The 144,179-nt window shown below is 43.6% G+C and overlaps 2 protein-coding genes across 3 annotated transcripts; both read left to right on the forward strand.

The window, feature by feature from the left end:
* Window positions 1-41,289: 41,289 nt before the first annotated feature.
* Window positions 41,290-98,866, forward strand: LOC106588785 (growth factor receptor-bound protein 10). Of its 2 annotated transcripts, XM_014178196.2 has the most exons (17): window positions 41,290-41,534; window positions 49,552-49,666; window positions 51,988-52,078; window positions 63,499-63,742; window positions 63,915-64,047; window positions 84,049-84,205; window positions 85,569-85,684; window positions 86,200-86,274; window positions 87,723-87,860; window positions 88,008-88,118; window positions 90,946-91,044; window positions 91,187-91,264; window positions 91,366-91,482; window positions 91,613-91,679; window positions 94,778-94,865; window positions 94,993-95,086; window positions 95,229-98,866. In XM_014178196.2, the coding sequence occupies exons 2-17, from the start codon at window positions 49,616-49,618 to the stop codon at window positions 95,373-95,375; spliced, it is 1,806 nt and encodes a 601-aa protein (XP_014033671.1). In that variant the 5' UTR covers window positions 41,290-41,534; window positions 49,552-49,615; the 3' UTR covers window positions 95,376-98,866. The 2 variants fall into 2 exon arrangements, with proteins under 2 accessions (XP_014033671.1, XP_014033672.2); XM_014178197.2 differs by lacking the exons at window positions 41,290-41,534; window positions 49,552-49,666; window positions 51,988-52,078; window positions 63,499-63,742; window positions 63,915-64,047 and adding an exon at window positions 81,589-81,688.
* Window positions 98,867-134,397: 35,531 nt separating this feature from the next.
* On the forward strand, window positions 134,398-137,202 carry rpl14 (ribosomal protein L14). Its single transcript, NM_001140780.1, has 6 exons — window positions 134,398-134,405; window positions 135,054-135,155; window positions 135,457-135,551; window positions 135,956-136,055; window positions 136,912-136,965; window positions 137,111-137,202. The coding sequence occupies exons 1-6, from the start codon at window positions 134,403-134,405 to the stop codon at window positions 137,171-137,173; spliced, it is 417 nt and encodes a 138-aa protein (NP_001134252.1). The 5' UTR covers window positions 134,398-134,402; the 3' UTR covers window positions 137,174-137,202.
* The last annotated feature ends 6,977 nt before the right edge of the window (window positions 137,203-144,179 follow it).

The raw sequence follows: 144,179 nt of genomic DNA on the forward strand, positions 1-144,179 counted from the left end.
AATCTAGAGTTCAATGTGTATCCATCGCATTTTCATCTCTACGGATAGTTTTGGCCAAAAACTGTTGCGTAAAATAGCAAATGTGCCTACTCTGGTCTTGGCACGTGAGCTGTAGCCAACAGCTCGCAGATACAGTACGGGTAGGCTAGTGAGTCGACATGATGAGATTACTTATTTGTCAAAATGGCAATGAAGCATCGATCGTCATGTCACCAGAATAAGACCGTCAATATTTATTGAAAAGGTGTATCAAACTAATCACCGTGCACTTTCATTATCATATGAAGTTCATCATAAGTTATTTCATGTGTAGCCTAATAAACTGCATTATTTCCCGAGTCGTAGTGGGAGGATCACACACCATATCATCGCACGACTCCAATTTACTTAGATTATAATGATTTTTTTTTCACCTTTTATTTAACCAGGTTGGCCAGTTGAGAACAAGTTCTCATTTACAACTGCGACCTGGCCAAGATAAAGCAAAGCAGTGCGACACAAACAACAACACAGAGTTACACATGGAATAAACAAACGTACAGTCAATAACACAATAGAAAAATCTATATGCCATGTGTGCAAATGAGGTAAGATTAGGGAGGTAAGGCAGTAAATAGGCCGTAGTGACGAAATAATATTATGATGGTTATTAAATCAATATTTGCGCATAAAGTAGTTTCCACCTTCTTTACCGCATAATTTATTTTACCCACACAAAAAGATCCCACCATGTCGAACAAATAAATTATCGGTCGGCATTTATAAAGTTGTACCGAATCTTCCTGTTTCATTACAGCTGTCATGATTTTCTTTTTAGATTATATGGCTTTACTCCCATAACAACTGTGGATGGAAACATGGTTATTGAGTACTTTTTTGTTGTTGTAATTTGTACTCTTCAACAGTAAATCTTCCAAGAACCAGGCTAGAAATTGATTTAATTATACAGTTGAAGTCGGAAGTTTACATACACTTAGGTTAGAGTCATTAAAACTTGTTTTTCAACCACTCCACTAATTTCTTGTTAACAAACTATAGTTTTGGCAAGTCGGTTAGGACATCTACTTTGTGCATCACACAAGTAATTTTTCCAACAATTGTTTACAGACAGATTATTTCATTTATAATTCACTGTATCACAATTCCAGTGGGCCAGAAGTTTACATACACTAAATTGACTGTGCCTTTAAACAGCTTGGAAAATTCCAGAAAATTATATCATGGCTTTAGAAGCTTCTGATAGGCTAATTGACATAATTTCAGTCAATTGGAGGTGTACCTGTGGATGTATTTCAAGGCCTACCTTCAAACTCAGTGCCTCTTTGCTTGACATCATGGGAAAATCAAAAGAAATCAGCCAAGACCTCAGAAAAAAAATTGTAGACCTCCACAAGTCTGGTGCGTCCTTGGGTGCAATTTCCAATCTCCTGAAGGTACCACATTCATCTGTACAAACAATAGTACGCAAGTATAAACACAATGGGACCATGCAGCCATCATACCACTCAGGAAGGAGACGCAGTCTGTCTCCTAGAGATTAACATACTTTGGTGCGAAAAGTGCAAATCAATCCCAGAACAACAGCAAAGGACCTTGTGAAGATGCTGGAGGAAACGGATACAAAAGTATCTATATCCACAGTAAAACGAGTCCTATATCAATATAACTTGAAAGGCCGCTCAGCAAGGAAGAAGCCAATGCTCCAAAACCGCCATAAAAAAAGCCAGATAATGGTTGGGAAACTGCACATGGGGACAAAGATCGTACTTTTTGGAGAAATGTCCTCTGCTCTGATAAAATAAAACTGTTTGGCCATAATGATCATCATTATTTTTGGAGGAAAAAGGGGGAGGCTTGCAAGCCGAAGAACACCATCCCAACCGTATAGTACGGGGGTGGCAGCATCATGTTGTGGGGGTGCTTTGCTGCAGGAGGGACTGGTGCACTTCACAAAATAGATGGCATCATGAGGGAGGAAAATTAGGTAGATATATTGAAGCAACATCTCAAGACATCAGTCAGGAAGTTAAAGCCTGGTCGCAAATGGGTCTTCCAAATGGACAATGACCCCAAGCATACTTCCAAAGTTGTGGCAAAATGGCTAAAGGACAACAAAGTCAAGGTATTGGAGTGGCCATCACAAAGCCCTGACTTCAATCCCATAGAAAATGTGTGGGCAGAACTTAAAAAGCGTGTGCGAGCAAGGAGGCCTACAAACCTGACTCAGTTACACCAGCTCTGTCAGGAGGAATGGGCCAAAATTCACCCAACTTATTGTAGGAAGCTTGTGGAAGGCTACAAGGTTTGACCCAAGTTAAACAATTTAAAAGCAATGCTACCAAATACTAATTGAGTGTATGTAAACTTCTGACCCACTGGGAATGTGATGAAAGAAATAAAAGCTCCGATAAATCATTCTCTCTACTATTATTCTGACATTTCACATTCTTAAAATAAAGTGGTGATCCTAACTGACCTAAGACAAGGAATTTTTGCTAGGATTAAATGTCAGGAACTGTGAAAAACTGAGTTTAAATGTATTTGGCTAAGGTGTATGTAAACTTCCGACTTCAACTGTAAGTGTAAAACCAGTGGCGTCATTAGGCCTGGGCTTCTACGGCTTCAGCCCCAGATGTTTTTGGCCCAGCCCCAAACCTTTTTATGGTTAGTCTGATATGTTTCCATAACCACACATCACTTGTGCTATGCAGTATAAAAATATATGTTTTGCTGACACATTTTAATGACAAAAATAAACAATACAATATACTGTGCTATGCAGTAGCAGGCACCCAAGAAGCCCCTGGAGTGATGTGGTGCCTGTTGTGATTGGTTGAGATTTTACAACGCAATGGACCGCTCATCCCTTGACCCCTCCTCCACCCCTAGAGGCAAAACAAAGGGAGCAGGTTGAGGCTGCAGTGAATAAGGTGGAGAGAGCAGAACAGACAGAAAGTCATAGTGCAGCAGCATCAGTAGAGTTAGCAACAGCTACTCTTCCTCAGCATAAGAGTTGACTATTGCTAATAAGCTAGCGTTAGCACTCAGCATCTTTATGCTATTGGGTGTCAGTCAGAGTTATTTAATGGTATATTTAGTGAATGAGCAAGCTAAGGATGTTATAAGTTATGATATTAGGAAAACATTTTATTTCCAGCAAATGTATTTGATGGGTTTTGTTTCTGTAGCTAGCTTGGCTGACTAGCCACTTCGGTAGCTACTGGCTGGCTAGCTAGATGAGACCGAAGAGATTTTTTTACTGAAGCATTTACACTACAAGACCAAAAGTATGTGGACACCTGCTTGTCGAACATCTCATTCGAAAATCATGGGCATTAATATGGAGTTGGTCCCCCCTTTGCTGCCATTGCAGCCTCCACTCTTCTGGGAAGGCTTTCCACTACTTGCTTCCATTCAGCTGCAAGAGCATTAGTGAGGTTGGGTGCTGATGTTGGGCGATTAGGCCAGGTATGCAGTCGGCGTTCCAATTCATCCCGAAGGTTTTCGATGGGGTTGTTCTTAACTGACTTGCCTAGTTAAATAAAGCTTAAAAATAAAAAATACACAAAATAAATACAAAAAACTAAGTCAGGGCTCTGTGCAGGCCAGTCAAGTTCTTCCACACGGATCTCGACAAACCATTTCTGTATGGACCTCGCTTTGTGCATGGGGGCTTTGTCATGCTGAAACAGGAAAGGGCCTTCCCCAAACTGTTGCCACAAAGTTGGAAGCACAGAATGGTCTCTAGAATGTCATTGTATGCTGTAGCATTAAGATTTCCCTTCACAGTTACTTGGAAATGTATGGAGTAGAAAGTACATTATTTTCTTTAGGAATGTAGTGAAGTAAAAGTAAAAGTTGTCAAAAATATAAATTGTACAGTACAGATACAGAAAAAAGCTACTTAAGTAGTACTTTAAATTATTTTTGCTTAAATACTTTACACCACTGCCACTTCGCGGCTGAGCCGTTATTGCTCCTTGATGTTTCCACTTAACAGCACTTACAGTTGACCAGGGCAGCTCTAGCAGGGCAGAAATTTGACGAACTGACTTGTTGGAAAGGTGGCATCCAATGACAGTGCCACGTTGAACGTCACTGAGCTCTCCTGTAAGGCCATTCTACTGCCAATGTTTGTCTATTGAGATTGTATGACGGTGTGCTCGATTTTATACAACTGTCAGCAACGGGTGTGGCTGAAATGGACAAATCCACTGATTTGAAGGGGTGTCCATCTACTTTTGGCCATGTAGTGTATGTGCAAATCATATTTTGACTGCCACTTACAGCCTGGTCTCATAGCCTAGACGTAACATAGTAAATGTAAATCTGGGACACTTAACCTCTCTGGGCTAGGTGGGACGTTAGCATCCCACTCTATTCAACAACCAGTGGAATCGCGTGGTGCGAAATACAAATACCTAAAAAATGCTATAACTTCAATTTCTCAAACATATGACTATTTTACACCATTTGAAAGATAAGACTCTCGTTAATCCAACCACATTGTCCGATTTCAAAAAGGCTTTACAGCGAAAGCAAAACATTAGATTATGTCAGGAGAGTACCCAGCCAAAAATAATCACACAGCCATTTTCAAAGCAAGCATATATGTCACAAAAACCCAAACCACAGCTAAATGCAGCACTAACCTTTGATGATCTTCATCAGATGACACACCTAGGACATTATGTTATACAATACATGCATGTTTTGTTCAATCAAGTTCATATTTATATCAAAAAACAGCTTTTTACATTAGCATGTGATGTTCAGAACTAGCATACCCACCGAAAACTTCCGATGAATTTAGTAAATTACTCATCATAAACGTTGACAAAATACATAACAATTATTTTAAGAATTATAGATACAGAACTCCTTTATGCAATCGCTATGTCAGATTTTAAAATAGCTTTTCGGCGAAAGCACATTTTGCAATATTCTGAGTACATAGCTCAGACATCACGGCTAGCTAATTTGACACCCACCAAGTTTGGGGCAACCTAAACTCAGAATTACTATTAGAAAAATTGGATTACCTTTGCTGTTCTTCGTCAGAATGCACTCCCAGGACTTCTACTTCAACAACAAATGTTGTTTTGGTTCCAAATAATCCATAGTTATATCCAAATACCTCCGTTTTGTTTGTGCGTTCAGGTCACTATCCAAAGTGTAACGCGCGAGTGCATTTCGTGACAAAAAATTTCAAAATGTTCCTTTACCGTACTTAAAAGCATGTCGAACGCTGTTTAAAATAAATTTTTAGGCTATTTTTCTCGTAAAATAGCGATCATTTTCCAACCGGACAACGTTGTATTCATTCAAAGAGGGTAAGAAAAAAATGCCGATGTCTCGTGAACGCGCATCTCCAGTCTCACTGTCCCCAGGCAGTCCACTGACAAACTCTGCTCCTGTTATCTGCCCGGAGACAGGAGACGCGTCAATCTGGTTTCTGAAGGCTTTAGAGAGCCAATGGAAGCCTTAGAAAGTGTCACGTAACAGCACAGATACTGTAATTTCGATAGAGATGCAACAGAAGGACTACAAATTGTCAGACAGGGCACTTCCTGCCTGTAATTTTCTCAGGTTTTTGCCTGCCATATGAGTTCTGTTATACTTACAGACACCATTGAAACAGTTTTAGAAACTTTAGAGTGTTTTCTATCCAAATCTACTAATAATATGCATATTCTCGTTTCTGGGCAAGAGTAGTAACCAGTTTAAATCGGGTACGTTTTTTATCCGGCCGTGAAAATACTGCCCCCTAGCCCAACAGGTTAAATGAGTATTATGTGTTACGTTTGGTATGGTTACATAAGACCGATGATTACTTAAAGCAAACTCATCACAGACAACTTTAACATTTTAACAACTTTCAACTACTAGTAACTACGTAGCCTGTTAGCTAACCCTAACCTTAACCATTTTAGTTAACCCTAACCTAAACACTTTAACCTCACTCTTAAACTTAACCCTAACCTATACCCTAACCCCTAACCCCTAGCCTAGCTAATGTTAGCCAGCTATCTAACGTTAGCCACCTAGCTAGAATTAGTAACATTTCACACATTTTGCTAACTTGTAACATATAGTATGTTTTATGTGTTGGATATCATAAGGTGAATGCACCAATTTGTAAGTCGCTCTGGATAAGAGCGTCTGCTAAATGACGTAAATGTAAAAAAAAAATGTAAATGTATATTTTGCGAATTCGTAACATAGAATAACATATATGAAATGGGTGATTGATATCCACATATGAATACATTCAATATGAAAAGTAACATATACTATGCAGAGTATTTCAGATTTACTTACAGAATAATACAAAATACTCTGAGACCAGGTTGCCACTCAGGGTAATCTGTGGAAAGAATCCAGACTGAATGAGGTCTATATCCCACAGAAGCAATGATGTTAATCTTGGTCTCATTTCAATAAACACAAATTAATGTCCCTTTGCAAATTCACTTGTACAGTAGAGACCTTGCAATCACACACTATATTAGAGTTTATTTGATATGAATTTAATCACACATTTTAGTTCTGCAACACCTTATATGAAGGGGGTCTTTATGAAACCGGGCATAACACCTTTGTGTGTTCCAGTATAATTTATAAACAACCGTCATAACATATTTATTCAACATCATTCATAACGAAGGTACCACTGAATAGCTCTTTATCAGTACAATGGAAATGTCATGTCCTGACCAGTAATAGGGGTTATTTGTTATTATAGTTTGGTCAGGACGTGGCAGGGGGTGTTTGTTTTATGTGGTTTGGGCTATGTATTTAGGTAGAGGGTGTTACGCACGCTTCTAGAAAGAGGGAACGCAACACCCTGCTACAACTTAACTCTCCGTGTTGTGAAAGAGGTATGGAAGTGTAGGTGTGAGCAAGGATGACACAAAGGCAGAGAATACCGTTAACAGGGAATTTATTCCTTCACGCGGTAAGGTTGGGGAAAAGGGGCTGGACGGAACCAAAGCAAAGAAACTAAATATCAAAACCCCCTCTCCTACCTTACCTGCCTACCCACTACTTACCTAACTAGCACCACCTGGTGCACTAACCAAAATACAGGGGATGGTCCGCCCAGGTCTTTCCTAGTGTGCATAGACAGTAAACTACTACGGGTATATGTATGCCCGCGGGCCTCTTGCCTAAACACTCCCTAGGTGCCTTCCCCTTCCCCCCTGGGAACAAATGAAACAGAATAACACAAATGTACAAACTACTTCACAACAAAACCTGAGAAAACACTAACCCAGGACATTAAAGAAGCTCTGAGCACTAAACACAGAACAATAAGCTTATTCAGCAACAACTAACTAAGTACATACCCAATTCTCTTTCTGAGAAACAACCAACATATACATATATATACATCTCTGCCATCAACCTCCTCTCAGCAAAAATCTCTGTCTCTCCTTCCCTGAGCAACAGCACACTGGCTTATATTGGGGTTGTTAATTGAGACAACTGCGTCCTGACGAGGGGGCGGGGTCAGCTCTCCAATCAGCAATGGGGCCGACCAATCAGCTGCTTGGAGAACTTCAGGAAGCCATTACCTGAAACACACTTACAAATATACAAACTACAACAGAAACTGGGGAACGTAACACGCCCACCACAAAATATGCAAACATACAGTTTGCAATAACAAAAATCAACGCATCCCCAGTTACTAAACCCGTGATAGAGCGTCGGCAACCACATTTGCCGAGCCCTTCACATAGGCTATCTGTACATTATATCCTTGTACAATCAGAGCCCATCGCATAAGGCGGCGGTTCTGATTGTACATTTGCTTTAAGAACACCAAAGGATTATGGTCCGTGAAGACCATTACAGGCAAGGCACTGGAACCCACATATACCTCAAAGAACTGTAATGCTAGCAATAAAGCCAGCGTTTCCTGTTCAATTGTGGAGTACCTTGACTGACACGAGTTGAACTTACGGGAGAAGAAACTGACGGGTCGATCCACTCCATCTTCATCTTCCTGCAAGAGAACCGCACCCACCCCCACTATACTAGCGTCTACCTCCAACTTAAAAGGTTTGTCAAAGTTGGGGGCGGCAAGCACTGGGGCACTACAAAGTAGCGCTTTAGCGGACTCAAAAGCATAGTTACAGTCCTGGGACCACTTGTATGGTACCTTCGGACTAAGCAGAGATGAAAGGGGAGCTACTACCGTCGAGAAATTCTTCCAGAAAGTACGATAGTAACCTACCATCCCCAGGAATCTGCGCAACTGGCGGCGAGTCGTGGGAGCAGGAAAAGCAACAATTGCTTCCACTTTGCCAGTTACTGGGCGCACTTGACCTCGTCCTACTTGTTTCCCTAAGTAAGTCACTGTAGCCTTCCCAAACTCACACTTAGCCAAATTGAGGGTTAAAGAAGCATTCTCCAACCGCTGAAACACACTTTTGAAGGTGGCGAGATGATCAGACCAAGTAGACGAATGAATCACCACATCGTCAAGATAAGCAGTACAATTCGGTACATCCGCGAACACAATGTTAACTAAGCGCTGAAAAGTAGCAGGCGCGTTACACATTCCAAAAGGCATCACAGTATATTGTACGAAGTTATCTGGCGTAACAAAAGCCGAGATGTCAGAAGCTCGAGAGGTCAGAGGCACCTGCCAATAACCTTTTAGCAAATCTAATTTACTAACGTAAGCAGCAGAGCCAATTCTATCAATGCAGTCATCTAAGCGAGGTAGAGGAAAAGAATCAGACTTTGTAACGGCATTTACTCGACGATAGTCCGTACATAAGCGAGACGTACCGTCAGGCTTAGGAACAAGAATACACGGGGAACTCCAGGAGCTGTTACTGGGTTTTGCCATGTCATTCTGTAATAAATAAGCTACCTCACTTTTCATTACCTCCCTTTTCTTTGCATTAACCCGGTACGGATGCTGACTTATAGGAACAGCGTTCCCCACATCCACGTCATGTTCCAAGATGGACGTGCGACTTGGAACATCCTGAAACACAGTGAGAAAACTGTTTATCAATAAGATAAGATCCTTAGTTTGATCTTTATCCAAATGTTCCATTTGAGAGGGTAACTTTTTCAGCATCTCTGAATTACATAAGCGTTCACACTGCTGTAACGTATGGCGTAACTCCAACCCGTCCTCCTTATCCTCCTCTAGATCCCAGCCAGGCTTCAGCACCACCGCAGCCACACTGGAAACGGCGGGCTGGACCGGCTTACTTGAGGAGCTGTTGGGAGAATCACGCACATAATATGCTTTCAGCATGTTAACATGACACATTCGGGAAGAACGCCTCCGATCTGGAGTCTTTATCACATAATTGGTGTCACTGAGTTTCTTTTCCACAAGATATGGTCCAGAAAAACGTGCAGACAGAGATGAGCCAGGGATTGGCAACAAAACTAAAACTTTATCACCTGGTGCAAAAGAACGGCCAACAGCCTTTTTGTCATAATGCAACTTCATGCGTTTTTGAGTAGAGGAGAGAGACTTTTGGGCTAACGCACATGCAGCGTGCAGTCTCTCCCGCATCTTCCTGACATAATCCAACACATTTTTAGGGGCGCTACTGGGTGTAGAAGATAAGATATGCTCCTTCAAAACTTTTAGCGGACCCCTTGGGGTGTGTCCAAACACAAGGTCAGCAGGGTTGAACCCTAAGGACTCTTGTATTGTTTCCCTAATAGCAAATAGGACAAAGGGCACCCCTCATCCCAATCGGCACTGGTATCCATGCAATACTTGCGTAGCATTGCTTTCAGCGTCTGATGCCAGCGTTCGAGAGCCCCTTGACTCTCTGGATGATACGAACTGGAGACCTGATGGGAAATACACAGCGTCTTTAACACATTAGAGAACAGCTTTGACATAAAGTTGGATCCCTGATCAGTTTGGATTACTTTAGGGAGTCCAAACGTAGAGAAGAACTTCACAAGTGCCTTCACCACAGTCTTAGCCGTTATTGTACGGAGAGGTATAGCCTCTGGGTATCGAGTAGCACTGCACATTATTGTTAGTAAGAACTGGTTACCTGACCTGGTTCTCGGCAACGGACCTACACAATCAATTATCACTTTTTCAAACGGTTCCCCCACCACAGGAATCGGGCAGAGCGGCGCACGAGGAACTGTTTGATTCGCTTTCCCAGTGAGTTGACATACGTGGCATGTTTTACAAAATTGGACAACGTCAGACTTCAAACCTGGCCAAAAGAAATGTCGAAGGACTCGGTTATAAGTCTTCGTGATCCCTAAGTGTCCGGACCACGCCTGGTCATGGGCGAGTGACAACACCTGCTGTCGGAACGGTGTAGGAACAACCACTTGACACACTTCACTCCAGTCACTAACGGTGTCATGAGCTGCCCATTTACGCATCAAAACTCCTGCTTTCATAAAGTAGGCAGTCTCTTTAGTTTTAGCTTCCTCAATGGAAATTACCGAAGCAAAACACTTGCGAAGACTGATGTCTCCCTTTTGACATGCAATCACCTTCTCGGGGGTGACAGACAAAAGAATGTCATGTAATTGGGGCACGATTTCACTTTCCCCTGCCTTAGTTTTTACGGGGGTAAAAGCTGTCGGCATTTCAGAAGGAATACTCGGTGCATTGTCTTCTACCTCAACCTTCTCAAAAATGGAACTAGCCAAATCCACCACATCTCCTAGCTTGCGAGATTGTGCCCTCGTTAACACACAAGCTGGAAAAACATGTGGAAATGCTTGAACCAATTTCTCATCTGTAGTTCTGATTTCTGGGTTGTCTACTACCTCTAACACAGGAGTGACGTTACCACCAGCGATATCATTCCCTAGTAACAATGTGACTCCTTTTACTGGCAGTGTAGACACTACACCAACACGGAAACGTCCTGATACCAAGTCTGACACTAAGTGGACCCAGTGTAATGGTACAGGTACTGTTTTTGTGTCTATCACCTGTAATATGACATGAGAGCCACAATACGTTTCAGAGGACCAGGGTAAAGCATCAGTAACGATTACTGACTGCGCCGCCCCGGTGTCTCGTAAGATTCGTATAGGCTTTCCATCAGCTTGTTCTCCAGTTAAGGAAACACAACCGGCAGATATAAACGGAGCATAGACAGGATCTGGTTTCTCAAATGCTGAATCAATATCTCGGTCCAACGGACGAGCCATAGACTTGACTAAACCCACACTTTTCATTTTTGGGGACGGTGACAGGGACTTTTTCGGTTTATTTTTCAAAACCGGGCAGTCCGCAATCACATGACCCTTTTGGTGACAGTAAAAACATTCACGGATCTCATGAAAAGGCTTAGGGTTATCAGAGTAAAAGCGACCTGAACGAGGCACTGATGATGTAATCGTTCGGCCTTCAAAACGAGGTGCACCAAAGACAGTCTTGTGTGTCAAAGCGTACTCATCTGCCAACACTGCTGCCTGGGCCAATGTCACCACTTTCTGTTCATTTAAATGAACTACAATTCTATCAGGGAGGTTTCTTTTAAAATCCTCCAACAGCATCAACTCCCGAATATCAGCAAAGGTGTTAGCTTTGCTGGCTGAACACCAGCGATTAAACAGAGACTCTTTGTCCCTAGCAAACTCAACAAAAGTACGTTGAGATGTTTTTTTGTGGTTCCTGAAGCGCTGTCTATAAGCTTCAGGCACTAACTCATAAGCCCGCAACACGGTAGTTTTAACTATATCATACTGTAAACTGTCTTCCAGGGAGAGAGCAGCTACTACTTCCTGGGCTTTCCCAGACAATTTACATTGTAACAGGAGCGGCCAAACCTCGGGTGGCCAATGTAGCGCAGCGGCCACACGCTCAAAAGCAGAGAAATAGGAATCAACTTCCGACTCTCGGAATGGAGGGACTAAAGCTATATTTTTACTTACATCAAAGTGGGCTTGATGATAAGCAGCTTGTGGAGTCGTTGTTGGATCCTCACCTCCTTGTCAATTTCCATTCTCCTAATTTCAAGATCAAAATTCATCTGTCTCTCTTTATCTTTTTGCTCCATTTCTAACCGGGCCAGCCTCACCTTCAGCCTAGCGGTCCCGCCTGAACGACCTGAAGCAGAAGATAAAGGATCGAATCGGGGCAATGTAAAGGGGGTACGAGCAACCCCTTCCTCCGCCCTGTCCGCCGACTTGGCGTCGGAAGGTCTACCCGTCTCCTCTCCTGAAGCCTCCCTCTCATCATCTTTCAACGAAAGAATGTGTTCTCTCACTAAACCCTCCCTGACTAGCACCAAAAGCTCAGCCTTTAGGGCTTTCTCAGGGATAACAAACCCATAATGAGGCAGCCATCTTGTACACAGAAGTCCACTGAACACACAAACTAAACTAGTCACCCAAACTCACAACCTACCATCACACTTCAATCACAAATCACAGAGAGCTCAGTGCAGCAGGGTCCGGTGGGTTTAATGGAATCCCGGATGAGCCCCCATTATGTTACGCACGCCTCTAGAAAGAGGGAACGCAACACCCTGCTACAACTTAACTCTCCGTGTTGTGAAAGAGGTATGGAAGTGTAGGTGTGAGCAAGGATGACACAAAGGCAGAGAATACCGTTAACAGGGAATTTATTCAAACGCTTCACACCGCGTGGCCGCTGCCACTCTAACCTGGTGGTCCCAGCGCGCACGACCCACGTGGAGTTCCAGGTCTCCGGCAGCCTCTGGAACTGCCGGTCTACAGCCAACAAGGCTGAGTTCATCTCAGCCTATGCCACCCTCCAGTCCCTAGACTTCCTGGCGCTGACGGAAACATGGATTACCACAGATAACACTGCTACTCCTACTGCTCTCTCTTCGTCTGCCCACGTGTTCTCGCATACCCCTAGAGCATCGAGCCAGCGGGGTGGTGGCACTGGAATCCTCATCTCTCCCAAGTGGACATTCTCTCTTTCTCCCCTGACCCATCTGTCTATCTCCTCATTTGAATTCCATGCTGTCACAGTTACCAGCCCTTTCAAGCTTAACCTGTTTGGGCTAGGGGGCAGTATTGAGAATTTTGGAAAAAATATGTGCCCATTTTTAACTGCCTCCTACACCAACTCAGAAGCTAGAATATGCATAATATTGTTCATGTTTGGATAGAAAACACCCTGAAGTTTCTAAAACTGTTTGAATGGTGTCTGTGAGTATAACAGAACTCCTATGGTAGGCAAAAACCTGACAAGGTTTCATGCAGGAAGAGGCCTGTCTGACAAGGAGTCGTGCGTCTTGCATCTGTTTATTGAAAAGTAAGGATCTTAGCTGTAACGTGACAATTCCCAGGGCTCCAATAGGCTCTCAGGACGCGGGAAAATCATGAAGGTTGACGGAATATTATCGCTTTTCTACGAGATAAATGGCATAAAAATTGGTTTTAAACAGCGGTTGACATGCTTCGAAGTACGGTAATGGAATATTTAGAATTTTATTGTCACGAATTGCGCCATGCGCGCGACACTTCTTTACTATTTCGGATAGTGTCTGGAACGCACGAACAAAACGCCGCTATTCGGATATAACGATGGATTATTTTGGACCAAACCAACATTTGTTATTGAAGTAGCAGTCCTGGGTGTGCATTCTGACGAAGACAACAAAAGGTAATCAAACTTTTATAATAGTAAATATGATTATGGTGAGTGCTAAACTTGCCGGGTGTCTAAATAGCGAGCCCGTGATGCCTGGGCTATGTACTTAGAATATTGCAAAATGTGCTTTCACCAAAAAGCTATTTTAAAATCGGACATATCGAGTGCATAGAGGAGGTCTGTATCTATAATTCTTAAAACAATTGTTATGCTTTTTGTGAACGTTTATCGTGAGTAATTTAGCAAACTGTTAGTAAATTCCCTTTTTCTGAACGTCACATGCTAATGTAAAAAGCTGTTTTTTGATATAAATATGAACTTGATTGAACAGACATGCATGTATTGTATAACATAATGTCCTAGGTGTGTCATCTGATGAAGATCATAAAAGGTTAGTGATGCATTTAGCTGTGGTTTGGGTTTTTGGGGACATTATATGCTAGCTTGAAAAATGGGTGTCTGATTATTTCTGGCTGGGCACTCTCCTGACATAATCTAATGTTTTGCTTTCGTTGTAAAGCCTTTTTGAAATCGCACAGTGTGGTTAGATAAACGAGAGTCTTGTCTTTAAATAGCTGTAAAATAGTCATATGTTTGAGAAATTGAAGTAATAGTATTTCAAACGATTCAAAAATCGCGCCACTGGATTAGACTGGCTGTTACGTAGGTGGGACGAATTCGTCCCGCCTAGCCCATAGAGGTTAACATCCTTATCATTTATCGCCCTCCAGGTTCCCTTGGAGAGTTCATCAATGAGCTTGACGCCTTGATAAGTTCCTTTCCTGAGGATGGCTCACCTCTCACAGTTCTGGGTGACTTTAACCTCCCCACGTCTACCTTTGACTCATTCCTCTCTGCCTCCTTCTTTCCACTCCTCTCCTCTTTTGACCTCACCCTCACCCTCACCCTCACTCACAAGGCAGGCAATACGCTTGACCTCATCTTTACTAGATGCTGTTCTTCCACTAATCTCATTGCAACTCCCCTCCAAATCTCCGACCGCTACCTTGTATCCTTTTCCCTCTTGCTCTCATCCAACACTTCTCACTCTGCCCCTACTCTGATGGTATTGCGCCGTCCCAACCTTCGCTCTCTCTCTCCCGCTACTCTCTCCTCTTCCATCCTATCATCTCTTCCCTCTGCTCAAACCTTCTCCAACCTATCTCCTGATTCTGCCTCCTCAACCCTCCTCTCCTCCCTTTCTGCATCCTTTGATTTTCTCTGTCCCCTATCCTCCAGGCCGGCTCGGTCCTCCCCTCCAGCTCCGTGGCTCGACGACTCACTACGAGCTCACAGAACAGGGCTCCGGGCAGCCGAGCGGAAATGGAGGAAAACTCGCCTCCCCTGCGGACCTGGCATCCTTTCACTCCCTCCTCTCTACATTCTCCTCTTCTGTCTCTGCTGCTAAAGCCACTTTCTACCACTCTAAATTCCAAGCATCTGCCTCTAACCCTAGGAAGCTCTTTGCTACCTTCTCCTCCCTCCTGAATCCTCCTCCCCCTCCCCCCTCCTCCCTCTCTGCGGATGACTTCGTCAACCATTTTGAAAAGAAGGTTGACGATATCCGTTCCTCGTTTGCTAAGTCAAACGACACCGCTGGTCCTGCTCACACTGCCCTACCCTGTGCTTTGACCTCTTTCTCCCCTCTCTCTCCAGATGAAATCTCGCGTCTTGTGACGGCCGGCCGCCCAACAACCTGCCCACTTGACCCTATCCCCTCCTCTCTTCTCCAGACCATTTCCGGAGACCTTCTCCCCTTCCTCACCTCGCTCATCAACTCATCCTTGACCGCTGGCTATGTCCCTTCCGTCTTCAAGAGAGCGAGAGTTGCACCCCTTCTGAAAAAACCTACACTCGATCCCTCCGATGTCAACAACTACAGACCAGTATCCCTTCTTTCTTTTCTCTCCAAAACTCTTGAACGTGCCGTCCTTGGCCAGCTCTCCTGCTATCTCTCTCAGAATGACCTTCTTGATCCTAATCAGTCAGGTTTCAAGACTGGGCATTCAACTGAGACTGCTCTTCTCTGTGTCACGGAGGCTCTCCGCACTGCTAAAGCTAACTCTCTCTCCTCTGCTCTCATCCTTCTAGACCTATCTGCTGCCTTTGATACTGTGAACCATCAGATCCTCCTCTCCACCCTCTCCGAGTTGGGCATCTCCGGCGCGGTCCACGCTTGGATTGCGTCCTACCTGACAGGTCGCTCCTACCAGGTGGCGTGGCGAGAATCTGTCTCCGCACCATGCGCTCTCACCACTGGTGTCCCCCAGGGCTCTGTTCTAGGCCCTCTCCTATTCTCGCTATACACCAAGTCACTTGGCTCTGTCATATCCTCACATGGTCTCTCCTATCATTGCTATGCAGACGACACACAATTAATCTTCTCCTTTCCCCCTTCTGATAACCAGGTGGCGAATCGCATCTCTGCATGTCTGTCAGACATATCAGTGTGGATGACGGATCACCAGCTCAAGCTGAACCTCGGCAAGACGGAGCTGCTCTTCCTCCCGGGGAAGGACTGCCCGTTCCATGATCTCGCCATCACGGTTGACAACTCCCTTGTGTCCTCCTCCCAGAGTGCTAAGAACCTTGGCGTGATCCTGGACAACACCCTGTCGTTCTCCACTAACATCAAGGCGGTGACCCGATCCTGTAGGTTCATGCTCTACAACATTCGCAGAGTACGACCCTGCCTCACACAGGAAGCGGCGCAGGTCCTAATCCAGGCACTTGTCATCTCCCGTCTGGATTACTGCAACTCGCTGTTGGCTGGGCTCCCTGCCTGTGCCATTAAACCCCTACAACTCATCCAGAACGCCGCAGCCCGTCTGGTGTTCAACCTTCCCAAGTTCTCTCACGTCACCCCGCTCCTCCGCTCTCTCCACTGGCTTCCAGTTGAAGCTCGCATCCGCTACAAGACCATGGTGATTGCCTACGGAGCTGTGAAGGGAACGGCACCTCCATACCTTCAGGCTCTGATCAGGCCCTACACCCAAACAAGGGCACTGCGTTCATCCACCTCTGGCCTGCTGGCCCCCCTACCTCTGAGGAAGCACAGTTCCCGCTCAGCCCAGTCAAAACTGTTCGCTGCTCTGGCACCCCAATGGTGGAACAAGCTCCCTCACGACGCCAGGACAGCGGAGTCAATCACCACCTTCCGGAGACACCTGAAACCCCACCTCTTTAAGGAATACCTAGGATAGGATAAAGTAATCCTTCTAACCCCCCCCCCCTTAAAAGATTTAGATGCACTATTGTAAAGTGGTTGTTCCACTGGATATCATAAGGTGAATGCACCAATTTGTAAGTCGCTCTGGATAAGAGCATCTGCTAAATGACTTAAATGTAAATGTAAATGTATTATAAATAAATGTAAATGTAATATATATATATATATATATATATATATATATATATATATATATATATATCTGCCATCAACCTCCTCTCTCAGCAAAAATCTCTGTCTCTCCTTCCCTGAGCAACAGCACACTGGCTTATATTGGGGTTGTTAATTGAGACAGCTGCGTCCTGGCGAGGGGGCGGGGTCAGCTCTCCAATCAGCAATGGGGCCGACCAATCAGCTGCTTGGAGAACTTCAGGAAGCCATTACCTGAAACACACTTACAAATATACAAACTACAACAGAAACTGGGGAACGTAACAGAGGGGTGTTTGGTTTATGTGGTCCGGGGTTTGTTAGTCTATGTTCTATGTTAGTATTTTTGTATGTTCTATCTAGTTTTTTGTATTTCTATGTTTAGTTAATTGGGGTTGGACCTTCAATTGGAGGCAGCTGGTTATTGTTGCCTCTGATTGAGGGTCCTATAATTAGGAGTTTGTTTTTCATGGGATTTTGTGGGAGATTGTTCTTGTTTAGCTGTTTGCCTGACAAGACTGTCAAGTTCGTTTTGTTTTGTATACGTGTTTTTCCGTCTTCACCTAAATAAAAAGAAGATAAGTATATATTTTCCCGCTGCGTCTTGGTCTCTACCCTACGACAACCGTGACAGGAAATTCATATTTCTCTGTCACAGTACCAAATCCGCTGACATACTATTCATGCAACAATCTGGGAGCACCAGGTAAGCTTCAGAGCCTTACCCAGCTAGCAGTGTAAGAATTTATTCCTTGCTTAAGGCCACATTTTCATTGCTTGGGGGCCCTAAGTGAGATTTGGTTGGCGAACCCCCCACCAAGAGGTCAATTTTTTTTGTGGCCCCCATCTTGATAGCGGAGAGAAAAAGGTTTTAACATTTATTTCCTGCAATTCTACACGTAGAGAAAATATTTTAATAAATGTATAACAAATTTCATGCAATTTTACTAAATTTGCCATGGGGCAGAGCATTTTTTTGTTTTAAATTTAAGCTAATTTCCTGCAATTCTATACATTTTGTCATGACTTATGCCACATTAATGATATCTGAGTGACAGTGACTAACATAATCAATAAGGTCCTGTCATGCCAGATAGTGTCCCCCCTGTGTCACAATGGGATTCAATGAGTTCTAGCTTCCGTTGCTAGGGCTGTTGCTAGAACTTCCAAAATTATGACTGGGTTACGTAATGAACCAAAGCGTCCGTTGCTATGCTGGTTGCTTGGCTCTATTTTACCTGGTAACGGTAGCGAAGGACTGAGGACGCGGGCAGTTCTATCTTTTCACCTAATAAGAGCTTGCTCAGTCCAAATCAAATCAAATCAAATTTATTTATATAGCCCTTCTTACATCAGCTGATATCACAAAGTGCTGTACAGAAACCCAGCCTAAAACCCCAAACAGCAAGCAATGCAGGTGTAGAAGCACGGTGGCTAGGAAAAACTCCCTAGAAAGGCCAAAACCTAGGAAGAAACCTAGAGAGGAACCAGGCTATGAGGGGTGGCCAGTCCTCTTCTGGCTGTGCCGGGTGGAGATTATAACAGCACATGGCCTAGATGTTCAAATGTTCATAAATGACCAGCATTGTCAAATAATAATAATCATAGTAGTTGTCGAGGGTGCAACAAGTCAGTAACACAAGAGTAAGTGTCAGTTGGCTTTTTCATAGCCGATCTTTGAGAGTATCTCTACCGCTCCTGCTGTCTCTAGAGAGTTGAAAACAGCAGGTCTGGGACAGGTAGCACGTCCAGTGAATAGGTCAGGGTTCCAGCAGGTCTGGGACAACAGGTCTGGGACAGGTAGCACGTCCGGTGAACAGGTCAGGGTTCCATAGCTGCAGGCAGAACAGTTGGAACTGGAGCAGCAGCACGGCCAGGTGAACTGGGGACAGCAAGAAGTCATCAAGCCAGCTAGTGCTGAGGCATGGTCCTAGGGCTCAGGTCCTCCGAGAGAGAGAATTAGAGAGAGCATATTTAAATTCACATAGGACACCGGAAAAGACGAGAAATACTCCAGATGTGACAGACTGACCCTAGCCCCCCCGACACATAAACTACTGCAGCATAAATACTGGAGGCTGAGACAGGAGGGGTCAGGAGACACTGTGGCCCCATCCGATGAAACCCCCGGACAGGGCCAAACGGGTAGGATATAACCCCACCCACTTTGCCAAAGCACAGTCTACACAAAATTATTACCTCTGAATTTCTCTCCAAGGACTGTTTTTGATGGTGACTACCTACTGCTTCAGAGGCCCGAAAAGGCTGGAAAGAGAACCCTCTTTCTTTACCATATATTTGTCGTTATATAAGAACATATTGTTAAATAGGAAGAAATCATTTAAGCTGTTTTTAAATTTACGTTGCTAGCTACTATACTTATTTACCTCAGCCTGCCTAGTCAGCTAGCCAGACATTTTATTTAGCTAACGCTAGCTAGCTAGCTAGCTAGCTACTGTAATTGCAATTGTAGCTTTCTGTTTGTCTGTAGCTTGCACTTCAATGGCATCCCTCAAGGAGACTTTCTTTCATCTTTCCAACCAGGCAAAGTACTATGAAGGCACCACTGATCTCGACAAGAGGCGCAACATTAAGAGAAATTCACAATTCAGGGTAACGTTAAGCAGTTAACTTCTATTAGATAACTGGATGGATTTAGTTATGTACAACCATTTTTCAACACCCATTTTCCATCTAGCTAGTTGGTCATCTACATGTTGCTAGCTATACATATAGTTCAGTGGAGGCTGCTGAGGGGAGGATGGCTCATAATAATGTCTGTAATGGAGTCAATGGAATGTTATCAAACCCGTGGTTGATACCATTCCATTGTACAGGGAGTGAACATTTAATGAATAACAGACATGAAACAAAACGAGGACAGCATCTGGACAAGGGAAACGAAACAACATCAATGCTGACACGATATCAAACTGAGGAATAGACAGATATAGGGGAGGCAATAAAACGTGAAGGAATCCAGGTGAGTCCAATGAAGTGCTGATGCGCGTAACGATGGTGACAGGTGTGCGTAATGATGGGCAGCCTGGCGCCCTCGAGCGCCAGGGAGGGGGAGCGGGAGTGGGATGCGTGACATCCATTGACTCCATTCCAGCTATTATTATGAGCCATGCTCCCTCAGCAGCCTCCACTGATATACGTATATGTCTGTCATATTGAGGTATCTAGCTATAAGTTAAACCTGATCAATCAAATGGATAGGTGTAAGCAATTATGGTAATTCCAAATGCCCTTAACTAGGTAACTTTGCTAGACAAGCACAGAGAGAGAGAGGGGGGTGGAGAGAGAGGAAGAATGTAAGAAAGAAAGGATGAAGTGAGAGAGGGAGAAAGAGATGTGGGAAGAGTGGAAGACAGAGAGAGATGGAAAGCGAGAAACAGAGAAAGAAAGACAGCAGTGCAAATGTACTCGTCTCTTCCAACTTGTTAGGCAATCGCATGTACCTACGGGGGAAGGATTGGCAGCCACACAGGAGGGTGATTTTTACTAAGGAGGAGAAGGAGGCCGTGCTGACCGAGATGCATGCTGGCCATTTCGGAGTAAAGCGCAGCTTTGCCAAAATCAACCTACGCATCTTCTGATGGGGAAATGTCAAGGAGGTGGACAGCTGGGCAAGTGAGAGAGTCTTTTGTTTATCAATCACATTCTATTATTTCTGAAACTATTATGATTTCAATGAATGTCATATCAGAGAACAACCAAAGTTTTAATTTGTCACTTTTTGCTTAAAATGACATACCCAAATCTAACTGCCTGTAGCTCAGGCCCTGAAGCAAGGATATTAATATTATTGGTACCATTTGAAAGGAAACACTTTGAAGTTTGTGGAAATGTGAAAGGAATGTAGGATAATATAACACAATAGATCTGCTAAAAGATAATACAAAGAAAAACCAACCATTCTTTTGTACTTTTTTTGTACCATTATCTTTAAAATGCAAGAGAAAGGCCATAATGTATTATTCCAGCCCAGGTGCAATTTAGATTTTGGCCACTAGATGGTGTCAGGGTATGTGCAAAGTTTTAGGCTGATTCAGTGAACCATTGCATTTCTGTTCAAAATGTTGTGTCAAGACCACCCAAATGTGCCTAATTTGTTTATTAATAACTTTTTATGTTCAAAATTGTGCACTCTCCTCAAACAATAGCATGGTATTATTTCACTGTAATAGCTCATGTAAATTGGACAGTGCAGTTAGATTAACAAGAATTGAAGCTTTCTGCCAATATCAGATATGTCTATGACCTGGGAAATGTTCTTGTTACTTACAACCTCATGCTAATCACATTAGCCTACGTTAGCTCAACCGTCCCGTGGATGGGACACTGATCCCGAAGAAGTTTAAAGCTCAGTACCCTGTCTAGCCTGCCAGAAGTTTGAGAAGGTGAAGACTGTGGCGCCGGAGTTGAATCCCATCAAAGTTGTTTCCCCATGTCACATGATCGGTAAGTGTCCCAATTAAAAATGTTCCCTGATCATTTGTTTTGTAATGGTTGCTTTATTTGACTACAGCAGAGTTCAATATTATAGAATATGTGTTTTGTGTGTGTGTGTGTGTCAGTATCCTTACAAATATGAACATTTGCACACTGTATGACACAGATACGGGTAAGAATAAAATAATATTCTCTCTAACACTTTAAATGTTAGGGTTGGACCTCATCGGACCCTTCACAAAATCCAGGAATGGCAAAAGCTGGTGTCTGACAGCGACCAATCATTTTACCAAGTGAGTGGAGGCAATACCCATTAAGGTCAGCAAAGGAAGAGAATGTGCTTAACTCTAAATTCCCTTCTGTAACCCATTTAAAAAGGGTGCTTGGAACCCCAACATCATTTTTGTTTTGTATGATACCCATCAAGGACTAAACTGGCAAGGTCACCTCCAAGGTGATGATGGTCATCTTCATTTTTACATTTTAGTCATTTAGCAGACGCTCTTATCCAGAGCAACTTACAGTAGTGAATGCATACATTCCATTTCATGCATTTGTTTTTTGTACTGGCCCCCCCATGGGAATCGAACCCACAACCCTGGCATTGCACACACCATGCTGGCGTTGCAAACACCATGCTCTACCAACTGAGCCACAGGGAAGGCAACACCCACAGTTCTCTTGAGGTCATCTTGAGTGACCGAGGTCATGAACACTGGAACAAGGTACGGATGTTATAGGTTATATTATGTCACCTATCATTTGTTTTATTTATTTATAAAAAAAAAAAAAACGTTTTTACATGGTACATAATCAGACATATTTCAATATCTTAGAGTGTCAATAGATATGGCTTTCCTACCCCCTCCTCCAGGTTTGGTGAATGGACCAACCAGACCCTCAAGACTGCCATGGGCAAGTCCCTTGATGGTAACCAGGAATGGTGGGAGAACAACCTGAAGGTAATTATCTTTCCACACAACAGCAGCGTCCAGACCTCCACCGAGTACGGACGGGAGCCGCACCTGTTGACTGAGGTAAACAATGCAATTGTTTATACAATTATTGCATATACTGTAGTCTTTCATATTTGTGATTGACTTAGTGTTGTTGTTTTGTCTTTTGCTATTTTTGTATAATGTACTTTCAGATCACTGAAACCCCACCTGATGTGGTGGAAGTTGTGGAACCTGATCAGAACGTCTTCGAGGACCACCTCCAGGCACGGATGTGGAGGTTTTTGACCAGGTAAAAATGATTGTCTGCTGTTAATTTATTTTCTGGCCCTCCAAGAGATATGTAAGAAATGTATTTGTAATACGAAATATAATTGCCTTTATTCTTGTTATCAATCAAGGTGATACTGAACATGGACAAGGCGCAGGAGAAACAGAAGGAGAACTACCGGAGCAGAATCAAGACGGGGACCAAGTGCTACGACATCTGGCCAAATTACTTGCATTTGGAAAGTATTCAGACCCTTTCACTTTTTCCAGATTCTTTTTCCTCATCAATCTACACACAATACCCCATAATGATGAAACAAAAACAGGTTTGTAGAAATTATTCCCCCAGTACTTTGTTGAAGCATCTTTGGCAGCGATTTCAGCCTTGAGTCTTCTTGGATATGACGTTACAAGCTTGGCACACCTGTATTTGATGGAGTTTCTGCCATTTTTCTCTGCAGATCCTCTCAAGCTCTGTCTGGTTGGATGGGGAGCGTCGCTGCACAGCTATTTTCAGGTTTCTCCAGAGATGTTTGTTCGGGTTCAAGTCCGGGCTCTGGCTGGGCCACTCAAGGACATTCAGAGACTTGTCCCGAAGCCACTCCTACATTGTCTTGGCTGTGTGCTGGGGTCATTGCCCTATTGGAAGCTGAACCTTCTGGAGCAGTTTTTCATCAAGGATCTTTCTGTACTTTGCTCCGTTCATCTTTCCCTTGATCCTGAATAGTCTCCCAGTCCCCGCCGCTGAAAAACATCCCCACAGCATGATGCTGCCACCACCATGCTTCACCGTAGGGATGTTGCCAGGTTTCCTCCAGACGTGACGCTTGCCATTCAGGCCAAAGAGTTCAATCTTGGTTTCACCAGACCAGAGAATCTTGTCTCTTATGGTCTGAGAGTCCTTTAGGTGTTTTTGGCAAACTCCAAGCAGGCTGTCATGTGCCTTTTACTGAGGAGTGGCTTCCATCTGGCCACTCTACCATAAAGGCCTGATTGGTGGAGTGCTGCAGAGATGGTTGTCCTTCTGGAAGGTTCTCCCATCTCCACAGAGGAACTCTGGAGCTCTGTCAGAGTGACTATTGGGTTCTTGGTCACCTCCCTGACCAAGGCCCTTCTCCCCCGATTTGGCCGGGCGGCCAGCTCTAGGAAGAGTCTTGGTGGTTCCAAACATCTTTCATTTAAGACTGATGAAGGTCACTGGGATCTTGGGGACCTTCATTTTTTGGTACCTTTTCCACAGATCTGTGCCTGATCACAATCCTGTCTCAGAGCTCTATGGACAATTCCTCGACCTCATGGCTTGGTTTTTGCTCTGACATACACTGTCAACTGTGGGACCTTATGTAGACAGGTGTGTGCATTTCTGAATCATGTCCAATCAATTTAATTTACCACAGATGGACTCCAATCAAGTTGTAGAAACATCTCAAGGAAGATCAATGAAACAGGATGCGCCCAAGCTCAATTTCAAAGGGTCTGAATACTTAGAGCAGTCAAAAATGTAAAAAAAAAAAACGGTTTTCACTTTGTCATTATTGGGTATTGTGTGTAGATTGATGAGGAAAAAAAAGAATAAGATTTAGAATAAGGCTGTAACGTAACAAAATGTGGAAAAAGTTAAGGGGTCTGAATACGTTCTGAATGAACTGTAACTATTTGCATTTGCACACAAATTAACCTGAAGCTAGTTTTAGTTTCACTAAAATGGTGGAAGCCAATAATCTTCTTCAGTTGGAGCAATTGGACGGTCAACCACTGAACACTGTCAAGGTTGTCGTAAGGAGAAGCGGACCGAAGTGCAGCGTGTGTGTCATTCCACATTTTATTTACACTGTGAAACTATGCAATACATAAACTAAAGAACAAAACAACAAACCGTGACGCAGAGGTGAAACATACACTACTCAAAGACAATCTCCCACAAACCCAGGTAGAAAAAACACCTACTTAAGTATGATCTCCAATTAGAGACAACGAGGACCAGCTGCATCTAATTGGAGATCATCCCAAACAAAACCAACATAGAAATACAAAACTAGAACATGACAACATAGAAAAACTAAACTAGAAAACCCCCCCTGTCACACCCTGACCCAGTCTACCATAGAAAATAACAGCTTTCTATGGTCAGGACGTGACAAACGCCCTGACACCCTACACTTCGGTGAAGCCCAATAGACAAAGTATGTTAAGCTTTGGTTGACATTTGAGAAAACAAGAAATGGTAGTTAAGCTGAGCTTATAAAAATGGAACTCTTCAATTTACCTCTCCAAATGACTTTAGGACCACTGACTGTCCAAACCCCCCAGGAGGTATCCCATCCACCAGAGCCAGTGAGTTCGGATCAGTCTGATTCTCTGTGCTCTGAGTCGGAGGGGGACCAGCTTGAGGTAGGCTATACCTTCCAAAAGTGTTGGACAGTACATATCTCCCATTAATAACACTGCACTAATCCATCACATTCTCACAGTAAAGTGTAACCTGTCTGTTTGCTTGTTTACATCTCTGTCTCCTACCCTGTTCCCTTTAACTCTGCTATTGTTCTCCAACACCCAGACGTGGATCCACCTGATGTCCTCCATTACCAACCACCCTCCAACTTTTCATTATATCATGTACAGCTACTGTTGTTGTCATTCTCTGCTAAGAAAGTTTTCTTACTCTATCATACTGGACACATAATATGTGAGATACACACACTTCCGGCGCCGACAGAGAAGGCCGCCTCGCTTTCCGTTCCTAGGAAACTATGCAGTATTTTTTTACATACAGCCGGGAGGAACTATTGGATATAAGAGCAACGTCAATTCACCAACATTACGACCAGGAATATGACTTTCCCGAAGCGGATCCTCTGTTTGGCCCACCACCCAGGACAATGGATCAGATCCCAGCCGGCGAGCCAAAACAACGGCGCCGCAGAAGAAGGGGCAGACGGAGCGGTCTTCTGGTCAGGCTCCATAGACGGGCACATCGCGCACCGCTCCCGAGTATACTACTCACCAATGTCCAGTCTCTTGACAACAAGGTAGACAAAATCCGAGCAAGGGTTGCCTTCCAGAGAGACAACAGAGATTGTAACGTTCTTTGTTTCACGGAAACATGACTCACTCGGGATACGTTTTCAGAGTCGGTACAGCCAACTGGTTTCTTCACGCATCGCGCCAACAGAAACAAACATCTCTCTGGTAAGAAGACGGGCGGGGGTGTATGCCTTATGATTAACGAGACGTGGTGTGATTATAACAACATACAGGAACTCAAGTCCTTTTGTTCACCTGACCTAGAATTCCTTACAACCAAATGCCGACCGCATTATCTACCAAGAGAATTCTCTTCGATTATAATCACAGTTGTGTATATCCCCCCCAAGCAGACACATCGACGGCCCTGAAAGAACTTCATTGGACTCTATGTAAGCTAGAAACCACATATCCTGAGGCTGCATTTATTGTAGCTGGGGATCTTAACAAGGCTAATCTGAAAAAATGTAGGGAGCCTTGTTATCAGCATATCGAGTGCGCGACCTGGGCTGGAAAAACCCTGGATCATTGTTATTCTAACTTCCGCGACGCATACAAAGCTCTCCCCCACCCTCCTTTCGGAAAATCTGACCACGACTCCATGTTGTTGCTCCCAGCCTATAGACAGAAACTTAAACAGGAAATGCCAGTGCTCAGGTCTGTTCAGGAATCCAAGCTTCAAGATTGCTTCGATCACGTGGACTGGGATATGTTCCGCATAGCGTCGGACAACAACATTGATGAATACGCTGATTCAGTGAGCGAGTTTATTAGCAAGTGCATCCGTGATGTTGTACCCACAGCGACTATTAAAACCTTCCCGAACCAGAAACCGTGGATTGATGGCAGCATTCGCGCAAAACTGAAAGAGCGAACCACAAGGGTGTGTTCTCAGCCCTCTCCTGTACTCCCTGTTCACCCATGACTGCGTGGCCATGCACGCCTCCAACTCAATCATCAAGTTTGCAGACGACACTACAGTACAGTACAGTGGTAGGCTTGATTACCAACAACGACGAGACGGCCTACAGGGAGGAGGTGAAGGTCCTCGGAGTGTGGTGTCAGGAAAATAACCTCACACTCAATGTCAACAAAACAAAGGAGATGATCGTGGACTTCAGGAAACAGCAGAGGGAGCAGCCCTCTATCCACATCGACGGGACAGTAGTGGAGAAGGTGGAACATTTTAAGTTCCTTGGCGTACACATCACGGACAAACTGAAATGGTCCACCCACAGACAGCGTGGTGAAGAAGGCGCAGGAGCGCCTCTTCAACCTCAGGAGGCTGAAGAAATTTGTCTTGTCACCTAAAACACTCACTAACTTTTACAGATGCACAATCGAGAGCATCCTGTCGGGCTGTATTACCGCCTGGTACGGCAACTGCTCCACCCACAACCGTAAGGCTCTCCAGATGGTAGTGAGGTCTGCATAACGCATCACCGGGGGCAAACTACCTGCTCTCCAGGACACCTACACCACCCGATGTCACATAAAGGCCAAAAAGATCATCAAGGACAACAACCACCCGAGCCACTGCCTGTTCACCCCACTATCATCCAGAAGGCGAGGTCAGTACAGGTGCATCAAAGCTGGGACCGAGAGAGGCCATCAGACTGTTAAACAGCCATCGCTAACATTGAGTGGCTGCTGCCAACATATTGACTCATCTCTAGCCACTTTAATAATACAAAATTGGATGTAATAAATGTATCACTAGCCACTTTAAACAATGCCACTTTATATAATGTTTATATACCCTACATTACTCATCTCATATGTATATACTGTACTCTATACCATCTACTGCATCTTGCCTATGCCGTTCGGCCATCGCTCATCCATATATTGTTATGTACATATTCTTATTCATTCCTTTACACTTGTGTGTGTAAGGTAGTTGTTGTGAAATTGTTAGATTACTTGTTAGATATTACTGCATGGTCGGAACTAGAAGCACAAGCATTTCGCTACACTTGCATTAACATCTGCTAACCATGTGTATGTGACAAATAAAATTTGATTCGATTTTTTTTGATACGCAGATTAACTAAAAACACTAGCGCTGCAAACACTCAGAACAAAGAGAGCAGCAGCAGTGCCTGGACTTTGCAGTCTCCCGCTTCAAGTCCCCCTTCTGCCTGTTGAGAACAAGTGACAGGCAGAACCTCCCACCCACACAGCAACCACCTACTCTATATTCCACACACCAGAATTCAGTATTTTAGTCTAGGATTGCCATGTGAGTGTACAAACAAATCTGTGAAAATGAGTTAAGGACACAACTGAACCAATTTATTTTTAAAGTTTGTCTAAAAATCTTAAAATATTGCCAGGTTGGCTTTCACAGCTGTTTCAAAAGGTGTTCATTATTGTAAGTTGTAATGTATCCTTTGGTGGTATTTATTTGTTGCACATTATTATTTGTTGTGTCCTAGGACCTACAATAGTGGGTACTAATGAGCTATGCGAGATAGATTTTTTAAAATCAAGATAGAGGACTACTGAAATTATATTTCAGTGTAGATAAGGGAAGGGCAGGTTAAAATAAAAAGTGGAAATTAGCTGACTTCCTGGTCTGTAAGGTAAGTAACTTTAATGTGTCAAGCAGATTACATGTTTTCTTTGCTATTTCCCGAAACGTAGCAACGTTTAAGACATGGATTTCATGTTGTAATGTTAACAAGGTACCCAAAAGTAGTTTGAAGTGACGTTTTCATTTTATTAACTAAACAAAACTTGTTTAAACAGCGAAATTGTCACGGAAATCAGCCTTGTTTGCATAGCGATGATGAAAATAATGTAATTTAGGCTGTAATGATCTCCAAAATTCGAATCATTAGGTCATCACACCGTTGATATAGCAACGGCTGGGGGACATTATTTGGCATGACAGGCCCCCTCGAGGTCAGGGCCCCTGGACACGTGCCCTGCATGCCCGGTCAGTATTCGGCAATGATTACTACAAGTTTAGATAACTGGCTAGACTATCTTAACAATCTAAAAATTGTTAGCTGACATGGCTTATTGAGTTTATTTATTTAACTAGGCAAGTCAGTTAAGAACAAATTCTTATTTACAATGACGGCCAAACCCGGTCAAACCCTAACCCAGACGATGCTGGGCCAATTGTGCGCCACCCTATGGGACTCCCAATCACAGCCGGTTGTGATACACCCTGGAATTGAACCAGGGTCTGTAGTAATGCCTCTAGTACTGAGATGCAGTGCCTTAGACTGCTGTGCCACTCTGGAGCTTGCACCTTGGGTATTCTACTATTGAAACTCTCAACAGTAAGTTGAGATCCCAACTGAATTTCTAAGTGAATGCTTATGTCACTAATGCCTGGAGCCGGTCCTGGTCATTGTAACATGTTGAGTAACCTTGACTGAGACCTGAAGACTTGCATTTGCTCCAAAAGCTAATGCCTAGGCTTTAGCTAAGCAGAGGCTAACAGTAACAGTAACACAAGCTATCATTGGGCTCACTCCCACTAGATTCTTGTGTTATTAATGCGCTATGTATACCCCCTTCATATAAAGTGTTACCTTTTAGTGTTACCTGCCCGCCCGTCTAGCATCACTACTCTGGACGGTTCTGATTTAGAATATGTGAACAACTACAAATACCTAGGTGTCTGGTTAGACTGTAAACTCTCCTTCCAGACTCACATTAAGCACCTCCAATCCAAAATTAAATCTAGAATCGGCTTCCTATTTCGCAACAAAGCATCCTTCACTCATGCTGCCAAACATACCCTCGTAAAACTGACTGTCCTACCGATCCTTGACTTTGGCGATGTCATTTACAAAATAGCCTACAACACTCTACTCAGCAAATTGGATGCAGTCTATCACAGTGCCATCCGTTTTGTCACCAAAGCCCCATATACTACCCACCATTGCGACCTGTATGCTCTCGTTGGCTGGCCCTCGCTTCATATTTGTCGCCAAACCCACTGGCTCCAGGTCATCTATAAGTCTTTGCTAGGTAAAGCCCCACCTTATCTCAGGTCACTGGTCATCATACCAGCACGCGCTCCAGCAGGTATATTTCACTGGTCACCCCCAAAGCCAATTCCTCCTTTGGCTGCCTTTCCTTCCAGTTCTCTGCTGCCAATGACTGGAACGAATTGCAAAAATCCCTGAAGCTGGAGACTCATATCTCCCTCACTAACATTAAGCATCAGCTGTCAGAGCAGCTTACAGATCATTGCACCTGTACATAGCCCATCTGTAAATAGCCCACCCAACTACCTCATCCCCATATTGTTATAAAAAAAATTAGCTCCTTTGCACCCCAGTATTTCTACTTGCACATTCATCTTCTGCACATCTATCACTCCAGTGTTTAATTGCTAAATTGTAATTATTTCACCATTATAGCCTATTTATTGCCTTACCTCCCTAATCTTACTTCATTTGCACACACTGTATATAGACTTTTCTATTGTGTTATTGACTGTACGTTTGTTTATTCCATGTGTAACTCTGTGTTGTTGTTTGTGTCGCACTGCTTTGCTTTGTCTTGGCCAGGTTGCGGTTGTAAATGAGAACTTGTTCTCAACTGGCCAACCTGGTTAAATAAAAGAAGCTATTTCACCTGCGTGTGACAATGTCTCACAGTACACCTGGTACGCAGAAGTTATGAAAGATGTCTTTGGCAATGCCACCTGGTATGGATGGAAATGTATTGTCTAGGCTGCCTAGAACATAAATGATTGTCTGTCAGAGAATTGTGAGTCATTGTCTATAGGTAGGTTTCCATCAGGCCTGTCCTGACATTGGATGGAAACCTGGCTATTGTAATTCTTTGCAGGGTGCATCCTCAGGTCAGGAAAAAAACAGTTTAGAATGAGGAAATACTGAGATTATGGGTATAAATGACTGTCTATTCGTGCTGCATTAGTGGTCCAAAGAGCACAAACAAAAAGATGATTCTCCTCACTTCAATACAGTTGACACTGGGAGGTTGTGTCAACTCAATACAGAGAAAGCAGCTGAAGCTAAACATACGTTAATGAAATAAGTGAATGAAAAACATAAACGTGTGTCAGGCCAAACAACGCCAGTTCCCTGTGACTGTATTCATGTTACAGCATTGCCTCTTGTGCCTTATATGTTAATCGTCAGACATGTGGTTCTCGAAAAATGTGGGTCAGCGAATTCTACGAAAGATTGTGGATTAATCAAAGATGCCACACTAAGGCCGTTTACCATTGAAACATTTTTCAATTTCCGGTCTACTTAAGGGGTAGCTCTCCCATAGACACTAATGGGATAGCAGCTGTGTCTGGTCTACTTAGTTTATTGACTGTATATGAACCAGAAAGAAATGAGGGAGAGAGATGTCTCGCTTCCTCTTTCGTCTCTAATTCTGCAAGATGAAAAGCTGAAATGAGTATGACATCCTCGCATTTAAAGCATACTAAATGTTAGATATTATTCACATGGGCTACTATAAATCTTATTTTTTGGGAATACCCAAAATGCCCAGGCTTCTATTTAGAATGCAAGCACGGGTATTCGGACATGGCTGTCCCAGGCCACTGTTATTCATAATGAATTAGTATGTGATCTCTTCACCTGAGCCAGGCCCAGGACTGTTGATGCTGTTCAGTTTGAGTGTAGGTCTAAATAAGATTTTATTTTCATTGTAAATAAAGACTTTGATCTGAATCTGTTGCATTGCCCTTATGGCTGCTACAATGTCCTATTCTACAACAGGTGGGGGACTTTCAGAGACTAGTGCACCCTGACTGATAATCAATCACTCAATCATATCAACACCGTAACACCGGACAGATTTCACATTTTTGACCTTAACATTGCCCCCTTGTGAAAAACGGATTGAACTTCAACCAGGAACTAAGAAGCTTGTCTGGTGATTAGGGCCTGTATCCACAAAGCGTATCAGAGTGCTGATCTAAGATCAGTTTTTCCTATTAGATAATAATGAATAAGATTATATGAATCCTAGATCAGCATTCCTATTCAGAGATGCTTTGTTGATCCGTGACCAGATCATCACCCCTGTCCCTTCACATGGCCATTAGACCACTAGGTGGCGGTGTCACTCCAGGCAATATCCCCTGTAGAATAATGCTCAAACCCTCCATGAAGACTAATTTGTGTGTGCGTGTATGTTTACATTGTTATTTTACCTTGATTTAACTAGGGAAGTCAGTTAAGAACAAATTCTTATTTACAGCGACGGCCTACGTAGTGTGTGTGTGTGTGTGTGTGTGTGTGTGTGTGTGTGTGTGTGTGTGTGTGTGTGTGTGTGTGTGTGGGGGGGGGGGCAAAGGCTGCTCTGTCCCACAGTGTGTTTCTGTAAAGGGAGAAGAACAACAAACGTCACCTCTGTTCTGTCCTGGAGTGTTATCTCCCCCCTCTGACAGACTCCCCACCTCCCAACAAAGACAGGAAGCTCCCTGTCTCCCACTTTCTGAAAGGATGACTTCCTGCTTCCTGTCCTTGCGGGGGAATGTGGGAAAAACAGAGAGAAACAGGAAGTATCGATAAATCAGACCTGTAGTAGATGCTTATTGTTGCTGATTTCCCCTCTGCCGCTCTACTGTAAGAAGTGATGTGCCCAGCCAGCCACCACTTGATAGAGAGATTGGAGAGGTGAGCGGGTTGTTGGTGGAGAGTGCGTGTGTGTGCGCATGCGCGCATGTGTGTGTGTGTTTGTGTTATCACTGTGAATCAGAGGGCTTGATTCACCACAACAAGCCAAGCACTTAGGATAAGCACTACAGTGTGGTGTGGTGACTGATGCTAAAAGTGGTTTATTTTGGGGGTGCGGCATGGCTGCGTCATTCAGGGCCGTCCTGTCTGTCTTTATCTTCCTTCCTTCCTGTCTCCCTCCTGCCTCTCCATCAACATGTTTGTGTTCAGGGTCGCATCCCAAATGGCACCCTATTCGCTATTTAGTGCACTACTTTTGACCAAGGATAGGGCTCTGGTCAAAAGTAGTGCACTAAATAAGGAGTAGGGTGCCATTTGAGATGCATCCCAGGCCTAGTTGCGACTGTTACCAACCAGGAAATCCTGTGTGACCTCTCACCCCGTTCTCCCCTGAAAACACAGTCTGCCTGTCAGTGACGTTCAGGAGGTGGAATGTTCATCTGTGTTGTTGAACTCCTTACGTAACGTACCTCTGCTGCTAATCAGTGTTTGAACAGGCCATCTGAGGAGGTGGTGTTGGTGGAGGTAGTAGAAACATCAGCAAGACTTAGCCAGGGTATTGATGGAATGGAAGCCCTGTGACACAACAGACAGTAACATACAGAGCGGCAGAGGGGAAATCAGCAACAATAAGCATCTACTACAGGTCTGACACACTCGTTCCATCCCGTTCAAACACACATGCACGTACACACACATGCGCACACACATGCACACACTCACGCACAAGATGGTGCCGACAGAGTGACTTTTATTGTGTTTATCTTTACTTTTTCTGTACAGAAAGGTCACACTATTATCATATATTATGACCGCCAAGCACTTCTGGACATCAGATCCACAGTTACTAACCTCGATTTCAACATCAAATACGACTTCAACTCCAACTCAGCTGTTCCACTGTTCATATGGGCCCTATTCCTTTGTTCCATGGGATACCAAAACGCCGCAGGCGTAGACGTGTGAGACGAGGTGGAGTCCTGGTGAAATTGAGGCGAAGAGAAAACCGAAAAAGCTGTAATATTTTGTCTTATTGACACGTGTCTGGATGATGACGCTATGCATGTAGTACTCAGTGGTTCCTCCATGCAGCAGCAGGATCAGACGACGGCTTCGGGTAAGTTTAGTTTTTTGATAAATAGCAACTTGTCTGATGCTTCAAGTGTGAAAGAAATCTCAAGCTTTTGCTCACCTGATATAGAATACCTCATGGTAAGCTGCAGACCCTTTTATCTACCAAGAGAGTTGGTGGAGACTTTCTAATGCTGGGAGACTTAAAACCATCCTACCTCACTTCTACCAACACGTCTCCTGCCCCACTAGGGCCCTAAAACTCTAGACCACTATTATTCTACACACAGAAACACATACAAAGCCCTCCCTCATTGTCAAATCTATTATTCTACACACAGAAATGCATACAAAGCCCTCCCTCATTCTCAAATCTTGCGCAGACCTGCTGACAAGTGTCTTCACAGACATTTTCAATCTCTTCTTGTCCCAGTCAGTAATCCCAACATGTTTCAAGCTGACCACCATTGTCCCTGTTCCCAAGAGCTCCAAGGTAACCTGCCTTAATAATGACTATCGCCCTGTAGCACTCACATCTGTAATTATGAAGTGCTTTGTAAGGCTTGTCATGACACACATCAACACCATTATCCCAGACACTCTAGAACCACTCCACTGCACCAACACCATCATCAAGTTTGCTGAAGACACGACAGTGGTAGGCCTGATCACCGACGGCAATGAGTCAGCCTACAGGGAGCAGGTCAGAGACTTAGCAGTGTGGTGCCAGGACAACAACCTCTCCCTTAATGCCAGTAAGACCAAGGAGGTGATCGTGGACTATAGAAAAAAGATGGGAGAGCAGTTCTTTGGCTTCCACATCACTAAGGACTCAACATGGTCCACACGCACCCATACAGTCATGCAGAGGGCACAGCAGCACCTTTTCCCTCTCAGGAGGCTGAAAAGATTTGGCATGGGCCATCGGATCCTCAATAAGTTCTACAGCTGCACCACCGAGAGCATCTTGACTTTCTGCATCATCGCTTGGTATGGCAAATGCACCTCCCTTGACCGCAAATCTCTACAAAGGGTGGTGCGGACAGCCCAGTACATCATGGGGCCGAGCTCCCGGCCATCCACGACCTCAATAACAAGCGGTGTCAGAGGTGTCTGAGAGTGAACACGTTCCCTCTATCATATATACACAACATATCGCATCTGAATAACACATTCACGCAAGCACAGACGCGCACACGCAGACTGTGACAGACAGACAGTACCTCCAGCACCCTCCCTTACCTCATATGCCTCCTACCCCTGCCCCCGATAGGTTCCCCTTCTTTTTCTGTATCGTTCACAGGATGTTTTCTCTTCACTGATTGGGCCACAAGCTTGTCTTCCCTGTTTCTATTGGCCCTTGGCCAGAGTCCCGGTCTATGGTTACGAGATAAGACAATCGGGGTGGCCTTGTCAATCCTGGGGTTATCAGGACTACTGTTTATTCAACCCTAACTTCAGCTGCCACTCAAACCCTGCTAACGCTTTCTGTGTGTGTGTGTGTGTGTGTGTGTGTGTGTGTGTGTGTGTGTGTGTGTGCGTGCGTGCGTGCGTGCGTGTGTGCGTGCGTGCGCTTGCTTACATATATGTGTGTGTGTGTGTCACTCTACCCTGCCCTTGTTGTTACTATAGGAAACAAACCATCACACTGCAGTGTATCACAGGGTGGACCAGGCTATCAGGCGCTGGGCTCACTCTTGCATACTACACTCCAATGAGAACAGTCATACTTCCCCCCTCGTTCTTTTTTTTCTTTCTTGGCGTGCTCAGAACAGATGTGTCAGCGTCTGGACCACTGCTAACTGCTCAGCCCCCCATTCCCCATTCCCCTTATACTTTTCTCTCTCCCTCCCCCTCTCCCTCATTCGTTTTGTTCTAGTTGTTCTGAGAAAGGATATGTTTGATGTTTTCCACAGCTCCTCAGTGGGGGTGTAGGGGTGGGGGTTAAGAGGTTGCAGCGATGCTCTTGTCATAGACATTAGCGTGTTCATGGAAAGCTGAGCCTTTCAGTGGACAGTCTGAATGGAAAGGTACTGTACGTACCACATGCTGGGAGGGGTGTGTGTGTGTGTGTCCTGATAGCACAGCACATAAGGCAGACAGAGAAAACTAGACACAGGTTATCAACTGATGGGATGTGAAAACAGCATATCCTCTGTGAACCTATACACTCTTAGAAAAAAGGGCTCCAAAATTGTTCTTTGGTTGTCCCCAAAGGAACCCTTTGAAGAACCCTTTGGTTCCAGGTAGAACTATTTTGGGTTCAATGTAGAACCCTCTGTGGAAAGGTTCTATCTGGAACCCAAAAGGGTTCTTCAAAGGGTTCTCCTACGGGGACAGCGAAATAACCGTTTTAGGATCTGGATAGAAAAAAAGGTGCTAAGTGTAGGGAGGGAGAGAAGGAGGGAGAGACGGAGGAAGGCAGTGAGGGAAGGATGGACAGAGGGAGGGGTTTGGGGAGGGTGAAAGAAAGAGGGAAGGAGAAGGAAGTTATACTTCTAGTATCATACTATCCATCCCTGCCACAGCAGACCCGGGATTCAAACCAATTTAAAACTAGACTAGACTTGCTCAGTGTAACAACCGGCCATGACCGGGAGTCCCATAGGGTGATGCACAATTGGCCCAGCGTCGTCCGTGTTAGGGGAGGGTTTGGCCGGGGCGGCTCCTTGTGGCAGGCCGGGCACCTGCAGGCTGACTCGGCCATCAGTTGAACGTATTTCCTCCGACACATTGGTGCAGCTGGCTTCCGGGTTAAGCAGGCGGGTATTAAGAAGCGTGGTTTGGTGGGTCATGTTTCAAACTCTCTTAACATACTGTATCATAACTCAAATCTAAGGGAAATATTGCTACATGTAATTGGGGTTTTGGTTTTAAGTTTAAGTTTTAGTAAACAAAGAATGGGTAGCGTCAAAACGTGTAAAAAAGTCATGTTGATCTCAGAGAACAGACATGATAGCAATTAAGTGATCTTTGCATATGGTTATAGTATTGGATTGCATTTGCTCCATTCATTGTAAAAATGTTGTTAGTCTGGCATATTGACTTGTTGCTCTGTTGACTAGGGCGGTTGCCTATGAGTTGCGTGTCGTGCAGAAAGTTGATAGACCGATTGAAGCAGAATAGAATGCACTCTATTACATCTAGACTAACTTACCGTAAGCTACCTATACACTCTGTATCGGCAGTTTGGTATTCATAATTTGGTTCACATGACATGAATATGCCTGTTTTCAATCCTAACAAAGCTGTAAGATTCCATCGCATTTCTCTTGGTGAAAACCCATCTGCATCCAGTGTGTTTCACACATTCCATTTAATTCCGTCTGTCCAGTCGAGGCTATATCTAATTCCTCCACTGATTATTGCTCAATGTATTTTAAGGAGTTGCTGGAAAAAGAGAGGACTTGCAGGTTCAGGAAAAGGAAAATGGGAGAAATGGAAAAAAAAAGGAGAAAGCAATCCTTTATAATTCTGTTGAAAGGAGAATGATGTTCTTGTGTTTCTTAGTATTCTATTCCAGTAGTGGGTATTCCTTGTGCCAGATGGGAGGCTGGTGTTCCAACTCAAACATCTACAGCGGTCTACAGCGCCTCTACACCAGACTCCGGGAGATGGAACACAGGCCAGTTTAGCCTTTTAGAACATAATGAGTAAGATTACATGGTCTAGGTCCCAAATGGCACCCTATTCCCTATGTAATGCACTGCTTTTGACCCTATGGGCCCTGGTTAAAAGAAGTGCACTAAGTAGGAAATAGAGTGCCATTTATGACACAACCACGGACAGGGGTAACCTCGTCCTCAGGCTAAATCCTACCACACAATACAGAAGGCTAGACAAAGGGGGATACAGCTGGTGGACGAGACTTTAGAGATAGGGGGAACCTGATCCATGATCAGCAACCCTACTCTAAGACCGTGGAATGTGGATTGCTGTGTGTGTGTGTGTGTGTGTGTGTGTGTGTGTGTGTGTGTGTGTGTGTGTGTGTGTGTGTGTGTGTGTGTGTGTGTGTGTGTGTGTGTGTGTGTGTGTGTGTGTGTGTGTGTGTGTGATGTAGCAGCCAGACGTGATCTACTGTATGAGAGGAATGTTGTATTATTAGTGAATCATAGCTTCGGTTCTGTTCTCTGAATTATAATCTACACATCAACCTCTGACCTCATAACTGACTGACTGACTATAGGAGGAAAAAGGGACACAGCACACACATACACATGCACACACACGGTCACACATGCACGGGAATGCATGAACACACACGTACACACACTACAGACCTGTTAACAACCAGGCAAAAAAAGGTCAGATTTGGAGCATATGTGTTCATTGCCAGTCAGAACAAAAAAATCTGACTCTCAAATCTGTGTGTTCAGAGGTTTATTATGTTTACAGAACCTCATTACAACCAAATCCATGTTAAACCAATGACTGAATCTCCTCACACAAAAACAAGATTATTTTTCTTGCTAATTTAGGCCACAGAGATTACCAGGTGATTTATACAATGATGCACTTCAAAGGTTAAAGGTTCGATGCAGCCGTTTTTATCTAAATATCAAATCATTTCAGAGTAATAATAAAGTACCTTACTATGATTGTTTTCAATTAAAATTGTCAAAAAGAAACAAGAAAAACCTAGAAAAATGCAATTTGTCTCGCAAGGATTTTACCAGGACTGGGAGTGGTCTGAGGGGCCTAATTGGAGGAGCCTAATAGGAGGGATGTGTAACCTGAAAGCTAGCTGTTGTCCAACATTTCCTCTTCTCCCACCCCTTCTAATGCGACTACCCCTGATGCTCCTCCCTCTTTTTCCCCTGCCCGGCTACAAAGTTTCTCCCTGCAGGTGGTCACTGAGTCTGATGTGCTAAAGGGGAAAAAAGCTCCTTAAACTTAACCCCCAAAAAACATCTGGGTCAGATGGTTTTGACCCTTTCTTCTTTAAGGTTGCTGCCCCTATCATTGCCAAGCCTATCTCTGACCTTTTTAACCTGTCTCGCCTTTCTGGGGAGGTTCCCATTGCTTGGAAGGCAGCCACGGTGCATCCTTTATTTAAAGGGGGAGATCAAACTGATCCTAACTGTTATAGCCAAATTTCTATTTTGCCCTGTTTATCAAAAGTTTTGGGAAAACTAGTCAATAATACAGTGACTGGCTTTCTTTATAGTATTCTCTCTGGTATGCAATCTGGTTTCCACTCAGATTATGGATGTGTCACTGCAACCTTAAAGGTCTTAAATGATGTCACCATTTCCCTTAATTCTAAGCAATGTTGTTCTGCTATTTTTATTGACTTGGCCAAAGCTTTTGATACGGTAGACCATGCCATTCTTGTGGATGATACAGTCTTATACTCAGCTGGCACCTCCCCGGATTTTGTGTTAAACGCTCTACAACAAAGCTTTCTTAGTGTCCAACAAGCTTTCTCTACCCTTAACCTTGTACTAAAAACCTCCAAAACAAAGGTCATGTGGTTTGGTAAGAAGAATGCCCCTCTCCCCACTGGTGTGATTACTAGCTCTTAGGGTTAGAGCTTGAGGTAGTCACCTCATACAAGTACTTGGGAGTATGGCTAGACGGTACACTCTCCTTCACATATCAAAGCTGCAGGCTAAGGTTAAATCTAGACTTGGTTTCCTCTATCGTAATCGCTCCTCTTTCACCCCAGCTGCCAAACTATCCCTGATTCAGATGACCATCCTACACATGCTAGATTACAGAGACATCTTAAAGATCGGCAGGTAAGGCTGCTCTCGAGCGGCAAGATGTTCTTTGCCATTCGGCCATCAGATTTGCCACCAATGCTCCTTATAGGACACATCACTGCACTCTATACTCCTCTGTAAACTGGTCATCTCTGTATATCTGTCGCAAGACCCACTGGTTGATGCTTATTTATAAAACCCTCTTAGGCCTCACTCCCCCCTATCTGAGATACCTACTACAGCCCTCACCCTCCACATACAACACCCATTCTCCCAGTCACATTCTGTTAAAGGTCCCCAAAGCACACATATCCCTGGGTCACTCCTCTTTTCAGTTCACTGCAGCTAGTGACTGGAACGAGCTGCAATAAACACTCAAACTGGCAGTTTTATCTCCATCTCTTCATTCAAAGACTCAATCATGGACGCTCTTACTGACAGTTGTGGCTGCTTCGCCTGATGTATTGTTGTCTCTGTTGTCTTTGCCCAATAATGTTTGTACCATGTTTTGTGGTGCTACCATGTTGTGCTGCTGCCATGTTGTGTTGCTTCCATGTTGTTGTCATGTTGTGTTGCTACCATGCTGTGTTGTCATGTGTTGCTGCCATGTTATGTTGATGTCTTAGGTCTTTCTTTATGTAGTGTTGTGGTGTCTCTCTTGTCGGGATGTGTGTTTTGTCCTATATTTTTATTTTATTTTACATTTTTAATCCCAGCCCTCTGCCCCGCAGGAGGCCTTTTGCCTTTTGGTAGGCCGTCATTGTAAATAAGAATTTGTTGTTAACTGACTTGCCTAGTTAAATAAAGGTTATATATATATATATATATATATATATATATATATATATTTTTTTTTTAAATACATTGGCAGAGGAGTGCATACTCTCAGGTGGTCCAAAAACCCCACCCAGCCAAACAAGCTGACATTTCAGGCTGTCTTTTCAAACAAGTCTTAAACTAAAAGTGCATTATCATAATTTTCCCAATTTCACAGTATTGTTCCAACCTTATAGTGTAAAAATATATATAAAACACAGAAAAATCATGTTTTAGACTGCTCTGCCCCTTTGAAGGCACAGTCTGCAATATTGTTTCCTGCTTTTCATCAGTAATTTAAACTAATTAAAGATAAACCCATTGAAAGAGTTTAACTTGGCCTCCCAAGTGGCGCAGCGGTCTAAGGCACTGCATCGCTACAGACCCGGGTTTGATTCCAGGCTGTGTCACAACCGCCCATGACCGGGAGTCCCTTAGGGCGGTGCACAATTGGCCCAGTGTCATCCGGGTTAGGGGAGGGTTTGGCCAGGGGGCTTTACTTGGCTCATTGCGCTATAGCAACTCCTTGTGGCGGGCTGGTTCCCCTGCAGGCTGACTCGGTAGTCAGTTGAATGGTGTTTCCTCCAACACATTGGTGCAGCTGGCTTCCAGGTTAAGCGGGTGGGTGTTAAGAAGAGCGGTTTCAGAGGACGCATGACTCGACCTTCGCCTCTCTGGAGCCAGTTGGGAAGTTGCAGTGATGAGACAAGATCACAATTGCATATTATGAAAAGGGGGGTAAAAAAAATCTATAAATGAGTATAACATGTAAAACAAAACTTTAAAAAATGAGTATAACTTATAAATGCCTTATGAGCTTGTCTTAACATACTGTATCATATTTCAAATCGAAGGAAATTATTGCTACATGCAATTGGGTTTTTGGTCATTTAAGTTTTAGTAAACAAAGGATGGGTAAGCTTCAAATCATGTTTTAAAAAAGTAATGTTGATCTCAGGGAACAGACATGATAGCAATTAAGTGATCTTTGCATATGGTTATAGTATTGGATTGCATTTGCTCCATTCGTTGTAAAAATGTTGTTAGTCTGGTTTGATGGTGCACATATTGAAGACGGTGGCTTTATTATCGAGAGGGATTCCCTGTATGGGGAGGAGTCAGCTGCGTATGGAGGCGGTTCAGGGAAGAGTTTTCCTTCTTGTGTGTTAAACTTGTGGCAGTCAGCTGTTGGATGTCCAGTGTTAAATGTGTGTGTGTGTGTGAGAGAGAGAGAGAGAGAGAGAGAGAGAGAGAGAGAGAGAGAGAGAGAGAGAGAGAGAGAGAGAGAGAGAGAGAGAGAGAGAGAGAGAGAGAGAGAGAGAGAGAGAGAGAGAGAGAGAGAGAGAGAGAGAGAGAGAGAGAGAGAGAGAGAGAGAGAGAGAGAGAGAGAGGATGTTGTGTGTGACTGTGTACCCAGCTCAATAGGACAACGTGAGCGATAACTACAGGAGATTTTCCCCATTTGTTTGGTCCTTTTATCTAAAGGAATAGCCTACAGACACCGATTGTCACGCGCTCCCCTCGTTTCAGCTCCGTGCGTTTCTGTGTGCTAGTCCAGCAGGTCTCGAGGTGAGTCGTCCTTTCTTTACCTGATCTGATCCGTTATGTTTCTGTTTGGAGAAGTGCCGCGAAGACTATTTTCTTGGCAAACGTTATGTTGTTTATGGTTGCTTTACATATCTCATGCACCCAGATAGAGGGAGGGTACAGCCTGGTCTATAGGACCCTCTCACACATACTGTTGAGCAGACTAGTCTACCGGTTTCATAAAGCAGAAGTCGCCTACAACAACAACACACTATGCATCTTTACCTAAGTCACAGACTAAATCATAATGATATGTTTTACATTTTATACAAGATGTAGAGTGGACCTCAAATCATGGTTGCATCAGGCCAGAGGTTCTGTTAGTTTATGACAGTAAGTAGTTACTTTTGTTTGTCTGCATGGCTGACTGTCATAAAGACCATGACTTAATATACATAGACATTACATAATGTAATCTGCACCTTTTATGGTCTCAGCTATCTGACTGGCTTAGCTGCTCTGTCACTGAGTCATCTGTCAACCCCTCTCTCTAGTGCTCTCTCTCTCTACTAATCAGCTGTGCCTCCAGATATTGAATTGCAGGATCAGGTGTGTTAGTGCAGGGAATTTTTCGGAATCAGCAGAATTGACTTGGGTTGGGGGCCTTCTCAATAAAACTACACACACACACACACACACACACACACACACACACGCCAGAGGAGGCTTGTGGGAGGAGCTATAGGAGGACAGGCTCATTGTAATGGTTGGAATGGAATAAATGGAACAGAGTCAAGTGTGGTTTCCATATGTTTGTTTGATACCATTACATTCATTCCATCCATTACAATGAACCCATGTTCCTATAGCTCCTCCCACCAGCCACACACACACACACACACACACACACACACACACACACACACACACACACACACACACACACACACACACACACACACACACACACACACACAGGGCCCTGACATTATTAAGTTGCTCTTTGTTCCAGTCAGCTCTCTGGTCCTCTATGTATGGCCAGTTAATCAGTTTCTCTCTCTCTCTCTCTCGCCCCCCCTTCTGAAACACAAATGAAATGTCAGAAAATGTCAGAAAATGTCAAGGGGGTTGTGTTTCAATACATCAACATGGTTATTAGATGGACATGGCATGTTATTAACACCCATTCCCTGTCCAGCTAGAGGCCAAATAACATGAAGCTAGTTAGTCTCTCTCTCACATGAAGCTAGTTAGTCTCTCTCTCACATGAAGCTAGTTAGTCTCTCTGTGTGTGTCTGAATGAATGAAGGGGTCAGTGTGATAAGACAGGAGAATGGGGTAGCTGTTAATAGCTGGCTTCTATTTTCAGCTTCTCGAGTTAGTGAGTTGGCCCAATCATGTTTCTCCTAGCGTTAAAGCTCAGACATACCGGTAGAATTGTCAAACGTTTTTCGGCAGTCAATCTCTTTTGTGTTCACACAGCAACGACCTTGGACGTCTTCAGCCACTCAGCCTTGTTAACATACTCCAAACCAGAAGGTGGCAGTAGCGTTGCTTGGCAACGCATATCCATGCGTATTGCTTATGGTCTAGCTTCCAAGCTATCTAATGTTGCTTTTTTTGTAGAAAGCCCTTGTTGATACTAGCCAGATGCCCACAGCTAAATAACTACCTAGCAAGGTGACAAATAAACAATTTAATTAACTTTCCATAATTAAACTGTCAGTGCTAGTCCATAGCCAAATGTTTAGCTAGCTTGCTGACGTTAGTGTATTCGCTTGCTAGCACAACATAGCTAGGTAGGTAGCTAGCTAGGTAGGTAGCTAGGTAGCTAGGTAGGTAGCTAGCTAGGTAGCTAGGTAGGTTCGTCGCTACCGGGTCGGCATACAGCAGGTACTGTTTTTGTTCTAGCAAGATGAGGAACAACCTTCCACTGATAAGAACCAGTGAGATTCTCTATATGTTCCATGCTTCACAGTGAGTTAGCCCAGTCAGTGTTTCTCCTAGCGTTTCAGTGCTGCGGCAGCCCACCGAAGATTGCCTGCTAGCTCCACTCTGTCCAAGGTGAAAATGTTAACTTCCACTTAAATAGAATTTTCGCGTGCTCTTGGCAATCAGCAGTTGAAACAATAACAAAGCGCTTTTCCCACCCCTGTTTCTGTAAAAAGCTGAGGGATGGTGCTGGAGAAGTGTAACCAGTCTAATTCATAGAGAGAGCTAAGGACTGATTGATCATCAATGATATAAAGTGTATATATATAAAGTATAGTTTTTAACCATGTTTAAAGTGCTATATAGTGTTTGTTTACATTTCTTTGTTTACAAACATTGGAGTAAAACACTATTTTGGGTTCTGATGGGGTCTGACAGTTGAACTAAGCTGAGGCATTTCTAAGTTATATTCTTTAAGAATCAATGGGTAAATATCATTCATTTTATTTTTTTATTTAACTTTTTATTTTTTACCTTTTATTTATACAGGTTTATTCTCATTGAGATAAATATCTCTTTTCCAAGAGAGACCAGGTCCAATAGCAGCAAGGGGAACAAAGTTTCAGACAAACCAAATTACATACACTCACACAACATTAAACAAAACTGTAAACACACATACAGTACAACAAAAACATATTACATTTAAAAACACAAACATCTTGACTAAAAACAGCTGGCCTAAAAACAATTGCACTCTTCTATAATATACTGCTCAAAAAAATAAAGGGAACACTTAAACAACACAATGTAACTCCAAGTCAATCACACTTCCGTGAAATCAAACTGTCCACTTAGGAAGCAACACTGATTGACAATACATTACACATGCTGTTGTACAAATGGAATAGACAACAGGTGGAAATTATAGGCAATTAGCAAGACACCCCCAATAAAGGAGTGGTTCTGCAGGTGGTGACCACAGACCACTTCTCAGTTCCTATGCTTCCTGGCTGATGTTTTGGTCACTTTTGAATGCTGGCGGTGCTTTCACTCTAGTGGTAGCATGAGACGGAGTCTACAACCCACACAAGTGGCTCAGGTAGTGCAGCTCATCCAGGATGGCACATCAATGCGAGCTGTGGCAAGAAGGTTTGCTGTGTTTGTCAGCGTAGTGTCCAGAGCATGGAGGCGCTACCAGGAGGCAGGCCAGTACATCAGGAGACGTGGAGGAGGCCGTAGGAGGGCAACAACCCAGCAGCAGGACCGCTACCTCCACCTTTGTGCAAGGAGGAGCAGGAGGAGCACTGCCAGAGCCCAGCAAAATGACCTCCAGCAGGCCACAAATGTGCATGTGTCTGCTCAAACGGTCAGAAACAGACTCCATGAGGGTGGTATGAGGGCCTGACGTCCACAGGTGGGGGTTGTGCTTACAGCCCAACACCGTGCAGGACATGTGGCATTTGCCAGAGAACACCAAGATTGGCAAATTCGCCACTGGCGCCCTGTGCTCTTCACAGATGAAAGCAGGTTCACACTGAGCACGTGACAGACGTGACAGAGTCTGGAGACGCCGTGGAGAACGTTCTGCTGCCTGCAACATCCTCCAGCATGACCGGTTTGGCGGTGGGTCAGTCATGGTGTGGGGTGGCATTTCTTTGGGGGGCCGCACAGCCCTCCATGTGCTCGCCAGAGGTAGCCTGACTGCCATTAGGTACCGAGATGAGATCCTCAGACCCCTTGTGAGACCATATGCTGGTGCGGTTGGCCCTGGGTTCCTCCTAATGCAAGACAATGCTAGACCTCATGTGGCTGGAGTGTGTCAGCAGTTCCTGCAAGAGGAAGGCATTGATGCTATGGACTGTCCCGCCCGTTCCCCAGACCTGAATCCAATTGAGCACATCTGGGACATCATGTCTCGCTCCATCCACCAACGCCACGTTGCACCACAGACTGTCCAGGAGTTGGCGGATGCTTTAGTCCAGGTCTGGGAGGAGATCCCTCAGGAGACCATCCGCCACCTCATCAGGAGCATGCCCAGGCGTTTTAGGGAGGTCATACAGGCACGTGGAGGCCACACACACTACAGAGCCTCATTTTGACTTGTTTTAAGGACATTACGTCAAAGTTGGATCAGCCTGTAGTGTGGTTTTCCACTTTAATTTTGAGTGTGACTCCAAATCCAGACCTCCATGGGTTGATAAATTGGATTTCCATTGATTATTTTTGTGTGATTTTGTTGTCAGCACATTCAACTATGTAAAGAAAAAAGTATTTAATAAGAATATTTCATTCATTCAGATCTAGGATGTGTTATTTTAGTGTTCCCTTTATTTTTTTGAGCAGTGTATATACATCGATCAAGTGTTTGAACTCCGCCAACGAAACTAGATCATCACATTATAAAATGTTCAAAAGAGAATTCCAGGACCACGGTGCTAAGTAACTAAAACTATTTCTACCTTGACCTGTTCTAATTTTTGGTACTGTTAGAAGCAAATCATAATGGGGCCGTAATTGATACTTATTTACTGACCTAACTAAAAAAGAACAGAGATAAAATGGCATTTTACCCAATATGGCCTTATAAATCAGTGTATACCAGTGTTTAAGCCTACGCAAGGTCAATGACGACCAGCCAACAGCGCTGTAGAGATCACAATGATGTTAGACGTTTCTGATTTGTAATAAACCTGAGGGCTGCATGATACACTGAATCAAGTGCTCTCATGGTAGTGGCTGAGGCCTGCATATATGTTATATATATATATCATCACTAAAATCTGAAACCGTCAGTAATGTACATCGTACCAGCTCCTTCCTGGCCTCAAAAGAAAAACAAGCCTTATGCCGGAAATAAAATCCTATTTTCAGCTTGAGCTTCCTTATCAAGTTCTCTACATGCACAGTGAAGCTCAGCTTATCATCAACCCACACACCCAAATATTTGTACACTTTAACTTGCTCTATATTATGTCCAGCTAATGTAGCAATGACATGATTTGTAACATGCCTGGCATTTGAAAATACCATGCATTTTGTTTTACCCGAATTTAGAATCCGCTTTAAATCATACAGATTCTGTTGTATGATGTTAAATGCTCTTTGGGCATTTTCAAAAGCTAAAGATAAACTACTACCACTTGAATAAAGAACAGTATCATCTGCATAAAAATGAACATCCGCTGTTTCAATAAGATCCCTAATGTTGTTGATATACAAAATGAACAACAGTGGGCCCAAAATAGAACCTTGCGGAACACCTGAACACACCTCTATGGACTCAGATTTGCAACCATCTGCCATTACACATTGTGTACGATTTGATAGGTAATTTATAAACCAATCTAGACCATGACCAGTAATTCCACAACATTTTAACCTTTGCACTAACACGGCATGGTCCACAGTGTCAAAAGCCTTCGACAAATCAATAAAAACAGACACACAATGTAACTTCTTATCAAGAGCACAGTGGATGTCATTTAAAACCTTCAATGTTGCTGAAACAGTGCTGTGGCCAGACCTAAGACCTGATTGCATTCCATTTAAGATATTGTTTTCTTGGAAGTAGGTCTTTAGCTGCCTACTAACTAAGGACTCCAGTACCTTTGATAGTACAGACAATTTTGAAATGGGTCGATAGTTGTCAAGTAGCGAGGGATCTCCACCTTTCAGGAGAGGCAGTACAAAAGCAGATTTTCATAACTTGGGGATTTCCTTAACATCAAGCGTAAGGTTAAAAATACATGTTAAGGGGGGAGCAATGATGTCAGCGGCTAGGTATAGGAGGCGGGGGTCTAGTTCATCAGGGCCAGGGGATTTTTTTTCATCCATTTCTTTCAGGGCTTTACACACATCTGAAACAGAGAAGGATGAAAAGGAAAACCTGGTGAAGGAGTGCACAGGGGTGTCAGGTAAATTTATAGGGGGCTCAATTATACCTTTGACCTTTTCAAATAAACTGCCTGCATCTAAAAAATGCTGGTTCAAGGCTTTCAGAATGGAGGTTCTCTCAGTTACAATCTGAGTGTCGACCAACAATTGTTTAGGAAGCTGTGTATCTTTTATGCACTCCAAACCTTTCACTACTTGCCAAAATTTGGATGGATTATTTACATTTTGTGAAGTAGATTTCAGGAAGTGGTCTGCTTTCAATTTACGGATCATAGCCACACCCATATTTCGAAGACGTTTAAAAGCCATCCAATCATCTGCCAAACCAGTCCCTCTTGCTTTAGCCCACATAGCATTTCGTTCCCTTATGATTTTTGTAAGTTCCTTAGTAAACCAAGGGTTCTCTCTGCCCTTAATCCTGAATTTTTTAAAAGGGGCATGCCTATTGCATACATCCTGGAATGCGTTGTGGAAGTAAGAAAAGGCTAGTTAAACATCAGGGATTAATTCTATTCCATTCAATGCTAGATACATCATGTAAAAAACCTTGAATATCAAACCGCTTCCAGTTTCTTTTTGTAATACCATGTGGAGATCGCTTAGGAATTTTACCATCTCTCACACAGGCACTGGCACAGTGATCACTTATGTAATTTGCAAAAATACCAGAAGCATTAAAACGATTAGGAGTATTGGTCAAGATCAAATCAATCAAAGAGGATTTCAGAGGATATTTTATATTCAACCTAGTTACACTGTTGACAATCTGAGTAAGATTGTAGGTATTGCACAGAATTTTAAGTTGATCAGAGCTAGATGTTAGCCAGTCCTGATTCAGATCACCCATCAGGACAAACTCAGAATTGACATTCTGTGATAACAATTTGAAAATACAATCCAGAGAGCCAACAGTAGCCGATGGCGGACTATAACAGCAAGATACAACAATATTTAAAGATGAGCCAAGGTTTAGGTTCAAAGACAGATATTCAAATTGCTTAGGTTTAGTAACAGAAGTCAGAATGACCACAGAGAACTTGTCTTTTACATATACAGCAACACCACCACCCTTAGATTTACGATCTGTACGAAAAACATTGTAACCATTTATGCCAATATTTTTGTCTGTAATAGATTTTTTTTAAGCCAGGTTTCAGAAAGCATAAATACATCCGGGTCGGCAGTTTTTTATCCATATATTCACAAAATCAAGCTTCGGCAGAAGGCTTCTTACATTCATATGCAAAAACTTCATTTATAAGTCCAAAAATGGATGTAGCAACTGCAGATTGCCTCTTTTTTTTAAGTGGAAATTAGGATTTTCCCCAGGGGAGAGCAACTGCCCCCTCTCATTGAACCACAAGTTCAAGGCCGACCGCCCTGTGGGCATTGTTAGTAGGAAACAGGATCCCCATTATAGTGAATGAAAACCCCCCCAAAAAAATCAAAGACAATCATGGTACCAATAATTTTATTCTAAGCTAGCTAAGGGCATATATCGCCTTGAACCAATTATTTTAAAATCACACACAGAAGTTTAGTTGCCAATGGCAACCTGCAGTACCCCAGTCAGCCTTCAACTTGAGTTACACAATGAGAGGGGGCAGCACTGAGCTAGCCTGCAACATCACTTCCTGAAGTAGCTCAAACTGCATGTCTCCATAAAATGCCATCTTAACAAACCTAATTTGTCTCCAATGTGCTATTGAGTCTTCACATAGGAATAAATGTGTCATGTGATCGATGGCTTTGTCCATTCATATACTGTATATACAGTCATTGATTTGTCCCCAACCAGGCAAGGTTAGGATAAGCTTCATCATGGTACGGTCAGGAATGTGGCAGTGAGTTATCTGGGACCAGTGTGCTTAGTCAATGCATGTAGACCAATTTAGACACTCTAAGACTAGCCCATATTAGATAAGAAAGGAGACTTGAGTACTAGACCACAAAGCACTTTTAATGGAGATTCTCTTTTGAGCATACTTTTTAGTTCAGGACTATAGGCTTACTTTTTGTCTGGGAAACTGGCCCTTAGTCTGTCGCTCTCCTCTTTTTCTTTCTTTCTCTCTCTCTGCAAGTGTTAAGTAGTCATGGGATAATCCCTTATTTAGTCTGAGGAATTGCTGTGTTTGACAAGCATCATGTGTGTGTGTGATTGTGATTTTGTTATTGTCTATCTCTACAGTTAGGGTTCCTTGTTTGATGATCCGTTGGTCTCTCTGTTTAGGTATCTGGTCTGTGGCGTGAGAAGTAAATGTGATCTCCAGAACCGGAGCCTGCGGAAGGATAACATGGCCTTAGCCGGGTGTCCGGACTACTTCCTCCTCCAATCTAACTTCCAGGTAAAGACTATACACACACACACGACACCTGTGTCTGTGACTATAACCATAGTGACAGGGCTGGGTCTAACATGTTTGCATGCCTGCCGTAACCGTGACAATGCTCAGCTGACACATAGACCCATTAGAAGTGCCGTTGTGTCCTATAGGACTAGACTGGTGGCCCTTAAGGCCTATAAATAGACCAGCAAAACAAACAACTTCACAACATCAGACACACACCACCTTTCCCACCCACCCCAATCAGCATTTTAGTTCATTAGGGCTGAAAGCGTGGAATGTGTGTGTGTGTGTGTAAGCTGTCATGCTGTATCATGTTGATGGGCCAACCTTATCCATTATATAATGCATTGTCACACACACACACACACACACACACACACACACACACACACACACACACACACACACACACACACACACACACACACACACACCATGCAACCTCTCAGGGCTGAGACAGTAGGTTGAGTGTGTGTAGATGAGGACGAACCTCTTCCACATACTGTACTTACATAACTCTCTCTGGGTATATTTTGTCCATCTGAGCCATGTTCCAAGACTCTCGGAGCGGAAGAGCTGAGCGCGTGTGTGTGTTTCCAAGCGGGAGAGCTGGATGTGAGCCATGGACACATTAGAGGGAGAAACGCTTTGTGTGAGTGTGTAGCAGAGAACCATGCTAGAAGACTTTTCTCTCCAAACTAGGCTTTAGCTCAGCGGGCTAATTCTGTCTTGTGGCACACTAATAACCTGCGTTCAAACCCAGTGGTCTCCATATGCGTGGATATGGTGTGTACTGTGCAGGCCCAAGTTCTGCCATGCTTGCAAAGATGGTCAGACATGCTCATTTTTACAACACTAGCTTCTCAAACCGCTCTCTCTTTCACCACTTTTGTCCTCGATCTGTTCAATACAGTCAGAAAAGACTTTCCGCAAGGTAAGGAAACAAATATCTAAATATGTAAAATTGATCAAATATCCCTTTATTGTGGTAATATAATACCTAACTCTGTTCTATTGACATGGGAATGTTGTAGTTACAACCTTCCTGCACGGTTATGTGGTATCACTGCTGCCATGGACCTGTGTGTCTGTGTGAAAGGTCAGTATGGTTGTGGTTATAGGACCGTTCTGGTGTGTCAAGTTTGTATGACGTGCATATTATATGTGTGTTATGGAGTGTTTGTGTTGTGTAGTTCTGGTTTCCACAGACGTATGTATGCAGCAGAGCTGTCCCTGGAAAATCCTTGGCTGCTTCTCGGAGCTGTAAATCTCTCTCTGGGCGTTTATGGATGTTTTCAGAGGGGAGTGGTGTGTGTGTGTGTGTATGTGCGTGTGTGTGCCGTACCTCTGGCAGCGAGCAGTTCCTGGAAACTGTACTTCCGTGTTCTCCGCTTTCCTGGAAAATTGAAAATGTCTTTTTCCTTTTTTTTTTATATATATTTTTTTTAAAATATATTCTCCTCAGCAGTGCTCCTTATCTGAGGCTACTTCGTGTGTGTGTGTGAAGAGCAGTTTTTGCATCTGTGTGTGCTGGCACATGCAAACGTTTGTGTGTGTTTGTATATATTGGCTGGATGACAGATTCATATCCGTGCAGACAAAACTCTCCCAGACGTGTTCCAAACGGTTTCTCTTTCTCAAATGACACCTTAATCCCTACCACTACTTTGACCAGAGCCCTATGGGTACCTATGTTCCATTTGCATAAAAAAACAATACAATGCCAAGGGAATATGCATGTTGCCCTGCAGTGTATACTACCATTCAAACGTTTGGGGTCACTTAAAAATGTCCTTGTTTTTTAAAGAAAAGCACTTTTTTTTTGTCCATTTTTAAAATAACATCAAATACAGTGTAAACATTGTTATTAATGTTGTAAATGACTATTGTAGCTGGAAATGGCTGATTTTTGTAAAAAACAAATGTATTGAATATCTAAATAGGTGTACAGAGGCCCATTATCAGCAACCATCACTCCTGTTTTCCAATGGCCAGAAACAAAGACATTTCTTCTGAAACTCATCAGTATTCTTGTGCTGAGAATTGAAGGCTATTCCATGCAAGAAATTGCCAAGAAACTGAAGATCTCATACAACGCTGTGTACTACTCCCTTCACAAATCTGCTGTTTCCAGCTACAATAGTCATTTACAACATTAACAATGTCTACACCGTATTTCGGATCAATTTGGTGTTATTTTAATGGACAAAAAAATGTGCTTTTCTTTCAAAAACAAGGACATTTCTAAGTGACCCCAAACTTTTGAACGGTAGTGTATGTCCTGATTTATTGTGCTTTCTGTTTCTCCATTCACACAGGAAACTGTGGACCGGACTTCCTCCCGCAGACCGGACAATTTGAATGGTCAAGGGTTTCAACTCTCTGCCCATCGGAACTCCGACCACCAAGGTGATTGTCCTTTCCTCTCATCTCATCTATCCTCCCCTTTCTCCTATGTTGTCCAAATGAAGAGGCTATAATAGTGTTATTTTTTTTGGTGCTCAACATTTTTCTCACTGGCTAGTGGGTTGATTTTTCCAGAATATCCAGCAGACTCCTTGGAATTCTGTAGGAATGCTCTTCTAGGAATGCTGTGGGAAGGCAGGCTGTAAATCTTCTTCCTGTTTGACCCGTTACTTCCTGGGGGTGTCGTCAACGCCTGGTCTCCATGGAGATTGTTGCTCACAGTCATGTTGTAAATATTGGCTCACTGTAAAGTATGTAGGCCTAAAGGACCATTCTTTTTATTTTACCTTTATTTAACTAGGCAAGTCAGTTAAGAACAAATTCTTATTTTCAATGACGGCCTAGGAACAGTGGGTTAACTGCCTTCCCTGTGGCTCAGTTGGTAGAGCATGGTGTTTGCAACGCCAGGGTTGTGGGTTCGATTCCCACGGGGGGCCAGTACAAAAAAAAATGCATGAAATGGATGCATTCACTACGGTAAGTTGCTCTGGATAAGAGCGTCTGCTAAATGACTAAAATGTAAAAAATGTAAAATGTTGTTCAGGGGCAGAAGGACAGATTTGTACCTTGTCAGCTCGGGGATTCGAACTTGCAACCTTTCGGTTACTAGTCCAACGCTCTAACGGTCTGATGGCCTTGAGATATAAACTGTTTTTCAGTCTCTTGGTCACAGCTTTGATGCACCTGTACTGACCTCACCTTCTGGATGAATGCGGGGTGAACAGGCAGTGGCTCAGGTGGTTGTTGTCCTTGATTATCTTTTTGACCTTTCTGTGACATCGGGTGCTGTAGGTGTCCTGGAGGGCAGGTAGTTTGCCCTCGATGACGCAATGGGCAGACTGCACCACCCTCTGGAGAGCCGTGTGGTTGTGGGCGGTGCAGTTACCATACCAGGTGGCGATACAGCCCGACAGGATGCTCTCAATTGTGCATCTAAAAGTCTGAGGGTTTAAGGTGCCAAGCCAAATTTCTTCAGCCTCCTGAGGTTCCGGGGATCCGACCCAGGCGATAGTCATTTAGTTCAGTTACCATCGTTTTCTTGGGTACAGGAACAATGGTGAACATCTTGAAGCAAGTGGGGACAGCAGACTGGGATAGAGAGAAATTGAATATGTCCGTAAACACACCAGCCAGATGGTCTGCGCATGCTCTGAAGATACGGCTAGGGATGCCGTCTGGGCCGGCAGCCTTGCGAGGGTTAACACGCTTAAATATTCAAGTCGGTCATGGAGAAGGAGAGCTCACAGTCCTTGGTAGCGGGTCATGTCGGTGGCACTGTGTTATCCTCAAAGTAGGCGAAGAAGGTGTTTAGCTTGTCTGGAAGCAAGACGTCAGTGTCCACGACTTGACTGGTTTTCCCTTTGTAGTCCGTTATTGTCTGTAGACCCTGCCACATACGTCTCGTGTCTGAGCCGTTGAATTGCAACTCCACTTTGTCTCTCTACTGACATATTGCCTTAACCTCTTACATCTAGACGTTCCGCTAGAGGAACACCTGCTCCAATATCCAATGATAGGCGTGGCGCGAATTACAAATTCCTCAAAAATCCCAAAACTTCCATTTTTCAAACATATGACTATTTTCACCATTTTAAAGACAAGACTCTCCTTTATCTAACCACACTGTCCGATTTCAAAAAGGCTTTACAGCGAAAGCAAAACATTAGATTATGTCAGCAGAGTACCCAGCCAGAAATAATCAGACACCCATTTTTCAAGCTAGCATATAATGTCACAAAAAACAAAACCACAGCTAAATGCAGCACTAACCTTTGATGATCTTCATCAGATGACACGCCTAGGACATTGTTATACAATACATGCATGTTTTGTTCAATCAAGTTCATATTTATATCAAAAACCAGCTTTTTACATTAGCATGTGACGTTCAGAACTAGCATTCCCACCGAACACTTCCGGTGAATTTACTAAATTACTCACAATAAACGTTCACAAAAAGCATAACAATTATTTTAAGAATTATAGATACAGAACTCCTTTATGCAATCGAGGTGTCCGATTTTAAAATAGCTTTTCGGTGAAAGCACATTTTGCAATATTCTGAGTAGATAGCTCGCCATCACAGGCTAGCTATTTTGACACCCACCAAGTTTGACCCTCACCAAACTCAGATTTACTATAAGAAAAATTGGATTACCTTTCCTGTTCTTCGTCAGAATGCACTCCCAGGACTTCTACTTCAATAACAAATGTTGGTTTGGTTCCAAATAATCCATAGTTATATCCAAATAGCGGCGTTTTGTTCGTGCGTTCAAGACACTATCCAAGGGTGACGAAGGGTTACGCGCCCGACGCGTTTCGTGACAAAAAAATTCTAAATATTCCATTACTGTACTTCGAAGCATGTCAACCGCTGTTTAAAATCAATTTTTATACTATTTTTCTCGTAAAAAAGCGATAATATTCTGACCGGGAGTCGTTGTTTTCGTTCAAAGACGAAAGAATAAAAACATGGAGTCGCCTCGCGCACGCGCCTCCAGTCTCTGTTCTCTGATCGACCACTATCTAAATGCGCTAGTGTTTTTCAGCCAGGGCCTGCAAAGCCACCATTCAGCTTTTTGCCGCCTTCTGAGAGCCTATGGGAGCCGTAGGAAGTGTCACGTTACAGCAGAGATCCCCTGTTTTGGATAGAGATGATCAAGAAGGCCAAGAAATGGTCAGACAGGGTACTTCCTGTACAGAATCTTCTCAGGTTTTGGCCTGCCAAATGAGTTCTGTTATACTCACAGACACCATTCAAACAGTTTTAGAAACTTTGGAGTGTTTTCTATCCAAAGCTAATAATTATATGCATATTCTAGTTTCTGGGCAGGAGTAATAATCAGATTAAATCAGGTACGTTTTTTTATCCGGCCGTGAAAATACTGCCCCCTATCCATAACAGGTTAAGGAGGGAATAACTACACAGTTTGTATTCGGCCATATTCCCAGTCACCTTGGTTAAATGTGGTGATTCACGCTTTCAGTTTTACCCGAATGCTGCCGTATATTACGGTTTCTGGTTAGGGTAGGTTTTAATGGTCACAGTGGGTACAACATCTCCTATGCACTTCCTGATAAACTCACTCACTGTATCCGTGTATTTGTCGATGTTATTCTTAGAGGCTACCCTGAACATATCCCAGTCCGCGTGATCAAAACAATCTTGAAGTGTGGATTCCGATTTGGTGAGACCAGCCTTGAATAGTTCTTAGCACAGGTACTTCCTATTTTTCAGTTTCTGCCTATAGGAAGGGAGGAGCAAAATGGAGTCATGATCAGATTTGCCGACGGGAGGGTGGGAGAGGGCCTTATAGGCACTTTGAAAAGCTGAGTAGCGGTGGTCTGTTTTCTCAGAGCGAGTGCAACTATCAATGTGTTGGTAGAGCTTCGGTAGTGTTTTCCTCAAATTTGCTTTGTTAAAATCCCCAGCTACAATAAATGCGACCTCACTATATGTGGTTTCCAGTTTGCATAAAGTCCAGTGAAGTTCTTTTGAGGGCCGTCATGGTATCGGCTTGAGGGGGAATATACACGGTTGTGACTATAACCGAAGATAATTATCAGCATTTGATTGAGGTATTCTAGGTCGGGTGAACAAAAGTACTTGAGTTTCTGTATGTTATCACAATCACACCGTGGGTGGTTAATCATGAAACATACACCCCTGCCTGCCTTCTTCCCAGAGATGTCTTTATTCCTGTCTGGGCGATATACTGAGAACCCAACTAGCTGTACAGTCTCAGACAGTATATCCCGAGAGAGCCATGTTTCCGTGAACATTAGCGAGTAATATTCTGGAAGTGGTGGGTGGTGTGCCCGCTTCCTGAGTCGGACTAGAAGTCCACTCCGATCACCTCTTCTCCGCCGGCGGTGTTTTGGATCAGCCTCTGGAATCCGTTCAATTGCCCTGGGGGGTACGAACAAAGGATCCAATTCGGGAAAGTCGTATTCCCGGTCCTAATGCTGGTGAGTTACTGCCACTCTGATATCCGAAAGTTCTTTCCGGCTGTATGTAATAACACCAACAATTTCCTGGGCTAATAATGTAAGAAATAACACACACCAAAAAAATGAACATACTGTGAAGTTGCTTAGGAGCTAGAAGTAGAGCTGCCCTATCTATCTGTCATGCCAGGCTATATTATGCCAGGCTATATTATGCTAGGTTATAGGGATGTGCATCTCTCCTTACAAGCACGATTCGATACGCATCTAGATACATGTGCTCCAATATGATACAGGAACAATACTTTTTGTTTGAAACGATTCGGTGTGATTTGATTAGTTGAATGGATCGGCGCAATTTATGTTTCTGTCCCCCCCACCTTTTATCTGAAATACTCATCACCCACTGATCTAACTTGTCAGATAGCAGATTTTTTTTTTAAACATTTTGCTAGTAATATGTCAATATTTATCTTTTAGAAATTAGCTATGACACACATAGCTAATTAATATAACAGTTTTGGATTTCACCCCGTTTCAAAAGCAAATGGTTTCGACCAAGAGCTGCTCTCTTCTCCCATTCCGACCAGTGCGGCTCGGGAAAATTATTGCTGTCCTTGTTATGAAATTACACCTTTACCCTTTTCATGTAAAAATGACCAAATGCAGTGACTGTTTAAAGCAGAGCTAAACTCATATTTTGTACGGTGGACCTGGCAATCGAAAACCACCAATCAGCAGTTAGCTGTGCAGTCAGCAAAATGTGAGTTGTCCACTCCGGTAGCCCGGCACGTCTCCACCGGTAAAACAACATTTTCTACAGTGCATTTGGTATCAATGACCCAAAAAACTACATTGGTTGTCCCTCATGTAGCCCTTTGCACTTGCACCCGTATACATGTTGAAAATGGCAGATTTGAACTCTGATAAGCACTTAAATTGGAATGCTGTACACTTCACATTTCCATATCATAAAACTCATGCTATATACAGTGTTAACTTTCATGATCACTATGTTTGATGTACAGTTACAAGATGGCATGACGTTATATTCTGGGTCGTCCTGAACAGAATGAGCCTATGTTTGTTGTATTGTGAAGGAAATGCACTCATGACTCCATTCTATTGCACCAAAATTACAATCTGCTTCTCTAAATTGCCTAGTGAAAGCCTAACACTGTAAGATCATATTTTATCATTTAGCAAGTCATGTTGGAAATTGAACAAGCTTTCAAATTATACCCATCTGACCCAGATTGTGATTTATAATGGACCGTTTTTGTATTGCTTAACAGTAATTGTGTAAAGGCCAAGATGCAGGGCTATGTTCCAAACAACACAACTACAAGTGTTCTTGCTCTAGTTCCTCAACAGCACAGCTAGGAGAGCTAAAAAAAACACCTTCTAGTTGAAGACTCTTCTTTGAGTCATAAAAGTGCATTGAAATGACTTAGGAACTGTGCACACATTGGAGATGTGTGTGTGTGTGTGTGTGTGGCCACTTGGAAACACCAGTTAGACCTCTCACTCAAACCCTTGTCATTTTTGTTGTCTTATGTTGCAACTACCCAAAATTATGTTACTGAATGTATCCAGAGTATTTTCAGATTTCGTTATCAACAAATATGACAAAGTACAGTAAGTGTAAAATCAACATTCTAATGTTTTGGATGCAGTCTTGTGTCAGGTGAACTGTTGTGTTTTCACCTTTGTCTAATAATTTTCCCATTATCTCCAAACTGTTCAATTTTTTTAATGGCTATATTGCATATACTTCCCATATTTCTTCTGTAAGAAACATTTCCATTTAGCCCTATCCATACGGTATAGGACAATTCCCACGAGTGTAAGGAGTTAATAAAGTCTGTTGTAAAATGGCTTTCGCAATATGAAAAACATCTGAATGTTGAAGGTGCCATGCAGATGTAGCCTACCAATATTAGAACAGGGTTAGAGTAGGCCTACCTCTCATTGGCTCGTGCAGCTGCATCTCTCGCGCTGTGCACACAGTTGTTATCTGACTTGTAGAGCAATGTTTGCAGAGTAAGGCAGAAACAATTGAGTTAAAAGTGTTGGTGAACCTGCAATTCGTAACGTTTGAATCAGTTTTCTTACCGATGTATGCTTCATTTGGATCGGTGTGGGCTCCCACGGACTGATACACTTGCCTAGAGGCATATTTAGCTGGTTTAGTGACTTGAAGACTTCGGTATGATAACAGTAGAGAATGATCGACTTCGGTATGTTGACTGTAGGGGATGATAGACTTCAGTGTGTTTTAAAAATGTTAATGTAACCTTTTATTTAACTAGGCAAGTCAGTTAACAACATATTCTTATTTACAATGACGGCCTAGGAACAGTGCCTTATTCAGGGGCAGAATGACAGATTTTTACCTTGTCAGATCGGGGATTCGATCCAGAAACCTTTCGGTTACTGGCCCAACGCTCTAACCACTACCTGCCACCCCATGTTGAATGTTGGGGATGATAGAGACTTCGGTATGTTTTTTATTTGAATGTAACCTTTTAAGTATGACTGTAGATGAATGATTGACTGTAGAGGATGATGGTTCCAGTCAGTCAGACAGCAGCTCTAGTTTCACTTCTGACTCTGTAACAGGCCACTATGTTTAGATGCTGTATCACCTTACCTGCATAGTTGTGTGTGTGTGTGTGTGTGTGTGTGTGTGTGTGTGTGTGTGTGTGTCGCTCATTAGGAATGTAAAGCATGTCAATGTCTCATTACACCATAACACCCTATAATAAGAACCATATTTACCCCCTCTCTTTTTATGTAATGTAGGTTTGTTCTCTTTTTCTCTCTCTCCCCCCATTGGTCACCCCGTCCTATACATGAACCCCAGCATCACATGGCCTTGTGTCCCAGACTGTCCCCAGGGTGTGTGGTTAGAGAACAAACGGTCAGACCCTAACTGTGTATGGTGGGGGACCCATTTCTTGTCTCCAATTGATCTAAGCCTTTCTGTGTGTGGTTTTGGTGTCCCACTTTCTAGATTTAACATATGCGAGGCAGTGACCGTGTTCCCAGTGCTCCAGAGTCAGCAGACTCAGGCCTACACATGCGCACACACACTCAGAGCCTAGGGACACCTTAGAACATGGTAGAGGAAACATTTTAGTGGAAGGCTGGAGTCTTCTGTTATATTCCAATGGTTTCTTAATGTCCCTCTGACATACACTAGCTCTCTCTCTGCTCTGGACAGCATCCTAACTATCTCTAGTCTACTGTAGCTTGAGGAACTTGAAACTCTCAACCCTGCTGCACCACAGCCCCATTGATGGGAATGGGGGATGTGTTTGGCCCTCCTTTTCCTGTAGTCCACAATCGTCTCTTTTTGTCTTGCTCACGTTGAGGGAGAGGTTGTTGTCCTGGCACCACACTGCCAGGTCTCTGACCCCCCTATAGGATGTCTCATCGTCGTAGGTGATCAGGCCTACCACTATTGTGTCGTCAGCCAACTTAATGATGGTGTTGGAGTTGTGCTTGGCCATGCAGTCGTGGGTGAACAAGGAGTACAGGAGGGCACTAAGCACACACCCCTGAGGGGCCCCTGTGTTCAGGATCAGCGTGACAGATGTTGTTGCTCACCCTTACCACATGGGGGCGGCCCGTCAGGAAGTCCAGGATCCAGTTGCAGAGGGAGGTGTTTAATCCCAGGGTCCTTAGCTTATTGATGAGCTTTGTGGGCACTAGCGTATTGAACGCTGAGCTGTAGTCGATGAATAGCATTCTCACATAGGTGTTCCTTTTGTCCAGGTGGGAAAGGGCAGTGCCCGTCTGGTAGGCTCGCGTCACTGATCACTTCATGGCTGGGTTTCCCTTTTGTAGTCTGTAATAGTTTGCAAGCCCTGCCACATCCGACGAACGTCAGAGCTGGTGTAGTATGTTTCTATCTTTGTCCTGTATTGAAGCTTTGCCTGTTTGATGGTTCGTCTGAGGGCATAGCTGGATTTCTTATAAGAGCTGTCACACCTTGAAAGAGGCAGCTCTAGCCTTTAGCTCAGTGCGGATGTTGCCTGTATTCCATGGCTTCTGGTTGGAATATGTACGTACGGTCACTGTTGAGACGACGTCATCTATGCACTTATTGATGAAGCCGGTGACTGATGTGGTAAACTCCTCAATGCCATTTAATGAATCCAGGAACATATTCCAGTCTGTGCTAGCAAAACAGTTGTGTAGTGTAGCATCCGCATCATCTGACCACTTCCGTATTGAGCGAGTCACTGGTACTTCCTGCTTCAATTTTTGCTTGTAAGCAGGAATCAGGAGGATAGAATTATGGTCAGATTTGCCAAATGGAGGGCGAGGGAGAGCTTTGTACGTGTGTCTGTCTGTGGAGTAAAGGTGGTCTCGTTTTTAAAAAAATCCCCTCTGGTTGCACATTTAACATGCTGCTAGAAATTAGGTCAAATGGATTTAAGTTTGCCTGCATTAAAGTCCCCGGGCCACTAGGAGTGCCGCTTCTGGATGAGCATCTTCTTGTTTGCTTATGGCCTTATACATCTCGTTGAGTGTGGTTTTAGTGCCAGCATCGGTTTGTGGTGGTAAATAGACCGCTTCGAAAAATAGTGTGGTCTACAGTTTATCATGAGGTAAGCTACCTCAGGCGAGACAGACCTCAAGACTTCCTTAATATTAGACATTGTGCACCAGCTGTTATTGACAAATACACAAACCACCAACCTTCATCTTACCGGACGCAGCTGTTCTGTCCTGCCGATGCAGCTAACTGTATATCCATGTTGTCGTTCAACCATGACTCTGTGAAACATAAGATATGACAGTTTTTAATGTCCTGTTGATAGGATAGTCTGGAAGGGAGCTCATCCCGTTTATTCTCCAGTGATTGCACATTGGCCAATAGAGCGCATGGTAAAGGCGGGTTACTCACTCACCGACAAATTCTCGCAAGGCACCCGGATTTGCACCCCCTGTATCTCTGTCTTCATGCGAATAACGGGGATTTGGGAGTAGCTCTCCCTGTGCTCAGGACAGCATCCAAGTTATCTCTAGTCTACAGTGACATCTATTGGTAAGAGCAAGATTTGCAGCATGTGTCTCCTTTTTGCTGTTTTAAATACACCTATCTCTCTCCCTCTCCACCCCGTCTTTACGTCTGTCTGTCTGTCTGTCTGTCTGTCTGTCTGTCTGTCTGTCTGTCTGTCTGTCTGTCTGTCTGTCTGTCTGTCTGTCTGTCTGTCTGTCTGTGTCGCTCTCTGTCTGTCTGTGTCGCTCTCTGTCTGTCTGTCTGTGTCGCTCTCTGTCTGTGTCGCTCTCTGTCTGTGTCGCTCTCTGTCTGTGTCGCTGTCTGTCTGTGTCGCTGTCTGTCTGTTTCGCTGTCTGTCTGTGTCTCTGTCTGTCTGTCTGTCTGTCTGTCTGTCTGTCTGTCTGTCTGTCTGTCTGTCTGTCTGTCTGTCTGTCTGTCTGTCTGTCTGTCTGTCTGTGTCTCTGTCTGTCTGTCTGTGTCGCTCTCTGTCTGTGTCTGTCTGTCTGTCTCTCTGTCTGTGTCGCTCTCTGTCTGTCTGTCTGTCTGTCTGTCTGTCTGTCTGTCTGTCTGTCTGTCTGTCTGTCTGTCTGTCTGTCTGTCTGTCTGTCTGTCTGTCTGTGTCGCTCTCTGTCTGTCTGTCTGTCTGTCTGTCTGTCTGTCTGTCTGTCTGTCTGTCTGTCTGTCTGTCTGTCTGTCTGTCTGTCTGTCTGTCTGTGTCTCTGTCTGTCTGTGTCTCTGTCTGTCTGTGTCTCTGTCTGTCTGTCTGTGTCGCTCTCTGTCTGTCTGTCTGTGTCGCTCTCTGTCTGTCTGTCTGTGTCTGTCTGTCTGTCTCTCTGTCTGTGTCGCTCTCTGTCTGTCTGTCTGTCTGTCTGTGTCGCTCTCTGTCTGTCTGTGTCGCTCTCTGTCTGTCTGTCTGTGTCGCTCTCTGTCTGTCTGTCTGTCTGTGTCGCTCTCTGTCTGTCTGTCTGTCTGTCTGTCTGTCTGTCTGTCTGTCTGTCTGTCTGTCTGTCTGTCTGTCTGTCTGTCTGTCTGTGTCGCTCTCTGTCTGTCTGTGTCGCTCTCTGTCTGTCTGTCTGTCTGTCTGTCTGTCTGTCTGTCTGTCTGTCTGTGTCGCTCTCTGTCTGTCTCTGTCTCTCTCTGTCTGTTTCGCTGTCTGTCTGTTTCGCTGTCTGTCTGTTTCGCTGTCTGTCTGTGTCGCTGTCTGTCTGTGTCGCTGTCTGTCTGTCTGTCTGTCTGTGTCGCTGTCTGTCTGTCTGTCTGTCTGTCTGTCTGTCTGTCTGTCTGTCTGTCTGTGTCGCTCTCTGTCTGTGTCTGTCTGTCTGTCTCTCTGTCTGTGTCGCTCTCTGTCTGTCTGTCTGTCTGTCTGTCTGTCTGTCTGTCTGTCTGTCTGTCTGTCTGTGTCGCTCTCTGTCTGTGTCGCTCTCTGTCTCTCTCTGTCTGTTTCGCTGTCTGTCTGTGTCGCTGTCTGTCTGTGTCGCTGTCTGTCTGTGTCGCTGTCTGTCGCTGTCTGTCTCTGTCTGTCTGTCTGTCTGTCTGTCTGTCTGTCTGTCTGTCTGTCTGTCTGTCTGTCTGTCTGTCTGTCTGTGTCTCTGTCTGTCTGTGTCTCTGTCTGTCTGTGTCTCTGTCTGTCTGTCTGTGTCGCTCTCTGTCTGTCTGTCTGTGTCGCTCTCTGTCTGTCTGTCTGTCTGTCTGTCTGTCTGTCTGTCTGTCTGTCTGTCTGTCTGTGTCTGTCTGTCTGTCTCTCTGTCTGTGTCGCTCTCTGTCTGTCTGTCTGTCTGTCTGTCTGTCTGTCTGTCTGTCTGTCTGTCTGTCTGTGTCGCTCTCTGTCTGTCTGTGTCGCTCTCTGTCTGTCTGTCTGTGTCGCTCTCTGTCTGTCTGTCTGTCTGTGTCGCTCTCTGTCTGTCTGTGTCGCTCTCTGTCTGTCTGTCTGCGTCGCTCTCTGTCTGTCTGTCTGTCTGCGTCGCTCTCTGTCTGTCTGTCTGCGTCGCTCTCTGTCTGTCTGTGTCGCTCTCTGTCTGTCTGTTTGTGTCGCTCTCTGTCTGTCTGTCTGTCTGTCTGTCTGTCTGTCTGTCTGTCTGTCTGTCTGTCTGTCTGTCTGTCTGTCTGTGTCGCTCTGTCTGTCTGTCTGTCTGTCTGTCTGTCTGTCTGTCTGTCTGTCTGTCTGTCTGTCTGTCTGTCTGTCTGTGTCGCTCTCTCTCTGTCTGTCTGTGTCGCTCTCTGTCTGTCTGTCGCTCTCTGTCTGTCTGTGTCGCTCTCTGTCTGTCTGTGTCGCTCTCTGTCTGTCTGTGTCGCTCTCTGTCTGTGTCGCTCTCTGTCTGTGTCGCTCTCTGTCTGTGTCGCTCTCTGTCTCTGCTCTCTGTCTCTCTGTTGCTCTCTGTCTCTGCTCTGTCTCTCTGTGTAGATGATGTGGATCTGGAGGCGTTGGTGAATGACATGAACTCCTCTCTGGAGAGTCTCTACTCCAGCTGCAATACCCACACAGAGACGGCCCCGCTGCTGCACAACAGCCACGTGCACACCCCTCATCACGGGCACGCTCCTCATCGGTGCGTCCCTCGCTCCCAGCGCCCTACGCCCCCTATTCCCCCCTCCTGCCCCCAAGAGAGGCTGTGTCGCTCTCAGCCCGTACACATCAACGCCTTTAGGTAACTATGTCTCTATCTCACACACACACACACACACACACACACACACACACACACACACACACACACACACACACACACACAGTATCTCTGTCTTTCTATGAGTAAATGTAAATCTGTGGTTGTGATTGAGGTGTCTTTTATTTTTGTGGAACTCTGTCTCCCTCTACAGGAGGCTCCAGGAGGAGCAGCAGCAGCAGCAGTGTCGTCCCTCCTCTCTCCCTGCCGTCATCAACCCCTTCCCTGAACTCTGCACCCCCACTGGCTCTCCCATCCTCAGCCTCATACACACCACAGACAACCATGTAAGCGCACACACACACACACAGACTGAGTGACTTTTGAGTGCGAGTGCATGTCTGTTGTTTCTGAATCAGCTGACTGGACTGTAATGTCCTGGCATAATGTTGTGTTTGGCCGTAGACCTGCCTTTCTTATGTTACTCAACAGTTCACGCTGGGTTATCGTGTGTGTGTGTGTGTGTGTGTGTGTGTGTGTGTGTGTGTGTGTGTGTGTGTGTGTGTGTGTGTGTGTGTGTGTGTGTGATTCATTCTGGTATGATGGTCATTAATCACACACACACACCCATTTGGCGCCAGACAGGTGACCGGAAAGATTTCAATTGATCTGACGTTTGAGAAATGTATCCATATGTATTGGGTGCGTAACCCATTAGGCCATCCTCCCACGCAGTCAGCTCCATCAGTAAACCAGGGATATTGGTCAAATGAGCCACATTTGTGTCCTTAAACAGCCTATATTTAATTACAAAACGCTATTCCTTGTGTTTCGATCTGTAGCATATGCAAAAATGTGTACCCTATTTTATTGGTTTTTGCTTTCCTAAAACACTAATTGTCCACCTCACGGTTCAGCTGTTGGAGATTTGAACACCAAATGCATAACGGCATTGCATCCGTTGGCCTATAGGCTTAAGCGTCCACTGTATGATATTAATATTTAAAAGATAAATGGGAAGAAAGAGAAGCTTAGGCCTAGCCCCAGAGAGAGAGAGAGAGATGCCGGTGGCATGATACGACACGAACATGCATTTTTTTCATGTCAGACAGGCTGCTGCGTCTGTCAGACAGATTTACAGAAGGTGGTTAATTCATAAATGTTCTATTAGAATTTGTTATAAAGATAAGCATTATATTGTTAGATTACAGGAGTAACTCTGGTAGGCCTAAAACATCCTTCCTCATCTCAAGTTCAGCTGTCGGAATCAGTTGGAGCACCAGTGCGCCCAGTCGTCATATCATAGGCCTTCAGTATAGTAGGCTAATAGCCACACCACACCAAACCTTCACAAATGTTTCTAAACTTTTATTAAGGTAATATCTAAAGTAAGTCAAGCCATTGTTTATAGGAAAAATACGAGTAGGATATTATATTGTGGCAAACACAACATTACAGTTAACTTAATAAAATGTCTCAACAGAATGAAACAAAACATATTTTGCATATTTAAAGAACTGGTTTAGATTAATTAAAAGGCCTACAATAATAACAGTGACATATAATAATCATAAAACTAATGATTATAAATACAAATAAATAAATAAGAATGGCCAGGTGCAAAGTAGCATGCATTTGGCCGCACCATTCTTCTCATCTTTGTCCACTACAATAGTTCAACTCCTCCACACGGAGGACATTCCCCTTGTAGCAGGGCTCCAGACTAACAGACTTGTGCCACTAAGTTTTTCAGTTGGTGGCACCAGCCCATGATTTGGTCGTACCAATTTTTTCTTTGTGGGATCATGCAGTAGAAAAAAATTGTAGGCCTATCAAGTTATTCACAATGAGGTGACCAAGAACCCGATGGTCACTCTGACAGAGCTCCAGCGTTCCACTGTGGAGATGGTTGTCCTTCTGGAAGGTTCTCCCATCTCTGCAGCACTCCACCAATCAGGCCTTTATGGTAGAGTAGCCAGACGGAAGCCACGCCTCAGTACATGACAGCCCACTTGTAGTTTGCCAAAGGGTGCCTAAAGGACTCTGACTCTTAGAAACAAGATTCTCTGGTCTGATGAAACCAAGAATGAACTCTATGGCCTGAATGACAAGCGTCATGTCTGGATGAAATCTGGCACCATCCCTACGGTGAAGCATGGTCGTGGAAGCATCATGCTGTGGGATGTTTTTCAGCGGCAGGGACTGGGAGACTAGTCAGGATCGAGGGAAAGAGGAACGGAGCAAAGTACAGAGAGATCCTTGATGAAAACCTGCTCCAGAATGCTCAGGTCCTCAGACTGGGGTGAAGGTTCACCTTCCAACAGGACAAAGACCCTAAGCATTCAGCCAAAACAACGCAGGAGTGGCTTCGGGACAAGTCTCTGAATGTCCTTGAGTGGCCCAGCCAGAGCCCGGACTTGAACCTTATCGAACATCTCTGGAGAGACCTGAAAATATCTGTGCAGCAACACTCCCCATCCAACCTGACAGAACTTGGATCTGCAGAGAAGAATGGGAGAAACCATTTTAGAATAAGGCTGTAACGTAACAAAATTTGGATAAATCAAGGGGTCTGAATACTTTCCGAAATAACTGTATTTGGGGCTAATTCACCACCTGAGTAAGATGGAAACTTAACACATTAGCTAGATTGCTAACTCTAAATATAATATCCACTCATAGTAGCCATGTATTAATCTAAAAGTTCATTTCATTTCCAGTTGTAGCCTACTGTTCAATGAGGCCTATGCACTCGCAATGGTCAATGTGCTTTTCACGCACTCCATATCTGAAAGCCAGATCAAATATCTTTTTTAAATAGTTGCTGTTGAGTTTGAAATTGAGAGCTGAGACATCAAAAGTATACCTTCAGAAAGCTGAGGCAAACAGACACTTTCATTACAGGATTCATGAGGATAATGGATATAGCCTTCGAACTCAACTATGGACATCACAGCCAGTTCCATTGTTCCCCTCTAATCAGGGACTGATTTAGACCTGGGACACCAGGTGGGTGCAATTAATAATCAAGAACCAGCAGGCTCCGGAGGTGAATGAATGTGTAGCCCGCACTGATGTGACCAATACATTTCTTAACTCACACAACCAAGTCTAAGGGTCGCAAAATGTGGCTACATGGTCACAGTTTGAAGCCCTGCCTTGTAAGCTTTTCACAATAGGCATACTCTCTAACTTTAATTTTACTTCAATTAAAAAGGCCTTCATCCTCGCAATCAACAGTAGCCTAGGCCAAAGCTCCTCTCTTGCTTTCTCTCTCTCTTCAGCAGCAGGGCAGCCGCTGACACACACACACACACACACACACACACACACACACACACACACACACACACACACACACACACACACACACACACACACACACACACACACACACACACAGTGTTCTAGGTCTACAGGATGCTCGGTGTCCCTCTTCCTGGAGATCTTGCTGGGAACCTCTCAGTATCTAGGCTCTGTGAACCCTGCCAATCCGTCCACACACACACGCACACACACACAGTATCTGGGCTGTGTGAGCCCTGCCTATCCGTCCGGCGTTCCGGCTTCTCCGACAGCGTCTCTGGGAAAGACAGACGCTCATTTCCCGTTCACACGCTTCCACCCCAGCTCGGAGCGTCACGGCTGTGTGAGTGTGAGAGAGTTTGTCAGAGTCCAGCCTTTCCTTCCCCCAGTGTGTGTTATTCAGGGAACCCAGTGTCCCAGTCACGCGCAGACACTGCTCCTTCTAAGCTACAGGACTGTATCGCTAGTACAGACAGGAAAATGTTCTGGCATTCATGCCATGACATTAAGGAGTTTACCACATCAGTCACCGGCTTCATTAATTAATCTGTTGTCCCTCTAACCACTCTGACATCAATGCAATTGAAAATCACATCCAACATTTATCTTAACAGTATCAAGCTTTTAAAACTCATCTCACTGTGATCGATCAAAAGGTTGAAACTGAGTGGAAAACATGGTCGTTGTGGATGTTATTTCAAAGCCAAAGAAAATAGACAGCTCTTTGTAAGGTGATGATAAAAATGTAACCTACGCATATTAGAGCTTATGTATACACATAGGCCTATAGGACGGACCTTCGTGTCTTAGAGTAATGATGGACTGTTGTTTCTCTTTGCTTGTTTGAGCTGTTCTTGCCATAATATGGACTTGGTCTTTTACCAAATAGGGCTATTTTCTGTATACCCCCCTACTTTGTCACAACACAGCTGATTGGCGCAAACGCATTAAGAGGGAAAACATTTACACAAATGAACAAGGCCCACCTGTTACTTGAAATGCATTCCAGATGACTCCTCATGAAGCTGGTTGAGAGAATGCCAAGAGTGTGCAAAGCTGTCATCAAGGCAAAGGGTGATTACTTTGAAGTATCTCATATAAAATATATATTTTTTAATTTGTTCAACACTTTTTTTGGTTACTACATGATACCATATGTGGTGTTTCATAATTTTGATGTCTTCTATTATTCTACCATGTAGAAAATAGTACAAATAAAGAAACCCTGGAATGAGTAGGTGTGTCCAAACTTTGTGTTCTTTATAAGCCTAGACATTTCTATATGCAATCCTGTTTGAAAGCAGAGTTTTGATGGTTGCCACTGAAAAGAGGAGGATTCCAGGTGCTACTATATTTATTTCTCAGCAGCTAAAATTAAGCACATGCTCCACTATAAAACTGGAATAGCCTGCCGGACAGGATTGAAAAACAAACTGTGGCCACAATTTGCTATTAGAGTGCATAGGGATGATGTCTTTTCCCCCTTGCCCCTGTTCCTACCCATTTGATAATGGGCCGTTCTAAATCGAAACAAATTGTACATACTAGTAAAGACAAGATTAAATTGAGAATAGTCAATTAAAATATGATCACTTGAGTGAACAGCTGTACAACCTGAGACGAGGAATGGAGCCCTAGCTTTTTTTGCAACTTTCTCAAATAGCCTATAGTCGCATAATTCTAACCCAACAGCGTTGCAGTTCTTGACACAAACCGGTGTCCCTGGCACCTACTACCATACCCTGTTCACGTAAATATTTTGGCTTGCCCATTCATACTCACAATGGCACACAGTCTCAATTGTCTCAAGGCTTAAAAATCCTTCTTTAACCTGTCACCTCCCCTTCATCTACACTGATTTGAAGTGGATTTAACAAGTGACATCAATAAAGGATCATATCTTTCCCCTGGTCAGTTTATGTCATGCAAAGAACAGTTGTTCTTAATGTTTTGTATACTTGGTGTAGGCCGACTCATTCTGTTCTTCTGAAATACATTTTCTTCCTATCATCATGTTTCTTTAGACCTGCCTAAAATAAATAATAGATTTATATTGATGGTGTATATTAAATGGATTTAATATACTTTTGTATATGTATGTTCCAAAGGCGCACATCAGCGGCTTGTATTCATGGAGATGTCTTTATGTTTATGTACGTGTTTATGTTAATTAACAGTCAATTACCGTGAGACCAGCAATCATTTACATGAAAATAACCAGCTAACAAAATGTCATGACTGCCACAGCCCTACGTATGTACATGTCCCAACCAGAAGCCATGAATTATAGGCAACATCTGCACTGAGCTAAAGGCTAGAGCTGCCACTTTCAAAATGCGGGAAACTAATCTGGATGCATATAATAAATCCCGCTACAACCTATAAGACCTCAAACAGGCTAAGCATCAATAGAGGACTAATACCTAATCCTACTATGCCGACTCTGATGCATGTCGGATGTAGCAGAGCTTTCAAACTAGCACGGATTACAAAGGGAAACCCAGCTGCGAGCCTCCCAGTGACAACAGATGAGCTAAATGCCTTCTATGCTTGCTTCAAGGCAAGTAACACTGAACCATGCATGAGAGCACTGGCTGTTCCGGACGACTGTGTGATCTCATTCTCCGTATGGCCCTGCGGCCTTGTGAATGTTAACTTGTTTAAAGGTCTTACGAGCTTTAGAAGTTAACATTCACAAGGGCGCAGGGCCAGATGGATTACCATGACGCGTACTCCTAGCATGCGCTGACCAGCTGGCAAGTGTTTCACTGACATTTTCAACCTCTCCCTGACCCAGTCTGTAATACCTACATGTTTCAAGCAGCCCACCATAGTCACTATGCCCAAGAACGCCAATGTAACCTTTCTAAATGACTATCACCCCATAGCACTCATATCTTTAGCCATGAAATGCTTTGAAAAGCTGAGCATGGCTTACATCAACACCATCGCAGATGCACTAGACAGTCTCCAATTCGCATACCACCCCAACAGATCCAAAGATGATGCAATCTCCATTGCACTCCACACTGCCCTCTCCCACCTGGACAAGAGGAACACATTTTTTACATTTACATTTTAGTCATTTAGCAGGCGCTCTTATCCAGAGCGTCTGCTAAAAAAAATAATTGTACTGGCCCCCCGTGGGAATCAAACCCACAACCCTGGCGTTGCACACACCATGCTGGCATTGCAAACACCATGCTCTACCAACTGAGCCACAGGGAAGGCTCAGTTGGTAGAGACTGGTATTCATTGACTACAACTCAGCATTCAACACCCTTGTGCCCTCTAAGCTCATCACTAAACTAAGGAACCTGGGACTGAACACCTCCCTCTGCAACTGGACTTCCTGACAGGCCACCCCATTGGTTAGGGTAGACAACACATCTGCCATGCTGACCCTCAACACCAGGGGCCCCTCAGGGGTGCGTGCTTAGTCCCCTCCTGTACTCCCTGTTCGCCAATGACTGCGTAGCCGCATGACTCCAACACCATTCTTAAGTTTGCTGATGACACGACGGCGGTAGGCCTGATCACCGACAACGATGAGACCGCCTATAGGGAGGAGGTCAGAGAATGCCAGGACAACAACCTCTCCCTCAACATCAGCAAGACAAATGAGCTGATCGTGGACTACATGAAACAGAGGGCGCAGTACGCCCCCATTCACATCAGAGCTGTAGAGGAGGGGGTTGAGAGTTCCTCTGTGCCCACATCACTAAGGATCTACAATGGTCCACACACACACACACACACAACACAGTCATGAAAAGTGCACAACAATTCCGCTTCCCCCACAGGAGGTTGAAAAGATTTGGCATGGGCCCTCAGCGCTTTAAAAAGTTCTACAGCTGCAACGTTGAGAGCATCTTTACTGGCTTCATCACTGCTTCGTTTGGCACCTGCTTGGCATCTGACCGTAAGGCGCTACAAAGGTTAATGCGTACAGCCCAGTACATCACTGGGGCCAAGCATCCTGCCATGCAGGACCTCTACCAGGTGGTGTCAGAGGAAGGCCCTAAAAATGGTCAAGGACTCCAGCCACCCAATTCATAGACTGTTCCCTCTACTACTGCACGCCAAGCAGTAGCGATGCACCAAATCTGGAACCAACAGGACCCTCAACAGCTTCTACCCCCAAGCCATAAGCTAAATAGTTAGTGCGGGTAGCTATTTGGTTAACAATTTTACTGTTCATTATCTATCCTGTTTCCTAGTCATTTTACCCCTAACTATATGTACATATCTACCTCAGTTACCTTGTACCCCTGCACATCGACTCGGTATTGGTACCCTGTGTATATAGCCAAGTTATCGTTACTCATTGTGTATTTATTCATTTTATTATTACATGTTATTACTTTTCTTTTCTTTCTCTATTTTCTTTCTCTCTGCATTGTTGCGAAGAGCCCATAAGTAAGCGTTTCACTGTTAGTCTACACCTGTTGTATACAACCTTATTTATACCTACACACCAAGGTCAAAAGTTATTTATACATGTTACCGACTTCTTCCCACACACAAACACAGGGTCTTACCAGATAGCATAGCCTCCACAACAATGCAGACAAGAGTCTCAGACATGCCTTGTGGAAAGAGAGAGTTAGCCTACCATTACATTTTTTTTTTTAGACCTACGTGGTCTAAAATGAAAGGAAATACTATCACGAGAATCCACTTTTATAGATGAGAGCATACATTACATAAAAAGAAAGGGGGTAAATATGAGAAATGAGATCACTGCACACCATTGTAAATACAACTCATGTGTCTGTTTTATTTATTTAGCCTTTTGTACTTCAACAATTTGCACATTGTTACAACACTGTGCATAGCCATAATATAACATTTGAAATGTCTCTATTCTTTTGAAACATTTCTCAGTGAAATGTTTACTGTTCATTTCTGATTGTTTATTTCACGTTTGTTTATTATCTATTTCACTTGCTTTGGCAACATAAACACATGTTTCCCATGCTAATAAAGCCATGTGAATTAGAGCGAGTGAGTGTACTTAGTTTTCACTGGCACTGTTCTCTTCTAGAATAGACGGGACTTCTCTCTTTCTTACCATCTTTCCTGTAATTCTTCCCTCTGTCTTTCTGTGTGTCTGTATCTATGTCATTTTCTCTCTCCATCCCTCTATATTAGTTGCTGTATGATCTGAAACTGAATAGATTTGAAAGTTTTTAAACGTTCAGACCTACAGTACCAGTCAAAAGTTTGGACACACCTACTCATTCAAGGGTTTTTATTTTTACTATCTTCTATATAGTTTAGATATCTTTGCTATTATTCTTCCTATGGAATCATGTAGTAACCAAAAAAGTGTTAAACAAATCAAAATATATTTTATATTTGAGATTCTACAAAGTAGCCACCCTTTGCCTTGATGATAGCTTGGCACACTCTTGGCATTCTCTCAACCTGCTTCATGGTAGTCATGCCTTGTTAATTTGTGGTATTTCTTTCCTTTTAATGTGTTTGAGCCAATCAGTTGGGTTGTGACAAGGTAGGGGTGGTATACAGAAGTTGGACCAAGTCCATATTATGGCAAGAAAAGCTCAAATAATCAGAAAAAAACAACAGTCCATCATGACTTTAAGACATGAAGGTCAGTCAATCTGGAACATTTCAAGAACTTTGAAAGTTTCTTCAAGTGCAGTTGCAAAAACCGATAAGCTTTATGATGAAACTGGCTCTCATGAGGACCGCCACAGAAAAGGAAGACACAGAGTTACCTCTGCTGCAGAGGATAAGTTCATTAGAGTTACCAGCCTCAGAAATTGCAGCCCAAATAAATGCTTCACAGAGTTCAAGTAACAGACACATCTCAACATGAACTGTTCAGAGGAGACTGCGTGAGTCAGACTTTCATGATCGAATTGCTGCAAAGAAATCACTACTAATGGACACCAATAATAAGACGAGACTTGCTTGGGCCAAGAAACAGGAGCAATGGACATTAGACCAGTGGAAATCTGTCCTTTGGTCTGATGAATTCAAATTTGAGATTTTTGGTTCCAACTGCCGTGTCCTTGTGAGACGCGGAGTAGGTGAACAGATGATCTCCACATGTGTGATTCCCACCGTGAAGCATGGAGGAGGTGGTGTGGGGTGCTTTGCTGGTGACACTGTCAGTGATTTTATTTAGAATTCAAGGCACTCTTAGCCAGCGTGGCTACCACAGCATTCTGCAGCGATACGCCATCCCTTCTGGTTTGCACTTAGTGGGACTGTCATTTGTTTTTCAACAGGACAATGACCCAAAACACACCTCCAGGCTGTGTAAGGGCTATTTGACCAAGAAGGAGAGTGATGGAGTGCTGCCTCAGATGACCTGGCCTCCACAATCACCTGACCTCAACCCAATTCAGATGGTTTTGGATGAGTTGGACTGCAGAGTGAAGGAAAGCAGCCAACAGGTGCTCAGCTTATGTGGGAACTCCTTCAAGACTGTTGGAAAAGCATTCCAGGTGAAGCTGGTTGAGAGAATGCCAAGCGTGTGCAAGCTGTCATCAAGGCAATGGGTAGCTACTTTGAAGAATCTCACATTTATTTTGATTTGTTTAACACTTTTTTGGTTACTACATGATTCCATACGTGTTATTTCATAGTTTCGATGTCTTCACGCTTATTCTACAATGCAGAAAATAGTAAAAATGAAAAACCCTTGAATGAGTAGGTGTGTCCAAACTTTTGACTCATACTGTAAGCCATGTTCTCATAGACCTCAGCTTTAGACCGCTTTTAGTAAGGACACGTGAAGTTGAGTGTGTGTGTGGGTGCGTGCGCAACTGGCTCTCACTATCTCACATCCGAATTAGACGTTCATCCATGTTTCTCAAACATCAAATTTGGAAGTATTTAAGGTTACGTTTAGGCATTAACTCTCAAAAACAACATAGCTGGATTTGAACTTGCAACCTTCGGAATCAGAGGCATAAGGTAGACGGTAACAGCACTCACTGTTGCCCCTAGTGGCCAGTTTCCACCTCATCTCCCAATGTCCACAGACATGGATGGACGTCAAATACTGACTTGTATCACAGGTGACCTGGCTGGCGTGTGTGAGTGAGAAGGCAGTTTCCCAGACAATGGGAATGGCCAGTCTTACACAAGTCTCAGTCAGGCCCTCTGGGTTAGCTGCCCTCACCACTGCCTGTCTCATTGGCTTGGTTTACTTTGGCATCTGTGTGTGTGTGTGGCCTCCACAATCACCTGACCTCAACACAATTCAGATGGTTTGGGATGAGTTGGACCGCAGTGTGAAGTTAAAGCAGCCAACAAGTGCTCAGCATATGTGGGAACTCCTTCAAGACTCTTGGAATAGCGTTCCTCATTTTTTTATTTTATTTGAACTAGGCAAGTCTGTACTATATTGTTGACTGTATGTTTTGTTTATTCTATGTGTAACTCTGTGTTGTTGTATGTGTCGAATTGCTATGCCTTATCTTGGCCAGGTCGCAGTTGCAAATGAGTACTTGTTCTCAACTAGCCTACCTGGTTAAATAAAGGTGAAATATTTTATTTTTTAAAAGTCAGTTAAGAACAAATTCTTATTTACAATGACAGCCTAACCCGGCCAACGCTGGGCCAATTGTGCGCTGTCCAATGGGACTTCCAATCACGGCCGGTTGTGATACAGCCTGGAATAGAACCAGGGTCTGTAGTGACCCCTCTAGCACTGAGATGCAGTGTCTTAGACCGCTGTGTCACTCGGGAGCCCCCCCCTTGAATGAGTATGTGTGTCCAAACTATTGACTGGTACTGTATATTTGGACACACCTACTCACTCAAGGGTTTTTCTTAATTTTTACTATTTTCTACATTGTAGAATAACAGGGAAGATGTCAAAACTATGAAATAACACACATGGAATCATGATAAACAAATCAACATATATTTAAGATTCTTCAGAGTAGCCACCCTTTGCCTTGACCAGTGAGATCATATACCTCAGATTTTGAAATCTAATTTCAAAATAGTCTGAGAAGAAAAACATTGACAAGGCAATTCAAGCATAGCCAATATGAAGTGATAATGTAATGGGCGTATAGCCTACTACAAACCTCATTGCTACAGTACTGTTTTTAATATGTTCAAATTGCACAGGCTTATGTTTTTTAAGTGATGTTTAAAAAAAAATCTGAGCAGTAGATCTTGGCTTGCATTTTGATTCAGAAATTGATCTTGACTCAAAGGTTGGTGATCACTGTTGTAGTTAATTACCACGTTTTCTGCACAAAACTATGTCGAATATTGGCCTGTTGGAAACTACAACTCCCTACTACATCCCACAGTTCAGGCTTGATCAGATTTATCTCGACAGAAACTTCACATTGAGCTCACAGAAAGAAAAAAACCGAAATGGAATTCAAATAAATGAACAGACTTTGGTCAATTAGTTGTTCAAAAAACAAAACATTTTGTTAATCTCTCAGCACTAAGACAGAGGGACAGAAAGATAGAAAGAGTGAGAGAGGCAGAATGAGAGACAGAAAGAGGAATGTCTGTAATGTAATGTAATACTGAGTCATAATCAGCCTCATGTGTGGATTGCTGCATGCCAGCTGGCCCCTAATACAGCCTGCATGAGAACACACACACACATGCAAGCATTCACGTACACACAACATAAAATGTTATGTTAAGTAGCCCCACAGCAAGAGAGAGAGCTGTGGGTTGTCATAGGTCACATCCACAGAGATACATTTCTGTGTGTGTGTGTATATATATGTGTATGTATGTATGTATGTGTGTGTGTGTGTGTGTGTGTGTATATATATATGTATATATATGTGTGTATATATATATATATATGTGTGTGTGTGTGTGTGTGTGTGTGTATATGTGTGCGTCAGTAAAACTCTTCTTTCACATTACATCTTAATTATTAACACCCTCTTCCCTTCCATCAATCCCCTTTCCTCCACGACCCTCCTGACTCCTTCCTTCTCGCTCCGACTTCCTCACACCTCTTCCCGCCCTCTTCCTCCCTCCAGCTCAGATATCTGACCATGTCATGGAGAGAGAGATGGAAGCGAGGCGTCTAGACATTATGAGCATGCAGAATTATGTGGTTGTTAGTCTGGGTCAGTCTGTGTGTGTGTGTGTGTGTGTGTCACACCGAGACGCTCGCTCACACACTCGTGGTCTTAACTTGATTAGAGGCCACAGTTCAGCCTCAAACTCAATTTACCACTTAACTAACCTTGTCTTAACCACACACACACTGTGGTCTACCCCCTTATCATGACTCAGGCTCTCTAACAGATAAACAGATAACAGATTCCCCCCTTGGAAGAAAAACAGAACTTTGTTTTTACATTTTTGTTTTTAAAGGTTTTTCAACCTCTATTGGTTTTAGGTTTCAGGGAGGTAGAGCGAAACACAAATGATGTTAAGTAGTACGGAACACACACACACTCAATGATCTTATGGCATTTATCACCGAACCTCTACATGTAGTAAGGAGAAGGGGGGGGAGCGCGAGCGCGAGATTGAAGCCAAGGGTTACAGAAACAGTCTTCCACATTTTTATTTGATGTTCTAAAAAAAGACTTGTGCCTCTGGGCTCGTTTAAAAGCAAGAATTACATTACAGATGGACTGACTCAATCAATCACACAGACACACACACACACACACACACACACAGATGCCAAAGTAAACCAAGCCAATGAGACAGGCAGTGGTGAGGGCAGCTAACCCAGAGGGCCTGACTGAGAATTGTGTAAGACTGGCCATTCCCATTGTCTGGGAAACTGCCTTCTCACACACACGCCAGCCAGGTCACCTGTGATACAAGTCAGTATTTGACGTCCATCCATGTCTGTGGACGTTGGGAGATGAGGTGGAAACTGGCCACTAGGGGCAACAGTGAGTGCTGTTACCGTCTACCTTATGCCTCTGATTCCAAAGGTTTCAAGTTCAAATCCAGCTATGTTGTTTTTGAGATTTAATGCCTAAACGTAACCTTAAATACTTCCAAATTTGATGTTTGAGAAACATGGATGAACGTCTAATTCGGATGTGAGATAGTGAGAGCCAGTTGCGCACGCACCCACACACACACTCAACATCACGTGTCCTTACTAAAAGTGGTCTAAAGCTGAGGTCTATGAGAACATGGCTTACAGTATGAGTCAAAAGTTTGGACACACCTATTCATTCAAGGGTTTTTCATTTTTACTATTTTCTGCATTGTAGAATAAGCGTGAAGACATCGAAACTATGAAATAACACGTATGGAATCATGTAGTAACCAAAAAAGTGTTAAACAAATCAAAATAAATTTGAGATTCTTCAAAGTAGCCACCAGTTGCCTTGATGACAGCTTGCACATGCTTGGCATTCTCTCAACCAGCTTCACCTGGAATGCTTTTCCAACAGTCTTGAAGGAGTTCCCACATAAGCTGAGCACCTGTTGGCTGCTTTCCTTCACTCTGCAGTCCAACTCATCCCAAACCATCTGAATTGGGTTGAGGTCAGGTGATCTGAGGCAGCACTCCATCACTCTCCTTCTTGGTCAAATAGCCTGGAGGTGTGTTTTGGATCATTGTCCTGTTGAAAAACAAATGACAGTCCCACTAAGTGCAAACCAGAAGGGATGGCGTATCGCTGCAGAATGCTGTGGTAGCCACGCTGGCTAAGAGTGCCTTGAATTCTAAATAAAATCTCTGACAGTGTCACCAGCAAAGCACCCCACACCACCTCCTCCATGCTTCACGGTGGGAATCACACATGTGGAGATCATCTGTTCACCTACTCCGCGTCTCACAAGGACACGGCAGTTGGAACCAAAAATCTCAAATTTGAATTCATCAGACCAAAGGACAGATTTCCACCGGTCTTATGTCCATTGCTCCTGTTTCTTGGCCCAAGCAAGTCTCTTGTTATTATTGGTGTCCATTAGTAGTGGTTTCTTTGCAGCAATTCGACCATGAAGGCCTGATTCACGCAGTCTCCTCTGAACAGTTCATGTTGAGATGTGTCTGTTACTTGAACTCTGAAGCATTTATTTGGGCTGCAATTTCTGAGGCTGGTAACTCTAATGAACTTATCCTCTGCAGCAGAGGTAACTCTGGGTCTTCCTTTCCTGTGGCGTTCCTCATGAGAGCCAGTTTCATCATAGCGCTTGATGGTTTTTGCAACTGCTCTTGAAGAAACGTTCAAAATTCTTGAAATGTTCCAGATTAACTGACCTTCATGTCTTAAAGTAATGATGGACTGTCGTTTCTCTTTGCTTATTTTAGCTGTTCTTGACATAATATGGACTTGGTCTTTTACCAAATAGGGCTAGCTTCTGTATACCACCCCTACCTTGTCACAACACAACTGATTGGCTCAAACACATTAAGAAGGAAAGACATTCCACAAATTAACTTTTAACAAGGCACACCTGTTAATTGAAATGCGTTCCAGGTGACTTCCTCATGAAGCTGGTTGAGAGAATGCCAAGAGTGTGCAAAGCTGTCATCAAGGCAAAGGGTGGCTACTTCGAAAAACATATAATTTTAAATATACACTGCTCAAAAAAATAAAGGGAACACTAAAATAACACATCCTAGATCTGAATGAATGAAATAATCATATTAAATACTTTTATCTTTACATAGTTGAATGTGCTGACAACAAAATCACACAAAAATAATCAATGGAAATCCAATTTATCAACCCATGGAGGTCTGGATTTGGAGTCACACTCAAAATTAAAGTGGAAAACCACACTACAGGCTGATCCAACGTTGATGTAATGTCCATAAAACAAGTCAAAATGAGGCTCAGTAGTGTGTATGGCATCCACGTGCCTGTATGACCTCCCTACAATGCCTGGGCATGCTCCTGATGAGGTGGCGGATGGTCTCCTGAGGGATCTCCTCCCAGACCTGGACTAAAGCATCCGCCAACTCCTGGACAGTCTGTGGTGCAACGTGGCGTTGGTGGATGGAGCGAGACATGATGTCCCAGATGTGCTCAATTGGATTCAGGTCTGGGGAATGGGCGGGCCAGTCCATAGCATCAATGCCTTCCTCTTGCAGGAACTGCTGACACACTCCAGCCACATGAGGTCTAGCATTGTCTTGCATTAGGAGGAACCCAGGGCCAACCGCACCAGCATATGGTCTCACAAGGGGTTTGAGGATCTCATCTCGGTACCTAATGGCAGTCAGGCTACCTCTGGCGAGCACATGGAGGGCTGTGCGGCCCCCCAAAGAAATGCCACCCCACACCATGACTGACCCACCGCCAAACTGGTCATGCTGGAGGATGTTGCAGGCAGCAGAATGTTCTCCACGGCGTCTCCAGACTCTGTCACGTCTGTCACATGTGCTCAGTGTGAACCTGCTTTCATCTGTGAAGAGCACAGGGCGCCAGTGGCGAATTTGCCAATCTTGGTGTTCTCTGGCAAATGCCAAACGTCCTGCACGGTGTTGGGCTGTAAGCACAACCCCCACCTGTGGACGTCGGACCCTCATACCACCCTCATGGAGTCTGTTTCTGACCGTTTGAGCAGACACATGCACATTTGGGGCCTGCTGGAGGTCATTTTGCAGGGCTCTGGCAGTGCTCCTCCTTGCACAAAGGCGGAGGTAGCGGTCCTGCTGCTGAGTTGTTGCCCTCCTACGGCCTCCTCCACGTCTCCTGATGTACTGGCCTGTCTCCTGGTAGCGCCTCCATGCTCTGGACACTACGCTGACAGACACAGCAAACATTCTTGCCACAGCTCCTATTGATGTGCCATCCTGGATGAGCTGCACTACCTGAGCCACTTGTGTGGGTTGTAGACTCCATCTCATGCTACCACTAGAGTGAAAGCACCGCCAGCATTCAAAAGGGACCAAAACATCAGCCAGGAAGCATAGGAACTGAGAAGTGGTCTGTGGTTACCACCTGCAGAACCACTCCTTTATTGGGGGTGTCTTGCTAATTGCCTATAATTTCCACCTGTTGTCTATTCCATTTGCACAACAGCATGTGAAATGTATTGTCAATCAGTGTTGCTTCCTAAGTGGACAGTTTGATTTCACAGAAGTGTGATTGACTTGGAGTTACATTGTGTTGTTTAAGTGTTCCCTTTATTTTTTTGAGCAGTATATTATTGTTTAGCAGTCTTTTGGGTACTACATGATTCCATTTGGTTACTACATGATTCCATATGTGTTATTTCATCGTTTTGATATCTTCACTATTATTCTACAATGTAAAAAGAAAAGAAAAACCCTTGAATGAGTAGATGTGTCAACTTCTGACTGTGTGTGTGTGTGTGTGTGTGTGTGTGTGTGTGTGTGTGTGTGTGTGTGTGTGTGTGTGTGTGTGTGTGTGTGTGTGTGTGTGTGTGTGCGTGTAAGTATGTATGTCACAGTATCAACTTTGCTGTGCGCTCAAGGCTTCTTTTTCCTGTCTATAGGCTCAAGGAAACAGTGCAGAAACTGTGATCTGAGCTATCTGATTGGCCAGTAGTAGGCTTGATTTGCTCTCTGGGCTCGTCAACAGCACGAAACAAATAACACATTTTTGAACCGACCATTTTTGAACCGACCTCAAAGCACTAGTTGCTCAGCACTAGTCTCATTATTATTGTTATTCACAATTTATACACTTGAATAATTGCTAGATTTTATTCAGTTTAAACTAAAATAATAAATCAATGGATAAACTAGAATAAACTAGAATCTAAATAAATATCAAATGATTTGTCACTCACTGTCTCTCTCCCTCTCTTAATCCCCCTCCCTCTCTCCTCTGTATCTTCCATTTTCTCTCAGCAGAATAGCTGAGCAATCCCCAGTCTCTCTCGCTCTCTCTCTCCCCCCTCTCCTGTCTGCCAGCCCCTATAGCTGACCCGTAATCCCAGTCTAAAACTAAAGAACTCTTTACAGACTCTTCCACTTTAACTAGTGACCAAACTGTTTCTCCCCCACAGCCCCATGAAAGACAACAGATACCTGTTCCTCATACTGCTCCATACCTGACCCTTCATCCCTTCATCCCTCCATCTCACACTCATCTGTAGAGGAGAGGAGGGCTGGAATGGAGAGGAGAATAGAGGGGGAGGGAAGAAAACAAAGGGGGAAGGTTGGTCTGATAGGAGAAATTGAAACCGTGAGGCAGCTAGAAAATGTTTGGAGATGCGTGACTATGACTGTGTGTGTGTGTGTGTGTGTGTGTGTATGCGTGCATGCATTTGTTTGTACGTCGTGTGTGACATGAAGTGAATTCTCTGCACGCATGACGCACACACACAAACACACACCGCACTAATCCACTGGCTGAGTCTTAGAGAGAGGAGCATTCAGGCATTATCCTGCCCAGCATGAGAGGAAGTGCTCTCCTCTCTCTCTCTCTCTCTCTCTCCTTCTCTTTCTTTCCCTCTCTCTCTCTTTCTTGCCCTCCTCTCCTTTTCGTTCCCCCTCTCCTTCTCTCTCCCTGTCTCTCTCCCCCAACAATATTCCTTGTTCTATTTCAATGTCCCATCCGTTGCTCCTTCTCCCTCTGCCAATCTCGTGTTCACTTTACCTCTCAGTCCCTCCCTCTCTTCCTCTCCTTTCCCCTCCTTCCCCCTATCCCTCCCCCTTTCTCTCACTCCACTCTCTCTCTCTGTCTCAGTAAAGTGAGGCTCAGTGTGAAAATGCCATCGTGCTCTCCTGACTGTTGCCTCTTTCAGGCTGTAGAGGTAAGCATGTTTGTGTGTAGTGGGTAGCTTGTGTGTGGGTAGAGTGTGTGTGTGTGTATAACTTTAGCGGTGATGACATTCCACATTTAGAAACTTTCTCAAACTACTAAGAGACGCAATAAATACTTTTCTTTTGTTTCTGGAGTCTCCTTTCTAGTGCGTACCCTTTGTGTTCTCTGCTGTCCTGTCTCTGTCCTGTCCTGTAATGGTCAAGACACAGCCTGGGCACTGGGCTGAGACGGTGGAAGGAGGAGGCAGAGAGAGCTGTGGCGTCACTTTTGGTTTCCTGTGATTCTCTGTGTTCTACCGTGGAGTTGTTTCTATTGTTGTGATTCTGTGTTTTACTATTGTGTTTCTATTGTTGTGTGATTCTGTGTTTTACTATTATGTTTCTATTGTCGTGTGATTCTGTGTTCTACTCTGGACTTGTTTCTAGTGTCGTGTCTTGATGGGTTTGGGGATAAAACTTAATGATGGAAATTTAGGCACGTTTTCTGCGGACACACACACAACACGCTCACACCCACCCTTACACACACACAACACGCTCACACCCACCCTTATACACACACACACACACACACACACACACACACACACACACACACACACACACACACACACACACACACACACACACACACACTTCACTGCTGGGAGGAAGAAGATTAGGATGGAGAGATGGTTAGATAGAGATATCTCTATCAATAGGGTTTTGCTCACAGGTATATGTGTGAATTTGAGTAAATGTGGTTGTGTTTTTGAGGCGTGAATATTTGTGTGTGTATATCATTAAGTGTGTATGTGTATGTTTAAGTGTGAGTACTGTGTATGTTTAGGTGAATGTATGTATATGTTTAGTGCGTATATCTCAGAGGTATTTATGTACACTACCAGTCAAAAGTATTAGAACACCTACTCATTCAAGGGTTTTTCTTTATTTTTTACTATTTTCTACATTGTAGAATAATAGTGAAGATATCAAAACGATGAAATAAAGGGTGGCTATTTGAAGAATCTCAAATATAAAATATATTTAGATTTGTTTAAACACTTTTTTTAGTTACTACATGATTCCATATGTGTTATTTCATAGTTTTGATGTCTTCACTATTATTCTACAATGTAGAAAAAAGTACAAATAAAGACGAACCCTTGAATGAGTAGGTGTTCTAAAACCTTTGATTGGTAGAGTATGTATTTATGGTGTGTGTGTATACTGTATCTCAGGCATATTGTTAAATGTGTATGTTCAGGTGCGTTTGTGTAACCACGGGTCAACTGTTTTTCTGACAAGAAACGTATGTCATGGTCATGGTCAGCATTCGAGAATATCCTCATTTACATCAAATCAAATGATATTTGTCACGTGCCGAATACGACAGGTGTAGACCTTGTGAAATGCTTACTTACAAACCCTTAACAGACAATGTGGTTTTAAGTAAAATAAGAGTGAAGAAAATATTTACTAAATTACCTAAAGTGAAAAAAGTAACGCAATAACAATAGCGAGGCTATGTACAGGGGGTACCGGTACCGAGTCAATGTGCAGGGGTACAGGTTAGTCGAGGTAATTGAGGTAATATGCACATGTAGGTGGGGGTAAAGCGACTATGCATAGATAATAAACATTGAGTAGCAGGGGGAGGTCAATGTAAATAGTCTGGGTAGCCATTTTATTAGTTGTTCAACAGTCTTATGGCTTGGGGGTAGAAGCTGTTAAGGAGCCTTTTGGACCTAGATTTGGCGGGCTGGTACTGCCTGCCATGTGATAGCAGAGAGAACAGTCTGTACCACAGGATCCGGATTCAACCATCTGGATAGAACGTAGAACAGATACAAAGTGTGTGTGTCAGTCTGAGAAACAGACACACAGTAGGACTAAGTCTAACAGCTCAGTGGCGATCAGGACTAGGCTGTTTTATTAACATTTCAACTGACTCAAAATGGCCGTTATTTAGTCTGGATTATTATGACATGAATATAAGGCAGACAGTCATGCTTATGACAAGTCTTACAATGTGTTATAACTCCATCATAATGCATTATAGTTGCAGTGTTACAGTTTGAGCTCAGAAGGACAGTTTCTAGCGGCTCTATATGCCAATTTCCTGGACACAGATTTAGCCTAGTCATATTGAGCATGCCTTTTAGTCCGTGGGCTAGGCTTAACGGTTAACCGGCCCTTAATGTTTCCACTGCTCTTTACAGTGGCCTGTTTGTAAATGACTGTAAATGTATTTTGTGACCTTTCATTCAAATAACGGTGAACAGTGATGATGGGACAGGGACGTTGTCATATTGTTTTTATATGAATGCAATATTTCTCTCTCTCTCTCGCTGTGTGTGTGTGTGTGCAGATCATCAAGGTGTACAGTGAGGATGGAGCAGGGAAGGTGGTGGAGGTGCCGGCTGATATGAGGGCCAGAGACGTGTGTCAGCTTCTGGTCTATAAGAGCCACTGTCTGGATGACAACAGCTGGAGCCTGGTGGAGCATCACCCACTACTGGGCCTCGGTGTGTGTGTGTGTGTGTGTGTGTGTGTGTGTGTGTGTGTGTGTGTGTGTGTGTGTGTGTGTGTGTGTGTGTGTGTGTGTGTGTGTGTGTGTGTGTGTGTTAAGGAAGCATATACTGTAGACTCTAGCTACCTAAAAGCTTCAATCACATAAAATCCACAGTTCTGTTTAACCTTCTGTGACCTTTTTAGTGTGCTTTTATTGCCTCACCTTTTTAGTGTGGTTTTATTGCCTCACCTTTTTAGTGTGGTTTTATTGCCTCCCTCTTATTCTCTATCCTGTTTTCCACCAAGCTTTCCTATCTCTACTGACTGTTACTGGAATAGAAGACTGTTTTATACTTGGTAGATCATCGTAATTTCTGGAAAAACTGTATGGGAGAGATGGAATGTGAGAGGAGCGCAGAGAAAGGGAAGGGGTGGAGAGGGAGAGGGGGAAGGGTGCAGAGGCACGGTGTCAGTATCAGGCCAATGCTGCAAACAGCCAATCCCAGGGCTGCATTGTTCGAGCCCCCAGACAGCTCAGACAATCAGCTCTGTCCCTCTACTTCAACAGGAAATTCCCCTGCTAGATGCCAGGACAGAGTGGCGTAGACACACACACACACACACACACACCTTGAGCTCTGTGTTAGCCAGCAGTGAGGCACGGTATGGGTTCAACCCTTTTTGAGCAACTGTGGGTTTTAGCACTGTGTGTGTGCGTCCGCTCGTTCGTCCGTCCGACTTGGAACGTGTCAATATGGGTCTCCAATCAGCTGGAGTCATGTGATCTCAAGATCAAGAGAGAGAGAAAGGAGAACACAGACTTCTAGCCTATACATCACACTAGAGAGCGTTAACAATAAACGAGGTCTATTACTCTCAATACTCAACTTCAGCTTTTCATACAAACTACAGTTATTTCTGACTGTGCTTTGACAGGGGGATGAGTTAGAGGGAGGGAGGGAGGGAGGGAGGGAGGGAGGGAGGGAGGGAGGAGGGAGGGAGGGAGGGAGGGAGGGAGGGAGGGAGAGAAATGGATGGGAAGAAGAGGGTGAGACAAAGGGAGGGAGGGAGAGAGGGAGGGAGGGAGGGGATTGGGTGGTAGGGTGAAAGGAGAGGGAGAGGACAGGAGAACTGGGCTCGGCTTCTCTGTCCAATCAAGTTAAATATATGACATCATCCTACTGCAATGCCAAAACCTGCTTCTCTCTCACGCGTGCGTGCTCACAGCCTACCAATCTCTTCCCTCTTCTCTTTTCCAGTGGCAGTTCAGATACTGGAAACAAGTGTGATAACAAACTGTAACAATGCAAATAAATGGGCTAACGGCTGATCTCTCTATTCTCCCTCTTCCTCCCCCTGTCCCCCTCCCCTCTGCAGAGCGCTGTCTGGAGGACCATGAGTTGGTGGTACAGGTTCAAGCCTCTATGACCAGCGACAGTAAATTCCTCTTCAGGAAGAACTATGCCAAGTATGAATTCTTCAGGAACCCCCTGGTGAGTCTTCTGTACACACGTGCACACACTCAGTCGCACACACTGCCTGAGGTGATTCAGCAAGAGGGAGTGACCTCACCTCAGTGCTTTGGTAATGACTAAAGTAAAACTACCATGTCGATCACACAAAAGGTAGGGGGGTGTGTGTGTGTATGAGCACTCGCCAAGGGATTACGTCAGGGGGTGAGATCATACTGCATCTACTCTGGATCGCTCTCCTCTCTCCATCTCTCTCTCTCTCCCCTATCCTCTCTGTCTCTCCTTCCTCCCCCTCTCTCTCCTCTTTCCATCTCTCTCTCTCTCTCCCCCCTGTCCTTTCTCTCCTTCTACCCTCTCTCAACTACTCTCACTCCTTCCTTCCTTCCTCTCTCTCTCCTCCCCTCTCTCTCTCATTCTCTCACACACCCTCTTAATAGTGGTTCCATCACTAATGTGATACTGAAGTCCCTGAAGTATTTTGCTCTCTGTTCTCTCATTCTATCTCTCTCTCTCTTAATCTCTCTATCTCTCTCCAGAACTTCTTTCCGGAGCAGATGGTGGCATGGTGTCAGGTATCTAACGGCTCCATCCCCCAGTCACAGCTCTTACAGGTGGAGTACTGTTCCACCACATGCACTAGTGCACACACATCAAATCAAAGTTTATTTGTCACTCGCGCCGAATACAACAGGTGTAGACCTTACAGTGAAATGCTTATTTTACAGGCCCTAACCAATAGTGCGATTTCTAAGTAAAAAATAGGTATTAGGTGAAACAGTAAAAAGACAGGGAAAAATAACAGTAGTTAGGCTATATACAGTAGCGAGGCTACATACAGGCACCGGTTAGTCGGGCTGATTGAGGTAGTATGTACATGTAGGCATGGTTAAAGAGACTATGCATATATGATAAACAGAGAGTAGCAGTAGCGTAAAAGAGGGGTTGGTGAGTGGTGGGACACAATGCAGATAGTCCGGGTAGCCAATGTGTGGGGGCACCGGTTAGTAGGGCTAATTGAGGTAGTATGTACATGAATGTATAGTTAAAGTGACGATGCATATATGATAAACAGAGAGTAGCAGCAGCGTAAAAGAGGGGTTGGGGGTGTCGGGACAATGCAAATAGTCCGTCAATGACGATGGGCATGCTCGGTCCTCCTTTTCCTGTAGTCCACAATCATCTCCTTTGTCTTGATTATGTTGAGGGATAGGTTGTTATCCTGGCACCACACGGCCAGATCTCTGACCTCTTCGCTATAGGCTGTCTCATCGTTGTCGGCTGTTGTATCATCTGCAAACTTAATGATGGTGTTGGAGTCGTGCCTGGCCATGCAGTCGTGGGTGACTAGGGAGTAGAGTAGGGGACTGAGCACGCACCCCTGAGGGGCTCCAGTGTTGAGGATCAGCGTGGCAGATGTGTTGTTACCTACCCTTACCACCTGGGGGCGGCCTGTCAGGAAGTCCAGGATCCAGTTGCAGAGGGAGGTGTTTAGTCCCAGGGGTCCTTAGCTTAGTGATGAGCTTTGAGGGTACTATGGTGTTGAACGCTGAGCTGTAGTCAATGAATAGCATTCTCACATAGGTGTTCCTTTTGTCCAGGTGGGAAAGGGCAGTGTGGAGTGCAATAGAGATTACATCATCTGTGGATCTCGATGGGGGGTATGCAAATTGGAGTGGGTCTAGGATTTCTGGGATAATGGTGTTGATGTGAGCCATGACCAGCCTTTCAAAGCACTTCATGGCTACGGACGTGAGTGCTACGGGTCTGTAGTCATTTAGGCAGGTTGCCTTAGTGTTCTTGGGCACAGGGACTATGCTGGTCTGCTTGAAACATGTTGGTATTACAGACTCAATCAGGGACATGTTGAAAATGTCAGTGAAGACACCTGCCAGTTGGTCAGCACATGCCCGGAGTACACGTCCTGGTAATCCGTCTGGACCCGCGGCCTTGTGAATGTTGACCTGTGCATGTACACATATGCACACCTCTATCCCCACCCACATCCACTAGCACACATTCCACAGAGTCCTTACTCACTCCCGTGTGTGTTTTGGTACAGAACTTCCTAAACTCCAGCAGCTGTCCGGAGGTGCAGGGGTTCCTCTATCTGAAGGAGTCTGGCAGGAAGTCCTGGAAGAGACTCTCCATGTTCCTCAGACGCTCTGGACTCTACTACTCCACTAAAGGATCCTCCAAGGTAGGAAGAAGATTAGGGATGTGTCCAAAAGGACTTCTCATTCCCTGTGTAGTACCCTAGTGCCCAATTATCTGTATAGTGCACTACACTAAAGAAACTACTCCAAGAAAGGACTGTTCAAACCTCCTCCCTCCATCCTCTCTCTAGGAGCCCAGACACCTCCAGTTGTTGTCAGACCTGGAGGACAGTAGTGTGTTCACAGTGACCACAGGGAGGAAGCTGCACAACGCCCCCACTGACTACCAGTTCTGTATCAAGGTGAGGGACACACTCACACACACGGCCCCAGGTAGCAGACAGACAGTCCTGTGATGTGTGTACCTCTGCGGGGGTTATCCCTGGAGGTAACCAGGTTATCCTGGCTCAGCCTAGTGGGATCGGCTGGGACAGGGCCTGCTAGGACACACTGAGCCTGACACACATCAATTGTTATTTGTCACATGCTTCATAAACAACCAGTGTAGACTAACAGCTTACTTACGGGCCCTTCCCAACAATGCAGAGAGAAAGAAAATAGAGAAATAATAGAAATAGTAAAACGTGTAATAATAAATACACAATGAGTAACGATATCTTGGCCTTTAGAAACTATTCATACCCCTTGACTTATTCCACAGTTTGTGTTACAGCCTGAATTCTAAATGGATTAAATCATTTTATTTCTATTTAGACACAGTACCCCATAATGACAAAGTGAAAATGTATATATATATATATTTTTTGCAAATATATTGATAATGAAATACAGATATTTCTCATTTACATAAGTATTCACACTACTGAGTCAATACCTTTAGCAGCGATAACAGCAGTCAGTGTTTTTGGGTAAGTCTCTAAGAGCTTTCCACACCTGGATTGTGCAACATTTGCACATTATTATTTTCAAAATTCTTCAATCTCTGTCATTGGTGGTTGATCATTGCTAGACAACCATTTTCAAGTAGATTTAAGTCAAAACTGTAACTGTTACTGTAACTTGGCCACTCAGGAACATTCACTGTCTTGGTAAGCAACTCCAGTGTAGATTTGTTTTAGGTTATTGTCCTGCTGGAAGGTGAATTCATCTCCCAGTGTCTGGTGTAAAGCAGACTGAACCAGGTTTTTATCTAGGATTTTGCCTGTACTTAGCATACTTAGCGCTGTTCCATTTATTTTTTACCTGAAAAACTCCACAGTCCTTAATGATTACAGCCTTCCCATAACATGATGCGGCCACCACTATGCTCGAAAATATGGAGAATGGTACACCGTGTGTGTTGTATTGGATTTGCCCCAAACATAATACTTTGTATTCAGGACAAAAAAGTGAATTGCTTTGCCAAAAAGTTTTTGCAGTATTACTTAGTGCCTTGTTGCAAACAGGATACATGTTTTGGAATATGTTATTCGGTCCAGGCTTTCTTCTTTTCAGTTCGTCAATTAGGTTAGTATTGTGGATTAACTACAACGTTGTTGATCCATCCTCAGTTTTCTCCTATCACAGCCATTAAGCTCTGTAACTGTTTTAAAGTCTTTATTGGCCTCATGGTGAAATCCCTGACCGGTTTCCTTTCTCTCCGACAACTGAGTTAGGAAGGATGCTTGTATCTTAGGCCGTCATTGTAAATAAGAATTTGTTCTTAACTGACTTGACTAGTTAAAAAGGTTAAAACAAAATTAAAATCATCTTTGTAGTGACTGGGTGTGTTGATATACCATCTAAAGTGTAATGAATAACTTCACCATGCTCAGAGGAGTATTCAATGTCTTCCGAGTGGCGCAGCGGACTAAGTCACTGCATTGCAGTGCTAGAGGCATCACTAAAAACCCTGGTTCGTTCCCAGGCTGTGTCACAACCAGCCGTGATCAAGAGTCCCACAGGGCGGCGCACAATTGGCCCAGCGTCATCTGACATTGAATACTCCTCTGAGCATGGTGAAGTTATTCATTACACTTTAGATGGTATATCAACACACCCAGTCACTACAAAGATGACTTTTTAAAAATGTTAGCGGGTTTGGCCGGAGGAGGTTTGGTCGGAGGGGTCGGCTGTCATTGTAAGTAAGAATTTGTTCTTAACTGACTTACCTAGTTAAATAAAGGTTCAACATTTCTTCTTTTTTTTTTTTTTTTACAAATAGGTGCCCTTCTTTTGCGAGGCATTGTTAAACCTCCCTAGACTTTGTGGTTGAATCTGTGTTTGAAATTTACTGCTCGACTGAGGGACCTTACAGATAATTGATTGTGTGGGGTACAGAGATGAGGTAGTCATTCAAAAACACTGTGTTAAACACTATTAGTGCCCACCAGAATGAGTCCATGCAAGTTATTATGGGACTTGTTAAGCAAATGTGTACTCCTTAACTTATTTAGGCTTGCCATTACAAAGGGGTTTAATACTTATTGATTCAAGACATTTTACCTGTTCATTTGTAGTTCATTTGTAAAAATGTCAAAAAACATAATTCCACTTTGACATTATGTTATTGTGTTTAGGTGTCCACATAGTGTATGTACATATAACTAGGAATAAAGTAACAGATAGTAAACAGTAGCAGCAGAGTATGTGATGAGTTAAAGTTAGTGCAAAAAGGGTCAATGCAAATAGTCTGGGCAGCTATTGGTTAACTATTTAACTAACTATTTAGCAGTTTTATGGCTTGGGGGTAGAATCTGTTCAGGATCCTGTTGACTCCAGACTTGGTGCATCAGTACCGCTTGCCGTGCGGTAGCAGAGAGAACAGTCTATGACTCGGGTGGCTGCAGTCTTTGGCAATTTTTAGGGCCTTCATCTGACACCACCTGGTATAGAGGTCCTGGATGGCAGGGAGCTTGGTCCCAGTGATGTACTGGGCTGTACTACCCTCTGTAGCGCCTTTCTATTGGATGTCAAGCAGTTGCCATACCAGACAGTGATCTTAGTTGGAGAGAATATTCAAGAGCTTCAAGCAATATCTAGTTATAGATTTAGTGAATACTGACTGACGGTTTGTCTAACTGAACATCTGATTGTTTGATTGACAGCCCAGTAATGTTCAATGATTGGCTGATTGTTTGATTGACAGCCCGGTAAGGTTCTGTGATTGGCTGATTGTTTGATTGACAGCCCAGTAAGGTGAGGAGTGAGTGCAAGGAGCTGAGGATGCTGTGTGCCGAAGATGAACAGAGCAGAACCTGCTGGATGACTGCCTTCAGACTGTTAAAGGTACAGTACACACACACACACACACACACACACACACACACACATACACTCACAGAATCTTCTGTATAACTGATGTTTCATTTATATTTATTACTTGAAAATTTATTTTGTTGTGCGCTACATATATGTTCTGTTTTGACAGTATGGGATATTACTGTATCAGAACTACAAGAGTCCCCAGCAGCGGAAGTCTCCTGTCTCACACTTCTCTACTCCTGTGGTAAGACTCCTATTCACGTTTCTATTCCCTACTCTATTTAAGTAAACTAGGATCTATTGGAGAGCGGTAGCGTGGCTCAGACAAGTTCTCTGTCTCTGTAGAGGAGTGTGTCTGAGAACTCTCTGGTGGCCATGGACTTCTCTGGCAGGACGGGACGCGTCATAGAGAACCCTCTGGAAGCACAGAGCGCCGCGGTGGAGGAGGGACAGACATGGAGGGTGAGGAGGAGAGTATGAAGGAGAGGAAGTGGATGGGATGGAAGATTGGGAAACTCAGACTAAGAAGAAGGTGTACTTCTATCATTCTGAATCTAAAATTGTTTTGTTTGTTTATCTTTCCTGCCGTCAGAAACGGGGTCACCGTATGAATGCTCTGGGCAGCCCCAGCCTCCTCCACCCATCTTCTCTCAGCTCAGGTACCCTACACTTTACATTACTTTGCTCTTATACCTGGGTAGTAGTACTGTAATAATTACACTGGTAACAACATTTAACAGTAACTTCATAAATGATTAGTAATGCTGGAGGAGATGGCTGCCGTTTTACTGACTCCTAACCAATTGTGCTATTGTTATTTGTGACTTATTTTGTACATAATGTTTATGCCACTGTCTCTTATGACTGAAAATAGCTTCTGTGTATCAGGACAGCGATTACTCACCTTGTACTGGACAAAGATTTTTTCTTTAACATGTCGGACGCAAAGAATTTACTTCAGACACCCGACAAGGCCCAAATCCCCATCATTCGCATGAGAAAGAGACGGAGATATCTGGGATTTAGGTCGGGGTGCTTTGTAAGGATCTGACGGCGAGTGGGTAATCTGCCTCTACCATCAGTTCTATTAGCCAACGTACAATCATTGGATAACAAAATAGACAAGCTACGATCATGAATATCCTACCAACGGGACATTACAAACTGTAACATCTTATGTTTCACGAGTCGTGGCTGAACGATAAACACGGATAACCTACAGCTTGCGGAGTTTACGCTGCATCGGCAAGATAGAACAGCTGCCTCAAGTAAGACAAGGGGTCGCAGTCTGTGTATATTTGTAAACAACAGCTGGTGCATGAAATCTAATATTAAGGTTTTGCTCGCCTGAGATCTGAGTATCTCATGATAAGCTGTAGACCACACTATTTACCAAGAGAGTTTTCATCTATATTTTTCGTAGCTGTCTATTTACCACCACAAACCAATGCTGGCAATAACACTCAATGAGCTGTATTAGGTCCTAAGCAAACAGGAAAACACTCATCCGGAGGCAGCGCTCGTAGTGACCGGGGACTTTAATGCAGGGAAACTTAAATCTGTTTATACCTAATTTCTATCAGCATGTTAAATGTGCAACCAGAGGAAAAATAACTCTAGACCACGTTTACTCCACACACAGACGCGTACAAAGCTCTACCTCGCCCTCAATTTGGCAAATCTGACCATAACTCTATCCTCCTGATTCCTGCTTACATGCTAAAACTAAAGCAGGAAGCACCAGTGACTCGGTCAGATGACGCAGATGCTAAGCTACAGGACTGTTTTTCTTGCACAGATTCTTCCAATGGCATTGAGGAGTACACCACATCAGTAACTGGCTTCATCAATAAGTGCATAGACGACAACGTCGTCCTCACAGTGACCGTACGTACATACCCCAACCAGAAGGCATGGATTACAGGCAACATCCGCACAGAGCTAAAGGGTAGAGCTGCCACTTTCAAGGAGCGGAACTCTAACCCAGACTCTTATAAGAAATTCCACTATGCCCCCCGATGAACCATCAAACAATCAAAGCATCAATACAGGACTAAGATTGAATCATACTACACCGCTCCAACGCTCGTCGGATGTGGCAGGGCTTGCAAACTATTACAGACTACAAAGGAAAGCACAGCCACGAGCTGTCCAGTGACACGAGCCTACCAGAAGAGCTAAATTACTTCTATGCTCGCAAGCAACACTGAAGCATGCATCAGCCGTTCCGGACGACTGTGTAATCACGCTCTCCGTAGCCGATGTGAGTAAGACCTTTAAACAGGTCAATATTCAAAAGGCCGCAGGACCAGACGGGTTACCAGGAAGTGTACTCCGAGCATGCACTGACCAACTGGCAAGAGTCTTCACTGACAGCATATTTCAAGCAGACCACCATAGTCCCTGTGCCCAAGAACACTAAGGTAACCTGCCTAAATGACTACTGACCCGTAGCACTCACGTCTGTAGCCATGAAGTGCTTTGAAAGGTTGATCATGGCTCACATCAACACCATTATCCCAGATACCCTAGACCAACTCCAATTTGCATACCGCCCCAACAGATCCACAGATGATGTAATCTCTATTGCACTCCACCCTGGGACTAAACACCTCCCTCTGCAACTGGATGCTGGACTTGCTGATGGGCCACCCCCAGGTGGTAAGGGTAGGTAACAACACATCTGCCACGTTGATCCACAACACGGGGGCCCCTCAGGGGTGCGTGCTCAGTCCCCTCTACTCTCTGCATGGCCAGGCACGACTCCAACTCCATCATTAAGTTTGCCGATGACACAACAGTGGTAGGCCTGATCACCGACAAAGATGAGACAGCCCATAGGGAGGAGGTTAGAGACCTGGCCGTGTGGTGCCAGGATAACAACCTCTCCCTCAATGTGATCAAGGCAAAGGAGATGATTGTTGATAACTACAGGAAAAGGAAGACTGTACATCACTGGGAGCAAGCTTCCTGCCATCCAGGACCTCTATACCAGGCGGTGTCAGATGAAGGCCCTAAAAATTGTCAAAGATTCCAGCCATCCTAATCATAGACTGTTCTCTATGCTACCGCACAGCATGCAGTACCGGAGCGCCAAGTCTAGGTCCAAAAGGCTTCTTAACAGCTTCTACCCCCAAGCCATAAGACTCCTGAACAGCTAATCAAATGGCTACCAAGACTATTTGCATTGTTCCCCCCTTTTACGCTGCTTCTACTCTCTGTTTATTATCTATGTTTAGTCAATTTACCTCTACCTACATGTACATATTACCTCAATTACCTCGACTAACCGGTTCCCCCACACATTGACTCTGACTCTGTACCGGTAACCCCTGTATATAGCCTCGCTTCTGTTATTTTACTACTGCTCTTTAATTGTTTTTTTTTTATTTATTTTTTACTTAAAACTGCATTGTTGGTTAAGGGCTTGTAAGTAAGCATTTCACTGTAAGGTTACCTGTTTTGTTCTGCGCATGTGACAAATAACATTTGATTTAATGGAGTGTATTGTTACACAAGTGGAATATGAAGCAGTTCCTACATCTGTGGTTACGTCCCAAATGGCACCCTATTTCCTTCATTGTGCACTACTTATGGGCCCTGGTCATAAGTAGAACACTATAGGGAAAGGGTGCCATTTTGGATGCAGACTCCTTGTATTTCTGCATGTGTAAAGCTGTATAGTGCAGATCTTGTGCTTATACATTGAAAGCTGAAAATGGCTTTCAGACATCTGAAACCTGATGTTGTCTTTCAGTGATCCACAGAACACAGCTATGGTTCCATGGTCGCATTATTAGAGAAGAGTCCCACAAGATGATCATGCAACAAGGACAAGTAGACGGGTAAGACTTAGAAGCTGTATTATCCTTCTTAAGCCACCCTCCCATCCATCCATCCTAGTACCCACAGACCATCCCTATATATAGATGTACAGCATAAGTGAAAATGTTTTATGTGTGCATGTGTCAGGTTGTTCCTGCTGAGAGACAGTCAAAGTAACCCCAAGGCGTTTGTCCTGACCTTGTGCCACCACCAGAAGATCAGACACTTCCAGATCCTACCGGTCAGTTCTTTATACTCATCTACCTCTATTCTGTTCCACTTCCTTCTTGTTCATCCAATTTGGCTCTGTCTCAGTTTGCTCTCACATCCTATCTCCTGCCTCCTTCTCAACCGTATTGTATATTGTCTCCTCTTTCTCACAGTGTCAAGAGGAAGGTCAGATGTTGTTCAGTTTGGATGATGGCTCCACCAAGTTCACAGACCTGATCCACCTGGTGGAGTTCTACCAGCTCAACAGAGGGGTGCTGCCCTGCAAGCTCAAACACCCCTGTACCGCCGTGGCCTTGTGACCCTTCACCCCTGACCTCTGACCCGTGAACCATACGCCTGCCCTCTGGTCTCACTACACTACCCTCTGTCTGCAGTTAAATTCTCTACCCCTTGTTCACTAGGTCGTCAAGTGTGCACTTATTCACTCGTTCCTCGTGGATTTAAAAGGAATGGAGTGTTGGAAGCTGATGGTACATGCTTAGTTACACCAATGCTTTTATGTATGAGGGGTAGTGAACAATTGCACACTTTGCGGGGAGGGGTGGGGAATTGGAAAGTGGCTACACAGATAGATGGATGGACAGACAAACAGACATGTGGTGTACTATAGTGATCTGTGGATCCAACCAAGCCCCTGTTTCCTCCTCCTTCACCCACCTCAGACAGACGATAGACAGGGGGCTGGTTCCCCCGCACTTCTTTATTGATCATCAGGGATCGAATCGATCACAACGATTGACCATATGTAAAAATCAACCTGTGCAGTCCAGTCTTAATAAGCTGATCACCTGATGCTTCATGCTGCCTACTGGCTGACGTTGCCTTGGGGGCATCCTGAAGCATGAAGTTGCCTGGGGGGCATCCTGAAGCGTGACGTTGCCTGGGGGGCATCCTGAAGCGTGACGTTGCCTGGGGGGCATCCTGAAGCTTGACGTTGCCTGGGGGCATCATGCCCTTCCTCTGCTTTCCTTATTGGACCAACCATCTCACTCTATCTCCAATACTTTATACACGGCCACTAGGAAGAGGAAAAGCCAACAACAAAAAGAACACAACAAAAGCAAACCGTGTTGGCCGTTTGTTTGAAATGGCAGATGATTGTTTGAGATGTGGACTTCCCTGTCAGAGCTGATGGCGTTGATATGATGTTGTATTACTGTTGCAGAACTATTTGCACTTCTGAACAGAAAGCCTACAGTTCTCTTGTAAACTGAATTAAGCTGAATGCTCCTTCTCAACCTGCTCTTCCTCCTCTCTTTCTGCTCCTCATCTCCTACTCTTCCTCCTCTTTCTTGTCCTGCTCTTCCTCCTCTTTCTTGTCCTGCTCTTCCTCCTCTATCTTCTTTTGTCCTGCTCTTCCTCTTCTCTTTCTTGTCCTTTTGTCCTGCTCTTCCTCCTCTTTCTTCTCCTCTTGTCCTGCTCTTCCTCTTCTCTTTCTGCTCCTCCTTTCTGCGTAAGAAATCCCAGCCTGCTGATTGGATTAGATTGGATTAGAGGCTGGATAGCCTCTCTGTTCCTGCTACGTCCGGCTCCACCTGATCCCATCAGAACATTTGGAAAACCAAGAACATTCCCTGCAATCAACCCTAAAGTTCAGAGAGATGAGAACGGGACGGAAGGAAGAGAAGTCTCACAAACATGCCCCCTGCACCTTCAATTTGGACTGTCAAGAGTTCAAACTTTCAGGCTACGTTCCAATACCCACAATAATATTGCACTTAGAACGTATGTCCAATGCATTTTTTCACTGTACGTGAACAAAACATCATCACCGCCAGTCAGTATTGTATGAATGTCAATAAGTGTTCTCCAAGTCAGTTGTTAGCTTCCTACTGCGGTCAGCATGATGCTGTGTTAAAATACAATTTGAAATCATTTCAAATACTTTCTGTGCTTGATTGAGCTTGCCTGCCTTGATAGACCAATATAACAGTCCCAAAACTTCAAACCCCGCCCCTCTGGCACTCAAGGCAATCTAGAGCAATCTCCCAGGTATTTGATAGATTTCAAGCAGTATTTGAACCTAGGTTTGGCTATATTGTCTCTGACCCACACCTTGATGTTGTAGACCAGGGTGTCAAACTCATTCCATGAAGGACCTAGTGTCTGCTGGTTTTTGGTTTATCCTTTCAATTTGTGTCCAATTAAGACCTAGACAACCAGGTGAGGGGAGTTCCTAACTAATCAGTGACCAATAGATGTGAGAGGGTATTCATTCTCAGAATGCAGGGATCCATTTAAAGCACTCCCCAATGTGCCTGTATTTATGTTGAAATGTATGCTATGTTGACTTTGCTGCAGCCATAGTTAAATTAGTTTCTCTCAACTTAAAGTTAATATTATGAGCGTGTGTGTGTGTGTGTGTGTGTGTGTGTGTGTGTGTGTGTGTGTGTGTGTGTGTGTGTGTGTGTGTGTGTGTGTGTGTGTGTGTGTGTGTGAAGTCATACTATTATAATGCACATAGTCCATCTGTCCTTCTATCTGAAATGTATTATGTTCCAAATCCTCCTCTTGTTTAGGAATGGAAAAAAGGGTCTAGTAGGAAGATTTCTGTGAGTATTGGGACTCAGCCAGCCCCTGTTTGGTCCTGTACAGTCCCGTCCTGTTTTGTCTTATCTTGTTCTGTCTTGTCCTAAACTGTTCTGTCCCGACCCATTCTGGCCTGTCCCGTCTTATCCTGTCCATGGGCGGTTCTAGACCATTTCAACTGGGGGGGCCAAGCTGGGGCCAGTTGTACTGTTAGAGGGGCCAGTTACATTAGACGTTATTGTTGTCATATCGTTTTCTTCACTGCATTGCAGGCATTAGCAGGCAAAAAAACATGTTCATAATCATCATCGTTGCCGCTGTCTAATAACGGATGTATAAAAAGAACGATAGCAAAAATTAGTTATGTAAACATTTTTTCATACTCCACATTTAGGGGGGCCACAAGGGGGTCCAAAATTGTTGTCATAGGGGCACTGCCCCCCCCCCCCCGAACCGCTAGTGATCCTGTCCCGTCCTTCTCAGTCTTCTAGCGTGAGGCAGCAGAGCTGTTGGCCTAGCAAGTGTGTGACATAATACCTGCTCAAAGCTTCCACCAGGTTTACTAGACGCGCGCGCAAACACATACACCGTCCCGTGCCAGATTGACAACTAATAGCAAGGGGCTACCAGGCACTCTGCCAGGCCAGCTCTCTGAATAACGTCACTGTTGTCACTCCCGTCCCATCACTCCTGAACCATACCTGACTCTACAGCTCTACAGGAGTTTCCACTACTTCACCTCACTCAGAAGCTCTGGCTGGACATCTTAGTCAGTTAGGGCAGGCAAAAATGTTAACCACCCCTCTGTCTCTCTCTGTCTCTCTGTCTCACTCTGTCTCTCAATCTTTGCCTCTTAATCACTGTGTTATAATGCAATCCTTCACAGAAGTCCAATCATATGGATGTACAGTATATATAAATTCAGCATATGAATATCTATTTTATAGAATGTGAAACTATGGAAAAGCTGTAGATCTAACACTGTATCTAGGTTACAGATCACTATGAGTGCATTCCAAATGTCACCCTATTCCCTATATAGTGCAGTATTAAAGGGAATCGGGTGCCATTTAGGACATTGCCTATGTATTGGGCGTTATGCTTTTGCTCATCACTCCGTCTCAAATGAAGGTGAAGATTTTTTTTTCATTATTTGATTCATTGACTGTTTGCTTTTGATTTTATCACAAATTGAACTTTTATATATATATAAATAATATACCAGAACATAAACAGTAATAAATGAAGCTTTCAAACTGGACTCTTTTAGCATGCATTGAATTCTGCAGGATGTATAAGCTGACTGGCTCAGAGAATGTTAACTGTCTATGTAAGGACTTTCGATGCTGTCAAAGTTGTGAGTCGCTGTCCTGAACATGACTTAGGCCAGGATTCAATCAAAGGCGCGTTGTCGACAAGCCCACTGCACTGTCGACAATGCGCCTTTCAAATGCAATTTCCCTGACGTTTGCGGAGATCACATTTATGGTAAACGCTGCAGATGTCGGCACAAGTGTAAATTACCTTTAAAAGTGCAATGCACTTGTCGACAAAGCACCTTTTGATTGATTCCGGACCATGCAGCTTTCCTTACATCGGTGTTTCCAAAACTTGGTCTTGGGTACCCCAAAGGGTGCACGTTTTGGTTTTTGCCCTAACACTACACAGCTGTTTTAAAATAATCAAAATTAGATGAAAGCTGATTATTTGAATCAGTTGTGTAGTGCTAGGGCAAAAACCAAAACATGCACCCATGGGGACCCCAGGACCCAGTTTGGGAAACCCTGCCTTACACTCAATGGTGAGAACGTATTGCTTACTTCACCCATCCAGGTTTTCTGATCTAGGCCTACATCATAAAAAGGGTATGATCAATAGTCTAGGGCAGGGGTATTCAACTCTTACCCTACGAGGTCCGGAGCCTGCTAGTTTTCTGTTCTACCTGATCATTCATTGCACTCACCTGATGTCCCATGTCTAAATCAGTCCCTGATTAGATGGGAACAATGAAAAAATGCAGTTTAACTGGCTTCAAGGTCCGGACTTGACTTTAATGGGACTAGAGACTGAAACGGAACCAGCTAAGGATATCTCTCTCATACATTTATCAAATAAGCCAGGAAATAAATACAAAAGTCAATGTAAGGTTGGACGAAAGTTTCTGCTGTGCCAGTGTAGCCTTCCCTGTCTCACTGCCCTTAACTCCATGTACCGTATCCCGGGTCCTGTTCCATACGGCAAACCCTAGCTGAACCTTTTTGCAAGGTGAAACTAATCTTGTTTGTTTCAATTCGATATGTTCAGGTATTTTTTTGTTACACTTTGGTTTAATACATTTTTTCACTACTGAACACAACCCATCTGTTCTGCACCACTCAAGCCCATGGGCAAGGATTCAAACAAACCCACAATCTACAACAGCTGACATCGCACTGCACTTGGCTTTCGAGGGTAATTGATGTTTTAGCCGATACCCACTGCATTTACCCCGAATAGGATCTCCGCGAATGTCAGCAAAATGACCTTTTAATAGTTGAATGCAGTGTGCTGTCGGTGGGTGGTGCATTGTGGTTTGTTTGAATCCTGGCTCATGTCTTTTAACGGAGGTGTCTTCCACTCCTGTTCTCTCTGAGAGCTAAACGTCAGGAAGACATCTGAATCAACCACATTGTATATCCTGTTCAGGTATTTTTGTACAAAAGGATTGATATATTCTCAGATTATTGGAAATTAGATTGAAAGGTGACATTGTTATGAACCAAAAGGCTGATCTGGTCATTATTATAACATCGTGTAATCGTCCTGTGGCTCTGGTGAGGTGGTGTGATCACTGAGAACGTGTTATGCATGAATTCTCTCTGTGTTGGCTGTGTGTTGAGGTGTCAGACGCCTTGTTTGCTCTTCCTCATAAGCCTACATCATGTGGGGGGGGGGGACTGCACTCTATCAAGCATCACACAAGTAGACTATCACTTTGACCAGGGTCAAAGCACACTTTTTATTTACACACACATTCCACTATATCATTTCCTTCCTCTTTTTATTACGCGTCAAACTGCTCCTAGTCCAATCCTCATGCAACTCAGGACTGTGTGTGTGTGTGTGTGTGTGTGTGTGTGTGTGTGTGTGTGTGTGTGTGTTCTGGTTCCCACACTGCCTCAGCGCTCCTCTTAGAGAGGCGTGACGTGCTTGTCCTGCCCAGGTGGCACGTGTGGATTATAACGTGTTTAGAGAGTGGTGGAGTAATCAGGGCCCGGTTTCCCAAAAAGCATCTGAAGGCTAAGTTCATTTTAGAACCATAGGATGATGGGAAACCGGGCCCTGGGCTGTTCAGGAGTACTGTTAATCCCATAGGGTGACAGAGCGACTCTAACACTAACACACACGCAGGCACACACACAGACACAAAGACAGGTTTAATGTGTTTCTCACTGCTCTGTGCTACAGCCACTTCAGCAGGTGGTTCTATCCTAAACCACTTACACTTAACACACACAGTAAATGTAGCCAATGTGGGAATTGAACCCACAACCTTGGTGTTGCCAGCTCCATAACTCATAATAGCAATAACTCATGCAGGTTGTTAACATTGTTTTCATTCATCCTAGGACATTTACTCTTCCCACACTCATTCACTCACTAAGGGGCCTATGAGTACTGTACATGGCTACAATTTACTCTGTGCCATTACCCCTGTAAATCTAAGACGTCGGGGCCCCTTTAAGTATCATACACAAAATATTTAAACAAAATACTTTTTTTTATTTTTACATACAGTACCAGTCAAAAGTTTGGGCACACCTACTCATTCAAGGGTTTTGCATTTATTTTTACTATTTTCTACATTGTAGAATAATAGTGAAGACATCAAAACTATGAAATAACACATGGAATCATGTAGTAACCAAAAAGGTTTTAAACAAATCTAAATATATTTGAGATTATTCAAATTAGCCACCCTTTGCCTTGATGAAAGCTTTGCACACTCTTCGCATTCTCTCAACCAGCTACACCTGGAATCCTTCTTCAAGACTGTTGGAAGAGTTCCCACATAAGCTGAGCACTTGTTGGCTGCTTTTCCTTCACTCTGCAGTCCAACTCATCCAAAACCATCTAATTTGGGTTGAGGTTGGGAGATTGTGGAGGCCAGGTCATCTGATGCAGCACTCCATCACTCTCCTTCTTGGTCAAATAGCCCTTACACCGCCTGGAGGTGTATTTTGGATCATTGTCCTGTTGAAAACAAATGATAGTCCCACTAAGTGCAAACCAAATGGGATGGTGTATCGCTGCAGAATGCTGTGGTAGCCATGCTGGTTAAGTGTGCCTTGAATTCTAAATAAATCACAGACAGTGTCACCAGCAAAGCACCATCACACCTCCTCCTCCATGCTTCAGGGTGGGAACCTCACATGTGGCAATCATCCGTTCACCTACTCTGCGTCTCACTGAGACACGGCGGTTGGAACCAAAAATCTCAAATTTGGACTCATCAGACTAAAGGACACAAAACTACCTCCACCAATTTTTAAAACCGGTACCGGTTACCTTCAGACGAGTCCACTTGTGAGGGTCATACAGCAAAACAGAGAACACCAGTGTTCGTGAGAATCTCCCCTTTCCATAGAGTGTAAGTAGTTTGTAGCCCATTCGGACGCTACAGACATTTCGTGAGAAGATTGATTTTTGGGATGTCTCATGATCTGACAAACACCGCTGCAGCTCGGTCCCCTACCACCGCAGATGCGGTGAGTTGAGATGCAGCCCATGCAAAAAAACATATCTCTTGCTTTAACTGACACATTTTGATGTGGATTTTTTTTGTATGTTACCTAGATTGACGCACCGGTGCGTCAGACTCTTAAAGTCCTGGGAATGAGATGGGTGCTGGAACCCTGTTCATGTATCTGAAATATCACATTTACCATCATAGCAGTTCACAGTGACCCTACTAGACTAGAGGGATCTTCCCTAAGAGGATAATGCCATCTGGTGGTTTAATATGGATGATGTAGCAAGCAGGAGTTTCTCTTCAAACTCTGTTGGTCACACACAGGGAAATTCTCAATCAGGAAAAAGTCTGTCCTCTGTCCTCGACTTGATTCCTCCGTCCTTGACCCGTAAACTGATAAGTGGTCGAGTGGCCCGAGGAAAGTGTAAATTTGTTAGTAGGTGAACGGAGCAGTAATCTCCCCTCCTCGATTACTTACTTCAGCAGAGGATGCACAAGAATATCCTCCTGGCGGCTAGTGCGGAAGTGTTGTAATATCTGCCACACCCTCTTTGAATCAGCTGTTGTTTTCTCAAAGGAGAAGACCATGCACACATTTAAAAACAATATGGTACTTATCATTTCATCTATATAATGTCTTGCACAACTAGCTACATTTGTTTTGATCACTTGACACCATTATGTTTGGAGGAAAAAGGGGGAGGCTTGCAAGCCAAAGAACACCATCCCAACTGTGAAGAATGGGTGTGGCAGCATCATGTTGTGGGGGTGCTTTGCTGCAGGGACTGGTGCACTTCACAAAATAGATGGCGTCATGAGGCAGGAAAATGATGTGGATATATTGAAGCAACATCTCAAGACATCAGTCAGGAAGTTACAGCTTGGTCGCAAATGGGTCTTCCAAATGGACAGCATACTTCCAAAGTTGTGGCAAAATGGCTTAAGGACCACAAAGTCAAGATATTGGAGTGGCCATCACAAAGCCCTGGCCTCAATCCTATAGAAATTGTGTAGGCAGAACTGAAAAGGTGTGTGCGAGCAAGGAGGCCTAAAAACCTGACTCAGTCACACCAGCTCTGTCAGGAGGAATGGGCCAAAAATCACCCAACTTATTGTTGGGAGCTTGTGGAAGGCTACCCGAAATGTTTGACCCAAGTTAAACAATTTAAAGGCAATGCTACCAAATACTAATTGAGTGTATGTAAACTTCTGACCCATTGGGAATGTGATGAAAGAAATAAAAGCTGAAATAAATCATTCTCTCAACTATTATTCTGACATTTCACATTCTTAAAATAAAGTGGTGAACCTAGCTGACCTAAGACAGGGAATTGTTACTAGGATTAAATGTCAGGAATTGTGAAAAACGGAGTATAAATGTATTTGGCTAAGGTGTATGTAAACTTCCAACTTCAACTGTAGATACGTTATTTCACTTGCTTTGGGAATGTAAGATATGTTTCCCATGCCAATAAAGCCCCTTAAATTGAAATTGAATTACATGTAATATAATTTATGAGTGGAATCAAAGCCTATGTTTAAACCTGTTCTCATGCTTGAGTCTTCACAGAGAATTCAAGCCCCTTGGGTGCTGCCACACATTAGAAGTGCCCATCAAAGAAGGCTCAAGGTCATTGGCCACAGATAAAATGACATCAAATCATGTTATATCTACCATAGCTTTGATTGGACTGATCATGTCAACATCGCACTTTCAACATCTTAGCTAGCTAGCAGTCATCATCATGAATCAAGTCGACAATCTACTGGCAAATCCTTTTCAATCCTTGTCATATAAAGATAAATGAATTCTAAAACGTATCAGTGCTCATCGGCCATTGGACATAAACATTACACAATAAGTTGGAAATCGCAAACTCAGCAATGAGTGGTTTGGAAGGAATCAGTGGCTAACTGCAAGTGCTGCCAAGCAATCACTAGCCTGCTATTCAGTGGAGTGGGTGTGTGGTCCAAGTCTGGGTTTAAGGGTCTCTTTTCCTAGCTTAAATGGATAAACATTCACATACAACACCATGGGCCAGAAAAGGTTGTAAACCTTCAATTGTTCCCCACTATTCCACCCTCCCCATCCCAAGTTGGGTTGGCATCCCAGTGACCGGCAGACCACCCCCGTCCCCCCAGATCCCAGGGCCCCCGAGCAGGGGCGGAAATCCCGGGGGGGGGGGACGGAGGGGACGCGACCCCCCCATCCTGGGAAAAATATGATTTGTCCCCCCCAATATATCACTGAAACATAACTATGTAATTTAAATAATATTAATAATACGCAATGAAAGCAATTGTGCTGATTATAGACACTTAATAGCGCGTTTTTAAGTTTCAAAAGATTGCGACCCCCCCACCCTTTGCCTCACAATGGTTTGATCCACTGCCAGTTCCTTAGTTGGCAAGGTAACAGAGGGGTCGTATCTACTGTCTGAAAGGCACTCAATGCACGTAACTGACGTGAGGTTAATCCAGTCAATCGCGCACACACACTAGCTGAATATGCAGAGCTAGCGCGCAAATATTAACTATTAAGCTAGCTAGTACCTATTCCATTTATGTGGCATCGTCAAAGATGGAATCTTTGCTATCGTCAATTTACTCCAAGATCAGCATGCAGATGATGTAAGTTAGTGCTTCAAAGTCCCTGTGATAAGGTTAGCGATAAACTGAAGTCCAAACTGAACAGAACTACACTCTCTTCTACCATTGTCTTAAATATATTTAATTTAATTTAATATACACCAAGTCACTTGGCTCTGGCATATCCTCACATGGTCTCTCCTATCATTGCTATGCAGACGACACACAATTAATCTTCTCCTTTCCCCCTTCTGATAACCAGGCGGCGAATCGCATCTCTGCATGTCTGTCAGACATATCAGTGTGGATGACGGATCACCACCTCAAGCTGAACCTCGGCAAGACGGAGCTGCTCTTCCTCCCGGGGAAGGACTGCCCGTTCCATGATCTCGCCATCACGGTTGACAACTCCCTTGTGTCCTCCTCCCAGAGTGCTAAGAACCTTGGCGTGATCCTGGACAACACCCTGTCGTTCTCCACTAACATCAAGGCGGTGACCCGATCCTGTAGGTTCATGCTCTACAACATTCGCAGAGTACGACCCTGCCTCACACAGGAAGCGGCGCAGGTCCTAATCCAGGCACTTGTCATCTCCCGTCTGGATTACTGCAACTCGCTGTTGGCTCGGCCCCCCTACCTCTGAGGAAGCACAGTTCTCGCTCAGCCCAGTCAAAACTGTTCGCTGCTCTGGCACCCCAATGGTGGAACAAGCTCCCTCACGACGCCAGGACAGCAGAGTCAATCACCACCTTCCGGAGACACCTGAAACCCCACCTCTTTAAGGAATACCTGGGATAGGATTAAGTAATCCTTCTAACCCCCCCCCCCTTAAAAGATTTAGATGCACTATTGTAAAGTGGTTGTTCCACTGGATATCATAAGGTGAATGCACCAATTTGTAAGTCGCTCTGGATAAGAGCGTCTGCTAAATGACTTAAATGTAATGTAAATGTTAAATGTAATGGTCTCGTTGCAAAAGCTAAATTGTCACAAGGGAACTTTTATTTATTTTATTTCACCTTTATTTAACCCGGGTAGCAAAGATTATAGCAAACACCACTGAAACTGAATTGGTGCTCGCTAGCTTTGCAAATTCAGCTATTGTTGGAAGCCAGCCAATATGAAACAAACTATTAAAATTACAAAAGGTTGCAGCATATGTTGTGTAAATGGTGAACTAATACAGCTGTCAACTCTTGTCATTTTAATCCCTTTCACATTTGCTAGCTACCTTTTAGATCGAAGCCCAAATAGAATGATAGAAGATGATAGAAGCCCATCTCCTACTGTAAATAACCTACACACTGTGTGTGTGTGTAGCCAGCCAGCCAGCCAGCCAGGTAGAAAAATGGCAGAAAAATAAAAGACGGACATCAGAGTATTTTTCAATACACCAAAATGCATAGTAAGAACCCTAGTAGCCTAATATCTCAAAGACTAGTTGATAAAATGTTCATAAGAAAGAAATGAAATTCTAATGGAAATGTTTCACAATGATGTCATTAGGCAGAGCAGGCAACAGATGGCACACAGACAGCAGAGTTGGGGACAGATATGCAGGGACAGACTGGGACAGAGTCTTTGTTTGGCAACATTATGAAAGATTCTCAATTTTTTTTACTTGTAAAATAGGAACATAATTGGAAAATGCCATGGATACCCCCACTCTCAACTTAAACTGGTGACTGAACTAAGATTTGTTAAAGGCAATGGTATTGCTGTTGTGATTAGTTGTGTAGTTTTGGGTAACGGTAGTTAGGAGTATGGCAAACACCTTATTTCTTTGGTTCCTCAATATACATTTACCATATTACAATGTAGGCTACGTGTTACAGCACTACTTTTGGTGTCCCCCTCAGGAATTGCTCTTGAGAAAATTTCATGTAATTGTCCCCTCCAAAGTTGATATCAGATTTTCGCCCCTGCCCCCGAGAGACCGGGACCCATCCATCGAATAGAGCACACAGTGCCACCCACAGAACAGAAGCAGATCAGCCACCAAAAGCATTTCCATCGCCCTCACCTCGATTTGCATTATAACTATTAAAAAATATTCTGTGTATATATATTTAAAATCCTGTATCGTAATTTCCATATTTAACAAATAATATTCGTAACAATGTAGGCAGTCCATGAAATGATTGTTACCTCTAACCAGGATTGCCATTACAAAAATTACATTTTTGGCAAGCAATTATTATTTTAGCAGACAATTATTGTAATTCATCCTATATTGTCCCTAACATCTTTTCTTCCTAGCAGCAATTGTGGGATACACACAAAACACTCATACACACTCAAACCCTTTCCCCACAAACAACCATAAACTCAGATGCTCAACAGTAGTTCCATCTAAGAGCACAACTCAAGAAAGGACTTGATTTACGAATGAATACACAGTTGCAGCTGTTTGATAAGGGATGCAAAATTGACCAAAAACTGTCAAAAATGGGGAGATTTGATTAACCATTTTAAAGTCGTGATGGAGATCAGATACACCCCCTTCCTCTGAAACACAGACACGCTGGTCCCCAAGCATCTCTGTGCAGTCAGACCTTTTTTTTGTGCCACCAGGGCCACAATAATATGCCCCCTCTCTGAATGTTCGAGTGTGACCCCCTCCCCATGGGTTACTGCAGCTAGTGTTGCCAGGACTGCCACTGCCTGGGTAGGGGCACCCCACCGGAATCCCCACCGGCTAGGTACAAGGTCGTCAAGGTTCTCATTAGGAGCTTTGAGAATTTCCTTGTATATTATGCTCTCCCATCAGGGGGCTTTGGCTTTGCAGGACCAACCCTGCCAAGCAGGCTCAGAATCTTGAAGGGGCGGTGCTGCTTTAGTAGGTCTCTGACCACATTCATCTTTCTGATTTGGCTGTGTATAGGTGTCACGTCCTGACCAGAAAAAGGGGTTATTTGTTATTGTAGTTTGGTCAGGGCGTGGCAGGGGGGTGTTTGTTTTATGTGTTTCGGGGTTTTTGGTTTATGTTCTATGTTAGTATATTTCTATGTTTATTCTAGTATGTCTATTTCTATGTTTAGTTTCTTGGGTTGACCATCAATTGGAGGCAGCTGTTCCTCGTTGCCTCTAATTGAAGGTCCTATTTAGTAGGGGTGTTTTTTTCCTGTGTTTTGTGGGTGGTTGTTTCCTGTATGTTGCACCTGACGGGACTGTTTATGGTCGTGTTGTTATTTTGTTGTCGTAGAGTTAAATAAAAATGAATATGAGCACTTCACACGCCGCGTCTTGGTCCCCATTAGACGACCCTCGTTACAATAGGCTACTTACAGTAGGCCCATAAAACAGATAAGGACCTCTGCTTGAAGAGTTTACTGATTATGTTGATTTCATTATTGGTTATTATTATTGTCAATGATTTTGTTGACAGAACCTATTGTATTATATTATTATATCAACTATTAAAACATAAAGAATGCTGTTGTTCCTCTTTTCACTCTTCAGGAATGTTTAGCATGGCTATAAATGATAGAGAAGTTGACTTAAGACTTGGCAATTAGGCATGAAAGGAAACATGCGGTGTCCATGTTTCTTGTGACATTTTGAATGAGATGTAGATGTTTTGTTGTTGCTAGGTGGAGTTATGGTCTCATTGTGCCTACCTAGACTTTTATTTTTGTAACAACACATGTGAAGCTGCAATAAATTAATATTTAAATGTATATCAAACCATTTAGACAGTTTTACCCTGATGTCACGTGATCAAATCGTCCTGCAGCCATCTGACCAGTATAAGAGGAGTGTAATGTACTCATAAAAACACAATATCACTGTGCTGAAGAAAAAATGTGATTGATTTTTGCGAAAAATACGTCTAAATTGGCTTCGCCACTCTGTGTTTGTGAGGCATCGCTTGATGGTTGCAATAGGCCTGTTGTGAATAAAGGCTGGAACATCTGCGCTGTAGCATATGTACTCATCAGCGCGACTGTACTGCTTGAACACTCATGATGTTGTGCAAGGAGATACTTGTTTAGAATGCTCACGATGCCGCAGAGGGTCTTGTCTCCTTTCACTCTCTTCAGATAAGTGTGTTTCAGTACCTTGTTTTGAGATTCCATACTATTGTTGGTGTCCATTGCTGCATGGTAAGTGTTATCTCCCACCTCCTCCCAGGAATGGATAACTCATTTGGTTCCAGCCATGATCGAACGTGTGCTTTGTCCCACAAAGTAGATGCCTTCAACACGAAGTCTGTAGATTCCATCTATGCTCTCTTTTCCTGGTGGTGCAGAGGCAATTCTGCGCAGCATCCTTAGCAGCGTCTCATCCTCCTCAGATGTCAGTCCTTGGTTGCTGTTCCTTACCCAGCAAGTCTAAGCCTGCTCCCGATGGAAATCACAGAGATAAAGTGGAGTTCCAGCTCTTCTCCGAGTGGATGATAAAAGAAGCAACAGAAATGTGTCCACAGTTGGTCTGGACACATATTAGGAAGAGAGCACGGTCATATTTTGTGGTCTAATGTGTAGCATCAATTAGACAGTGTTGTACCTCTCCATCTTCTCCTGCTGGAAGGAGAGGAGGATGTCATCATACTGCTTGTTGTCTATGATTCTGTCCTCAACTTCAGGAGAAGGAAAAAAGGTAGGTTGGTCTGCTCTGGTCTTGTCTGTCTGCTCTGGTCTGGCTGTAGACACAGTTTTTATTGGTCAAGGCTGGAAGTACTCTGACTTCTGACCGGTGTATGTGATTTCAGAGATACAGGATACTATGCTCTGTCCATCGGGTTGAGAGCAGCATTGGGCATCCTAGTCTTGACATAGTGCCTTCTATAGCATCTAATGTTCCCTTTCTTACCAGTCAGTCAATCCACTGTATTTTGCCCAGTCTGAGCCATCCCTAAAAGGCCTCTATGCATGCATGGTATTTGCTGTGGCCAACTCTCACTTCTTTGTCATGAGCTAAGTCGTTTAGCAGACTTTCCATCAGCCTGACTTTAGCCAAGTCAATGTATTTTGTTGTCACTGCATAGTCAGGTAAACTACATGTCTGTTGGACTGATATGGTTGCTTCACAACCCTTCTTCTTTGAACCTTGCAGCTTCAGCCTTTTCTTGTCTACTGAGCAAGGTGTGCGCTCATAGATTGTCTTCTTATATTCTGGACCGAATTGGCATTCCATAATCTTCTGACCACCAGACATGTATGGAACACCATCATAATCAATCTTGGGATTGCTGCTTTTGGAGAATTGGATATGTCTTGTGGAGAAAGGTGTCTTGTCCATGTAGTTAGGGTCGAAACTGAAAGACAATGAGGTCCGTATACTAAGAGTTGTTCAAGTTTTCCTTTTGTACTGTTCCAACACACTGTACACACTAGCAACATGACTTTTGATTTACAGATCATTGTTAGTGTGCCCCTCCAACAAAGACTCAAACTCCTTGAGATTGTCCATTCTGAAAGGTAAACAAAAAAGCTTATTACTTAAAATCTGATAACATTTCATAAATCTTGTTCTGAATAATTGGTAACCATTTCATAAAAACAATTAGGCCCTTGATGCTGAGGTATGGGATATATATCCTGGTTAAGGGGTGTGTACAGGCACTCCACTGTGCGTTGTGCCAAGAACACCACTTAGCAGTATACACTGAGTGTAGAAAACATTATGAACATGTCCATGACATAGACTGACCAGGGGAAAGCTATGATCCTTTATTGATGTCACTTGTTAAATCCACTTCAATCAGTGTAGATGAAAGGGAGGAGACGGGTTTAAGAATGATTTTTAAGCCTTGAAACAATGGAGACATGGATTGTGTATGGGTGCCACTCAGAGGCTGAATGGGCACGACAAAAGATTGAAGTGCCTTTGAACGGGGTATGGTAGTAGGTGTCAGGTGTACTGGTTTGAATCAAGAACTGCAATGCTGCTTGTTTTTTCACGCTCAACAGTTTCCCATGTATTTCAAGAATGGTCCACCACCCAAAGGGCATCCAGCCAACTTGACACAACTGTGGTCTGTGGGAAGCATTGGAGTCAACATGGGCCAGCATCCCTGTGGAATGCTTTCGACACCTTGTAGAGACCATGCCCCGACGAATTGAGGCTGTTCTGAGGGCAAAATGGGAGGGTCCAACTCAATATTAGGAAGGTGTTATTCATGTTTTGTACACTCAGTGTATATCCCATATACCACGGCCTCTCAGGCCTTATAGCTGACTACTTTAATCCATGGAAAGGTGAAACAATTTCTATAGAGCAGCTTTTAATCATAAAGTCGTGTGAGAAATCATGTGGTAGGTTGACGTATTACAGAAGATGCTAACCTTTTACTGGCTCACTCTGACAACTGCAAGCTCTCTTTTTCCTGCTTAAAAAGTTGATGGACAAGGCTCTAAGATTCCACTGCTGGTTAAAACTAATGTCACGTGCAAATACAAGGAAAAGACAGAAAAGTGATTATTAATTCAATGTATAAATATCAGTAAATCAGAATAGATAATGTAGCGACTGAATCACAATATAATACAGAAATATTGTTTCATTCATCTATCATTCTTGATAAGCAGGTATGATTGTAAAGCCAAGAATACTGTTCTAGTAAGAAATTGCATTGAGGTTTAAATTCAAGAGCCTTGTGATCTATCATCATAGAAATATAAAATATAACAAAAATGATATTGATTGACACAGTCCACTTATGTTTAAGGCTATGTAAAAACTGGAATTCCAATTTGTTTTAATCAGAGGTAGAACCCATTTAATTTCTGTTGTTGTAATTCGACTTAGCAGCACAAGGTGGCATTAGGTGAACATCAAGCTATATAAATGCAGGCTGATTTAAGAAAAGAAATTGTACCATTCATATTCTAGCCAACAATGCTATTGACAGTCAGTCTAGTTCTAGTGATAATGCTAGCTACCTTCCTAAAGGCTTCAATATTACTGTCAGTTTGGTGCTACTACAATTATATCAAATGATTCGGATCAGCTTAAGCTGGCACACAGTTTGTCGTTTTTTAAATCACTACTGCCGCGGACTACGACAGCGAATGTGTTCTCTCAATGCCAAGATTCCCATGTTACAATCAACAGGTACTACTTGAATATTTGTCATACAGACATACATTTGGTATCGTTTGAAAGATTAAATTCTCCCCTTTACAGTCTGCTCTGCATGCTACAGTTAGAAGACATAGCCATCTATCTTTGCATTTGATTCTGGGGACATAATACTTATTGTGCATCATCTGACATGCATGACTTCAATTCAGATGAGCATCAACCCTTTTATCAGTCATCCCCCAGCGGGGAATTTGTGCTTACCAGATGGATCTCCTCAATCAATCAATCACATTTATTTATATAGCCCTTTTTACATCAGCAGATGTCACAAAGTGCTTATACAGAAACCCAGCCTAAAACCCCAAACAGCAAGCAATGCAGATGTATAAGCACAGTGGCTAGGAAAAACTCCCTAGAAAGGAAGGAACCTAGGAAGAAACCAGTGGTGTATTAAGTACTTAATTAAAAATACTTTAAAGTACTACTTAAGTCGTTTTTTGGGGTATCTGTACTTTACTATGTATATTTTTTACAACTTTTACTTTTACTTCACTACATTCCTAAAGAAAATAATGTACTTTTTACTCCACACAAGGTCATCCCTATTGCCTCTGATCTGGCGGACTCACTAAACACTGATTATTTTGTAAATGATGTTGGAGTGTGCCCCTGGTTATCTGTAAATACAAAACAAGAAAATGGTGCAATCTAGTTTGTTTAATATAGGGAATTTGAAATTATTTCTACTTTTACTTTCAATACTTAAGTATTTTAGCAATTACATTTACTGTTGATACTTAAGTATATTTAAAACCAAATATTTTTACTCAAGTAGTATTTTACTGGGGGACTTTTACTTAAGTCATTTTCTATTAAGGTATTTTTACTTTTACTCTGTATCTTTACTTTGAGAGAGATATTTTAAGCTCAGCTGCATCCTGTTTCCATTGATCATCCTTGAGATATTTCTACTACTTGATTGGATTCATGATTTGGAAAGGCACACACCTGTCTATATAAGGTTAACAGTGCATGTCAGAGCAAAAACCAAGCCATGAGGTCAAAGGAATTCCCCGTAGAGCTCCGAGACAGGATTGTGTCGAGGCACAGATTTGGAGAAGGGTACCAAAAAATGTCTGCAGCATTGAAGGTCCTCAAGAACACAGTGGCCTCCATCATTCTTAAATTGAAGAAGTTTGGATCCACCAAGACTCTTCGTAGAGCTGGCCACTCTGCCAAACTGAGCAATTGGGGGAGAAGTGCCTTGTTCAGAGAGGTGACCAAGAACCCGATGGTCACTCTGACAGAGCTCCAGAGTTCCTCTGTGGAGATTGTTCTCCTTCTGGAAGTTTCTACTATCTCTACAGCACTCCGCCAATCAGGCCTTGATGGTAGAGCGGCCAGACGGAAGTCACTCCTCAGTAAAAGGCACATGACAGCCCACTTGGAGTTTGCCAAAGGCACCTAAAAGACTCTCAGACCATGAGAAACAAGATTCTCTGGTCTGATGAAACCAAGATTGAACTCTTTGGCCTGAATGACAAGCGTCTTGTCTGGAGGAAACCTGGCACCATCCCTACGGTGAAGCATGGTGGTGGCAGCATCATGCTGTGGGGATGTTTTTCAGCGGCAGGAACTGGAAGACTAGTCAGGATCCAGGGAAAGATGAACGGATCACATATTCTTTTTTATTTCACCTTTATTTAACCAGGTAGGCTAGTTGAGAACAAGTTCTCATTTACAACTGCGACCTGGCCAAGATAAAGCATAGCAATTCGACACACACAACAACACAGAGTTACACATGGATTAAACAAAACATATAGTCAATAATACAGTAAAACAAAAGAAAACAAAAAGTCTATATACAGTGAGTGCAAATGAGATAAGTTAAGGCAATAAATAGGCCATGGTGGCGAAGTAATTACAATATAGCAATTAAACACTGGAATGGTAGATGTGCAGAAGATGAATGTGCAAGTAGAGATACTGGGGTGCAAAGGAGCAAGATAAATAAATAAATACAGTATGGGAATGAGGTAGGTAGATAGATGGGCTGTTTACAGATGGGCTATGTACAGGTGCAATGAAGAGTAAAGAGCGATCCTTGATGAAAACCTGCTCCAGAGCGCTCAGGACTTCAGACTGGTGCGAAGGTTCACCTTCCAACAGGACAACGACCCTAAGCACACAGCCAAGATAAGGCAGGAGTTTCTTTGGGACAAATCTCTGAATGCCCTTGAGTGGCCCAGCCAGAGCCTGAACTAATTTCACAAATGCAAAATACACTCTTACTGTGCGCTGTTTTAACCAGTTTTAACAGTTGCAGCCTACAGGATTTTTCAGTGACAACAAGTTTGTGGCGTCTGTCTTCTGTTAACACAAAGGTGTTCAGAGACAAAGTGTAGTGTAGGTGATCACCATGGCAATAAACTCAAGAAATCCAACCTTACTAAAACGCATCCTCTCTGGCTCTCTCTCTTCAGGTCTACTCACTGGGGGCCTCCCAGTCAACTCATTCACCCTTGGGCTATCCTCTACTCTCTTCACTGCCCCACTCAAACTCTGGCAATCTCAACCTGTCTCTCTCTCACAGTTGACACACAGTGCTTTCTCTATCCCAACAGTACACTCCCTCTGACTATGCCCTCTTGCACATTCCTCACATCATGGGATCTCCCCTCTACACACTGCTGCAACATGTCCAAATCCTTGGCACCTAAAGCACCGAAGCGGGTTTGGAACATAGGCCCTCACAGAATAGCAAATATAACCTAGCCTGACCTTCTCAGGTAGAAACTCTGTGTCAAAGCTCAACAAGACAGACAGGGTATTCTCAGTTTCGCCATTGCCACCAGGTATACGTCTCACCAAACGGCGGGCGTCACAAACACTAGGAATATTGTTTTTCACTTGATCCACCTCTACACTCAAAGCTACCCCACTGATCACCCCTTTTAGCGGTATCTACTCCGGAGAGCAAAACACACCACAGGTTGAGCCCCGAGCCACGGGACTTGAAGCGGCCACTTCTTCTGGCAGGCAAATACAAAATAATGTGAACCTTTCCACTTCTCGAAACTTTCACAGATGTAACCACTCCCAGTTTGTCCTTTACCCAGCTTGACACAATGTCTGGGTCAGCAAAAAACTCACTCCTACCGGTCCAAAATCATCTCTGGTAGGACTCTCAGGGCAAACGTCAGAAGACTCTACAACACCTGTCGCAGCAGGAAGGCACACTATATCCTGGACCGTCTGAACTTCAGAACACTTAGCACTGCAGACTTCCTCCATTTCGAGATCATCAAGTTTCTCGAGAGTAACTTAAGATTACTTGGTTTGTAATCAGGAGACGAAGGTATGTACACCTTGAACAAAGGTGTATACGCAGGAGATGAATCTCTGATCTTAACAGCGCCATTCTTACGCTTTTGCGTCATCGCCCTTCCGACTTCCTTACCTCCTCGCTTCACTCACTCAAGCAATGGGTCACCATGTCCTGATGCAATTATGGATACATTTGATGTTCTTAAAGTCATCATCACTCATCTACAGCAATGTGGAAGAATGAAAGAACAGGCTAGCTTACTACTGTACAGTTCCCATTCATTTGCTCTACAAAGTTGAGTGTGGCAGTGGTGGCACCTTTCTATCCCTTCCCTGCTTCTTCAGTAATCGAGGTGTAGGTCTACTAGCTAGCTACATGGCTTTACTTTGTGGTTGTCCATTGTGTGGCTCTCACTAACTCTTTTGTGTTGTATCCACTCAATGAAGAGGCTGTGTGTGTGTACTGTTAACGCAAACTTTAAATTATATCCAACCAGGCATCCAGCCTAGGATTCTCCTCCATTGTCCATTCATTCATTCATTCATTCATTCATTCACTCACACACACACAAACACTCAGTGTGTACATTCTCATCCACCTGAACTCAACCCTGTTGATGCTGTCCTCTATTGATTTGAACGTGTTCTTTATTGAGGCTGGTTTGGGTTCATTTAAGTGATTATGCCAGAGAAGCCGGTGTTTGGCAGACATATTATCTTTTCTTATTTCCCAAAGGGCCTTGTGGTGTTGGGCCGGCCTGTGCGGTGGTGGTCTTTGTGTGATTGTCTAGGCAGAGAGCCAGAGGCAGGACGAGCCTGCAGTGGAGTTGTTGTGGGTGTTGAGTTAGTGACCGTGCCAGGCTATTCCCGGGGACCGTAGAGTGCCGAGTAGATAGCAGATGACCCGCTCTGCTCTTTCCTCCATACAGACACTGGTAGGAGACAGCCTCAGCAATGGCAACGGACACAGGAACAAGTGAGGAATGGACGAGGGGGGCAACACACAGATATATATATATATAGAGAGAGAGACACATGGACAGGGTACAGTACTGTACTACAATAAGCAGGTTTAACATCCCCTCCCCAAACACAGAGACACACACACACACATTCTTTACTTATTTATGCAAGGCTCTGGTGTGGATCATAGTGTCAGAGGTACTACACCTTCTATCTGTCTCTATCACTCTATCTCTCTCTATCTATTGCTATGGGCCAATTATTACATTAGAAATGACAAAAAAGCTATTACATTATTGACAGTTATAACATTATGGACTAGTCAAGAGTGTTAAGATTGTTCACTCCTGGTTTAAGTATGCCTAGTCTTCAATATTTTACATCTTGTTTAACTGGCAGTATTATTCTCTCATTATTTTGACAATTTGCATTCCTCTCTCTCCACTCTCCTTTCTCTCTTCTACAGTATCTCCCCTCTCCTCCATCTCTTGTCCCCAGAGGGAGTAGTTGTGTTCTGGCTGATGAGAAGGGCCTTGTGAAGACCATCCAGACCATCTCCTTCCTCAACTTGTTCTTCCCGCTGGTGGTACCACTGTCCACCCTCATTTGTCTGTGTTATTATAGGTTCTTCTGTGGTACAGTTATACATCTCTCTACTCCATCAATGACTGGAGGTAAAAAATGTATCTGTTATATTGTCACACACCACATAGTTGCTGTTAAATGTGTTGTTTTCCAGGGTCAGAGTGATACAGAGAGGTAGAACAGGATACATGCCTTGTTCCAACAGGAAGCTGTATCTATATCATGCCTTGTTCCAACAGGATGCTATATCTACTGTATATCATGCCTTGTTCCAACAGGATTCTGTATCTATATCCTGCCTTGTTCCAACAGGATGCTGTATCTATACATGCCTTGTTCCAACAGGATAATGTATCTATATCATGCCTTGTTCCAACAGGATGATGTATCTATATCCTGCCTTGTTCCAACAGGATGATGTATCTATATCCTGCCTTGTTCCAACAGGATGATGTATCTATATCCTGCCTTGTTCCAACAGGATGAGGGATAGATCCTGCCTTGTTCCAACAGGATGATGTATCTATATCCTGCCTTGTTCCAACAGGATGATGTATCTATATCCTGCCTTGTTCCAACAGGATGTTGTATCTATATCCTGCCTTGTTCCAACAGGGTGTTGTACCTTATCCTGCCTTGTTCCAACAGGATGATGTATCTATATCCTGCCTTGTTCCAACAGGATGATGTATCTATATCATGCCTTGTTCCAACAGGATGCTGTATCTATATCATGCCTTGTTCCAACAGGATGTTGTATCTACTGTATATCATGCCTTGTTCCAACAGGATGCTGTATCTATATCCTGCCTTGTTCCAACAGGACGTTGTATCTATATCCTGCCTTGTTCCAACAGGATGCCTGTGCCATTAAACCCCTACAACTCATCCAGAACGCCGCAGCCCGTCTGGTGTTCAACCTTCCCAAGTTCTCTCACGTCACCCCGCTCCTCCGCTCTCTCCACTGGCTTCCTGTTGAAGCTCGCATCCGCTACAAGACCATGGTGCTTGCCTACGGAGCTGTGAGGGGAACGGCACCTCCGTACCTTCAGGCTCTGATCAGGCCCTACACCCAAACAAGGGCACTGCGTTCATCCACCTCTGGCCTGCTCGCCTCCCTACCTCTGAGGAAGCACAGTTCCCGCTCAGCCCAGTCAAAACTGTTCGCTGCTCTGGCACCCCAATGGTGGAACAAGCTCCCTCACGACGCCAGGACAGCGGAGTCAATCACCACCTTCCGGAGACACCTGAAACCCCACCTCTTTAAGGAATACCTAGGATAGGATAAAGTAATCCTTCTAACCCCCCCCCTTAAAAGATTTAGATGCACTATTGTAAAGTGGTTGTTCCACTGGATATCATAAGGTGAATCCACCAATTTGTAAGTCGCTCTGGATAAGAGCGTCTGCTAAATGACTTAAATGTAAATGTAAATGGATGCTGTATCTATATCATGCCTTGTTCCAACAGGATGATATATTTTATGTTATACTTTATTGGAATCGATGTTGCCTCACACATACCTACCTCCTGTATTAACAAAATGAAGAAAGTTTGTTTTTAAATTAGTAACAAATGTTATCCTGCCAACCACAATATGAATACGTTTAAAAAAAGACATTGACTGAAATTGAACCTTTTGTAACCACCACCCAGAGACATTATATATTTTGTGTCATTACATTCATGTAAAGAATCTGTGGCAAGTAGATTTAGAATGAATTCTTTTTTTATTTCTTTATTTTACCTTTATTTAACTAGGCAAGTCAGTTAAGAACAAATTCTTATTTACAATGGCGGCCTACCAGGGAACAGTGGGTAAATTGCCTTGTTCAGGGGCGAACTACAGATTTTTACCTTGTCAGTTCAGGGATTCGATCCAGCACCCAACGCTCTAACCACCTGCTGCCCCCAAATAATAATATTTATAATACTGATCAGTTTTGCCATTAGATCATAATGAATGAGAGTCAATGGACAGGGTTACTAGATCAGCACTAATAATGTGAGCAGCTTGATACATATTGGCCCGGGGTCCTGGTGTCTACCCCTGGCTTAGAATCAGACATTTTATATGTTGAATTGGAAATAATTATTCCCTCTCACATGTTAACCTCTGCATGTTGTGTTGTGGTGATTTGAATGTTCTGACAAGTTTACTGACTGGGACATAATAAACATTATTACATAATAAAACGTGCTAAAGTTAATGTGGGTGCTGCCAGGAGACATTTTGATAACTGATAAACTACTGTAAAGGGGAATTTAGTAATAGTATTCCAGTTTACTATCTCGAAACCCTAGTCACCAAACAATTCATTTCAACTTCAGTCATAGAACTTATGCTACTCCATACAAAATATATCAAATGTATTCTGTGACAGTAACATCTGCAGAGTGACTCCTAAACAGGAGTGGATTGCCAAGTCAGAGGGACCTGACTACTGGGAGAGACAGACTCTCAGATCAACATTGGTAACGAGCAGGACGCCAAAATAGCATGGCTATTGTACAGATTTTTATAAGTGGGTTGGGTTTACATGCACCCTTGCAACCATCCCAGTCAAATAGCGATCTTTACAGACTGAAACACAGGGTTGGTTAAGAACTTCCTTCTGAGAATCTGTCAGGTTTTACAAGTCATGTGATGTGCCTTGGCATCTGGAGCCATACTGAATGTACAGTATAAAGCGTCCCCGAGGACGAGTGCTGATCTAGGATCAGGTCTTCCACTCCCACATATATTTATTTGTATATTATCAGGTCCCCCTCATCCACATCATATTCTTTGTGATCTGAAAGACAAAACTGATCCTAAATAGGCATTCCTACTTTGAGACGCTTGATACATACAGCCCAGAGCTATTGTCTAGATCTGTTCTCATCATGTCAGTCTTCAGAGAGGTTGGAAGAAGTGTCACGTCACAAGACTTGTATCATATACGGATTAGTAAAACACAATCACGCCACAAAACAACCCCACATAACCCATGTACCAGAAAAGAAGACTACCCTCAGTCTGTTAACAAAACATTTATTTGACACAAATAGACAATGTTTGACATTTTATTTTGGAAAACTGTAGCTTTTTATATTAGCAGGCATGACAGGAAAGAATGTTGGCAAGCTTTATTATTTATAGATGTAGACGAGGTGCAACATCTTCTACAATTGAACATGTAGTCTAACTACCAGCCAATGAGGCTCCCTGAACTAATGCCTAAGCTTTAGCTCATAGGGCAAACACAGTCTTGTGGTGCGCAGCAGACCTCGGTTATAACACTGATCGGTCATATAAGAACATAAGTTTGGGGATATGATTGGCAAATTAAATTCAAATTTAACTGAAATTAATATGAAAAAAAGTATTAAATCTGTACACTAGGATTCTTAGGCTACGTTTACACAAGCAGCCTAATTCTGATCCTTTGCCCAAGTATTGGCAAAAGATAAGAATTGGGCTGCCTGTGTCAATGTAGCCTTTGTCCTTTAGTATCTAGTTAATACAATATCTGCAGAAGTAGCATTCAGAACATATTTTCCTACTATTTAAAATGTATACTGATGTGAATTCTAATGTTTAAATTATGGAAGTTCACTGTAGAAAAACATCAGTGATGAACATTGGAACTACTCTGATGCTGTGACAACTTTTCCTGCATTGCAGAAAGCAGTTTCAGTATATCTGATTTAGCTTGGGACTTCAGTTCAGGCGGCATTTCATTTAGCGTTGAAATTATAACTTGGCTAAGTAAGGCGTCACCATCATCACTACCTCCCATACAACTAACCCTATGCTGTCTGGTATTATCAGCATTCTTAGGGTTCTTGCTGGGGGCTTGATCTACTCTGTGCTGTGTCCTCTTCCTTGGTTGAGCTGGTCCACTGGTAGAGCTGGAGCTTGGTTTAGGCGTAGTGGGGCCGTCCCCAGACTGTTTCAGTGTAGATGTGGGTCTGAAGTTGTCACGTCGTGTGTGTAGGTGGTAGGGAAGTCAGGCGCAGGAGAAACAAACTTGGTGTAACTGGAGTAGTTGAATAAAGTAAAAACAAACTCCAAAACCAAAGTACATAATAAAATAAACGTGGGTACAATAACCCGTCATGCACCAATCCAAAAACACAAGCACATAACCACAAACAATCACTGACAAGGACATGAGGGGAAACAGAGGGTTAAATACACAACATGTAATGAATGGGATTGGAACCAGGTGTGTAGGAAGACAAGACAAAACCAATGGAAAATGAAAAATGGATCAATGATGGCTAGAAGTCCAGTGACGTCGACGGCCGAGCACCGCCCGAACAAGGAGGGGCATCGACTTCGGTAGAAGTCGTGACAGAAGTACAGTTGCAAAAGGAGGATATATTACTGGAAAGTTTAACAGTAAACTAACAGAATGTTGGTATCTTTCAAGGATTTTATGTAATCTATCACAAAACATCTAGTGACCCTTTTGGGTACTTTAGATTATCATAGGCGTCTGTAATAATCTCTGGCCCTCAATGTGGCCTTATCACATGTAAAATGTATTAAATAATTGAATAAGATGATTTTAAAATAAAAAACAGAATGACAAAGCTGTAAAACATTATCCTAAATATAAACCATCAACTTAGTGAAAACCAATGGTGTTTAATATGGGTTTCAGCATGAAATACATTTTATATTTCGTTTTTTTTAACTTGTAGTTATTTCTCTATGTCAGTAACCGTGTTTCCATCCAAACTTTTTATGCAAGTAGTAGGCCTACATGTCGGATAACAAATGTCAGGACAGGCTTGATGGAAACAGCGAATTTACATTTACATTTACGTCATTTAGCAGACACTCTTATCCAGAGCGACTTACAAATTGGTGCATTCACCTTATGATATCCAGTGGAACAACCACTTTACAATAGTACATATATATCTTTTTTGCGGGGGTTAGAAGGATTACTTTATCCTATCCCAGGTATTCCTTAAAGAGGTGGGGTTTCAGGTGTCTCCGGAAGATGGTGATTGACTCCGCTGTCCTGGCGTCGTGAGGGAGATTGTTCCACCATTGGGGTGCCAGAGCAGCGAACAGTTTTGACTGGGCTGAGCGGGAACTGTGCTTCCGCGGAGGTAAGGGGGCCAGCAAGCCAGAGGTGGATGAACGCAGTGCCCTTGTTTGGGTGTAGGGACTGATCAGAGCCCGAAGGTACGGAGGTGCCGTTCCCCTCACAGCTCCGTAGGCAAGCACCATGGTCTTGTAGCAGATGCGAGCTTCAACTGGAAGCGAGTGGAGTGTGCGGAGGAGCGGGGTGACGTGAGAGAACTTGGAAAGGTTGAACACCAGACGAGCTGCGGCGTTCTGGATGAGTTGTAGGGGTTTAATGGCACAGGCAGGGAGCCCTGCCAACAGCGAGTTGCAGTAATCCAGGCGGGAGATGACAAGTGCCTGGATTGGGACCTGCGCCGCTTCCTGTGTAAGGCAGGATCGTACTCTGCGAATGTTGTAGAGCATGAACCTACAGGATCGGGTCACCGCCTTGATATTAACGGAGAACGACAGGGTGTTGTCCAGGGTCACGCCAAGGCTCTTAGCACTCTGGGAGGAGGACACCTTGGAGTTGTCAACCGTGATGGCGAGATCGTGGAACGGGCAGTCCTTCCCCGGGAGGAAGAGCAGCTCGGTCTTGCCGAGGTTCAGCTTGAGGTGGTGATCCGTCATCCACACTGATATGTCTGCCAGACATGCAGAGATGCGATTCGCCACCTGGTTATCAGAAGGGGGAAAGGAGAAGATTAATTGTGTGTTGTCTGCGTAGCAATGATAGGAGAGACCATGTGAGGATATGACAGAGCCAAGTGACTTGGTGTATAGCGAGAATAGGAGAGGGCCTAAAACTGAGCCCTGGGGGACACCAGTGGTGAGAGCACGTGGTGAGGAGACGGATTCTCGCCACGCCACCTGGTAGGAGCGACCGGTCAGGTAGGACGCAATCCAAGAGTGAGCCGCGCCGGAGATGCCCAACTCGAAGAGGGTGGAGAGGAGGATCTGATGGTTCACAGTATCAAAGGCAGCAGATAGGTCTAGAAGGATGAGAGCAGAGGAGAGAGAGTTAGCTTTAGCAGTGCGGAGAGCCTCCGTGACACAGAGAAGAGCAGTCTCAGTTGAATGACCAGTCTTGAAACCTGACTGATTTGGATCAAGAAGGTCATTCTGAGAGAGATAGCAAGGGAGCTGGCCAAGGACGGCACGCTCAAGAGTTTTGGAGAGAAAAGAAAGAAGGGATACTGGTCTGTAGTTGTTGACATCAGAGGGATCGAGTGTAGATTTTTTGAGAAGGGGTGCAACTCTCGCTCTCTTGAAGACGGAAGGGACGTAGCCAGCGGTCAAGGATGAGTTGAATGGCGAGGTGAGGTAAGGGAGAAGGTCTCCGGAAATGGTCTGGAGAAGAGAGGAGGGGATAGGGTCAAGCGGGCAGGTTGTTGGGCGGCCGGCCGTCACAAGTCGCAAGATTTCATCTGGAGAGAAAGGGGAGAAAGAGGTCAAAGCATAGGGTAGGGCAATGTGAGCAGGACCAGCGGTGTCGTTTGACTTAACAAACGAGGATCGGATGTCGTCCACCTTCTTTTCAGAATGGTTGACGAAGTCATCCGCAGAGAGGGAGGAGGGGGGGAGGAAGATTCAGGAGGGAGGAGAAGGTGGCAAAGAGCTTCCTAGGGTTAGAGGCAGATGCTTGGAATTTAGAGTGGTAGAAAGTGTCTTTAGCAGCAGAAACAGAGGAAGAAAAAGTAGCGAGGAGGGAGTGAAAAGATGCCAGGTCCGCAGGGAGGCTAGTTTTCCTCCATTTCCGCTCGGCTGCCCGGAGCCCTGGTCTGTGAGCTCGCAATGAGTCGTCAAGCCACGGAGCCATTTGTCGTTAAACATTCCAAATGTCTACAAAACAAAGTACACTAGACACATTTTTCTGTCAGTAAAATTCATGATGCGAGAAATGGCGGTTGGAAACGCTTTTATGCACAAATATTGATATAATAAGCATCATATCGAAGTAAACTTGATATCACTCGATAATACAGTATGTTGTTGTGTGGTCCTCCCACTACGACTTGGGAAAGCATGGATTTTATTAGGCTACAGATAAATACATGATGATGAAGTTCACAGGGTGTTGAAAGTGCACAGTGCATGAGCATGATGCTCCTTTCCAATAAATGTAAAGGGTCTTATTCTGGTGACATAATGATCGATACATTTACAGCTGTATGACCAATAAAATCCATAATAATCCCATGTAGACTACCCATACCCGCACAGCCTATTCACACTGTATCAAGATAGAGTGCAAATGTCAAGAACAGAGTAGGCACATTTGCTATTTAACGCAACCGTTTTTGAGGCAAAAACTATGGTAGAGTTGAAAATGCTATGGAAACGCATTGAATTTTAGATTTTAATTTGGTAAGTGAAAAAGTACAAATTTTTGTCATGTGTGCAGTCATCACAAACTGATTTTTTTCACGACAAGTCAGTTTGGTGAAAACACCACTAGTAGGAAAATGTGCATGTTTTCTTTACGCGGATTTTAGAATATTTGCATGAAAATCTTATTAAGTTATTAAAGTATAAATTACCAAAGTTACAATAGATTGCCATAGATTTGTCTGTTAATTACCAAAATTACTGAAGATTCCGATAACTTTAGTAAATTACTGGTATCTATGCAACCCTAGTCTGAGGTGTCTGATGGATGTGGTTACAGGAGGGGTGAAGGTGCTGTCTGCTTCAGGGGTGGACAAGGGGGTGAAACGACAGGGGAATCTGTCCATCGACGCCTCACCACTGCCTCCAGTCTCTCCTTGTCCTCTCGCGACGGCTAACAGAACCTTGGTGAAATAATAAAAAAAACAATTGTTTGCATTAATGGTCACACACACAAAAAGTGTACGCTGACCATTACAGGATTAAGTAAACCACATTAGGCCTATACTCTGTGACATCAGCATGGTTTTTAAGCAGGAGAAAACTCCCTAGAATAGGTAGGAACAAAAATACAGTTAAGTCACAAGTAAGGTGTCACCATCATCACTACCTCCCATACAACTAACCCTATGCTCTCTGGTATTATCAGCATTCTTAGGGTTCTTGCTGGGGGCTTGATCTACTCTGTGCTGTGTCCTCTTCCTTGGTTGAGCTGGTCCACTGGTAGAGCTGGAGCTTGGTTTAGATGAAGAGAGGCCATCCCCAGACTGTGTTAGGGTGGACATGTTTTATTTTTATTTCACCTTTATTTAACCAGGTAGGCAAGTTGAGAACAAGTTCTCAGTTACAATTGCGACCTGGCCAAGATAAAGCAAAGCAGTTCGACACATACAACAACAGAGTTACACATGGAGTAAAACAAACATACAGTCAATAATACAGTAGAAAAATAAGTCTATATACAATGTGAGCAAATGAGGTGAGATAAGGGAGGTAAAGGCAAAAAAGGCCATGGTGGCAAAGTAAATACAATATAGCAAGTAAAACACTGGAATGGTAGATTTGTAGTGGAATAAAGTGCAAAGTAAAAATAGAAATAATGGGGTGCAAAGGAGCTAAATAAATAAATACAGTAGGGGAAGAGGTAGTTGTTTGGGCTAAATTATAGATGGACTATGTACAGGTGCAGTGATCTGTGAGCTGCTCTGACAGCTGGTGCTTAAAGCTAGTGAGGGAGATAAGTGTTTCCAGTTTCAGAGATTTTTGTAGTTTGTTCCAGTCATTGGCAGCAGAGAACTGGAAGGAGAGACGGCCAAAGGAGGAATTGGCTTTGGGGGTGACCAGAGAGATATTGTCACGTCCTGGCCAGTATAAGGGTTAATTGTCATTGTAATTTGGTCAGGACGTGGCAGAGGGTATTTGGTTTATGTGGTTCGGGGTGGTGTTTTTGTAGTAAGGGCATTTGATTGAAGTATTCCGGGGTTTTTGGGCACTGTTTGAGATTCATGTAATTCTATGTTTAGTCTAGGTAGTCTGGTTCTATGTTTAGTTAATTGGGGTGGGGACTCTCAATCGAAGGCAGGTGTGGTCTATTTGCCTTTGATTGAGAGTCCCATATATTAGGGTGTATTTGTGTTTGTCATTTGTGGGAGATTGTTTCTTGTCTAGCGTATGTGAGCCTGAGAAGACTGTCTGTTAATCGTGAGTTCGTTTTGTTATTTTTTGTATGTTCATTTTGAGTTTATTAAATGTTCAAGATGAACAATCTCAATCCTGCTGCATATTGGTCCTCCTTTTCTGCCGATGATTTCGCCATATCGTCTGATGACGAAGAAATCCGTGACAGATATACCTGCTGGAGTGCGTGCTACAGGTGGGTGCTGCTATGGTGACCAGTGAGCTGAGATAAGGGGGGACTTTACCTAGCAGGGTCTTGTAGATGACCTGGAGCCAGTGGGTTTGGTGACGAGTACGAAGTGAGGGCCAGCAAAAGAGAGCGTACAGGTCGCAGTGGTGGGTAGTATATGGGGCTTTGGTGACAAAACGGATGGCACTGTGATAGACTGCATCCAGTTTATTGAGTAGGGTATTGGAGGCTATTTTGTAAATGACATCGCCGAAGTCGAGGATCGGTAGGATGGTCAATTTTACGAGGGTATGTTTGGCAGCATGAGTGAAGATGCTTTGTTGTGAAATAGGAAGCCAATTCTAGATTTAACTTTGGATTGGAGATGTTTGATGTGAGTCTGGAAGGAGAGCTTACAGTCTAACCAGACATGTAGGTATTTGTAGTTGTCCACATCAGTCAGAACCGTCCAGAGTAGTGATGCTGGACGGGCGGGCAAGTGCAGGCAGCGATCAGTTGAAGAGCATGCATTTAGTTTTACTTGTATTTAAGAGCAGTTTGAGGCCACAGAAGGAGAGTTGTATGGCATTGAAGCTCGTCTGGAGGTTAGTTAACACAGTGTCCAAAGAAGGGCCAGAAGAATTCAGAATGGTGTCGTCTGTGTAGAGGTGGATCAGAGACTCACCAGCAGCAAGAGCGACATCATTGATGTATCCAGAGAAAAGAGTTGGCCCAAGAATTGAACCCTGTGGCACCCCCATGTGGCACTACCAGAGGCCCGGACAACAGGCCATCCGATTTGACACATAGAGTCCAATCAGAGAAGTAGTTGGTGAACCAGGCGAGGCAATCATTTGAGAAACCAAGGCTACTGAGTCTGCCGATGAGGATGTGGTGATTGACAGAGTCGAAAGCCTTGGCCAGGTCAATGAATTCTGCAGCACAGTATTGTTTCTTATCGATGGCGGTTACGATATCGTTCAGGACCTTGAGCGTGGCTGAGGTGCACCCATGACCAGCTCTGAAACCAGATTCCATAGCGGAGAAGGTGCGGTGGGATTCGAAATGGTCGGTAATCTGTTTGTTGACTTGGCTTTCGAAGACCTGAGAAAGGTAGGATAGATATAGGTCTGTAGCAGTTTGGGTCAAGAGTGTCCCCTCCTTTGAAGAGGCGGATGACAGCAGCTGCTTTCCAATCTTTTGGAATCTCAGACGACACGAAAGAGAGGTTGAACAGGCTAGTAATAGGGGTTGCAACAATTTCGGCATATAATTTTAGAAAGTAAGGGTCCAGATTGTCTAGCCCGGCTGATTTGTAGGGGTCCAGATTTTGCAGCTCTTTCAGAACATCAGCTGACTGGATTTGGGAGAAGGAGAAATGGGGAAGGCTTGGGCGAGTAGCTGTGGGGGGTGCAGTGCTGTTGACCGCGGTAGGGGTAGCCAGGTGGAAAGCATGGCCAGCCGTAGAAAAATGCTTATTGAAATTCTCAATTATAGTGGATTTATCAGAGGTGACAGAGTTCCTATCCTCAGTGCAGTGGTCAGCTGGGAGGAGGTGTTCTTATTCTCCTTGGACTTTACAGTGTCCCAGAACTTTTTTGAGTTTGTGTTGCAGGAAGCAAATTTCTGCTTGAAAAAGCTAGCCTTGGCTTTTCTAACTGCCTGTGTATATTGGTTTCTAACTTCCCTGAAAAGTTGCATTTCACGGGGGCTGTTCGATGCTAATACAGAACGCCACAGGATGTTTTTGTGTTGGTTAAGGGCAGTCAGGTCTGGAGAGAACCAAGGGCCATATCTGTTCCTGGTTCTACATTTCTTGAATGGGGCATGCTTATTTAAGATGGCGAGGAAGGCATTTAAAAAAAATAACCAGGCATCCTCTACTGATGGGATGAGGTCAATATCCTTCCAGGATACCCGGGCCAGGTTGATTAGAAAGGCTTGCTCACTGAAATGTTTCAGGGAGCATTTGACAGTGATAAGTAGAGGTCGTTTGACCGCTGACCCATTACGGATGTAGGCAATGAGGCAGTGATCGCTGAGATCTTGGTTGAAAACAGCAGAGGTGTATTTAGAGGGCAAGTTGGTTTGGATGATATCTATGAGGGTGCCCGTGTTTACGGCTTTGGGGTGGTACCTAGTAGGTTCATTGATAATTTGTGTGAGATTGAGGGCATCAAGCTTAGATTGTAGGATGGCTGGGGTGCTAAGCATGTCCCAGTTTAGGTCACCTAGCAGCACGAGCTGAAGATAGATGGGGGGCAATCACTTCACATATGGTGTCCAGAGCACAGCTGGGGGCAGAGGGTGGTCTATAGCAGGCGGAAACGGTGAGAGACTTGTTTTTAGAGATGGATTTTTAAAAGTAGAAGTTCAAATTGTTTGGGTACAGACCTGGATAGTAGGACAGAACTCTGCAGGCAATCTCTGCAGTAGATTGCAACACCGCCCCCTTTGGCAGTTCTATCTTGTCTGAAAATGTTGTAGTTAGGGATGAAGATTTCAGAGTTTTTGGTGGACTTCCTAAGCCAGGATTCGGACACGGCTAGGACATCCGGGTTGGCAGAGTGTGCTAAAGCAGTGAATAAAACAAACTTAGGGAGGAGGCTTCTAATGTTAACATGCATGAAACCAAGGCTATTGCGGTTACAGAAGTCATCAAAAGAGAGCGCCTGGGGAATAGGAGTGGAACTAGGCACTGCAGGGCCTGGATTCACCTCTACATCACCAGAGGAGGAGTAGGATAAGGGTACGGCTAAAAGCTATGAGAATTGGTCGTCTATGACGTCCGGAATAGAGTAAAAGGAGCAGGTTTCTGGGGGCGATAAAATAGCTTCAAGGTATAATGTACAGACAAAGTTATGGTAGGATGTGAATACAGTGGAGGTAAACCTAGGCATTGAGTGATGATGAGAGAGATATTGTCTCTAGAAACATAATTGAAACCAGAAGATGTCATAGCATGTGTGGGTGGTGGAACTGAAAGGTTTGATAAGGTATAATGAGCAGGGCTAGAGGCTCTACAGTGAAATAAGCCAATAAACACTAACCAGAACAGCAATGGACAAGGCATATTGACATTAAGGAGAGGCATGCTTAGCCGAGTGATCAGAAATGTGACATGACATGTGTCTGAAGGATCTGACGTGTGTGGTTACGGGAGGCGTAAAGGTGCCGTCTGCTGCAGGGGTGAAACGTCCAAGGAATCTGTCCATCGACGCCTCACCACTGCCTCCATTCTCTCCTTGTCCTCTCACTAACAGAACCTTGGTGACATAATAAGAAACCAAATGTTTCTATTCATGGTCGCGCACACATGCACACTGACATCAGCATGATAAGCAAAAAACTCCTTAATATTTATATCTTGCCAAGAAGTGTCTAGAAAGCTTGGTTGTATGTTCAATGACCATTTCCTAAAATGTTAAAACATCCAGCAATTAATTTCTAACTAAATATTATGTTTACCATTCTTTCAAGACATCAATAAATGAGTCAGTGTGTTTGCACTGCAAAGTTCTATCATCAGGAGAGTTAAACAGATACACTTGGTGTAGTACACATTAACCTAGGGCTAGCATCTCATCTAACTACCCCTAGGTCCCCCCAATCCATGAGATTGTCACGACTTCCGCCGAAGTCGGTTCCTCTCCATGTTCGGGCGGCGCTCGGCGGTCAGCGTCGCCGGTCTACTAGCCATCGCCGATCCACTTTTCTTTTTCCTTTGGTTTTGTCTTTGTTTTCACACACCTGTTTTTCATTTCACAATTATTTGTTCCTGTATTTAAACCCTCTGTTTCCCCCATGGGTTTGTGCGGGATTATTTATTGTTCAGTTCGGTTTATGATGGCTGGGTTTTCGACAGGTGCTGTGTTCACCCGTGCGTAATATTTACCGTATTGTTATTGGTCAAGTGTAATTGTTACCTTGTGCCTTTTTGAGTAAAGTATGTTGCTCACTCATTCTGCTCTTCTGCTCCTGACTTTATGCACCAGCTACACTCACCCTTCTGACAATTATAGGTGGGAAGAAAATATTCCAGTCATAACAAAGTCCTCTGAATGTTCTAGGTCAGTGGTCACCAACAGGTCGATCGACTGGTCGATCTCCATGACTTTCCTAGTCGATCACCAAACATTTCTGTTAAAAACCCAACGATAAATCCTTGCTTTCCTATTTTTGTTATTCTTTTTGCACTGTTGCCGGTAGGTGCACTTGATTCAGAAGCCCTATTGCCAGGAAGGTAATGGCTCAGGTCCAAACACTTAAGACACACCCTATTCCCTCAGCCCTCAAATTAAGTGGGCACTTCTGATGACGTATCGTGACGCCTGACCAGTATACACTTGCAGGGCAAGGGGCGAGGGAGGAAGGAATGATTTTTTAAATGGACCACCCTTGGCCGGAAATTCGTCAATCGTTCATCCCTCGATTATTGTGTTTTCAGCCACCGACTTGTGGTTGCTTTATATGCGTTACATTAAATTATGAGTGCATGTCTGATTATATTAAATATATAATTATTAATATACACCTACTGTATGATAGCTAGCAAATGAATTAGCTAACTAACGTTAGCCTGCCTAGCTGGAACTAAATATGAAATAACAGTTGAAAGACAAGGTAAAGGATTGTACCTTTTTCTCCTTGGTTCTGGATGAGAGCAGTGATGCACGTGACACGGCGCAGTTGTTGATATTCTTGCGAGGCATAACCCCATGAACCCCATGAACCCCAGACTTTGAAATTACAGAGGAGCTTGCTTCAGTGCAGTCAATGAAGAACACCACCACAGGGAAAGATTTATTGGAGGAGGTTAATAAGGGTGTGTAAAAGCTGGGACTGTGTTTTGGAAAGGTGACCATTGATGGGTGCTCAAACTTGACAGGAAAAAAGTTGGCATTTTGAAAAGGATACAAGATCAAGTAGCTGAGCTGAACCCAGATCAGAAAATGATTTTCCTGCATTGCATTATTCATCAGGAGGTGCTCTGTAAATGTGTTCTGAAAATGAGCCATGTTGTGGATACAGTCACTAAAGTGGTAAACTTCCTAAGAGCAACATCTTTAAACCACAGGTAGTTTGTCTCACTGTTGGAAGAGACAGTCGGGTCATGCAGATCTCCCGTACCACACAAACGTGAGATGGCTGAGTTTGGGGAAGGTGCATAAAAGGGTGTGGGACCTGAAGTCGGAGATTGCTGAGTTTTTGCAAATGAAAGAAAAATATGTGGATTTCCCTCAACTGCAAGATAAAGAATGGTTGGCTGATTTTGCTTTCAACGTGGACATCATGGACCTCATGAATGAACTGAATTCCAAACTACAAGGGAAGGTCCTTTTTGCACACCAGCCTTGTCAAAGCCTTCAAGTGAAAATTACTCCTTCTGACCTGCAAAGTAGAAGCCAACAATCTCACCCACCTTCTGACACTACTAGTCTGTTCCCTATCAGATGACCAGCGGGAGAAGTATACATCGCTGCTGCGTACTTTGAACGGTGAGTTTTCTCGTCGTTTTGAGTATTTCAGAGTGTTGGAAAATGGCATGCTGTTTGTTTCCTCTCCTTTCACCTTCAATGTAAATAACGCTCCCACTGACCTGCAACTTGAGCTTATCAGTCTGATGCAGTGACTGGACGAGCTGGTCATGGGTGCACCTCAGCCATGCTCAAGGTCCTAAACAATATCATAACCGCCATCGATAAAAGACAATACTGTGCAGCCGTATTCATCAACCTGGCCAAAGCTTTCGACTCTGTCAATCACCGCATTCTTATCGGCAGACTCAACAGCCTTGGTTTCTCAAATGACTGCCTCACCTAGTTCACCAACTACTTCTCAGACAGAGTTCAGTGTGTCAAATCGAGGGCCTGTTGTCTGGACCTCTGGCAGTCTCTATGGGGTGCCACAGGGTTCAATTCTTGGGCCGACTCTTTTCTCTGTTTACATCAATGATGTCGCTCTTGCTGCTGGTGAGTCTCTGATCCACCTCTACACAGACGACACCATTCTGAATACTTCTGGCCCTTCTTTGGACACCGTTTTAACTAACCTCCAGATGGGCTTCAATGCCATACAACTCTCCTTCTATGGCCTACAACTGCTCCTAAATGCAAGTAAAACTAAATGCATGCTCTTCAACAGATCGCTGCCCGCCCATCTAGCATCACTACTCTGGACGGTTCTGACTTAGAATATGTGGACAACTACAAATACCTAGGTGTCTGGTTAGACTGTAAACTCACCTTCCAGACTCACATTAAGCATCTCCAATCCAAAATTAAATCTACAATCGGCTTCATAATTTGCAACAAAGCCTCCTTCACTCATGCTGCCAAACATACCCTCGTAAAACTGACTATCCTACCGATCCTTGACTTCGGCGATGTCATTTCCAAAATAGCCTCCAACACTCTACTCAGCAAATTGGATGCAGTCTATCACAGTACCATCCGCTTTGTCACCAAAGCCCCATATACTACCCACCATTGCAACCTGTATGCTCTCGTTGGCTGGCCCTCGCTTCATATTCGTCGCCAAACCCACTGGCTCCAGGTCATCTATAAGTCTTTGCTAGGTAAAGCCCCACCTTATCTCAGCTCAGGTCACCATAGCAGCACCCACCTATAGCACGCGCTCCAACAGGTATATTTCACTGGTCACCCCCAAAGCCAATTCCTCATTTGGCCGCCTTTCCTTCCAGTTCTTTGCTGCCAATGACTGGAACGAATTGCAAAAATCACTGAAGCTGGAGACTCATATCTCCCTCTCTAACTTTAAGCACCAGCTGTCAGAGCAGCTCACAGATCACTGCACCTGTACATAGCCCACCTGTAAATAGCCCATCCAACTACCTCATCCCCATATTGTTATTTTTTGCTCCTTTGCACCTCAGTATCTCTACTTGCACATTCATCTTCTGCACATCTATCACTCCAGTGTTTAATTGCTAAATTGTATTTACTTCGCCACTACGGCCTATTTATTGCCTTACCTCCCTAATCTTACCTCATTTGCACACACTGTACATAGACTTTTCTATTGTGTTATTGACTGTACGTCCATTTATTCCATGTGTAACTCTGTGTTTGTGTCGCACTGCTTTGCTTTATCTTGGCCAGGTCGCAGTTGTAAATGAGAACTTGTTCTAAACTGGCCTACCTGGTTAAATACAGGTGAAATAAAATGTAAAAAACTATTCAAAACAATGTCACTGACGAGGTTCTATGCATCTCTCGATTTGTACTGTTTGTATGAGAACAGACATTTTCAGTGATGAAATATAACAAGTCAAGGCACAGATCATCTATTACTGACTCACCTTTTAGAAATCCTACGCATAGTGACGTCAGAAACTATACCTGACTTCACTGCTCTAGTCAATGCCCATCAGAGACTTCTCTCCTCACACTGATTGAGATGTTTAAATGTAATGTTGAGTTCTCTCTGTTTCTTGTGTTTTTGTGCATACCCGTTAACAAGAGTTCTCTCCGTGGTGCTGAATGCACAGTGTACTTTTCTCTCCGTGTAGTTCATTGCATGTTTAAAAATGAAAATACCTACCAAAAGGAGAACATGGAAGTGGTTTATTTCTGTGCATGTTAAATAAGTAGCATATCTGGATGTGATTTACAGTAGATATATCTGTCAACACAGTCATAAACATGATGTATAATCCTGTAATATGATTCTGGCCCACGATGGAAAAAATATATTCTAATGTGGACCTCCATGGAAAATAATTGCCCAGGCATGGTCTATGGGCGAGAGATCCCAGATTCAAATTCTGGATGAGCCCTACTTTTAAGAGACTAGATATTATAGCCTTCTAATATACTCCATATAGTATGCCTACTAAATCGTTGCTGTACCTTGTCATTGCCACGATGGAAAGAGACGTGGAAACTCTAATTAGAAATAATTTGCACAAGCCTAGTACTATTGAATAGTCAACAAAAGTGTTGTGGATATCAGATAAATGTTACATGTACAACTATCTAATCATTTACTTCAGGTGTACACTTTTTTTTTTTTTTTTTTTAAGTACCAAACCTGTTTAATCAAAGGAATCAATATAATGTATATAGATGATATATTTCAAACCAACACATTCCTTCCTCTGCACTAGGTGGCGTGATGAGCATTCCGAATTGTAATATCCAACCACGAAAAATACATCCCTCATTTGCGCATGCGTATTTACAGAACGGAAAGCGTTACTTCGTCGACCGGAAGCTTTGACGTCCTTTCTGAAGAGGACTGCCATAATGGTGAGTTGGTCATGAAGCTTGTGGATTTAGAAAATGTTATTAAATACAATTGTCCTTATTGTTAAGCGGCCTCAGTTAATATGGAAATAGATAACGTATTGCTATATTAGTTTTATTAGCAATGATTAAAATACTGTCAATGGATTTTAGACATTATTGAAATGTCGGGTGTTCTGTCTGCTACAACGTGGTGAACAGGCCGGTAATCAGTAGGCTAGTTAGCCCAACCATGACAATTGCATTGCAATGGCGAGCGCATTAGAGTTGCTATATCTTATCCTCTGGCCTTTTTTTCAAGTTTGGTGTGTCGGTCCATTGTCGTATGTACGCTAGGTTGTGGGCTACTAGCTAGTATTCACCAGGACGGCTAACTAACTTTAACGTTAGTTAGCTAGCATGTTGATTAACGGTTAGCTTGTCTAGCGTTCACGGTTTTGTGGTTTCCCACAAACTTTCTATAATAGCCATGTTAAAGCCAAATCACATTTGTACAACATGTAGTAAGTTAGGACAACCCTAGAAAAATGTAAATTCAAAGTATTGGGTATAAGAAACTAGTGACCACAAGCCCACTGAAGGGTTTTGTTCTCGATTGTCTGAGCTTACTAATTACAGCGCCAGTAAACAACCCACATTCTTTTCCTGCAGGTGTTCAAGCGCTACGTCGAGATTGGCCGCGTCGCCTACATCTCTTTCGGACCCCACGCAGGGAGCCTGGTGGCCATCGTCGATGTCATCGACCAAAACAGAGTAAGTATTGCATTGACTGTCATCCTGACTTTATGCTAGAGGTCCCCAACTTTGGTCTAGGAGACCAAATGGTTGTGCAGGCTTTTGTGCCAACCCTGCTACTCTACTCTTCACATGTTCAGGTACCAGTTTAGAGCCCAGCTTGGTACCTGTATCTTGTAGTCTACTAGCATTTGTATGTCTACCCACCAACCCTTCTCCATAGTCCTTTAATCAATTACCACATCTGTTAATTTAAGAATGGTTCAACTCGGTATTGGCATGTTTTGTTTATTTGAACTGATGGGTGTGTTTGTCTCAGGCGCTGGTGGATGGTCCCTGCACAGGGGTGAAGAGGCAGTCGATGCCTTTCAAGTGCATGCAGCTCACTGACTACGTCATCAAAGTACCACACAGGTGATTGAGAGGACACCATGTGTGTATTCACTAGGAACTAAACAGAAGCAAACTGAATGAAAGAGGGAGGGACCTACCTCTGTCCAATAGAAACCGCTTCACAAAATATTCAGCAATGGTTTGCACTAATAAATAAACCCAAGTCCTCATCAAGGCCTTGATTGGTGCAGTCAGTTGTATTACTGCTGGGCTGGTACAACATGCACACAGACACCGCAATGAATTGACTGGCAGCTGCTTTGTTTTCAAGTGAACTTTTTGTTATTGACTATCCTTGAGTCAGACTTAGTAACCACACAGAATATACTACCTCACAACATGCAATTGTTTTGCTACAACTGTAAAGCTAAGGCTTACCTGTGCATATTTGGGTCCCCTGGACAATAACCCTTCCTGTGTTGCAGCGCTCGTCAGAAGTTTGTGAAACGCGCCTGGGAGAAGGCCCAAGTCACTGAGAAGTGGGCAGAAAGCAACTGGGCCAAGAAGATAGAAGCCAGACAAAAGGTACTGATATTTTGTACATTTTGATTGGCCTTTAGCTGTTAGTCGAAACAGCAACCCCTCCTGGGGTCCACGTGTTTGACAGAATGGCTCTGGGGGGGGGGGGTCTGCTTATGGATAGCAGTTGGTTTCTCAATGGCCGAGGTTAAACATATTTTGTCAAACGGGACACAGGAAACTTCAATAGGCTTTAGATGACTCACTGCCCACACATTTGGGAACGACATCCTTGTTGTATATACTGTCAATGCCCATCTGTCCCTTCAGTCTTGCTTGGGTTGTCTTTGGGGTTTTGATCCTAGAGTAGGTCCTGCACATCTTTAATTGATTTACAATATTTCTATGTATTTGTTGACCTTTTTTGGTGTGTGGTGGCGCTTCCAAATACTACTTGATCACTGATTGTGGCCTAACCCCCTCATGAAAAGGTGTTTTGGTATGCTATGTTCCTCCAACTTAAAGGAAAATACCATCAAACTATCTTTTGGTATTTGTTTAATTAGTCCACTGTTGATAGTCACTAAATGTTTTGCATGTCAGAATTCAAGTTCAAGAACTTTGAAAATACTGTGACACTTTCTATATTTTTAAAGTTGTATATCTTAACTTCAGTGCTGACATGCCAAACATTTGGGGACTTTATCCACATTGGACTAATGAAACAAATACCAAGAGTTTGGGTGGAATTTTCCTTTAATTAAGAGTGGTATCCACTAAACACCAAACAGAAGCAAATGGGCCAGAACAGGGAGGGACCTTCTTGAATTTGTCAAACACAAATGTTTTGATTTCCGTTGCAGAACGTTTTGCTATAGTGCTACTAATCTGTCCCAGTTCTATAACTGCTATGTCTCTACAGAGGGCCCAGATGTCCGACTTTGACCGCTTCAAGGTGATGAAGGCCAAAAGGATGGTGAGTGGAGTAAACATTATGTCTCAAACATTATTACTTATGTAGAGTATTTTGTTTTGCAAATTAAATGTAGTGGAAATAATGAATTGAATAAAAAAAATACTTGTCACTAATGATCCACTGATTTGCTGTTTTATGTCCACAGAGGAACAAGATCATCAAGCATGAGGTGAAAAAGCTGCAGAAAGAGGCAGCAAAGAAGGCGTGATCTAAAATAAATCCCCTGGTTAAATTGTTCTCCTTCGTCCTCTTGTATTTACTACTACCCACCTGTCAATCACAGGACTATCTAAAAGCTGATGACACTCAGCTCTAACATTCTACACCTTTACTTTACCCGGGTGTGCCTATTCATAACGTTGCATCTCCACCCGGGCCTTCATGCCATTGTTATGAACATCCTCCAAGCCACTACCCACAGCGCAATAGTCAAATCGCATTTTAGTTGTCACATGTGCCACATACAGCATTTCACCATAACGTGAAATGCTTAATTACAAGTCCTTAACCAACAATGCCGTTTTAATAAAATATTTACTAAATTAACAAAGTAAAAATTAAAAACTATAAAATAAGAGGCTATATACAGGGGATACCTGTATCGAGTCACTGCGGGGAACAGCGAGTAGCAGCAGTGTAAATGCAAATAGTCCGGGTGGTCATTTGATTAATTGTTCAGCAGTCTTATGGCTTGGGGATAGAAGCTGTTAAGGATCCTGTTGGACCTAGACGTGGCGCTCAGGTACCGCTTGCCGTGCGGTAGCAGTGAGAACAGTGACAAGTCTGACCGTGGTGGTTACCTAAAGCCGTGATAAACCGAGTCATTCTGGATGGGCGCCAACTACTGTTTAGTCTTAAGTTACACTAGAGTGGCTCGAAATACTATTACATTTCTAAAGTAGTCAAATGTTTAGTGGGGACAACTTTGCCAGCATTATCATGTGGTAAAATTTGCTTACGTCATGTGTAACCGATGTGAAATGGCTAGTTAACGGTGGTGCGCGCTAATAGCGTTTCAATCGCTCTGAGACCTGAAGTAGTTGTTCCCCTTGTTTTTGTGGCGCGATGGGTAACGATGCTTCGTGGGTGTCAGTTGTTGTGTGCACAGGATTCCTGGTTCAAGCCCAGGTTGGGGCGAGAGGAGAGTCAAAAATGGCTAGCTAGCAATGCTACCGTTAACTAGCTAAAATCCGGTGTCCCCTCAATGTTAGCTAACATTATACGGCATCTAAAGTCAATCTGGTGATATCAAAATGGTGACAAAAGATTTTCCTTATAATTACAGTATTTGCCTCCTGTGAAAGGCATTGTATTTCCAGGCCACTAATGCACTTTTAATAGTCTTCATCAGCGCTCGTTGATGGTGCATTGAGTAGAACTCTCAGGTGGGCATCAGACCAAACGTGACGAAACATGCAACCAATGAATAAGCATTAAGACAAACTGCGACGACGACCGTTAGAAGCAGCAGGTGGCCGTATCGTCTTTACTATAATATGGAATTACATTTTCTGCTAAATTCTACACTATTCTACTAATCTGTGTTGAATCGCCACCCAGCATTTGATCTCTAATTTACCGTGGCCTTCCCCTGCTGTTATCCGTTCATTGTGGTGTGTCAATGCTAAAGCCGCATCTGTCAAGTTTCAGAAGGGTGAAACGTAATATAACCTGGAATATAGAAATACCATGAAAAGAGCTTGTGAATCACACATTCTGATTGTATCTGCACTGCAGACCTCCAAACAACTACAGATCACAGAATCACAATAACTGTCTGGGGCTGATGTAAGAGAAGACTGCTCAACTTTTTTACTGTAAGGAAGGGCTCACTTGAATAACACGAATGATTAACAAATTACTACTTTAGTTGGCATGAAATTATGGTAGTTTATGTACAGTTTGTTTTTACTAATTCAGTTGCGAGAGTATCTGTTTAAAATGGTAACTGGCATCGTGGTAGATGGTATGAGAAAAGCCGCTGCTATTCTCTAATCATCCAGTAGGTGGTGGTAAAAGATTGAGAAACGTCAACAAGCTAAAAAATTGGGTTTGTGGTACTTTTTCTAAGTGATCAACGCTGTTCACATCTTCTGAGGGGTAGATTTGCCTTATTGAAAGTTGAAAGAATATTTTAGGGTTATGTTCAAGATCTTAAATTAATGCACCAGGGAGAAGTATATTGTCAGTAGCACTACCCTGCTGTGTGTAGGGCTAGATGAAGAGGGCAGGGTCTTCTGGACTACAGACGAGATGGGGGGGGGGGGGGGGGGGGTGATTCACTCTCTGGTAGGGTGGGAGGGATGGGGAACCAAAAATGGAACAATCTGAGATGCTGCCAGGCTCAGGATAATGAGGGGGGTGAGAACAGCTTCCATCTAACAGAAGATAAGAGATTGGCCAATTTGACACATCCTCTAAAGATAGTACCGAGACATTGCCAACTGATCACTATGTGAAAGCTGCGGAACACACGTGGTTCACTCAAGGTCTTCAAATGCCCTGTTTTTTTTTATATAGAAATACACCACATGACCAAAAATATGTGGACACCTGGTCGTCGAACATCTCAATATCTGTCGGAACTAGAAGCACAAGCATTTCGTTACACTCGCAATATCTGCTAACCATGTGTTTGTGACCAATAAAATGTATATAATCGTTTTGCTACATGTGCTCATAAGCATGGGTATTGTCGTAGTAATCGTGTGCACATTTACCTGAATTCTACTATTAGCTCAACTTTTAATCTAATCAGGAAGCCTATTGTGGCTAGCATACCCAGTTCTGTTGACTCTTCTGTCACCATGGATACTTCTGCTGTTTTCAAATCTCGCAGAGCGGTTGGATTGTTATGTAAATATGCGAAGTCTAAAGTCTAAACGGGAATTTCTGGGTGTCTAGGTGCTGGTGGCCTGGCTGAATAGTCTCAGTGGCCTGGCTGAATAGTTTCATTATGGTTATTAAGGATGTTGCCATTGCTGACGATGTTACACAAAAAAAAGGTGGGGCTTTATGTAAGATCTCCAGAATGTGTGAGCTGTTGGTTATAAAAGTGCCTATAAGCACTTATGCCTATAAGCACTTATATGCATATATTTATTGCTGCCGTCTACCGACCAACAGCTGCTTCGGCCGAGGCTGTTTGGTATTATTTCTGATTTATTTAAACCCTTTCTGATATCTGAACTGGTTGTGTTGGGAGATCTAAATCTTGATTGGTTTACACATGCCTCAGATCAGTTTAAAAATCTGTCTTGAGTTCAACTCTGCTCAGCTAATAACGAAACACACTCGGATTAATGTAAAGAAAAACTAGCAAACTCCTCATTGACCTTATCCTGGCTAACCGTCCCTATAAGTATTTGGCTATTGATGTTTTTGCAAATGATTTCAGCGACCACAGCCCTGTTGCTTGCTTGCATTAGTGATACCAAATTGAAAAACTCTTGAGTCTCGTATAATTTTTCAATGTCACCCCAGGAATTTCTTCATGATCTATATTATTCTGAGTTTTTTTCTTCTATATAACTCAATTCCAGACCCTGTTTGGAAACTTAAATTTTTCTCTTCCATTTTTACGTCTGACTGATAAACAGGTCCCTTTTCAAGTCAAAAACCGAACTAATTCACGGTTCTCCGGTACTTTCAGACCTCTTGATAAGAAATCAAGCCTGTTTCAAGGCTAGACAAATTGTCTCGTTAGCTGATTGGCAGCTATTTAGGCAATTGAGAAATAAGTGCACCGCCTCGGTTTAACGGGCCATATCAAACTACTTCGCTGTGGCAGACTGTTATTGATCCCTCTAAATTCTGGAAAACCATTAATTCAATGAAGCGGGGTAATTCCTCTACCGTCCCACCTAAGCAAGTCATTTGACTGAAAAAGTTAAGATTTGTGATGCTTTTTATCAGCATTTTTATCTCAACTGGTTTTCTGTTTGAAATAAATGGTGGTCATACTGGTCTTGGCCAGTCGGTTGACTGTTCTTCCCACATACAGCCTCCAGTTGCCTCAATTCATTATCAGCCAACCTCACGTGACTTGGGAAATGGTAGTCAGGGTTTTTCTTTTTAGCAACTCACAAAAACAGAAGTTCTCGCTGCCTTATTAGCTATTGACACAAAGAAGTCATTAGGGGCTGACAATTTGGACCTGTCTTTGCTTAAGTATGCAGCGCCCGTCATTGCTGCCTCAGTTACACACATTTTTTATTTAGTATCATGAAATATTTCAAAAGTGTGGAAAGCAGCTTTTGTGCTACCACTCCACATGGGCGAGGATAGTAGTGATCTCGATAATTAACCTATTTGCAGGCTCCCGTCTTGCGAAAATACTAGAATCATTGGTCAACAAACAGCTACATTATTTTCTATCTGTAAATGGTATTCTTAATGTTAATCAATCCGGAATCAGACCTGAACATTCGCATGGCTACCATGCTTGTTGTAAATTATATTGCAAAGGCCTTAGATTATAGAAAGAATTGTGCTTCCATGTTTGTAGACTTGTGAAAAGCTTTTGATACTGTAAACCATGTTATTCTGTTGAATAAGCTGTCCTCAATAGGGTTGGGTACAGATGCTTGTTTCATAATTATCTCAATGACTTAACTCAGGCCATCAAGGTAGATGGGGTCAAATCTGAGTTATTTGAGTTACATAAAGGGGTGCCCCAAGGTTTGATATTCGGCCCACTACGGTTTACAATCTATATAAATAACATTGGTAATGCTGTAAAAAAAAAAAAAATTGTATGCTGCTGATAGTGTTGTATTCCATTGCTCCATCAGTTGGCCAAGCCTTTTCACATTTAAAGTCTGATTGTCAAGCACTGCAGAGGTCACTACTGGATCTAAAGTTAATGCAAACAAAACAAAATGCATGTTTTTTTCCTAGGTCCCATAACCCAGATTTAAATGAATTTGGAATGACTAGTTTGAACGGTACACAAATTGAGTGAGTTCCTTTCTAAATATTTCTTGGTATCTGGCTTGATGACAAACTGTCATTTAAAGAACATGTCAGTGAGCTGGTGAAGAAGTTGAAGTTCAAAGTTGGTTTCTTTTACACAAACAAAGCATGTCTGACTTTTGATAATAGGAAGGAAATTGTCCAGGCAATTTTTTATGTACATTTTAGATTAAGGGTTTATTATATCTATGAGTTCAGAGTAATGGAGACCTATGTTTATAAATGTCGTCTTTTGTTAATATATTTTGTAAAATTGTCCAGGCTATTGTTATGTCCATTTTAGATTAAGGGGGTATTATCTATATGCAGCAGCATGTACACTTAAACCAATTAATGCCGTGTTCCATCGTGCCCTTAGGTTTATTACTAGTGATGGTTATACCGTCGTGGCTAAAAGTTTTGAGAATGACACAAATATTAATTTTCACAAAGTCTGCTGCCTCAGTTTGTATGATGGCAATTTGCATATACTCCAGAATGTTATGAAGAGGGATCAGATGAATTGCAATTAATTGCAAAGTCCCTTTTTGCCATGCAAATGAACTGAATCCCCCAAAACATTTTCATTGCATTTCAGCCCTGCCACAAAAGTGCCAGCTGACATCATGTCAGTGATTCTCTCGTTAACACAGGTGTGAGTGTTGACGAGGACAAGGCTGGAGATCACTCTGTCATGCTGATTGAGTTCGAATAACAGACTGGAAGCTTCAAAAGGAGGGTGGTGCTTGGAATCATTGTTCTTCCTCTGTCAAGCATGGTTACCTGCAAGGAAACGCGTGCCGTCATCATTGCTTTGCACAAAAAGGGCTTCACAGGCAAGGATATTGCTGCCAGTAAGATTGCACCTAAATCAACCATTTATCGGATCATCCAGAACTTCAAGGAGAGTGGTTCAATTGTTGTGAATAAGGCTTCAGGGCGCCCAAGAAAGTCCAGCAAGCGCCAGGACCGTCTCCTAAAGTTGATTCAGCTGCGGGATCGGGGCACCACAAGTACAGAGCTTGCTCAGGAATGGCAGCAGGCAGGTGTGAGTGCATCTGCACGCACAGTGAGGTGAAGACTTTTGGAGGATGGCCTGGTGTCAAGAAGGGCAGCAAAGAAGCCACTTCTCTCCAGGAAAAACATCAGGGACAGACTGCTATTCTGCCAAAGGTACAGGGATTGGACTGCTGAGAACTGGGGTAAAGTCATTTTCTCTGAATCCCCTTTCCAATTGTTTGGGGCATCCGGAAAAAAGATTGTCCGGAGAAGACAAGGTGAGCGCTAACATCAGTCCTGTGTCATGCCAACAGTAAAGCATCCTGAGACCATTCATGTGTGGGGTTGCTTCTCAGCCAAGGGAGTGGGCTTACTCACAATTTTGCCTAAGAACACAGCCATGAATAAAGAATGGTACCTACACATCCTCCGAGAGCAACTTCTCCCAACCATCCAGGAACAGTTTGGGGACGAACAATGCCTTTTCCAGCATGATGGAGCACCTTGCCATAAGACAAAAGTGATAACTAAGTGGATCGGGGAACAAAACATCGATATTTTGGATCCATGGCCAGGAAACTCCCCAGACCCTAATCCCATTGAGAACTTGTGGTCAATCCTCAAGAGGCTGGTGGACAAACAAAAACCCACAAATTCTGACAAACTCCAAGCATTGATTATGCAAGAATTGGCTGCCATCAGTCAGGATGTGGCCCAGAAGTTAATTGACAGCATGCCAGGGCGGATTGCAGAGGTCTTGAAAAAGAAGGGTCAACACTGCAAATATTGACTCTTTGCATCAACTTCATGTAATTGTCAACAAAAGCCTTTGACACTTATGAAATGCTTGTAATTATACTTCAGTATTCCATAGTAACATCTGACAAAAATATCTAAAGACACTGAAGCAGCAAACTTTGTGGAAATTAATATTTGTGTCATTCTCAAAACTTTTGGCCACGACTGTAGAACTCACATTGTGTTTTGTATCAAAAAGTGGGTTGGGCCTCTTTGTATGTAAGGAGAGAGCAGCATTTTATTGTGTTTATCTACAAAGCACTCATGCTGAAACTTCCTATGTATCTATCATAAGTAATTCAATTTAGACTTAGAAATGACCAAACCCGGTCTCCGGCTTGGACAACACTGGAGGCCCCTTCGGTCCTCAGAGAGTTGGGTGGTAAAGCTGCTTTTAGTTTTATTTGCACCCTTTATGTGTTTATAATATAGGGCTCCCGAGTGGCGCAGCGGTCTAAGGCACT

The sequence above is a fragment of the Salmo salar genome, chromosome ssa27 (genome assembly GCF_905237065.1).
Source record: "Salmo salar chromosome ssa27, Ssal_v3.1, whole genome shotgun sequence".
NCBI lineage: Eukaryota > Metazoa > Chordata > Actinopteri > Salmoniformes > Salmonidae > Salmo > Salmo salar.

Excerpts from the sequence above, each read along its gene's own strand:
- rpl14 (NM_001140780.1), top strand. Across the intron at positions 136,056-136,911 it reads AGATAGAAGCCAGACAAAAG|AGGGCCCAGATGTCCGACTT; the intron begins GTACTGATATTT and ends ATGTCTCTACAG. Across the intron at positions 136,966-137,110 it reads TGATGAAGGCCAAAAGGATG|AGGAACAAGATCATCAAGCA; the intron begins GTGAGTGGAGTA and ends TTATGTCCACAG.
- LOC106588785 (XM_014178196.2), top strand. The coding sequence starts at position 49,616 with ATGGCCTTAGCCGGGTGTCCGGACTACTTCCTCCTCCAATCTAACTTC. Across the intron at positions 85,685-86,199 it reads AATTCTTCAGGAACCCCCTG|AACTTCTTTCCGGAGCAGAT; the intron begins GTGAGTCTTCTG and ends ATCTCTCTCCAG. Across the intron at positions 91,045-91,186 it reads CTGCCTTCAGACTGTTAAAG|TATGGGATATTACTGTATCA; the intron begins GTACAGTACACA and ends CTGTTTTGACAG.